At 35.5% G+C, this 144,179-nt stretch overlaps 1 protein-coding gene across 2 annotated transcripts; it reads left to right on the forward strand.

Moving 5' to 3' along the window:
• The first annotated feature begins 25,388 nt into the window (after positions 1-25,388).
• Positions 25,389-89,742, forward strand: MS3_00006053 (uncharacterized protein). Of its 2 annotated transcripts, XM_051214153.1 has the most exons (11): positions 52,498-52,951; positions 53,122-53,418; positions 62,889-63,370; positions 64,297-64,649; positions 65,352-65,597; positions 69,687-70,000; positions 70,749-77,619; positions 79,540-80,862; positions 81,653-82,045; positions 84,581-84,810; positions 86,147-89,742. In XM_051214153.1, the coding sequence occupies exons 1-10, from the start codon at positions 52,872-52,874 to the stop codon at positions 84,713-84,715; spliced, it is 10,494 nt and encodes a 3,497-aa protein (XP_051067296.1). In that variant the 5' UTR covers positions 52,498-52,871; the 3' UTR covers positions 84,716-84,810; positions 86,147-89,742. The 2 variants fall into 2 exon arrangements, with proteins under 2 accessions (XP_051067295.1, XP_051067296.1); XM_051214152.1 differs by lacking the exons at positions 52,498-52,951; positions 64,297-64,649; positions 65,352-65,597; ... (4 more) ...; positions 84,581-84,810; positions 86,147-89,742 and adding exons at positions 25,389-25,479; positions 31,584-32,460 and having other exon boundaries at positions 62,889-64,054.
• The last annotated feature ends 54,437 nt before the right edge of the window (positions 89,743-144,179 follow it).

Here is a 144,179-nt window from a genome sequence, read left to right on the forward strand (position 1 = left end):
CTATGTGCTCCATGTATTCTTGTCTGCCCTTCACCTACTTCCTAAATTCAATAAGAACCCTTCCCTGGACTCATTCTAAAAGATTTACACCTCTGTACTGAACGAGCTACTAAGAAGACCAGAGATCTATTTTAGGTAATCACATAATAGTATTCGCCGATTGATCTGTTGGAATTTATAGAGTCGACAAAAGAAATAAGTCCAGCAAGCTAAATAAAGCCGTTGTTATTATCTTATAGACCTTTGTCTCGCTAGAAGTATTTTTTAACTCAGTATACGTACTGTCAAGATTTCTTTGACTAGCTTTTATTCATGTATGATGGTTAATATTCTCTAGCTGAGAATTTACAGTAAATTAGACCTGATCTTCTCTGCAGTTTTCAGAATAATCAAAATGTCGCGGTATTGTAGTGAAGAACACAGATGAGGACAACCGGATTACGTCTAATGCAAAATTACAGTTACTTGGTAAAATAGAAAAACCATACTATAATACTTAATTTGCAAAATGTTGAATAATTGTCCCCGACTTCATTGTTCTTGCATTTCCATGTTAATTGCTTTCTATTCCCGTTCTTCCTTTCCTGATTTTCTCAATCTTCTGCTGCCCGACATTACATTCCTGAATCGCGTTATGTACTACTTATGTCCATATAAGTAACACACATCACAGTACTTTTGGTTGAAGAACTCAAATTACAATTACTGAGTCATGAGTATTAACATTGTCCCACCTAATTTAGTCTGGGTAATCAAGTAGTACCACTAACTTTCACACACAAAGCGCAGGTCGAAATAAAGTACTTGATTAATATGTCAAGTTTATTAATTGGGTTATTTTTGAGAAAAAAATCTCACTAAATACTGATATAAAAACTTGCAGGTGATCCTAGTGGTCAGTAATGGACCCCCAAGTTTCCAGATGATTTTTCTTATCAATATAAAATCGAAGAGACAGACTTCCTGGAAAGTTTACATTCAGTAAAAACTGAAATACGGAAAGACTTATTGTTTCTTTCTTATGAGATATGACAGATTTTAATATTGTTCACTTAAGAAAAGCTGATTCCTAAATACTCTCAAGACAGAAATGAGTGAAGAACATTGGATCATCTTAAAGTAACCTATTTAAAACACATTTGAAAACTCAGTGTATAACTCTCATCAATTAGAGTTTCAATTTAATAGTGTTATCAAAAGCTATCATCATTATTACCATAAATAACAAACAGAATGTTAATCGATCGAACAGCAGGATTTAGTGATGACTCCTCACGAAAATGGATCTAGTAACTTTTTACACTCACTGACAGTATTATACTGAAATGCTGGGCGCACAATCATAATGATATTCTTTTTTTAATGAGATAATACACGTTTTTATGTGGAAAAGCATTAACATCATAACCATGATTTATTAGATCATTGAAAATCCAATAAGTTTAGGACTTTGATCTTTTATCATTTGTTTGTTCTTTATGAGAACAATATGTGTTCTCTGTTTGCAGTTTTTTAAAAATAGCCTGGTACTGAAATCAAACTATACATTATTCTTAATAAATAAAATAAAGAGATGGCATGTATATAGAATAATCATAGTTTTATATTGCTCACAGAACTATCAGAAATGCATTTGCCAGTAACCAAATTTATAAAACTACACTGAGATTTATTAATATACTATAACTAAACAACCGTTAAAAATAAATGGCAACACTTGCACTAACCAATGATAGTTTGCCACTGAATTCTAGAGGTTCCCGGTAGCAAGAAAAAGATGAAGTGATGATTATGGCTATAGGTCTTGACATTATGAGTTATCTTGTAATTTCTACATTCAATAAACAGACTGAAATATAGTATGTCACATTAGGATGTTGGTAACAGTATGAACGATTACCTACCTTTGTTATTACACCGACGCGAATGAGCTACAATGAACATACATTTTATGAGACTTTAACATTACAGAAATGACAATTGAAAAAATATAAAACCAGGAGATCATGTCACACTATAAAGTACTGTGTTATAAGAGCAGTAGGACAAAGTGTCTTCAGTCATCACTATATAATTATGTATTTCCATAATATAACTAACTACCAGTGAAGAAATAAAGCTATCAAAAGCCATCTCCCAAAACTGTACACTGAAATGACTTACACATTCCACCATTAGGAATAAAACTCACTTACACTTGTTACCCCTCATCAAAAAGCGTAGGCCACTCACCAGTATTCTCCATCCAACTCTGTCCTCAGCAATCCTATCCAGCTGTTTCCGATTGCTATTCATTCTTTTGATGCCTGCTTCCATTTCTCGACACAATGTGATCTTTGGTCATCCTCTTTTCTGTTTCCTTTCGGAATTCCAAGTTAGCGCTTGTCTCGTTATACACTTTAATGACTTCCACAATGTACTTCCTATCTACCTCCAGCGCCGTTTTCTAATTTTCTCTTCAGATAGAAGCTGGATTGTCTTCGCGTGTATTACCCGGCCAAGGGTCATTGAGTATCTTATGTAGACAATTGTTTATAAATACTTTGCATTTTTGGTGATGGTTGTATTAGTTCTCCAAGTTTCAGCTCCGTACGACAGAACTATCATGATGTTCGTATTGAAGACTCTAACTTTGATATTGGCTGAAAATTGTTTTGAGTTGCATATGTTGTTCAACTGTCGGGATGCTACCCTGATTTGCCAATCCTTACCTTCACATTTGCATTAGATCCTCCCTGCTCATCGATGGTGCTGACCAGGTACGCGAAAGATTCCACCTCTTCCAGAGTTTCTCCATCAAGTGTGATTGAATTGGTGTTCTCCGTGTTGTATTTCAGGATCTTGTTCTTTCCCTTGTGTATGTTGAGGCCTACTGATGTAGAGGCTGATGCATTAGTTTTTTAGACCTGTATTTGTTTGTGTATAGGATAGAACAGGTAGGTCATTTGCAAAGTCCAAATCGTCTAGTTGCATCCGAGTTGTCCATTGTATTCTGTGCCCCCCCCCTCAGACGTAGTCTTCATAATCCAGTCAACCACCAGAAGATAGAGAAAGGGGGAGAGTAAGCAGCCTTGTCTGACTCCGGTCCTCACTTGGAAAGCATCTGCCAGCTGTTCTCCATGTACGACTTTGCAGTGCAGTTCTAAATGATGTTGACGATCTTCTCAGATACACCATAGTGTCGAGGAAGTTACCAAAAGGTCCTCCTGTCCATACTATCAAACGCCTTCTCATAGTCAAGGAAGTTTATATATAGTGACGAGTTCCACTCAACTGATTGTTCAACGATGATCCAGTGTCGAGATACGGTTTGTGAACGACCGATCCTTACGGAATCCGGCCTGTTGATTTAGAAGCTAGGTGTCAATCGAATCTTTCACCAGGTTCAGCAACACTTAGAAATGATATAACGGGATAAAAAAGCAACATTAGATTCTTTTACTCATTGTGATTTTTGTCCAATAATACTTCCGTTTAAATTCACTGTGATAATGACTCAGTGTAGTATTTGTTTTGTTTTCCCATATGATATTTTATTCTGTATAACATACGATATCCTTATATTAAATATTAATTGAACTATGATCAGAATGTGATTTGTTATAAGTATTTTTCATATATGTGATTTCAACCTAATTATTAGTCAAAATGAGTGTATAAATCAACATATAAATGAGTGTATTTTCGACTAGGGTCGTCGTCGTATTTGGGGTTGATAAATCACTTGTACCAGTCTTGTGTTCTTACTTTCGCATCGCGGGAATTGCAGTGGTTCGTCGTTTTACAAGCATAAGTGACAAGCGATTCCGACATAATAATTGACGACGACCAGATATAACAATTACCGAGGCAGCCATAACAATTGACCACCAGTCATAACAGGAAACTTTTTCTCGTACCAATAGTAGTGTGGTTCCTTTTTTGTTCTCGCACCTGCTGAAATCTCCTCCCTTTGGTATGTTGATGAGGTATCCCTCTTTCCAGTCTTTCAGCACTTGTTCCTCCTTCCAAATCTTCTTGAATAGAACATGGAGCATCTTCGCAGTTATCTGTCTGACTTCGGTGCTTCAGCTGGTAGGTTATCAGATCCCGCTGCTTTCCCACTCCTGATTTGTCTGATGGACATCATGATTTCTTATTTTGTTGGTGGTGACAACTATAGGAAGGTATGAGTGTGTTGCTTCTATGTCTGGTGGGTTCAGTGAGGCTGATCTACTCAAGAGTTTCTCAAAGTGTTCTACTCATCTGTTCTTGAATCTCAGTGATTGTCGTGCTCCCTTTGTCCTCAGGATAAAACAGTGAGAATAAAGTACGATAAACCACCTCAGAGATAACAAGTAAACCATTAAATATCTCCAACAATCGCGTCTATGTGCCCAATTAACAAACCAGCAGTGATTCAAAGAAGGTTAAGTACAAAACTTGACCCCGCCATTTTTCCGCTAGTATGACGAAATCCAAACGTAAGTGAGAAAGCAAATGAACTCATTGACTAGGTACTTGAGTATGAGTCATACTCTACATACAAAGGTTCTATTCAGTTGACCGAACCGAAGTCAGTGGAGAGAGGTTCAGAACCGAGACTTAGTGGCTGAAAGTCAAAAGTCTTAACTGGTAAGCTACAGCTATATATATAGGTCACTTTAAGCAATCGAGTAGTATCAGTAGCTCAAAACCGAATGCCCTAACCTGTACATCTCAAATGAATCACAATAAGTAGTGTTTACATACATGCGTAATTGCAGAAAGTACACACTCAGTTAGGATTTTAGATTTTAAAGCCTACTTAAAACGAGAATAACTCACGTGTGACTTGTCGCGTGGAACTGTACTTTTCCCTTCGTACCCATATATAGCTTTTTAAGTGTCTTCCTCTTATATCAATTTTTATTGCCTTTATAGTGATGAAAATAATATCGAAACCTCGAGAATATCATTGTCACTTGTCAGATCATTTACGTAAAGTAAGAAAAGAGCCTAGGACTGTCCCTTAGAGAAATTTCTATGGTGATAAGACGCCGTTCACTCTCGCTCAGTCAGTCAGTTAGCTACAACGTAGGACCAGGCACGTTTATGCATCGACCCAAGTTGTCATACTGCATTAGTACAGCAAGATGAACATCGGATTCATAGAAGTAGTTAATTCAATGGTGGTAATATATAAAAGAAAGATTGTGTATAAGGATATAGTACAGGAAAAACAAATTTGTACGTAGAAAGATATCAAGCAATTTAAACTCATAGTTTAAGGGAAGACAGAGTGTATATACCTACGCCATTGTGATCGATTCTGAGCCATGTCACCAAGAGTCTCCAACCTCTCTCGCTAGTTTTCCCCTATCACTGAGAAAGCCAATTATCCAGTTTCCACAACTGAATCCAAAATTTCCTAGTTTAAAACCTAGGCGAGACTTCATTGAAGGCTTTAATTATATCTAAAAATTGTATCTACCGGAATATTATTCTTACCTGAAGTAAGATCTCTCGCAATGAGAAGACTAGTTAAACATCAAAGACCTTTTCCAAGACTATGTTGCTTGCTCTTTAAAAGATTATTCCCTTCTATGTGACGTGGAAAAGTGGGTCGGATAATCCTTTCTATCAATTTGATAACCATACCAGTTGAACTAAATATACGCCAATTATTGACTACGCGTAGACCCCCTTCCCGGTCTTGCAAACTGAACCAATAATAGCGTTCCTCAAGTCTCTCAGCAGCTTCAACTGCTTTAGAGACATGAAACATCATTCCCAACAGTCCTACAACAATACCTTCCCTAGTTCCCATGATTCCAGGACGAATATCATTAGGAAAACAACTTATCCAGTTTAAGTAGTCGTAGGATAACTGTCTTCTCAATAAATAGTTTATCAAAAATAGGTCATTGTCGGAACTAATGTCTATCGACTCGACTTTTGAAGTAAAAAAAACACGAAAATATTTCGATGCTTAAGCCTTATCAAGACCAATACTTGCAAATCTGAACAGATTTACCTGGAGCAGAAGTGATGGGATTTTATCACTACTCTGAGTTTATCTCTTTATAAAGGGATTTTTGAGAAACCCAGGCCAGTTGTTTGAAATAGGATAATTCAGCTTTATTTATCAATACTCTGCATGCGTCCCCAGACCTACAATGAGTGGATCTTAACTGTTTGGACCCTGTAGAGATGAGCATGTTTCACTGTTTCTCCTTATATCTAAGTTTTGACCTGCTTTGTTATTTATGGCTGTGTACATTTAAATAAAAAACGTTTCTTCTGCCAACGAGCTAGTAATAACCGACCAATATGTTGCTAAATCACATTCCTAAGTGACCGAAATGTTTCCTCGCCACATACCTGGTCGTTTGTTATGTCAAAAACTCGGGACGTGAATGACAAAATCGCATGATCTCTATTACCTAGCGGTGGCAGAACATCTAGACAAATGATATCCCCAGCTTCATGAGCGATTACAAAATACAACGCAGAAGATCCTTGAGTTGGATCGAAATGTGTAGGTTCAGAAACATGCCGTACCACATGACCAAGAGTTAAAATTTTCTTGATTTTACATCAATTTTCCGGACTAAATATCTTTTTTTTCCTAAATCGTGTCCATATATATCATTAGGATCAGGATCATCTGTCCCGATCAAATTGCTAACAATATTATTCGATAATTTTGTTGTTTGATTATATTTCCCTTGAAAAAGCTTGGACCAGATTGCCAGGCGAAACGTTGGATTTACTTAAAATTCATTCGCTGAGATTTTACAAATATATTCTTCTTTTCAATGTCTCAAATTAACTCGGCGCCCAAATATTGTGAAACTATTCGTTCAAATTTAGACGAAAGTTCTTATTTAATATTGGAGTAGGTACCAATGCCAAGGTTGGACTTGACAGTTCCACACGGTTAGGGACAACCAAAAATACAATATACCACAAAAAGGGGACTTTGAATAGTACGAACTTCAACTAAGATAGTTTGAATTAGTTTTTAAAAAACATACCTTTAAACTAATATGATCACGATAGCTAAGTTAATCCACCCTGGGAATCACTACCTTGATAAAATACCCAGTTCGATATGCATAACTAGAAGACCTGATGACAAGCTGGCAGAATCTTTAGTTGCTTAAATTTAATTGCTGGAAATGGTTAAAACACTAAAAGAAATTAAAGAATACGTATTTATTTGCTGTAGCTAAATCTAATTAAGGACGTCGGTTAGACATTGCAAAATATAGTGAAAAAGTTGACTACAAGCGGATAACAATACAATTTCATTCTTCTCCCTTCTGTTCCATGGAAGCCATAACATCCTTAAACAGTAACTGATAAAAAGTCAAAATTAACATTGGCAGTATGACATACCCCTTTGTTTACATTGTAATATATCCTGTCCAGACCGTTGAAAAAAAGAAATTCAAAGGCGAAAGCAGATACGACAGCAGCTCCGGCAAAGTGTGACGGATAACGCAGGACCTTATAGTAAAAGTACTTCAGCATTTTAGGCAAGGTATAAACGGTAATCCCTTTCAAATCTGTCCGCCGTTTCGTTTCAACGACCTTGAACGCGCTGACTGGAAGCGGGCATTCCGTATTTCAATTGCCGTGTGTGTGTTGGGTCCTATGAGTATTAAATGTTTCCATATATAAGTCATCTTTTGATGCATAATAAACACTAAATAACTGCTAAGAGCATTAACTGAGTATTTTCTGTTTTGTAGTGCACACTCTAGCTCTGTTGTTCCTTCGAAACTTGATCTGTGGTCCTAAGTGCTGTAGTGAAAGTCAACAGCTATATATAATTTGTTGATAAGGTCCGGAAAACAACGTAAGAAAGATAAAATAACGTAAAAGGTTATAGATGCGCATAGTTTTTGTGAGTTAAGACGAAATGTCAACTGAAGGGTAAGTCCTAAATATTTGTTGTTCTTCCTTCAGTTAGTTTTTTTCAAGGAATAACCTTTTTTTAATAGCTATTGTATGTTGTATCTAGTGCTTCATGCTCAAGTGAAATTTCAGTGAACGTAAGCGACGCGTTCCAACGTATTATGCTGAATAAGAGATTCGGAAGCTGGATTGAATTAGATAATGCGCTAAAGGATTTCCATAAAGTATGATGGGATAAATCTATGTTTTCTCAGATGACCCATACACACTATGTTCACGCAGAAAGTAGATTGTTGAAGGATGTGAGATATAAATACTTGTTCGTAGTGTTTCGTTGCACGTTTGGTCGTAAACGTAAATCAGAAGGTCTGAATGTGATTAAAAACCGTGAGGACTCTAACTAATGTGTTACCTTTAAGGTCTAAATTTTTAAATTGCCAATCGATGTTTCGCGTAAGATTGGAGGGTCAACAATACGTTATAAAATCTTACAACATGACTCACAACCATCCGTGTACAAGTTCGTGGATGGTTTGTGATCCGTTGAGTAGACGATTGTCATCAGAAGAAAAAGAAAACTTGAAACCAGTTATATTGCACTGTCAGTCGACGGACGAAGTTATCGAAAGTATTAAGGGAAGAACAGGTAAGTAGGTGACCGCTGCTGATGTCAAAAATATGAAAGCTGAACTCTCCACTGGTAAGTGTATATAAATATATTTCAGGTTGGACTCGGAAGCAGGTATTGCAGATGATGCGACAAAACGGTCAAGTTAGAGAGCATGCATACAATTATGATGCTCCACAGCGTCTTATACCCTTGCTGAACATGTTGACCCCATTCGCAAGATCCAAAGTGTTATACGAACTAAAAAGAATGCGTTTCGTTAACTTAGAATATGAAAGCGGCGAGTGGTTGTTTATGCTTGACCGCGGACAACATTACGAAGTAGATGTAAGTATTTGTGAATGCAATTGTAGCACGTTTAATATGTGTCGATATCCGTGCCGCCATCTCCTGCTGGCATATATTAAAAGACGAAGTCTAACAGGTAAGCTATTTAAATTATAAAATATAAACTGCATAGCCCATCAACTTCTTAGGTGTTGCTGTAGATGGAAATTAGACAATACGCACAATTTACAAAACAACACAGTAATTTCATTACGGAGACGAAGTAAAGAATATATACAACTTCAACGGCTCCAAAGAATGTGCAAACAACGAATTGTTGAGAAATATGGTGAACGCTTCGCGAATCAGGTGGAGAGAAGGGTCTACAATTTTTACTTAAGAATTATAAACAGCTAGACAGCAGGTTTACGATTAACAGTTCTTTGTGGCTTTATTTTATACCACTATTTATACAACTTGTAAACTTATCTTTCCACTTTAGTAGTCATGAAAAATCAATAAACTTTTTCTCATTTTTTATTTTAGTCTTCTTCATACTTTCATGGGGAGGTTTACCATTCGCTTTAACGAATAATTGTGTGTGAAAATTAAGAATTTGTACTACTGTATTAGTTACGAACTGTCGTTAGAACTTAGCGTTATATCGTTGTTCATTGTCAGGAATCAATGAGTCAAATAAAACAATAATGCGACTTCCACGTAAAACCTTACAGATTAAACAACCGCCTTACATATTTTCCGTTGTCAGATTACGTCCATTATCAAATTAGTATTAGTATGGAACTAGACAATTTCATGCAGCTAGTTCCTTGATAAGATGGATTACGTAACCCTTAGACCACCCTTCCACTCACACTTCTTTGCTAAATTATGTTAACTCTTCAGATTGTCTTCACTTATCTTATTAGTTCTTAATTCAATGATTTATTCATTACATCTAGAATTATCACACAATTTATCTTATATGCTTCTGAGCTTCACTCGACTATTACACCACCCATCCTTTATGTTCCCTTAAGTCTAACACCAAATGACCTTTGACCTGTTCAAGCATATACATATGTATAGTTATTATTGATAACCTAGGTCATTCCAATTCTTTGCTTTCTATTATCTTTCATACTATTTCTTCCCTCAATCTTAAATTATAATGCATATTCAGTTGTATGCAACTTGTGAGAAACCACGAAATGTAATGCAGTCACATGATTGTGCGTCAATATTTGTTTTGGCTTTATTTAGACCATAATTATACTAACTTACAGGATTTATAATATAAAACACTGCGTATGGTTGTTATATTTATATTTAAATAATTCATTAGATGAATGAGCATAGCAGTAGGCAATATAAAACAGTTATCGTAAACTTGTAAACCGGTTTTCCACACGATCTTCCGTAATCCTAAATTCCATAAGCTTCATACTATTCTGAAAAACAACAAATCCGTTTTGAGACAAACAATTAAACTTTGTTCTCAGTATCATATTCAATAAGTTATTCAAATAGCAAGTAACAGACTGTGCCTATAAGTCTTTTATTAACAAGTAGTGACATTCATTCATAACTTCCTAAGTAACACAACAACTGTATTACCGAAACGGAGTGAAGAGTATATAATAACTCATTTGTGAACCCTATAACAGACACGTCACAAATCAGTATTAACTAAAAACATGGTTGTGTCACCATTCTCACAAGAAACACCGATCGTTTTATTCATGAAGATTTTGTTCCTACTTGATGTGGTGTTATACACTATTACTGCAGACATTCAGAAAGCCGCTGGACAACACTATAAACGTCAATTGTTACTCACATAATTTTTCTCAGATACGTTACATAATTATGTCACTTCAGTACAAAACAATGGTACCTCTAATGGATATAACTTTTTATGGCTAAATACAAACAAGTTATATAATATTCACAATTAGGTTAACGCTTTATTGCTTCTACTTACATTTTATAAACAACTACCGACATCCATGTTCACCGTCACCGCAATCAAGGAGGTGAACCATATGTAAAAGATTTTACGGTTCATTTTCATGAAAACTCAATCTGTGATGTATTTTTTGACTAGAAACACGGTGAACTTTACTTGCTTGAGTTTGTATTGTTACAAATAACTATATTAAGCTAACTTCAGATTTACTTACGTGGTGAGCAAGAAATACGTCAAACTGCCAATAAATTGGAATAAAAACTATGTTACAAGCACTAGCAATACAGAAATTGATGTGTCATGCAAAAAGCCTGTTAATAGCTGATAAATAACGACACAAAAATCCACGACAATATGTAACGTGTGCGCGAAAATCCCTGGCTTACCCGCTAGTCCGTGCCGCATTTTAAGGTGACGGCAAAAAGTCAGGCGCGCCCAGAAACGCCCGCCGTCTCGCTTGGACGACCTTGAAAGGCCCGACATGAGGCGATCATTTTGTAGCGGTAAATAAATCCCCAAAATAAATAGCTCTGTAAGTTTTCAACATTGGATGCTGACCACATTAGTTTTAGTGGACTCACCTAGCTGAAGGCGCTCGGTTATGCATCCACACCAGATCACTAGTGGGAACGCCGTGCTCAACATCTACTGCAATCGCTAGCCAAATGGTTCAAATGGTTCAAATGGTTGTGGACGGAATAGAAGAAGCTTTCGCTTAACAGGCTTCCGTGTCTAGTAGCAGGGGATCACCAAATCCTCCAGGCAGGAACCTAGGTATGTCAACAATAAAAAAGGAAAAGAAATTGGTAAATCATAATGTGATGCTGTCCTTGGTCCTTAAGAATAGGTCAAGTTGCCCCTTGAAGGACTCCTGAGAAGTCGCTTGGACTAGCTCGGCCGGCAGCGAATTCCAGCTTTTGACAACTCTTAAGGAGTAGAAGTTGTGTCTACATTCCGTCTTGCTATGTTGTGTTTCCAGTTTCTGGGTGTTACCCCTTAGATTATTATTCGAACTAAGCTTAAGTAGGTGTTTAAGAGGATGTCCAGAAGTGTTAAGAATACTATAAGCCATTAGTAAACCACCTCTAAGACGCCTATATTCTAGTGGGTAAAGGTCTAGTGAACGGAGGCGTTCTTCGTAAGGCTTAGATTTGAGTCCTCGAACTGATTTCGTGGCTCGCCGTTGGATACGCTCCAAAGTGACCTTGTCCTTATGGAGTGAGGGGGGAGTACTATGTTTCCGTACTCTAAATGGGGACGGATGAAACTATTGAAGATTGTATGGAAAGTTCGTCCGTCAAACTGTCCAAAAATGCGCTTCAACGTTACCAGTGCAAGGTTTGCTCGGAAGGCATTTTTGTCACAGTTAGCGTAAGACTTTAAGTCATGGGGCACCAGGACTCCTAAATCTTTTTCGACTTGGGATACTACTAGAGAGGAGTTTCCTAAGTTGTAACTGTAGTTTGCGACATGTCGCAGATGGACTACTTTACACTTTGAAGTGTTAAAGGTAAGTCCGTTATCGTCTGCCCAACTTTGAAGTCGCGTCAGATCCTCCTGAAGTGCCTGTGTATCGTCTTGGTTGCGTATCTCTCTCCAAAGTTTCACGTCGTCGGCAAAAAGTAGTAAGTCTGACGTTGCCTGTTGAGGAAGATCATTTATGTAGATCAAGAAGAGAAGAGGCCCTAGTACTGAGCCCTGGGGGACCCCGCTAGATCAGACAATTCCGATATATTGGCAGTCGTCAAATACAACTTCTGATCTCCTCGATTCTGTCTTTTGATTTCTCTTGGTGAGTACGAGTTATATTAGGTGTTACTGGTGAAAGCATTGTCAAACACTGAATACCTATGCCATCTTCAATTTCGTAATTCAATTAAGTGGGTAGTTTTAATGTCAACATTGTCACGTAAACCTGATGTATCGCCAAATAGAATAGCGCCCATGTTTTCAGTCTCAGATTAGAATGGACAGTAGGCTATATAGCCTGTGTTAGTCCTGGTAGTGGTCTCAGTTGCTCTAACTTCCTTTTGAAAGCGTCTACAGAAGAAGCTATTGCACGGCAGTTTATAGTAGCTTTTAAGTCTTGTCTAACGATCACTCCTAAGTCATTGTGTGTCTGGACAATAGGTAGCTCAGAGTTATTCATCATGTATGTATCTGTGCCTTCATGACAAGTATGCATCATAATATACTTTGAAGTATTTATTGGCAACTGACAAGTTTGAAACCATTCAGATAATTTCTCCATGTCGTTTTGAATCTCTGAGCTATCACCTCAACTTTTTATCGCTCTTCATATCTTGACATCGTCAGTATATAGCAAGATCAATGATGATAGGAGAGGAGGAAGGTCATTTACACACAAGAGGAATAGCACTGGCCCCAAAACTGTACACTGAGGCATTCCACTAAGCACAGTTTCCCAGCTAGATAACTTTGAGTTCACCCGTACTCTTTGTTGACGCCCAACTAAGAAGTCTTTTATCCACATCAATAGATTGCCTCCAATCCCGACATTTCTTAACCTATATAACAGCCGGTTGTGCGGAACTTTCTCAAAAGCTTTGCTGAAATCAATGAAGGCTACGTCTGCAGGTAACTTTTGGTCCTTAAGAGTGCACCAGCTTTCACGAGCCATTAATAAGTTAGTGAGACAAGAATATCCTATTCTGAAGCCGTGCTGCTTCTCCCAAATGATCCGGTTTTCATCGAGATACTTAAACAGCGCCTTCTGAATAACCTTTTCTAAGATTTTAATAACCCCACTAGTTAGGCTAATGGGTCGGTAATTCTCAGGTTTATGCTTCTTACCTGTTTTGAAGACAGGACTTACAATGGCGTTTTTCCAGTCTTTTGGTAAACAACCTCGGGTTACTGATAGATCAAAGCATATACTTGTAGTGACCTACTTTTATCAAGAGAACGCGATTGGCTTAATGGAAACAATCATTATTATAATCGATTGTACCAGTGATTGTTTTACTGTGCATGTTTGTTTAACTGTACCAAAGACATCCATTACTCCTCCATTATTGTTCCGTTGACTGTGACCTTGTACGCTCGCACGTTCGCCCATTGATTCCACTTGTATTTCCTTTGGCACGATCTCGGTATACTTTCGATACCACGAGACCGCCGACGAATAAATCTGGTTGCAATTTCCTTTCGCCTTCTGATTTTCTGGTACGCGCTCATCTTGTAGTGGTGATCATAGTCAAACACGACTCAACGCCTCACTACATACTTAAAGGGTTCGCAACGACTTTAGATAATTCCTTAAGTAGCCTAGGATGCAATTCATCGGGCCCCGTGGATTTATTTATGTCAAGCTTGTTAAGCAAACCAAAGACATCGAGTTCTTTAATCGTCACACTGTCTAGTGTTTGTGTGGGGGAATTTGAATGGACTGACGAGATGGGTGTTTCTATGGTATATGCATTGCTAAAGTAGTCTGGGAATACTTGAGCCATACCAAAGTCGTCTTCCACTAATGATGAGACAGCACTGTCTCCTCATAGTTCAGGAATATTTCCTCTTCTTTTTGTCCTTTGGTTTATATACGAATACGAGCATTTAGGACATTCTATGGATTCTGTGACATTTTTCTCCTTGTACAACCTTCTAGACTTCTCGTGCTTGTAAGTAACCGTCGTGTTATTGATAGAAGAAACCAGACACGTAGTGAATAGGTCTTTATTTAGATCTTCACGCAGTCACAGTCGAGAGTGGGATCACCTGTTCAAAAAACAAAGCCTCTCAACATTCAATATAAGATGATAGGAAATATAACGCCTATACAAAATAAGGAAGTGAATGAATACTTGAACTCTATTGTTTTGAAATGTGCTTAGTTGTTTGAGGTCAACTTTTAATCAATCAACCTAAGCTGTTACATTAGCTTCCCCCCTAGAATCGACTTCCATAGGAACGTCGGTTCGATTAACCTATCTATCAAAAACACCTTAGTTCTGTTTTCTCAGCCCAAGGGAAAATTATCAACTCGCTCACTGTTTGACTTCCAATCAATGACGACTAATTCAGTCATCAATCAACGATAGTCCATAGATGCATCTTCATTCACTAGCTTATCATTTTATTTTGTAGCATGTAATTTCCTCTACAATTATCGCTGACGGTTTGTTACGTGCTCGCAAGAGAATAAGTGTGAGAAAACGAAACAAGAATATCTAAGGAAGTAGCGCGAGCGGTCTACCCAACACCATGTCGGTGAGGTACGATTTTTTCATGCTCTGTCCGGCTATCAGGGGTTTACTCACCTGCCTCTTGAGTCGCCCCCAAGTAAAAAATAAAGAAGAATCCATTTCAAAGTTAATGATGAAAACCAATCAAACCTGTAGGAACTGTTCCACTGCCTGCATAAAATAATAAGGTACAAAATGGAAATACATAAATATAACTGATAATTGTTTGGTTCCACGTAAGTGATTGGCCTCTAGAATGGATCGGTAATGTGGAAGGAAATAGACGTAGTGTAGACATTTTGTGTACGAAAAAGTATGAACTTACTTACTTACTTACTTACGCCTGTCACTCCCAATGGAGCATAGGCCACCAACCAGCATTATCCAACCCACTCTGTCCTGGGCCTTCTTTTCTAGTTCCATCCAATTCTTGTTCATTTTTCTCATGTCTATCTCCATTTCCCGGCGTAATGTGTTCTTTGATCTTCCTCTTTTTCTTTGGCCTTCAGGATTCCATGTGAGGGCTTGTCTTGTGACGCAGTTCGGTGCTTTCCTCAATGTGTGTCCTATCCACTACCAGCGCTTCTTCCTGATTTCTTCTTCCGCTGGGATCTAGTTCGTTCTCTCCCACAGTAGGTTGTTGCTAATAGTGTCCGGCCAACGGATCTGAAGTATTTTGCGTAGACGGCTGTTAATAAACACCTGTATTTTCTGGATGATTGCTTTCGTAGTTCTCCAGGTTTCTGCCCCATACAGTAGAACTGTCTTGACATTTGTATTGAAAATCCTGACCTTTGTGTTGGTTGACAGTTGTTTTGAGTTCCAGATGTTCCTCAGTTGTAAATATGCTGCTCTTGTTTTACCGATCCACGCCTTCACATCTGCATCAGATCCACCACCGTGTTCATCATTGATGCTGCCCAGATATGTAAAGGTTTTTACATCTTCCAAATCTTCTCCGTCAATTGTGATTGGATTGGTGCATTCTGTGTTGTATCGGAGAATCTTGCTTTTCCCTTTGTGTATATTGAGACCTACTGCTGCTGAGGCTGCTGCCACACCGTTCGTCTTCTCCTGCATTTGTTGTTGCGTTTGGGATAAAAGGGCCAGATCATCTGCGAAGTCCAGATCGTCTAACTGCATCCTAGATGTCCATTGTATCCCATGCTTCCCTTCAGACGTTGATGTCTTCATGATCCAGTCGATCACCAGGAGAATGAGAAAGGTTGAGAGTAAGCAACCTTGCCTAACACCGGTCTTCACTTCGAACGACTTTGTCAACTGTCCTCCATGCACGATTTTGCAGTGTAATCCATCATATGAATTCTGTATTATATTGACTATCTTCTGAGTCACGCCACAGTGTCGAAGCAGCCTCTATAGTGTTGTCCTGTCCACGCTATCAAATGCTTTCTCGTAGTCAATGAAGTTGATGTAGAGTGATGAATTCCATTCAATTGATTGTTCCACAATGATCCGTAGAGTTGTGATTTGGTCTGTACACGATCTATCCTTACGGAATCCTGCCTGTTGGTCCCGAAGTTGGGCGTCTACGCAGTCCTTCATCCTGTTTAACAATACCCTGTTGAAGACTTTTCCCGGTATTGAGAGAAGAGTGATGCCCCTGTAGTTATCACACTTGCTGAGATCGCGTTTCTTCGGTATTTTGACCAGAAGTCCTTCTTTCCAGTCTGTTGGTACTTCTTCCTCATCCCAAATTTTGCTGAAGAGAATGTGGAGTATCCTTGCAGTTGCCGCTACGTCTGCTTTCAGTGCCTCTGCTGGAATGTTGTTCGGTCCTGCTGCTTTGCCACTCTTGATTTGTCTGATGGCCATGCTGATTTCTTCAATTGTCAGTGGGCCAACATTAATTAGGAAGTTCGTGGGTGCTGCTTCGATGTTGAGTGGGTTCAGTGGGGTTGGTCGATTCAAGAGTTCTTTGAAGTGTTCTACCCACCTGTTTTGTTGCTCTTCAATGTTGATGATTACCTCGCCTTCCTTGCTTTTCACTGGTCGTTCTGGTTTGTGGCGATTTCCAGAGAGTTTCTTCGTCGTGTCATACGGTTGTCTTATGTTTCCTTGTCTTGCAGCCTTTTCCGCCGTCGTTGCTAAATCTTCCACATATTTACGTCTGTCGGTTCTGATGCTCCTCTTCACTTGTTTGTTTATTTCCGTGTATTCAGCTTGTGCCTTGGCTTTTTCTGCTCTTGTTCGGCTGGTATTGATTGCTGCTTTCTTGTTCCTCCTTTCTTGAATCTTATCCAGTGTATCAACAGTGATCCATTCCTTGTGATGGTGCTTCTTGTGACCCAGGACCTCATGACATGTTGAAGTGATTGCCTCTTTGATCCCCTTCCAGTTGCTCTCCACAGTAGTTCCTTCTCCATTGAGTAGATCATGAAAGGCCTGGAACTTGTTGCTGAGGACTATCTTGAATTTGTTGAGTTTGTTAGTATCCTGAAGAAAGGCCGTATTGAATTTTTTTGTGATATTGTCCTCCTCATTGTTCAGTGCTTGTTGAGTTTCAATTTCATCTTGGCGACCAACAAGTGATGATCTGATGCTATATCAGCTCCTCTCTTGGTTCTCACGTCTTCCACCGTCCTCCTGAACGTTTTGTTGATGCAAATATGGTCGATTTGGTTTTGTGTGGTGTGTATGCGTTTATGTGGGAATATGGTGCCGCCTATGACCAGCTTATTGAAGGCACATAGGTTTGCAAATCTCTCAACATTTTCGTTCCTTTCTCCCAGTCCGTGTCGTCCCATGATGTCTTCATATCCAGTGTTGTCCGTTCCAACCTGGGCATTGAAATCTCCCATCAGAATGGTCAGGTCCTTTGTTGGGCACTTCTCGATGATTGACTGCAGCCTATTGTAGAATTGATCTTTAGCGTCTTCATTGTAGTCGTTGGTAGGCGCATAGCATTGGATGATGTTCATTGAAATACCCTCTTTCTTTGTTTTGAACGAGGCTTTGATGATCCTTGGTCCATGAGATTCCCATCCTATAAGTCCATTTTGCGCTTGTTTGAACAGCATCAATGCAACTCCTTGTGTATATGGGGCATTTTCTTCTTCATGGCCGGAGTATAACAGGAGCTCTCCTGAAGTTAGTCGTTGTTGTCCAACTTGTGTCCAATGTGTTTCACTGATCCCAAGTACCTCTAGGTTGTATCTTCTCATTTCTGCAGCAATCTGGAAGGCTCTCCCGGTGTCTCACATCGTACGAACATTCCATGTACCTAAATAAATGGTCGCTCTGGTTGTCAGAAGGGGCATCGGCCTCGTAACTTCCGAAGGAGTTCGGCTTTCATCATGAGGCGTCATAGTTCTTTTAAATGAAGACCTTCTGATTCCCAGGGCAGAGTTTAAAAGGTTTGAATAATTTTTTCTGGTTGGCGGTTTTTTAGCGAGTTAGTTTTCTACGGAATGGGGACGCTAACCCTATGCCCAACCCTCCTCCTCTATCCGGGCTTGGGACCGGCAGTAGCCCCCGGAGGGACTCCAGGCGGAGTTAAAAAGTATGAAAACAAAATAAAATACTGTTTTAGACCACATATATGTAAGTGTGTGAAGTTGCCAGAAGTTGCAATCTTCACCTAACCCGATCGAATGTATGACCTTGAGTCTATGATGACCGCCTTTCATGACCACGTACGTAACCGCAGTTGCATAAGAGTACTTTTCAACCCGGAAAAGTAGAACATACGGTTAGGGAGGAAAAGAAAATTATAGAGAGGTTGAGGATAGTATACATCTGTGCCAACTACCATCTGATGGTTTGATGTAGGTATGCATGATATATTAAACCTACACTTATTTAAGTCATCTAGGTAACAAGTTGATCTGTAACTTACAAGTGTGTAAGTTTTACTGGTCAGAATTATTACGAATGATTAATCAGTGTAAGTAAATACTATAGATATGTCCACTGTATACCGGTGTGGTCTATTGACTGGTGTACAAATGGTGATTATCAGCGACTGAATATAGAAACCGTTCCCGATTTTTACGTCTAGTCGCACATCCACGACCTAACAACTACCTTAAAATGTACAACCGTTTTCTCAAAATATGGCTTGGTTTAAGTGTATAACCAAATTCACTTAGTTGCTAACGTCACCTCCAAAACCGCTACCATCACTCCTTTTCGACCCTACGAATTTTCGCGCGTTCTATTCGGTGTAAGAAATGCTGCTCACATTTTCTAGAAACTATTAGGCAACGTCTTTCGAGATCTCAACTTTGTACATGCGTATGTTGATGACTGCATGATGAACTGTCCGGACAGAGAATCATATCTATAGCATCTGAACCTTGTTTTTAAACGACTGCAAAAACACGGCATTGCGGCAAACATTCAAAAGTGTCAAATAAAAACCAACCCCCTTAATTTTCTCGGACACACGATTGATACTAAACGCTACACCTCATGAGATGTAAAGTGACGGTCACTCTTGATTACCCAGGACCAACTGCAATAAGGCGATTACTCCTCAGTGCGAAGCATGGAAACTGGATCCCTTGTTGTTCAAAGGAATTAAACGTAATCTTATCTTACTTTTCAAAATTTTATATGATAAAATCACAGTAGATCGTGACACTTAAAGATTTGCAAAAGTAGTAACTATAACCTTCAGAACCAGGATTTTGTACTAAAGATATCGAGAACATCAAGCAAATTGAAGTCAACTTTATTTATTACACGCTATGCTAGCCTCTGGAATAGGTTACTAGTAGACCTCCAGTCATGTCAAACGCTTGCTGAGTTCGAATCTTTCCCTAACTGCTTTATGGACCAATTCGGAGTTTCGCACATGCTCGATGGAGCTTACCCATGCCAAGCTGCATTTAATGATCGTTCATCTGAAATCTAACCGATTGGCACCTGATGGATGTGTCATAACTTGCAATAATTCGACCTCTGAATAGCCTCTGTAATTTGACATTTGACATGTCGCAGTCTAAACAGTGCTCTATTCGTTTTTTTATTAGATGCTTCATATCCCCTACTTGTAGCTATTGAATAACTGTATTTCTTGGGTTTTCTTTTAATTTTTACAACTATTAGGGGCATTAAGCACTTTGGGCGTCGGAAATACCTTGAGCCACGACTAAATAAAACGTAATCCAACTAGAGAGTGCATAGGTGGAAAATCAGAAACCATCTGATCATAAGAAGCTCAGAAGATATCCCAAATTATTGTGAGTTCCTTCTAGCCCATATTATACCAGTACACACATGTCATCATTGTTAGCATTCGAACATTGATTTTTCCTACTTACTTATCGTCTTACTAATAAATTTCTCGACCTTAAATTCCTCTTGCATATTCTTTGATCAGTTATCTGTCCTTACATTTATATATATATATATATATATATATGTAATGTGACCAGTATCTTATAACTTGTACCATTAGTTATCTTCAGTGTGATATACTAAATGTATGTCTAACCCACAATACAAAAGCTCTAACCATTGGTTTCATTTCCTACCAAGAAATCCTATTGCAAACAAAACTGCTCAATTGCGCAAGTATGAGTCCTTTGATGGCTCTACTAAAGTTGTAACAGCAAAAACGAGTTACAATAATTTTGATGAAAAAAATCCAGTCGACATTCAAAGGCTGTATTTTCCTTACTAAATTTTAGAAATACACATAATCCTAAAACTTCACCTCCTTTAAACCCCTTATATTTTTACATTACCTTGTTCATTCAACGCTATACTGTGGGTTGTTCTCTTCAACCTGATGAAAAATAATTACTTAAAAATTTACCTTATAAAAGAGAATGGGTCTAAGTAGTCACACCCTAATTGTTCCATCACAAATGACTAAACTCCACTAGCCATGAACACTATCCGTCCTGCTTCTCACCCTCCCTTTTTTTCTCTCTTCTCCGTCACCCTCATGATATACCACCGAAAGAATTTGTGGAACATACGACTTTGTCCTGAGCCATCACTTGTACCCCTAGAATTTATCTGGGACCACTATCAAGAAGTATAAATTAATACGTTCAAATTGATGTCTTTAACTGACTGCCCTGGACTTTGATCTTATTAATTCTCGACCACCAATTGCTTGTCGTAACGCAACCCCCACAAGTACTCCAACTCTCACATTGGACATAAGAACATCAATGTTAATGACTCTTATATATGAAAATGTACCTTCTGTTTATATTGCACATGTGCCTTATAACATAATCGAGTAGCTGAGTGAAGTAAAGCCTATTGCATTTGTAAAAAACTTGACCTTACCTATAAACCGGCATACCTCATTTGACATTTTTATCTGGGAATATACCATTATTATTGTTACTGTGCGTATTATTATTGTAGGGCTAGTGGAATCCCCAGCCAAGTCATCTGGAAATCGAGTCACTGAATGTCGGACAGTTCGTCGATCCTTGTCAAGGTCAGCGAATCTAGTGGTACTGGGCCCTATCCACACAATCCTCGAAAGAAAAGACATTACAGAATAGTCCGTAGTTTAAAACATAGTGAAACGTTAAGAAACAATATGAAGAATCAGGTCCAGATAACCATTCAGTCCTTGCTGACGTTGCCAGTCAATGTCAATTTATGCCATTTAAAGACCACATTTTCTAGAGCTTGATGTTTTAACAAGTTTATCTACTGAAGCATGCAAATGCTATTAAAGCTTGCTAATAAACCACCGCAGCTAATAATTGATATAGATTACCTGTTATTGGTATCGACTGAGCTAGTAGGTTATGAGTACCAATCAAAATTACAATATGATAACACAGTTTAGCATTAATCAGAGGACCAATAGAATAATGGGCTAACATAAATACAAATCTATCAAGAAAGTGAAAGTGGAAATAAGGATTAATGGTAATAGGCTGCGTTTCTTTAGTCGAGGTTACCAATGTAGAATCATGGTCTACTTCGTTATTAGTACTGCTCTTATAATAATTATAATCCCAAAATTGTAGATTTGTCATGTTGTAACTAACTCATATATATGAGATCTTACGTGGGAGTCACATAATTATCTACACTGATTCCTCGTATCGTAACAATTACCAATATGTGGTGGAGAACGCATTCAGGCTAGAGATATAAAAATATGTTTGATATGAGTAAAAACAAGTCATAGAGAATGACAACGCCTGAAAGGCTGAGCCATGTCACTCGATTGGATTCAAATTAACCCCGATTTCCCACTTTTTCCGTAGTTTAAAATTTTCCTGCGTTAAATGTTGAATATCTAATTCCCCAGATTACTCGTGTTCAGCTTTGGGGATTGTGTGGTTAGGGCTCAAAGCCACTACAGGACAACCAACGAGCATGAAGTAAGTACACGTCATAAAGTGAACCATGAAGCAGTGGTCGCACTCTGTTTCCTGTAAGTAATCTTACTAATACATTTCTGTAATAAATCCGTTTGTGTTGTATGGTCATCAGAGCAGCCGTAGTACCTGGATACGACGAAAAAATAATCCGCGTTGGGTACTGACCGCGATGTGTGACCTTAGCGTCATCTAGTTGATCATACCATTCCTCTCTAATCTAAGTAGGCCCCCAATTATTCCACACAGATAATCTACATTAGTGATCTACAATGGTCATTGTAGAAGCATTCGGAAAGACCCTTCAATAAATTAGTTTCCACATACTGAACACGTTCAACCGTAAAAACATCCTGAATACGATATGGACAAGCAGCTCGGACGCAATACTCCAAGTGAGGTCCCATGTGGGTCGGGCGTAGAACCCGAAGCATATCTTCATTGAAGCATTCGAATGCTCGGTGAAGAGACCATAGAACATCAAAACCTTTGGAAACGGCTGCATTACAGGGCTCATTTGCTTTCAAACCATGATTCAATATTACTCCAAAGTCATTCTGTTCTTCCACACGTGGAGACGAAATGCCGTTCACAGTTTACTGGTAGCGATTCCCGTGCACGATGTGCATTAACACATTCTTTCCATAGTTAATTTTCAAATTAAAACTTTAGGACCATCTGACTAATTTGTCTAAACAAGCTTGGAGATCAAGATAACCTGCCGTACAGTTTCTCGTCGCGACAACCCTCGCTAGAGTTACCCGTCAGAACCCGGCATCTTACCAAGTGTAAAGTTACTAGATAATTGAAAAAAACTTTCATCACAAGCACTGGTCACTTAGCTGATATCTCAGTAAGATGGCTACAAAAGATGTCGATAACAACACCCCAAGTATAAACTTTGCTGAAATGGTTCAACGAAATCGCGGTTTTGGTTATATCTAATTCAGTCTGTATATCTGAATTTTCATCTGATAATACTGGAAGAACTCCATTTTTATTTGATGTACGAAGACAATCGTTTCTGGCAAGTACATTTAGTATTTACCAAATTTTTCTACCAAGTAGTGTGTCATTTAGCTGTGATCGTTTTATATATACTCCAGATGCTTTTATGCTTACACTGAAATAATTCATGACCCGTTGTTAAGACCAAATCCTAAAACGTTTTCCTGCACCATAGTAGCTATAAGATCCTCCTGTAAATCCATGGAAGGCTACGAGATAACCATGTGATGAACAGCGGTATTACGGCTTCGAGTGTAGTTTCAAGCTTACTCTATTCGTTTTCAATAGATCAATCTACGTTGACCAACTAATCTGTTTATACAATAGTCCCTAACTGTCAGAATAACAGCCTGCTGGATATCGAGGCAAGGTGAGGTAGATAAATATCGCATTCTGTGTCCGAAACCTAACGCAAAATACAACGCGATCACCTATTCACTACTTGACTGGTGTCTTCTATCAATAACACAATGGTTACCTACAGGCACGTAAAGCTTTCAGGGGTAGGTACGGAGCGCCGGTAATGTCATCAAAGTGGTGAGCGTATATTCAGCGACCTGTTGGTTTGACCAGTTCGATTGAGCAAACTGATTTTCCACAAATATAAATCTTCCACCCAATTTCGTATACTACATCTAAGCAAACTCCGTTGAGCAACAGGTGTAATAGGAAGCCAAATATAGATTCAGTAGAATGGATTAATTACGGGCGAATACTGGAGTGCGAAGCGGTAATGAGAAGCAAGCGGGAGAAGGAGAATGTTTTAACTTTCTTTAACCACCAATTACAAGCGTTGATATGGCATAAAATAGACAATGATTAGTATGATAATGAGACAGACGTTAGACAAAATGATGAGTGACAGACATACAAACATGTACACGCGTGGCACATAAACTTAGATTCACAAGGACACAAATAATAGACGTATATTTACTGCAAGTCACGATCTCTCATGGAAATAATAAAGTTACTTTAAAGGTAAAGCTGACCCAATATTTGTATGCTGTTTGGGTTATTCAAGTCTGTCCAAAAGTTAGGACGAATTATTTGAGTGTGTAGTTGTACTATTCACTGCAAAGACAAGGCCCACTAATGATGGTTCATGTTCTGAGTCGATATGTGTCAGTTTCGGGATTATTGTAATAAGTAAGGTTTGAGAACATCATAACTATACACATATTTATAACGTACGTTTGTAATTCATAAACTGTGGTCCAGTTAGAATGGGATGACGTTTAAGCTTAGTAAGATTAGTCTGATAAATTCTGGAGTATATTTCGCCATTAAACTTTCATGAATATACACATATAATGTGAATTATATATACAAGAAATCGAGAGTGTACTAGGGATAAACTCCACAGTGTTAGATAGTCAGTTTACGAATAAGGGAGGTCGTGACACAATAGAACCTTAGAATAATTAAATCAGATCTTCCAAGTCCAGTACCCAAAAGAAAAACTGGGTGGAAAACAATGAGGCCTTCATTGTGATATACTCGCGATGCATTGCAGGATGGAACCCGCGTCATAGGTTCCAACGCTAGCCACTATACATCTCTGCTTATAAAACTCACATTTCTTCATTCAGTGAAACTACACCTTCATAAAAGCCACATATTCCAAGGGTTTAAATGGATCAACCAATCCATAATCCTCATTTTTAAACTTTTCTCCTTACGCTTGTTACTCCTCAAGGAGGAGCAAAGGCCGTCCACCAGCACTCTCCATCCAACTCTGCCTGGGCAATCTTTTCCAGTTCTTTCCAGTTGCTACTCATCCTTTTCATGTCTGCTTCCAATTCTCGGCGCAGTGTGTACTTCGGCCTTCTATTTTTCCGTTTCCATTCAGGATTCCAATTTAGGGCTTGGCTCCCCCTCCCTGCCGCGCATCGCTCCATTTTCCAATCTTCCAACGGCATATCCCTTGACTAAGTATAATAAAAGAATATCTAAGTATCCGAAAAATATCATCAGTAGCTTGCACATTTAATGAAACCTCACTAATATATAAGTCATTTCAATATCATAAGCTTAGTCTGCAATCCAGGAGGATAAACAAACGGCCTTGAGAGCAGCACTGGACCAATCGTTTTGTAGATCACTTTTCTGGAGCTTCATTTGAAATTGCAGCAAATGGTAAAAAATGTCGGTCCGGGTTGGCTCTCTTAAGACATATATAGCCTATCGGTACGTCTTAAGTAACATGACCCGCACTGTCCTTTATTTTCCACCCAGTTATTTTGTTTCTATTAGCACATTTTCGTTTGTTTATCATCAGAATCACTACTTTGGAAAGATGTGTAAATAACCAGGATCTTTTCCTAAAATATATCATAATATACTGAATGCTGTATCGTTCGGTTCTATCATCTTGAAACCAGATTCTGTGAGTGCATCAGCATCATACTGGTAGACTAGAGTATGTGGTACGTAAGAGCTTTAGGATTGTTCTATTTGGTATTTAATTATTATAAAGAGTTCTGTACGCCACAGAATCTAGAGGACTTGTGGTATTTTCCCAATTTATAGGACCGAACACAGGTTGTTTGGTATTATCAAAGTAGGCCTGACGTTTACAATAGCCACAAATGAACCGTGACATTTACATATAGTTATTATACACACAAAAACTAATGTCAACTAAAAACCATGAAATCCACTGAAATTCAAGGCGTTAAAAATAAAACCAGTGCTTAATTCATTCGTCCTCGTGTCTCTTGACTCTCATCAAGGTTTCCCTACCATCGGTATTCTAACAGACGCCACGAAAACTTTCGTCGATGTTTTTGTAAAGCATGAGTTCTGACAAATATCAATAGTCGTAGTTATAAACGTAAAGACTTTTTAAATGGGTAAATATTGAGATAAATCTCACAGTCCTTCATCATTCATATCAGTTGTCCAGACTCTCCATTAGGCTTAACAATGTCTAGTAAAAGATCTAAGTAATTGTAAAAAAAATGACCTGGAAACTTTCGAACTCACTGGGATGACTGTCAGATGCAACTAGAGTCTTGAAAATGAGTCAAGTCACTAACAACTTTATGAAGGGGCCTGACAAAGTCATGATAGATTCTCAAATGCAATATTGTGAGTCTAATTGCTAATTTCAAAGGGTTTTATGTTTTAATAAAACCGTTGAGGTAAATTTCATGTAATTAATGAGTTGGTATTCCTTACAAGTCTATATTGAATAAAAAGCAAACTGTCATAGGACTTGTAAGTGGTAGCAATGTAATATAGCTAATTCAACCTATATTCTCAAGTCCCGCTGGGCTTGTAACAATGATTTAAGTACTCTACTTATGATCAATTTTTAGTGGACAAAACTCTCCGCCCACTAGAAGTTAAATAACTCTGAATCATGATCACATCTCACTTATTAGTTATGATTGGAAGCACTATATATAAACCTTATTAATTTAACTATATTCTAGGTCGAAAAGTTTAACACCATAAATCTCTACTTTCATAGAAAGAACAAAGTTTACGTCAAGTGGCCTGTACTTCTGGCCCCATAAAACTAAAATTTGGTTGGTGTTGACTTTTTTTAGTGTTAAACCATATCACTGCGACGGACAGGTTGTGGTTGCCAACCTTAAGTAGTATTCTTCAAGACTGACCACTCTCCTCATTTCTGCTTTGCTTCGTCATAGACATCCTTCCAATCAGTTAGTCAGCTACAACGTAGGATCAGGCACATATATGCATCGGTCCAAGTTGCCACACCTCGTTAGCACAGCAGGATAAACACTAACTTCACAGAAGCAGTTACTTTAATGGTAGTAATCTATAAAAGGAAGATTGAATTTAAGGATATAATACAGAAATAAAGAATTAGTTCGTGAGAAGAAAGATATAAAGCAATTTTAGTCTCATGGTTTAAGGGAAGACAAGGAGTGTATACACTTAAGCCATTGTAATCGGCTCTGAGCCATGTCACCCAGAGTCTCCAACCATTGGTTACAATAGTCACATGGACCCCAACCAAGCAGTCTACACCTACCAACGTGACTCAGACCAGAAGATAGTGACTTCAAGGACTGATGCCATGTCTTTGTTTGTCCACCCCTAACTTTCCTCCATCCGTCTCCAACACCAATCAACATTGCACGTCGTGGTAGTTGGGGGTTGAGCGTGCCTAATATGTGGCTCGACCATCTCAGTCGATGAAGATTCACAACCTCACTAACTGATTCACCATCATTCTTTAATACCCTACGTCTAACCTTGCTATTACTTACTCGGTAATCCCAGCAGATGTTAGCAATGTTTCTAGGACATCTGTGATAAAATACTAGTAATTTACGAGTATCCTCTACCCTTAATGACCTAGTTTCGTGGCTGTAACTCAAAACAGAACGAACTACCGCGCAATATACTCGTCCTTCAATTGACAAACGGATATCGCCTTCGTCATGGGTGACGTAAGTTGGCGAAAGCCAAACGAGCTTTTTGAATCTGTTCAGAGATTTCATCAGACATCAACCTATTGGGATGTTGAGACTTCCAAGATAAGTGAAGTTGTCGACGCATCAGACTACTTCACTCCCTATCCTTTGTTCAGGTTTCCACGCAGGCCAGTCCTGAAGCGACAGTTTGCATTTAAAGAGGGAGTAATGCATCCCAAACATCCTGGCATTGTTACTCAATGCTACTAAAAGACTGTATTCTATCAGCGTCTTCACCAAACAGGACTAAGTCGATAAGTAGACCTTCTATAAAGAGATCAATTCCCGAAAATTCAGACGGTGAGAAAGTTATGTCCAGCAGTAGATCTATGGTTAAACTGATTAAAATGGAGGTAGTGGACAGCCTTGATGGGCATCGCACGATGTTGCAAAATCAGATGACAGTTCGCCATAAGCTGTGACTCAACTGCTAATTTCCGGGTAAAAAGCTCTTAAAATGTTTATGTACTTCTGAGGTACACCGTTCAGTGACAGACATTGCCACAGAACCTCTTGGTCTACAGAGTCAAGTGCTGCTTTTAATTCAAGAAAAACTATCATCGTAGGATGTCGACAAGCATGTCTGTGTTCTAGAACCTGACGAATGGTGAATATGTGGTCGATTCAGCCACGACCAGGTTTGTAGCCAGCCTGATTTTCTCATGTTTGCAGTTCACGAGTCTTTGTTAAGCGCTCGATAATTATTGAGGCTAGTATTTTAAGTGTTATATAAGTCAAGCTAGTCCCTGTATGGTTATCACAGGACGATTTTGATCCTTTCTTACATATTGGGACGATCAGTGATTGTGACCAGTCAAATGGGATTACATTCAGTTCCCAGATTTTAGTTAAAATGTTAGTCAACCTAATCGCTAAAATTGGGCCACCATCCCTAAAGACCTCTGGACTTAATACATCTAAACCAGCTGATCTTCCTCGTTTCGGGTTAGCTGTAGCTTTTTGAACTTCAACAAGAGTCGGGGGCTTATACCAACGTTCCATTCAGGCTAGTTGTTTACATTAGAATTACCCTGATCACTTACTAGTTCAAAATCGTTTAATTCTAACTGGCTGCAGCTAAATGGTGTAGTACTCTAATCCATAGGTCCCTTTAGAAAGACATTTTAGAGAGGCTGGGCCCTCTGAATATCTTATGTAAAGTCTTGGGCATGTTTAAACTGTTCTCATTTTCCACGCGTAAAACATCGCTCCAGAGAATTATTATCTGAAACTCAAAATCAACCAACAAGTTACCTTTTTGACACTAGCTACAGCATTTGTTATTCATATGTTGACTACGCATGACATAGTTGGAATTTGTCTTTATTTCGTCCTGTCGCGGGGTATCTAGACGTTATGGAAATCGTCTGGTACGGCCGAGAGTGGGAAGAGTCAGCTCTCCCTCTCGAAATGCTCTCACATGGCCACGCGTATATAGCCTCTGCCAGGGAATTCCTACTCACTGCCTTCTCGTGGCGGGGGTGCTTTTTACGAACTTGAGAAGACGAAAAGTGAATGTCCGGCGCTTTAACCGGATTGGTGGACATAGAGAGTCCATCTAGGGGAGTTTGAAAACCCTGATTCCAAACCAGTGGTGCACATGGGTTCCAGTATCCTAAAGCAACAAATGGCGTATGAAACAATTGTTGGTCACCGCCTACCATGGGACTGCATCTCCTTAGGATGCTCCACTGCCTTGTGGATCAGACCTTCATGTCGAAGACTCCAAGTGTGGCCCCCTAAGAGAACCACCTGCTTCGGTTTGGGCACCCGGTCAGTATCACAGCCCTCACACATATCAAATGAGATTTCTGTGTCGCATATGTATTTGGTGCCTTCTTGTACCAGTATCTATGTGTTAAAATAAATAAATGAAAATTGTCTAATAATCTCAATTGTTGATAGTCTTACTCAAGTATTCCGACTACTGTACTGTGTAGTTAGATTATTTGATCTAATTGCTTGCTCAATGTTGTTGCATGTTTTTTCCTGAAAGACCTCTGAACAGGTAAATGTCTGTAGTTTGCACAACAATTTGACGAGTGCTCAACCATATAAAATGGTATATAGCCTCTAGACCATCCAACCATAATGAGAATAGTCCCTCAAACCTGCCCATCATCACTCCTTAGTGTATTTCACTGTTACAGTGATTGTGACTTACAGTGGGATCCAAGACGCACTTTTTATTCTAATTAGAACTCTTCAGCTGGATGTACCGACTTCCCAAGATCAATATTCACACTGAGCCCTTAACCAGAAGCCTTTCTCTTTAAATACTCAACTCGTTATCAACTAAACATCCTGGGTTCGACTGCTAGTCACAATCTAAATATACCAAAACTTGAAAAAAAAACGTCAAAACCTCAACATCTGCTCAGGATGCACACTTTCCACCAGCGACGGATCAGTTGAAATCCTAAATATCAATAACGAAAGATTACAAACTCCTATAAATACCATAGTTATTACCTAAGAATTTCTCCTAGACTCCACTGACATCTGATCAAATAACTATCTATAACTTCACATTACCTTCTCTGTGTTCTTCTGGAAGTTTTACTGGGTATGGATTTGTACCTTTAACTAATTAAGTCATATCATTTATGGATGATGTTGAAACAACGAATTTCACTCTCCTGTTGTTTTTCCTTTCTAAATTTTATACTACTGTAAGTAGTATATCTTAAACTAACAAACAACTAAACTTTGTTGACTGAATATTTATAATTCGTAGTCGATTCACATTGTAAAGTTGACTTATTGTTGTTACTTTTAAAGATCATGTTTAACACCATTCTTTCTATTAAAATGTAATATTTACTATTAAAACCGACCGTTGTTGCTACCTTGGCGTGGTGGTCGGGCTTGCCTATCGTGATGACCCAACCGAGCTATACTGGCTGGAACAACCGTTCCTCAAGGTCCTACCATGTCAGACAGGTCGGTTGAAGAGCGGTAAGACTAAAAGCAACAAACCCAAGGTCCGAAGGCGAAGTCGTACTGCTGACTGTACAGAGGTGTGACAGCAGTAAGGTGTTTCCTTCAGACATCCAGCATGACAGCGATGCTGCCTTCCAACAAGGAGGGGTGGGGTTAGAAAAGGTCGACCCTAAAAATGTACACCTCGCCTTATCCTACGGATATCCGTCTCCGGCGGTAAGGTCTCAACAAGTACGGAGCTAACACAAAAATTTCCCATAAAAAGGTCGTGTGTGACCGACCTCAAGCAGTTGTCCCTTGGGCACTGCGATCACGCTCCCAGGTCACTAAGACCACCTCTAATGCGATTTCCTTTTCAGGTACCTCCAGAAGAACCCTTTCACGGTGTGAGCAACCGGGAAGTGATAACCGCCCTCATACCTCTAACAGCATAAGCTACTCGACACTACACTTGTTAGATTATTGGAAATCTCTGTTCCTAGACATCCATATTTAATAAAGTTGTTTAGTTAGTTGGATGATCAATCTCTCCTGTATTAACATCTGTAAAACTAAGATAAATTATCCAATAACAGTATTTTTTGTGACACATAAGTCTTAGTAAAGTGATGTTCTTATTAAATTAAACTAACTCCTTTACCAAGTACCTGGGTATGACCTACATCCCGTATGAGGGTTAACTAATACGATGCTGCTCACTTGTTCAAATCGAAATAGGTGGAGTAAGGTTCGAGTCTGGAACTTAGTGGCTGTAAGTCGAACACCTTAACCATTCAGTCACCGCTCCACCAAAGTGTAGATGCTTCCCATTATATATATTAAGGTCTCCTGAGAGAAATTTCCTTAGAATTTCAATTTCAAGGTATTAACTTTTATACTGCAAAATTTTGTTCTCAGGTTGTTTCATTGAGGCATTATGGATAAGTGGAATATATTAATAATGGGATAACTCCTAATTCAATTATTGCTTCAGTTCTGTAAACCACCTATAACATTATGTATAATTGAATCACTCCATATGCGATAATGGCTAAATAGTCAATTTTATAAAAGGAAATATCACATCGAATAATTGGGATCAAAAATTTTTCAATGGATGAGTTATTCTGTAATGAACGAAGACGTGGTGGGGATAATCAATTTATTGTTTAACATAAAATTACAGAATTCCTCTGTAAAATGTGAAAACTACACACCAAACACTTCATTTGCAAATCTCCCATCAATCGTCTCAAATTGCATCGTTCCTTCACTGCTATTACAATTACTCTCTGTTTATATTCTCGTTCTCTTCAATTCAATCTTCTCAACCTTCTCCTATCAGACATTTCGTTTCTGATTAGTGTTACATAATATTTACATCTATCGACATAAGTAACATCCTCCACAATTCCACCACAGAAATTAATGCTACTTTCAGCTGTCACTTTCTGATAACCATCAACAACAACAACAACGAGAAAAAAACATGTAGCACAATTCCTTCATACTGTGTAAAAAAAATTCCAAGTTTTCAAGTAAAATCATTATCCTGAAAATTTTCAGACCATCACATTTTTTCATTTGAAAAGAAGAATCAAAGCGATAAATTCATACTACTTTCTATGAAGGTATGGAATTTACGGCATGTATATCAATACAACCATTATGCAGAAGTGGAATATTCGCATTGAAATAATTTGTACAGTCCTACAAATGGAAGTACATTATATTATATATGATTGATCACCCATGAGGTTTATAAATTGATTATCATTCCTCTATGTTTCAAACGGTGAGCAGTAATAATGTATAGTCCATTCTTACTAGTTTGATAATTACATGTTCCGCTTGTGTGTTTTTTTAAATCCATTTATCTGTTCAGTTTTTTGCTATAATGAAGGTGATTTCATTTGGTTTCACCTTATTAATTTATCTGTTTATTTGACTAATATGAGAATTTGCAGTGAAAAAGTAGATAGATACAACGTTAAGTCTATTATCATCATTTATCGACCTAACCTACCATAAAATGGTTGGATAAAGACCAACGGCTTGTGACTGTTTCTTACAAACTCATACGGACTCAGTAGTTCATTCCGGTCCTCTCTTAATAATGAGTAGCAAAAGTAGCTTAAATGTCGATCAATAAGGCATATTGATGGTTTTAATCATTGATGAACACTAAAAGCAATTGAGGTGTGAGATTGGTCAGTGATCCACCATCAGATGATCAGACAACTGCAACCGAAATGGGTTATTTACTCTAAAGTAGTGGCCTACATCAAGTCACGAAATACAGTTATGACAAAAAATATAATTATCATTAACTCTGTACTCAATTTATTTGAAACTATCAGGTTCAACCTTGGCATTGATACCTATAAAATAATTTGATTTATTTTTATTATTGTTTCGAACTACTTATAAGTAGCCAAACGCAGCTCTTTAAGGATATTTAGTTTCACATCATTTTTGAGTTTTTAATTTTCTGAATCTCACTACTGTTCTACTCTATCATATAATGCATGCATCAAACTCCTCTATAGATATATGAAATTATCTTGTTAGTTTATGTATTTATTTATTTGAACACATAAATATTGGTACAAGAGGTCACCAAATGTATATGCGCCACACATAATTATCGACAGTTCATCATATTTGTATGAGGGCTGTGATACTGCCCGGGTGCCCAGACTGAAGCAGGTGGTTTTCTTAGGAGGCCACACCCCGAGCCTTTGACCTCAAGGTCTAACCCACAAGGCAGTGGAACATAGGGAGGAGTATATTCACAATTATCGAAAATGTGTTATGGTCTATGAGTTTTAATAATGATATACGTGGTTTTAGGTTGTTACGATGTTAAACACATGAAATACAGCGTAGAATTCTCTTTTCAATGAGTTTATTATCATACTTTATTTACACTATAATCTAACGTTAGCTTATTAATTTCTAGGTACTTCCTCACGTACACAGACCCTTTTTAGTTACTATTTACACTATGTAACCTAGCACTAAAATCTATCACACCAACGTGTCTTTTCACTGGTCATTTTCCCTTGCAGAAGTAATGCTTAGAATTTCATATGTATGTACGATTTTACAACTCGATAGTAAATTTTTTGAAAAGAGAGTCCTCTCTTAAATTCCGTGTTTTTAATGTTTAAATGAAGCTCAGAAATTTCTTGTTATAATGGATGGATTTAATACTGGTCAATAGATGAAACTCATTTAATTAATTTAGCTCATTAGACCTCATTCTCTACTCAAACCCTCTAAATAAACTCATATCAAATAATAACACAACTCCCAATGGAAGAGTGAAATGAAATACGTATACAAAAAATATAAGTTACAAGATAAGTATTAGATTAGATGTTATACATGGATTTCAGAATGAGTTTGGTAGATTACTTCAGTCAGTCACAACGTAGAACCTGTACGTATGTACATCGGTTCAAGTTGTCACACTCCACTAGCATAGAGAGATGAAGCTGTCAGGCCAAATCTAAGGATAGTAGAGGTGGCAATAGTAAGGATTTGGGCATCGAAGGTACGTCTTGAAAGTATAAATTATCGGAATAAAACAAGGTTATGATATATTTTAAAATCTCAGGATATAGAGGGGTGACAAAAACTGGATGCACCTGCGCCATTGCAAATGATTTCAAACCATGTCATTCAAAGTCTAACGTTTGGTTATAATAATCACGCGGATACCAACCAGGTAGTCTGTACCAATTAACATGGCTAAACCCGATTGTCAGTAACTTCATGAACTGATTCTAGGTTTTGGTTTGGCTGCCCCTAGCTTTCTTCCAGCCTACTTCTGCACCATAATACATCGCCCGTCGAGGTAAGCAGTGGTTTGACATACGTAATACGTCCCAACCACCTCAACTGATGAACATTTATTATCTCATCAATCTGTTTGCTTTCTTTACCTGGTAATCTATTCCTAGCCTCAGCATTGCTTACTCAGTGGTCCCAAAATACACGAACAATACTTCGTATACACTTATGAATAATTACCAGTAAACTACGAATATCTTTTACTCTTAATGGTCATATTCAACATCCATAGAGTAGAACGGAGCAAACTGCCGCTCAGTGAACTCGCCCTTTGGTTGAAAGATGGGTATTTCACCTACGCCATAAGTGACACAAGTTGGCAAAAGCCAATCGAGATTAGATTACTTTCATCCTAATGAACTGAAACTGAATTGTTAGACCAGTCATATCAAATATAGCTTATGCCTACTAGGTCATCTTGTACGACCGTAGAACTGATGCATTCCACACAACAACTAGTTTTTTTTACGTCTAACCTTGCTGCTCTGAGGTGATTTATAGTAATTGTTTGATATTTAACTTCAGAACAGGTCATCATATTTACTAAGTGATGTTAGGTTTCCTTTCAGAAATTTTTCTTTTCCACAAAAACCTTAGTATTACTTCTAATTTCCTAAGGGTGTGGTAATCGGTAACGTAGATATCAGTCGTTATCGTTTTACTTACTTACTTACTTACACCTGTTACTCCTCGTGAAGGAGCATAGGTCGCTCACCAGCATTCTCCATCCAACCCTGTCCTGGGCAATCCTTTCCAGCTCCTTCCAGTTGTAATTCATCCTTTTCATATCTGCTTCTATTATCCGACGTAATGTGTTCTTTGGCCTTCCTCTTTTCCGCTTCCCTTCAGGATTCCAAGTTAGAGCTTGCCTCGTGATGCAGTTTGACGATTTGCGTAATGTATGTCCTATCCATTTCCATCGTCTTTTCCTAATTTCCTCTTCAGCTGGAAGTTGGTTTGTTCTCTCCCACACAAGGCTATTGCTGATGGTATCCGGCCAATGGATGTTGAGTATCTTGCGTAGACAGCTATTTATAAATACTTGTACCTTCTTGATGGTGGTTGTTGTAGTTCTCCAAGTTTCAGCTCCATACAGTAGAATTGCCTTGACGTTCGTATTGAAGATTCTCACTTTGATATTGGTTGAAAGTTGTTTTGAGTTCCATATGTTCTTCAATTGTAGGAATGCGGCCCTTGCTTTGCCAATCCTCGCCTTTACGTCTGCATCTGAACCTCCATGTCTATCGACGATGCTTCCCAGATATGTGAAGGATTCTACATCTTCCAGAGTTTCGCCATCAAGGGTGATTGGATTGCTGTTCTCCGCTTTGAATTTGAGGACCTTGGTTTTCCCTTTGTGTATGCTGAGGCCTACTGATGCAGAGACTGCTGCTACATTGGCTGTCTTTATCTGAATCTGTTCACGTGTACGTGATAGGAGGGCTAGGTCATCTGCGAAGTCCAGATCGTCTAATTGGTTCTGAGCTGTCCATTGTATTCCGTGTTTTCCTTCAGATGTCGAGGTCTTCATAATCCAGTCGACCACCAGAAGAAAGAGGAAGGGAGAGAGTAAACAGCCTTGTCTGACTCCGGTCCTTACTTGGAATGCATCTGTCAGCTGTCCTCCATGCACTACTTTGCACTGTAGTCCGTCGTATGAGTTCCGGATAATATTGACAATCTTCTCAGGAACTCCGTAGTGTCGAAGAAGTTTCCATAATGTCCTCCTATCTACACTGTCGAATGCCTTTTCATAATCAATGAAGTTGATGTATAGTGACGAGTTCCACTCAACTGATTGTTCGACGATGATCCGTAGTGTTGCAATTTGGTCTGTGCACGACCGATCCTTTCGGAATCCAGCTTGTTGATCTCGAAGTTGGGCATCTACTGCATCCTTCATCCGGTTCAGCAACACCCTGTTGAAGACTTTCCCTGGTATTGACAGTAGTGTAATGCCTCTGTAGTTTTCACATTTGCTCAGATCTCCTTTCTTTGGAATCTTGATGAGGTGTCCTTCTTTCCAGTCCATTGGCACTTGTTCCTCCTCCCAAATCTTTTTGAATAGAGGGTAAAGCATGCTTGTGGTTACTTCGACGTCTGATTTCAGTGCTTCAGCTGGTATGTTGTCGGGTCCTGCTGCTTTCCCGTTCTTGATTTGTCTGACGGCCATTCTAATTTCTTCCGTCGTTGGTGGGTTGACATCTATAGGAAGATCTGTGTGTGCTGCTTCGATGTCCGGTGGATTCATTGGAGCCGGCCTATTCAGGAGTTCCTCGAAGTATTCTACCCATCTGTTTCGCTGTTGTTGAATTTCAGTGATTGGCTTGCCTTCTTTGTCTTTGACCGGCCTCTCTGGTTTACTGTATTTCCCTGATAGTTTCTTCGTTGTATCGTAGAGCTGTTTCATATTTCCTTCTCTAGCAGCTTTTTCTGCCGTCGTTGCTAATTCTTCCACGTATTTCTTCCTGTCGGCTCTAATGCTCCTCTTCACTTGCTTGTTTGCTTCTATGTATTCAGCTTGTGCTTGGACTTTCTCTGCTCGTGTTCGGCTGTTGTTAATTGCTGTCTTCTTGTTCTTCCTTTCTTTGATCTTGTCCAGTGTTTCTATAGAGATCCATTCCTTATGATGGTGTTTCTTTAGGCCCAGAACCTCTTGACACGTTGAAGTCAATGTTTCTTTGATGCCTTTCCAGTTGTCCTCCATACTAGTTTCTTCTTCCTTCAGTAGATCTTGAAAGGCTTGGAATCTGTTGTTGAGAGCTATCTTGAATTCATTGAGTTTGTCAGTATCTCGAAGGAAGGCTGTATTGAACCTTTGTATTGCTGTTTGTCCACTTGTCCAGTTCTTTTTTAGCTTCAGTTTTAAATTGGCTACAACTAGGTGGTGATCTGAAGCTACGTCAGCTCCTCTCCTGGTTCTCACATCTTCCATTGTCCTTCGGAATTTTTTTTGATGTAAATATGGTCTATTTGGTTCTCTGTAGTGTGGTCCGGTGAGATCCATGTAGCCTTGTGTATACGCTTGTGTGGAAATATTGTGCCTCCTATGACCAATTTGTTGAATGCACATAGATTTGCAAATCTTTCTCCATTTTCGTTCCTCTCTCCCAGTCCATGTCGTCCCATAATATCTTCATATCCAGTGTTGTCTATTCCGACCTTGGCATTTAGATCTCCCATCAGAATGGTGAGGTCCTTTCTTGAGCATTTCTCTATGATTGACTGCAGCCGCTCGTAGAATTGATCTTTAATGTCGTCGTTGCTATCATTGGTGGGTGCATAACATTGGATAATATTCATTAAGATCCCCTCCTTCTTTGTTTTGAATGATGCTTTGATGATTCTGGATCCGTGGGATTCCCATCCTACAAGTGCATTTCGTGCTACTTTGGACAGCATTAGAGCAACTCCCTGTGTGTGTGGAGCATTTTCCTCTTCGTGACCGGAGTATAGCAGCATCTCTCCCGTAGCTAGCCTTTTCTGTCCAGCTTGAGTCCAGTGGGTTTCGCTGATTCCCAGTACTGCCAAGTTGTATCTCCTCATTTCCGTTGCTATTTGGCTGGTCTTCCCGGTTTCCCACATTGTTCTAACGTTCCATGTACCTATAAAAATTTTTGCTCTGGTTGTTAGAAGGGGCATCGGCCTCGTGGCTTCCGAAGGAATTCGGCTTTCACCATGAAGCGTCATAATTCTTCTAAATGAAGACCTTCTAACTCTCAGGGCAGAGTTAAAATGGTTTGAATTATTTTTTCTGGTAAGCGTTTTTTTAGCGAGTTAGTTTTCTACGGGATGGGGACGCTAACCCCATGCCCAACCCTCCTCCTTTACCCGGGCTTGGGACCGGCAGTAACTCTAGAAGAGCTACAGGCGGAGTTAGTCGTTATCGTTACATGTTGAAAAAATGTTTTTTTTTATCGGATTTTTTACTGCTATCATAGTAGTTCCTTATCTGACTACTTCTCCAAAGAATTGACTTTTTAAGAACCATACTTCAAAGTGTATACGGTATTCTCCACAGACTTCAGTCGAGGATAGTAACAGACAATTTGAACAATGACCAATTTTATAATACTGTTGTTTAGAATTTATTACTACCATATGAATTATTATCGAATATAATTAAATATCTTTCCAATATCCTGCAAATTCAGATGTTGAATAAACACAAATTGATTTGTGAAAAAAAAGCTCACTAACTTCATTTTGTTTCCGTTCACCTCCACAACATTAAATCGACTATCGATTAGAAATCATTATTCATTGTACTATAATTAACATTGATTGAAGTTTAATAATTAAAGTATAAAATATAACGACCAAATCTACGTATTGGTGTTAGATTATATGGATTAAATTAGCACAATCTAGATTTTAAGCATCTTGAATAACTTATTTGTGACAATTGGATAGCTTGAATTGGTAAATTAAACAAATTTCTTATCCAACTTCATTTCTGTATAGTTCGTTTGACTTTGTAAGCAATTTCGAATGAACATTCTCATGAAAATAAATGACAATACTAATTATGTTCTCTGTTAATAATATGTTTAATAATTCTCCTAACACATTGTCTTGGTCTAGTGATTCATGTACTTGATTTTCAACCGTTGTGCCACAGGTTAAAGCTTTCTTTGTTTACATTGACTTGAACAACTAAATAGTCAATCAGTCAGTTATAAGCAACATGGAAACTTGTATATATTTGTATCGATTCAAGCCCCCACATCGTACCAGTATATCAAGATCAAGTCATCAAAACAAATACTAGAATAGATGTGGCAAACGTATCAGTGCTAATAGAAATAATAAGAGATGAATAATATGATTTGAGAAGAAAGAATCGATTTTTGAAACTCATTGATCCAAGGGAAGACAAAGAGTATTTATTTATTTAAACACATAAACATTGGTACGAGGCACCAAACAGAGATGCGCCACGTAAATCATTCGGTTTGTGTGAGGGCTGTGATACTTTCCGGGTGCCTAAATCGAAGCAGGTGGTTTTCCTAGGGGGTCACACATGAAGCCTTTGACCTAAAGGTCTAATCCACATGGCAGTGAAGCAGCATCAAGAGGTGCGGTCCAATGGTAGCTGGTGATCAACAATTGGTTCATATACCATTTGTTTCCTTAAGATCCTGGAGACCATATACACCATTGGTTTAAAATGAGGGTTTTCCAACTCCCCTATGTGACCCTCCGTGTCCACCAACCCGGTTGAAGCGCCGGATATTCGTTTTTCGTCCTCACAATTCCGTAAACAACATCCCCGTTGCGAAGAAGTAGTAAGTAGGACTTCCCTGCCAGTGGTTGTATGCATGCGGCCATATGAGAGCATTTTGAAATGAAGAGCTAACTCTCCCCACTCTCGGCCGTACAAGGGCATTTGTGGGCAAGACAAAGAGTGATTGTATCTATGTCATTTTGATCGATTCTATACTATGTTACCTAAAGCCTCCACAATAAGCTCATAGTCTCTAACCTAATAGCTTGCACTTAACTATGTGGCTCATTTCACAACGGCTTTATAAACTGAAACCGTGTTTCTATTTAGTCGATTTCTAGCTTTCTTTCAGCTAATATAAAAATCATATCTTGTTTTATTAATAAATAGAGTAAGTAGGAATTTACACTGTTGTTATGATTATTTACTGATTAAAACAACAACAACAACAACGAAAAAAAAATCGATCATCTCACATCATCGATTTTTACCTCATTCATATTTATTATTTTCTCAAATTCCATTCACATTCATCTAATGATCTCAAATGTATTTACTTCTAATTATTACTATTTCTAAACAATTACACACATAGTTTTTATTTTTTTTTAAAAAAATATGTGTGTGTGCTTATGTCACATGCAAATTAATCAATAAAGAATCATTTATTTACTAAAATTAAATCTAGTCAACAACAACAACCACCAAAAAAAAAGTGGAATGCTTGTATTTGTGTAATAATAGTTATCTATATCTATATAATCTGACCCGTATCTTGTGATTTGTGTTTTATAAACCTTTTATTTTATATAAGACTATTCACCACGTCAATCTTTAAACCACCACCATTTCGATTATTTATTTTTTTTTGCGAAAAAACAAATCACTATTTCATAGATATTATATATATATGTATATGAGGGTAACTTGTTTTATAAATTACTGAAAACAGTTTTGCATATATTGAAAATTGAAGCTACATTATCATATTAGTGCAATAAAATATCAACACTTGATGCATAGTAAAAAAAAAGCCCAGTTAAGGGATAGTGTACGTCTATAATTATGCAAGAGACTAAATATGAAAATATGTTTAGTGTGTGAACAGAAGAAATGAATTACTTATCTATTTATGCTTGTTACCCTTTGTGGAGGAGTATAAGTCACCCACCAGTATTCTCCATTCAACTCTGTCTCAAGCAATCCTTTTCATATATGCTTCTAATTCTCGACGTAATGTGTTATTTGGTCTTCCTTTTCTCTGTTTCCCTTCAGGATTCCAAGTTAGTGCTTACCTCGTGATGCAGTTTGATGATTTGCGTAATATATGTCCTATCCATTTCCAACGTCTCTTCTTAATTTCCTGTTCAGCTCGAAGTTGGTTCGTTCTCTCCCACAGTAGGCTGTTGTTGATGGTATACGGTCAACGGACATTGAGTATCTTGCGTAGACAATTGTTCATAAATACTTGTATTGTTTTGATGTTGATTGTTGTAGTTCTTCAAGTTTCAGCTCCGTACAACAGAACTATCATGATGTTCGTATCAGAGATTCTCACTTTGATATTGGTCGATAGACAGTTGTTTTGAGTTCCATATGTTCTTCAACTGTAGGAATGGTGTTCTTGTTTTTCCAATCCTTGCCTTTATGTGTGCATCAGATCCTCTTTCTTCGTCGGTGATGCTGTCCAGGTACGTGAAAGTTTCCACCTCTTCCAGAGTTTCTCCATCAAGTGTAATTAGCTTGGTTGGTGTTTTCCGTGTTTTATTTGAGGATCTTGGATTTTCCTTTGTGTATGTTGAGATCTACTGATGCAGAAGCTGCTGCTACACTAGTTGTTTTGATCTGCATTTGTTCGTGTGTATGGGATAGAAGGGCGATGTCATCTGAGAAGTCCTAATCTTCTAATTGATTCGGAGCTGTTCATTTTATTCCGTGCTTCCCGTTTGATGTCGATGTCTTCATAATCCAGTCAACCACCAGAAGATAGAGGAAGTGAGAGAGAGAATAAGCAGCGTTGTGTGACTCTGGTCCTCAATTGGAATGCGTCTGTCAGCTGTCCTCTATCTACCGCTTTGCGCTGTTGTCCGTCGTATGAATTACGTATGATGTTGACGATCTTCTCAGGTACACCAGTGTCGAAGAAGATTCCATAAGGTCCGCCTACTCACATTGTCAAGTGGTATGGCAACTCGAACTGATGTACGTACGCTTTCTCACAGTCACGGAAGTTGATGTACAGTGACGATTTCCATTCAACTGATTGTTCAACCATCATCTGTTGTGTTGCGATTTGGTCTGTGCACGACCGATCCTTACGGAGTCCAGCCTGTTGATCTCGAAATTGGGCATCTACTGAATATTTCATCCGGTTCAGCAACATTGTCGGAAACTTTTCCTGGTACCGATAGTAGTGTGATTCCTCTGTAGTTCTCACATTTACTCAGATCTTTCTTTGATACCTTGATGAAGTATCCTTCTTTCAGTGGCTCTTGTTCTTCATCCTAAATCTTCCTGAATGAAACGTGCATCATGTCTGCAGTTACTTCTGTATCTGACTTAAGAGCTTCAGCTGATATATTGTTAGGTCCTGCTGCTTTCCTACTCTTCATTTGTCTGATGGCCATCCTGATTTATTCGCTCATTGGTGGAGCAACATCTACAGGAAGGTCTATCTGTACCACTTCGATGTCTGGTGGATTCAACAGAGTTGGTCTACTCAAGAATTCTCCGAACTATTCTACCCATCTGTTCCTCTGTTCTTTAGTCTCGGTGATTGTCTTGCCTTCCTTGTCCTTAGCCGGTCCCTCTAGTTTACCCTATTTCCCTACCAGTTTCTTCGTTCTGTTATATAGTTGTTTGATATTTGATTCTGTTGCAGCTTTTTCCGCTGTCGTTGCTTGGTCTTCCACGTATTTCTGTTTGTCAGCCCTAATGCTCCTTTTCACTTGCTTGTTTGCTTTAATGTATTCAGCTTGTGCCTTGACCTTCTCTGCCATTGTCCAGCTGTTGTTACCTGCTTTCTTTTTGTTCTTCCTTTCTTGAATCCTGTCCAGAGTTTCGATAGCGATCCATTCCTTACGACGATACTTGTTGCCGTCCAGAACCTCATGATACGTTGAAGTTAGTGTTTCTTTCACCCTTTTCTAATTTTCCTCCATAGTAGTTTCTTCGGTGAGTAGATCTTGTAAGGCTTGGAACCTGTTATTAAGAGTTATCTTGAATTTGTTGAGTTTGTTAGTATCTCGAAAGAAGGCTGTATTGAACCTTTGTAGTGCTGTTACCTCAGTTGTCCATTTTTTCTTTAGTTTCAGTTTCATCTTGGTCACAACCATGTGGTGATCTGAAGCTATGTCAGCTCCTCTCCTGGTTCTCATGTTTTAAATTGTCCTTCTGAATATTTTTATTGATACAAACATAATCTATCTGGTTCTCTGTGGTGTGGTCCGGTGAGACCCATGTAGCTTTGTGTATGTGTTTGTGTGGGAATATTGTTCCGTCTATAACAAGTTTGTTAAGTGCAAATAGGCTTGCGAATCTCTCCCCATTTTCGTTTCTCTCTCCCAGTCCATGTTGTCCCATGATATCTTCATATCCGGTGTTGTCCATCCTGACTTTGACGTCTAGGTCTCCCATCAGGATGGTGAGATCTTTTCTTGGCACTTCACTATGATTGATTGCAGCCTCTCATAAAACGTCTTTATTGTCGTCGTTGCTATCCTTGGTGGGTGCGTAACATTGGGCAACATTCATCATGATTCTTCCCTCCCTCTTTGTTTGAAGGATGATTCTGAATCCATGAGATGGGATGGGATTAATGATTCCATGCTCAACCCTCCTCCTAGAGTAACTACAGTTGAAGGAATGAATCGGCGAGATAGAAATTAGGAAAGTAGAAAATCAAAAATTAATCCATCTACCCCATTACAGCCGACTTTAAGTTGTGTTGCCCAAGGTCTCCAATTATTGACCATAATAATCCTGTTTATCCAAACGGACTAGTTTGCACCCAACATACTGCACAAACTGACAGCTTATAACTTAATTAATTGGTCATTTACCTTTGTTTTAGCGTCTCTAGCTTTCTTCCAACCCACTCTCCTATCCCACCCATCATTCCATATCTAGCAAGCCAGTGGTTGGGCGTAACTAACGCAATACTCAGATAGTAATAATAGGCCCTAAAAAACTTGCAGTAAATAGATTAGGTCATGACGTCAACTCTCAAATTCATTGGCTGTTGATTGGTTAAACGATGAAAGGAAATAAAAGTCTTTGAGACATCCGGAACTTAGTGGTTGGCAATTTTCTGTGACAGTTTGAAAAGCCCGTCCACAAAGTAAATGATTGCCAAATCTTAGACCTTACTTTCCGTTTTGTTAAGTTGATCTGAATCACAGTAATTTATATAAACGTTTGTCATTTTATGTGTGTACTAGAAAGGTGAGGTGTTAGTATTTAAACCCGATCGTCATATACCACTTTTTGTAAAAACACAATAAATGGATTTAGTTCCTTATATTCAAGAAAGTAATTAGGCTAACAATAATTATTGTTAAATAGGTTGTATTTATATTCCTGGCGTTTTTATATCAGATTATGGATTGGATGTATGCATTCAACCCATTCAATCATTTATAGTTGATTAGTGTTGGTTTTATCAAATACACACACAATCTTGTTCCTGCAGTCTATAAGATGCATCGGTAAATCCTTTCGGATGTACTTTTGGCATCTTTCCTTATCTGTATATTTCTGAATCTGTTTGTTCTCTTTGTAACAGTCATTTATAACTAAGGGGTGAATGTTAGTCATTAACTTGCTAGATAAATCCCATTTAGTCTTTTAATTACCAACTTGGTAACCAATTTAAACAAGTTTGTTCTCGAACTGGTTTATCGAAGAGCTGAATGCACCCACTCATGTGTATACTATCTTTCGTGGGACCCTGTTTATTGATTACTATTTTTTAAACTGTATGGGCCAATAAATGGGGGGGCATGATTATCGTGCAACTCGATAGTTTACGATGTCACCAGACACACCTCAAAATGAAAATCAGTGGCGATCCTGCTGTTCATCACAAACATCAAGATGCCTTTCTTACTAAACGAAACCTGCGTTTATTGTGTCCTTACTCAAACTATGCACTTTAACACATGCTAGCCCTACTTTTCTAAAGGTTATTTATTAGTTGTATGAGTTTTCTCTCATCTAACTTCTGAGTACGAATTCCTGAAGGTTGCCTGGCTACTGCTAACCTGAGTTGCTTTTGGACTAGGCCAAATGTCCATCTGCCAACAAAAAGGCTAGTATACTGAGCAGCAATCCGCTTTATATTACTCTATGTCTGTGAAATGTCTCCTTTAAAAGTAAAGAACATTCATAAATCAATATTACTTATTTATAGATTCCTTCTAAGCATTGCTTGCGTATACTAGGACCGCTGAGCTAAGCAATGCTGAGATTAGACGCAGCTTACTAGGTGAGAATTGCAAATCGATTTATAAAGTAGTGAATCTTCATAGACTGAAGTGTTACGTAACCCTAACTACTTCCTGTCTGGATTTCCTCCCATGGCTGGTGTAGGAGTAAGTCGGAATAAATCTGAGGACGGCCAAACGAAAACTTGATATCAGTCCATAAATTAATTGACCGTTAGTTTTAGTTGTGTTGGTAAGTCCTGATTAGCTGGTTTGAGGTCCTCTGAATAGCCATATTCAGACTTTGGACTCTTCAAATCCATCCACTCCTTTAGAATAGCATTTCCTTGAGTTTTTTTTCTCACTGTTACTACCATTATTTTGACTTTCTTATTATTTGTTGTGATATGACAACTTGGACTGGTACTCATTTTTGCCAGCTTCTATGCTGATAGTGACTGACTAACTTTTTCATATCAAGGTTAACAAAAATAATTTAGCAAGCATTATGAGTAAAATACCAAACGTTTATGTACCCAAGATCCATATTTTAAATCCAATGCAGTTTAAATTGACTAAAAAAATGATTGACCGAGTTAGACTGTCTATGTATTCTAAGATAAACAACAGATTATTATTCAGAACTATTATCTCTGAAATCATTATCAACAAATACTTAGTAACGGTCATGCATTTATCTAGATCTACTCCACTTCTCTTGCAATTTCAAAAGACTGTATACAGATTGTCTAGTATTTTATGAATTTTCGCACCGAAAGCCATTCAAATGATCTACACGTATTATGTTCAGTGTACAAACAAACGTTTTCTGTTTATTACTTACCTTTTTCTTTAAGTTGATCTGGTTCCGTCACTAATTATACTACTCTGGGATTTGCTTTGATAATTTTATCTCCATGCTAATGTGGTATGACGAATAAACAGATGCACATATGTATCAGGAGCGAAGTCTTTAACTTATATTGAATGTTAGTTAGCACTCGTCAGCAAAGTATGTCCCGTGTTCCTACGGAAATAACTATCTTTTTGGATCCAAACAGACGTCATACAGTTTCATATTCATGGACGTTTCTACTGAACGGACTCTGTAAAACTGATTTGTCATCCCATCGATCGCAACTTAGTAGTGACTGATGCCACTTTTTATAGTTTTTTTTTGGTACTGGTCGATTTCTATCCACCAAGTTTGGGCGCCCGGGCAGTATCACAGCCCTCACACAAATCAAATGAGATTTGTGTGGCGCATATGTATCTGGTGCCCCCTTGCACCAATATCTAAGAGTTCAAATAAATAATAAATAAATAAGTTTTTGTGTGGTCACCAACCTAACTAACTTGACACTGCAATGCTGACAAGTGTCAACTAGCATGGAGGGACTTCTATCGATCTCTTTCAAGATGTCAAATAACAATGGTCATCGCAATATGATTTCATCTAATAGAGTTTTCTTTGTTATTTATTTATTTGAACACATAAAAAGTACAAGGGGGCACTACATACACATGCATCACATAATAACAATGAGGTTGTGAAGAGATAAAAGGTAAAGTGTGTCCAATAAAAGAACAACAACGAACAGAAATCAGTGTATGAGAGGGAAATAATAATACTGGGAGGAACAGTTCAGTTAGCAAAAATATAACCACCGACTGCCCCGACGAGGGATGTTTTATGGTGTAGGAGTAGGTTGGAAGAAAGCTAGGGGCGGCCAGACTAAAACGTGGCACGAATCCATGAAGTCACTGAAAAGTGGACTGAGCCATGTTGGTAGGTGTAGACTACCTGTTTGGGATCCGCGAGACGATAGCAACCAATGGTTAGAGATCTTGAATGACATGGCTCAAAATCGTTTGCAATGGGACAGGTGCATCCACTTTTTGTGTTCTCCCAAATTCTAGTCTTCTGAATTCTCCCTGTCTCTTTTTTTCTCTTTCCAATTCTATTTCACTAGATAATACTCTTTGGATAACATCTCCAAACCCTAATCTTTCCGATTACTGCTTATACTTTTACTACCTCTACCACTATGAGATTTGAATCGACAATTGTATCTCTGTGCTAATGTGGTATATCAACTTGAACTGATGTATGTACGAAGTTCTACGTTGTTACTGGCTGAAATCTAATTTTATGAAGAAAGTTACAGCATGATCGCCACTGGCTTTCATTCTGAGCCTTGTCTGATATCGTCTCTAGCCACTATGTTACATCATCGCTAGGACCCCAACCAGAGAATGGTGAAGGACCAACAGAAACCAGTCCTGTGCAACTTTCTTTTATACTACGACACCATGTCATACGCTGACCACCTATTCGCTTTTTCGAACCGGTCTCAGAGTCAGCAGGTAATGCACGACGTGGAATTCTCTGAGACGACATTCGTAGAACATGTCCAAGCTACAGAAGTCGGTGTTTCAAGATGGTAATGCCAATTGTGCTATGAGTTTGTGTCCGACTTCTTATCACGTGATTTATCCACCAATCAAAATACGACTTATACAATCTTAACACTATACCAAACCAATGACGTTCAACCGATATGAGCGGTCTAGCGTCTTTATTGGCCCTATATCCTCCTAGCCCGTCCGCTTGAGTCCAGAACTCAATACCAGCTTCTGCAATATGAATCATTTATTTCAAACATACTGGGTTTATATATCATTCAAACAGACCGCAACGCACCATAAAATAGGAAATAACATTTGTACACAATAAAGCCAAAACGTGGCTGTGAACGTGGGAGGCAGTAGTCAATAAACTGAATATAGCTTAAGAACCGTAAATCGCACAATAATAAATTATAGGTCAAAATAAAGTTTATAATAAGAGGAATATAAATATACATAATCTACTTGTTGAATAGTTATACCATAAGAATATATAGATAATATTAGTCAATTAATATGTCTCAGAAGTTACTCGTGATTTAATCTTCGCTCGGATATAACAAATTGGATTATCGTCGCTGTTCCCGAACACACGATACCGAACCTCCGCATTACTAACATGGTGTTACCACTGGATGTCAGCAATTCCTCGGAGACAACCATGATCGAACTCAGAGTTGTCTAACATTCTCAACTTGGAGAGGTCAGGTTTCACAAGCATAGAGCAGAAGTGCTCTCACTGACGCGTTGTAGATCCGGTCTTCTACATCCAGACTAACATCACGAAGTTGCCGAAGATGACCCAGATTGGCACAAGCCACTCTGGCTTTCACTATACGTGAATTGATCTTGTCACTCATGCCACCACTAGCACTTATGCAACTACCCAGATACACGAACTTCCCAACTACTATCTGCTCATTACCCAGGGTGAGTGCAGGATCAGGGTCCTGCCAGTCTTGCAAAAGCACTTTGCACTTCGGATATTCAAATCACATACCAAACCTACGGGCACTAATTGCTAATTGATTGGGTGCGGATAGCATAGCTTGGGTATCATCGCAAAATAAGACAATATCATCCGCATACTAAAGGTCGGAAGTCTTTCTCCAGGTAACAGAGCCACAACACCATTACCTACATCCACCAGATCTGTTTCCAAAATGCCATCAATAACAAAGTTGAGTAGGAGTTGTGAGATTGGGCAACCCAGTCTAACCCCACTGCTTGAATGGGACAATGGAAATAGGTGGTTCTATGCCCTCACTATGCCTGAGGTGTTTGTATATAGGGCTTTCAAGATGTTAATAAACTTCTCAGGCACACCCTTCTTCAATAGACAATCCCAGAGAACAGTCCTGTCCAACGAATCGAAGGCAGCCTTGATGTCAAGAAACACAACGGTTGTTGGCCTGCAATAAGCATAGAGGTGCTCTAATATTTGGTGGAGGGTGAAGATATCATCGATACCTCCTCGACCAAAACGGAAATCAGCCTGCTCCTCACAAGTCAATGTTTCTTGTGTTTTGAACAATCTACGAAGTATGACGGAAGCCAATAGTTTGGACGCAGTCAGAAGTGAACTTATCCCTGGATATTTGTTGCAGAAACGTCATGAACCCTTTTTAAAGATACGGACACCTATCGACTCATTCTATGATGTTAGGACACTAACTGTCAGCAACTCAATTCCTTAACCAGAAAGTCACCACCATATTTAAAAAGGGCCGGAGGCAAGTCATCTGAGTCTCGTGATTTGTGGCGCTTCGAGGGTTGGAGTTCCTTGAGGACCATAGAGAGTAATCAATGTTGCCAGAGAAGCAGACCAGTTGAACTGCTCCTCGAAAAACTCTGCCCATCGTCTAAGACGTCGGTAGATGTTAGTGATTGACATCTCATCACCTTCACAGATTGTTTCGTTCACACCAGACTTCTTACTGCCAGTGACTCGGATGAATTGAAAGAGCTTCCGGCAGTTACCAGATGCAGCTGCTGATTCCAACTCCTTGGCACGTTCCAACTAACAGACTTCTCTGTCTTTACGCAATCTTTGCCCAATTTCATTACGTAATAGTCTTCGTTTATAGCCAAACACCAAGTGGCGCATCGGCGATGATTGTGCCGGTAGTTAGTGCCAGCCAGAAACAGAATGTGGCCTATGAGAAGCTGCATAAAACGATCACCGTCATCTGATCAACAAGTTTTCATCGGCCACCTAAACGACTCTTCTGTGTCTAGACACCCGTTCTGAGTATTCATGTATCCGGCTAGTACTACATTATCTGTCGAATGCATTTTCTGTTGAGAAACAGTTAACTTTTGACAAAACTCATCCTTGATCGCATGTGGGCTGCAATCTGTCTGAGCGTTGACGGAGATGATGAAAAGATATCGTTTCTCACACCGATTTCTTTGTATTTTGATGGAATTTTCAGATCTAACTTCACATTACCGACTGTTAATACGGATCCAATCGATTAGTGCTGCCTCAGCTCTAGCGCTTAGTGCGACATCTCCAATACGAACGTCAAGACAGTTCTATTGTACGGAGCTGAAACGTGGAGAACTACTACAACCATCATCAAAAAGGTACAAGTACTTATAAATAGCTGTTTACGAAAGATAATCAACATCCATTGGCTGGATACCATCAGCAACAGCCTTCTGTGGGAGAAAACAAACCAGCTGAACAGGGAATTAGGAAGAGACGTTGGAAATGGATAGGACATACATTACACAAATCATCAAACTGCATCACGCGGCAAGCGCCAACTTGGAATCCTGAAGGGAAACGAAGAAAAGAAAGATCAAATAACACATTACGTCGAGAATTAGAAGCAGATATGAAAAGGATGAATAGCAACTGGAAAGGATTGCTTGGGACAGGGTTGGGTGGAGAATGCTGGTTAGAGGCCTATGCTCCTTCATGAGGAGTAACAAGCGTAAGTGAGTAATTAAGTATAGCAATCATTGATTTGAGTGAGGTTTGTGTTACTGTATATGTGCCCAAAACGAAGCAGGTCATTCAATAATGTAAAGTTCCGTAACTAAACAATCGAAAACGTGTTTTAACTGAACTTTCTGTCAATACGTTTAAACTATAATCTTATGTTAAATAATAATTTGCATGATTTTTCTGCACTAATAATCATCGTTTTACCCAATACCATATACGTGATTATGTTGTGAACGAGAATACAGGTTGGGACGGCTAATGTGTTTTAATACAAACTTACAGAATATCTTGTTAAGATATGACAACCACGCACTAAACACTTCATTTGAAAAATTCCATCATTTGTCCTTCACATTCTGTATGCTTCTTCAAGTTTACAACTCTTATCTATTCTCCCTTCTATTCTTTTTAACACAAACTTCCCAACCTTCTGCTGCCAGGATTTCCACTTCCGGTCGATGCTATATACTACTTATGTCGACAGACATAAGTAGCATACACCACAATTCCAGAAAAAATGTACCGTCTTATATTCGTTCAACTTGTGAATACTGAAACGGAAATTTTATGTAATTGGTCTTGCATTAAGTTTCAAGCCTGACACGTGAGTACATACGTTTAGCATAGAGGAAATTTTTTGGTAATATTGACACCGTTTGGAAATAGGTGGCCGAGACGTTTGGATGGTTGCCAAATTATTTAGTTCTTGATACACCGTAATTCTTTATTCATTAAAAAATTTATTTGCATATTAAAAGTTAAGTGACACATCACAAGCAATACACTAATATGTTTTGTTAAATATTTGAAGGCATTTTCAGAAAGTCCTCAGTCACTTATTGTCAGCGTAAGGCCTGTGACGAGTGTGCATCAGTCCGAGTTGCAATATCACATAAAGTCTTGGGTCTTAATTTTACACTTGTCTGGAATTAAAACGTGAATCGGGTTTTGCACTTATCAACACATTATTTCTGTCAACAGTCTGCTAAAGTTTCAGCCCTTAGCCAAATGACTTGATTTAGTCAGGTTCTCGTTATACGACAGCTTTGAGATTCCAGATATCAGATTAGTTGCGGTTCTTCAAGCTTTTTCCGTTAGCTCAATTATTTTTAGACGGGCTGATTGCTTCCATGCAACACTCGAAATTTGGTTCAACGAACATTATACAATATCACAAAAGTTACTATATTCCCTTTATCTGGGAAGAGGTATCACCCTACATTGACTAATAATCATTAAAGTTTCCACGAAGATACAGAGGTGTCGAATGGTATTACCTAATCTACATCATCTATGACATCAGTAAAGCATCTAAATATCTACAAAAAAAGTCTCTCCTATGATATGTTCGTGAGATATGTTTTTTAATGTCGAAATGTTGAAATCAATATTACATGATAAACCCATCATCTTAGTCAAGAGGAACGAATCAGCCAGAAATCGCACAAACTAGAAACGGTTGAAATGAGTTAGATGTATATTATGTATCCAAAGCTTTTGTCCTTTTTACAAAAGCAGGAGTCTTGTCATAGTTAGTAAGGATTCCCAACTGTAAAGTTGTTCTCGATAAGCTCTACCTTTCGGTATAAAGTTATAAATCCATCAATATTATATCATAATGAACTATATAAACTGTAAATAGATTTGTATTGAATCAATCTGTGGTTTTGAACTACATTGCTTATAATTTCAATAGTCGCTCATCATTTTAGTTGAAATCGATTTAAAGAGAATTAATAATCTGATATTCTGAGAATCCGCATGATTTTCATTGTTTGCTTAAAATATATAAACACAACTATGAATAAAATATACATCTTAACGCTTGAAAAAAAAATCTTCATAGTTTAAACCCTCATATTTTCAAATTTATCTCGGTTATTCTATTAGTTTCGATACACAGTCTCAAAAACCACAACATATCCAGTGATTTAGGCAAACATTTGTGCTTTAAACTATAAATATTCCTACCATTATTTTGTATTTATCAATAATATTTTGCTTAGTTAAACTGTAGTCCATAAACAAAGGAGAAGAAATAATCTGACAGGCTGTTTCACATTAGGCCATGACCTTGAAATTATTGAATAACCTTGAAGCTAGCGCCAGATAACCAATAGACCAATCACAATATTTTATCGATCCGTTAAGCTTGCTAGGGTTATTCGTCCGCCCTGCTCTTATAATTGTTATTGTTTCTTGTCCTAGCCGGCCGTAATTTATTAGCTGTTCAGAGTTTTCTCTTGGAATTAAGCTATTTTATCCAATTTTGATTTGTTCGACTAGAACTATAGAATGAAAATATCATTCTTAATGTATATACCACCTACAACATGAAAAAGACTAGATTTTTGTGGATTCGTGATTTACCTGCAAAATGTAAAGATGCAGATTTGAGAAATGTTCTTGAAAGGTAAATTTTTAACGGCGGTTTTTTCTCTCTATTTTAATACGTTATTTCTATTTTTGTTGAGTTTTATATCTATTCAGTGAAACTTTTCTCAGTTAGTTTTGTTGCTATTACCTTTCATGTATATCAGTATATTGATTTTATAAATTTTAAAATATATTTCTCATTTAAAGGCATGGTGGTGGATCAATTCAAAAAATTCGACTATTTAAAGAAGGTCATATGCGTCATGCTATAGTGACGTTTGTGGATATTAAGTCAGCTGCAGCAGTTATTAATACAGAGAATAAAATTAATGATTCATTATTAAAAATGGAATATTGTAGTTCAGCTGATACAACAATAGGAATTATAAATCATAAAAATATCAATTCACATCGTAATAATACAGAAATTACAAATCAATTGCCGACATTTAATAATAATAATAACACCAGTAATCATAATAATTCGGATCGTAAAACAGAAAAGTGAGTTCACCGTATATTGATTGTTGTTATGTTCTTACTAGTTGTTGTAATTAGGTTTTATATTGTTTAGTGGTATTTTTATCGTCTGTCATCCTTAGGTTATTCTGATAATGTATTATGTGTGTTTTGGTGCAACAACATGGATATTCTGACTGATACCGACCTATTTTGTTAATGTTCTCAATGTCTTAACTTTGTGAATAAGTTTTGTATCATAGAAAAACTTATTGTTTGATAGATTTTGCCTATTTAGACTGGTACACTTCCATTAATTTTTCCTTATTCTTCTATAATCTAGTGAGCCAACTCAGGATACGTTTCTTTTTTTAAATTGAATTTCCCGTTACCGTTTGATTTTCGTCCTTTGGTATTTACTTTAGATGTTTTTGTGTATATATATTGGGGGAACTGTAGCAATATAAATTGATTTGGGTAAATCTTCAATTTTTACTGATTGTCTACTATCTCCAGTAAAAATGTCACTTTTTGTGATATTCCTAAGATGTTTAGGTTTATGTATTCTATGTAAGTTCTACTCATCTATCTGAATATTTCTATGGACTATAGCTGTTTTCATTCTAAAAATCATTATAAACGACAGGTAGGGTATCCGTAACATTAGTATGAATTGCATTATCTTAAATGTTTCTATTCTTCTGGTTGTGATAAGCTAAGGTACGTAGGTTATTTGTAGTGTTCTAGATTGATTGGTTAATATGAGGTGAAATTAAGCAGACTGTATAAGTGATGAATTAGTATATAAATTTGTAGAATTGTAGATTTTTTACATATTTAGGTTCGGAACGATGGTGATATCTTTCGCGTTATCAAATAGATAGGAACTTCATAAAATTTTGTATGTTTCTAATCTATATAATAGTTGTATTATTGTCTATTAGCGCTTCATTAATCAAGTCCCTTTATTTTATTTATTGTAATTACAGTAACAACAGTCTTGAACTCCTATTGTATTTAGAGATGTTTATTGTACGTGTTTTCTAATCATTTTATTTATGGTTGGTAAAAATATATGTACAACTCAGATTCATACTCTTTTTTAATTAACTGAAATTGATTTTCGTTAACTTTTGATTGATATAATATCATTTCTGTATTTTCTATGATGTTTAGGTGTAGTATGATTAGCGTTTGTGCCTTGTGGATCATTCCAAATATCGATTTTATACATGAATTCAATTTTTGTACAAATAGAAGTGTGTTCTAACGTACCTCTTTGTCTAGGTCATCCTTTCTTTAACCCCATAGTTTACGAATGTCAGTGTATTTTGTGTAATTCTAGAGCTTCGATACACGTATTTGTTTAGATTTGATAAAGGTTCAGTATAAATGTTTTTTTCTCTCTAAAGATAATCAATCAGTTTGTATGACAAGAATTTAATTCCAAATTGTTATGGTACATAAAATAGTTTCCTACGAAATACAAGTGATCGATCGGTTTTTAGGATCTAATCCATTATTATTCCTTGTAAATGTCCTTGTACACTGAGTTTTTCTTTTATGTCAATCAGTAATGTCTCTGTAACATTAGATCTAAGCATGAAATCATTCATAACCATAATTCTGATAACGTTCGTCTTCTCATTGAATTATCTAAATTTATCGAATGGACTAGTTATTTAACATTTAATATTTTGTTTTTATTCTTACTCCATTAAAAGACAGTTTATGTACATTCATTGTTAAATCAACTTCGTTTCATACTCTGTTTATATTATGACGCTTAAAGATTTCTAATGACATGTTATCCGATTTCTTTTTACTATTACCCTCATTTATGTTATTTATTCTCATTGATTTCACTGTTTTATTATCATTATTCTTTGTTTTGCAATTCCTTGATTTATATGAAAGAGGTTAAGTTTATAGCTTCGGTTTCCATAGCACCTCATTATTCCTGGTATGTATCCAAATCTTGCATAAAAACCACTATTTACTACTTTCTTAACTCCATCTTTTATTGTTACTAGTATTACTATAATATAACTTCATGTACAATGATAGAACACTTGACTAAATCTACTGGCGTTTAGTCAAATATTTAACATTTCTTTACATCACGCCTGACTAGAATTTAATTTAGGGTGTTTTTTAGTTTCATTTTATCGAACTATTTCTTACAAGCTGTATTCATATACTTATTATGATTTATTTTACATGAGTTAAGTTGATTCTATTAAACTTTACACCATTAATAATTTCCCATAGTGTTCTTTCTCTACAATAGAAATGATTGAGAATGTTTACAGTTATTAAAGTCATATACTAATGAATGTTTATTTAAGAAGTTCAAATCAAGTATTCCTTTACCATTACCAGTCAATAATTTATAAATTACAGCTATTCAAAATCTATTTTCACATGAAAACAGAATTACATAGTTTTTCATTCATATGACAGATAGTATTATGACCATTCAGTTATAACAGCTTGTCTAAATTGCAAATTAATAAGAATGTGGATTTTGGTTCAGACACTCAACTACCATGGAACTGCATCTCCTTACGATGCTTCACTGCCTTGTGGTTCAGACCTTTAGGTCAAAGGCTCCGGGTGCGACCCCCTGAGAAAACCACCTGCTTCGGTCTGGCACCCGGGCAGTATCAAAGCCCTCATACAAATGAAATGAGATTTCTGTGGCACATATGTATCTAGTGCCCCCTTGTACCAGTATTTATGTGTTCAAATCAAATCAATCAATCAAATCACTCTCAATAAATATGAAAATTTATACTTGCTCTACTAATCTCTATCTCTACGTTGAAATAAATGTTGTTATGTGGTTAATGAAAATATAATTTACACTCTGAAACTGGTTTATACTGAACTGGTAAACTGCAATTCAGTGGTGTTGTTTCATTATGCAGTAAGTAGTGAGGTTTAACCAAGAGAGGAGTTGAGGTCTTTAATTCGCAACAAGAATTTTGAGAAAACGAATCTACTTTGGTTATAATAGTAGTTTTGTCTTAAGTATTATAATTCAGGTAGGCACTTTCTGCTACGATAGTATCAGAACAATTTGCTGCGAAATTCCTTGAGTATTTCGTTTTGTAATTATTGTTATTTATCAATTCGTCAATCAGTTTGGTGTATTTGCATATCACAAAAGATTCTATAAGTAATTGATTATTCATCTATCAAGGGACGAGTTCTTAAAATGTTATTTATGTTATTCATACACTTGTTTTGTGCGTAGAAATTAGTTGGGTTTAAGGTAGAATAATTTCCCCGCTTGTCCCATCCACCCAACGTTTGTCTATCGCTTCTGTGCTTAATAGTATTCTGAGACAAAATCTTATCTACTCACTGAAGCTTTATATTTTCAGGCGTATTTGTAAATTAACTGAACCATGTCATTCAGGAAAATTATGCTCAAAATAATTGTTACTAGTACTCTTATTCTGGATTACTAACTCAAAAAAAATCAGCTTCATTGTTATTTCCAGTGATTAATTATTCTTCTATCCATTGCTTTTTTAAAAAATGATTCGTACATTATTATATGGAGTTTAGTTTTCATCAGATTATTCACAATCAGTAACGACAGTATTCTTTGAAATCAATTACACTATATACAATCTTAAAGATCACAGAATAATGTCATTGTGTTGGAAAAAAATTGTTATTTCTTTTACCATCTTAGTTCATTTGATTTCCACTTGATGTTCGTTGATTCGATCAGTTCTATTTTTCACCAAAATATATAAGTCTAAAAACTGTACCTTTTTTTGTGAGGCTGGGGCTTTTAAATCTTCATTGTTATTGTTATTGTTTGAATCTATATCATAGACTGGAAAAAAATTTTCTTAGACTTTTCTTAACCGACATGAATAATACGCTTATGATTAATGAAGTGACGTTTCTACTGATGATTAAATTTGTGATTTATGTTGTTTATCGATAGCTGAAAATGTCGAGTCACTTAAAATCTTTTCGTGTACTCGTCTCTCTGGCTTTGTTTTGATTAATTCTATAATGAATTTTCTGTTGTGTTATTGTTGTTCAAGTTTAGCAACGTAAATTTCTGCAGAAACGTCAAACTTCACGCTAGCGAAATTATCTAGTCATAATTCTTGATATCATATATTGTTAGTGACAATATCTAATCGGTGTCTATAATACGATTTTCATCTAGGTATTATGAATTCTAAACTCTGAAATATGTTTATTAATTTTACTCAATAAATAAATTTTGTAATCGCATCATTGTAGCGTAATAGTAATGATGTTTGATGATGTAGAGTTAAGTATTGTTATTCTTTTGATAAGAAATATCAAACCGTGTACGATTGAATATGGTTCTCAATATAAATAGTTCAGTAACTTCCATACTACACCACAGGAACTTTCTTAAACATGAGAAGTTGGAGAAATGCTTCTGTCACATTTTACTGTCAGAAGAGTGGTATTAGTTCCATAAATAAGGAGGTTCCAGAATTCATAAGACTGCTTAAAGTTAGATGTTCCTCAGTATCATATTCTCAGTGCTGACCGTACTAAATTCTTATTTTTGGCTTGTTATTTATGCATTAATAATTTGATTAGTTACCGATAAAGAAGCTTTAATTACGTTTTATCCATTTGCTTGTTTTTTTTTCAATCATTTATATTTGTAAATCTTTACAATCTGAATAAAATAATTAGGGAAGCTTCGATATTTATCTATCAAATTCATTCTGATCATTATCTCTGAAAAAGTTCCGAGGAAAGTTTGTTTTTCCACTATTTCCAAATATAAGATTTATTTCCATAATAGGAGTTCAGTTCTGTTTACCATTGTAACAGTTTACATCCGATGGAACTACTTAATATTTATTTGCTTACTGGTTGGTCACCTCCAACACTCCTTTGTAAAATTATTGTATCACTAATCTTCCAATCATGCTTAACTAACAATACAAAGATTAGTTGACTATGCTTTTATAATTTATTGTTTTAACTCAAAACTGTGTTTACACTATTTGTATTCCTAGACATAACACCTCACCAAAATCCTCCCGTATAAGTGAATTTTTTAATTGCTGGTAAAACAATAACTTATAATCAGTATTATGATTCAAATTTTTCCTAACTCTGCGTACACGTTAATCAATATAACTTATCCTTATACGTTCGTGTTCGCAAGATTGTAATTAGTCAGTTGAGACGGTGAGCATTCTTTCATGTTCATTCACTACTAATTGTGAATCAAGATAAAAGCGATTGATTAAATGATTATATTTTCTTCTCAGTACAACCTTGATGTAAAAAGTTTTTTCTTTTCACTTAATCCAACTAACCATCGTAATATATTCGAGTTGAAGATGTTACAAAAGTAGTCGTAGTGCGTACGAAGAACTAATAGTAACAAGCTAACGAAACCAAAGAAAAAAGTGTTACAACGGTTTGATCGTAACTCAAATAGTTTTACTATGCCTCTTAGTTCTCGATCGTAGGAATTTGTCTGACTCATGGAATGAGCTAATCTGAATAATTAACTATGACTTGGAACAAAAGGTCGTAATCTCTTGATTTAACTGTTCAAATAGTGGAGTCATCTTTTTGTGTTTCTACATAATTGTTTTTCATAACTTTGCTAAGTATTATTATTATTATTGTGTACAGTGGAATGATTGGTTTTGCTCATTTTCTCAGTTTTCTTTTAAAATCGGTTGTAAATGGTTGTTCTTCTGAAACAAATAGCAAAGCACATAGACAAACTGAATCTTTTATGTGGTTTGACAAATTTCTTTTAAATTATTTGGAGCTGTTGATGTTTATCTCTCCAACTTGTAATTTCAGTAACCTAGATTCCATGGAATTTGTGTGACTTATTAGTTAGTTTACTCTCTCAGAAACCTTAGTTTTCTATGTACTTCAAATAAATGTAAACATAGAGATTGAAAGTGTACATGATTTTTCACAATTAGTATCTTGCGTACACAATGTTTGCACTTATAAATAGTTGACATGTCTTTTTTAAAAGAAAGGAATGTATTAAATGAACGATAGATAGTAATGTAACAAATATTTTAATATGTAACTGATTATACTAGTCACAGTACCATAAAATAATACTTTTGGTATTAAGACTGTCGAATTCATGTGTGATGCTATGCAGCTGTTAACTGATTCACATATGTCAGGTTCTACGCTGCATATGACCGACTGATTAGTGTAGCCTTTAACATAAATTGTATGATGTTTAACAATACAATTATTTTCATGCTTACCATTGTCCCTACTTCACACTTCCCATGCGTAATTTTCAATGGTATGATTCTTTTTGTATTACAAAAACACTAATAGTGTTATTCAAAACCGTGACTTGTATTGGAATATAAATTTAGTTATGTGTTTAATGTTCGACAAAGTTCAGAATTTTGTATTACAAACAAATTATATCTAGGCCCCAAGATGTTGTTTTATAATGCCCGAATTTGTTTCATATTATGTAATAGTATATTCTATTGTCATTTGAATGTCCATTTCGATACGAGAATTTTCTCAGCTTCCTTATTTATGTTCGATGTATTTTCTCAGATATTTTCTTTTTCTAGACTTAGTCTGATCAAAATAATAATTCCTACTTACCTAAATAACATAATAAAGATGGTAACAGTGTCTGGTTTATACTATATTGTTTAACCTGTCGTACGAAAATCAATTGAATATTTTACCGGGATTATTTAACTACACATCCCTTTTCCCGTTTCTTTTGTCCTAGTAAACAAATGGGTCACAAGAATACCAGTTATTTCATAACAAGATTCGTTTTGTACACTTTGATGAAATGAGGTGGCTGAGTTGTTCACATAGTAATTGTTCATCCACAAACAACCTAGGTCACAATGAATCGGTTCACTTTTCCACAACGAGATTAAATTAACTAGATGTATATAAAAAAATGTCGAAGTAATAATAGTATGATTGGACAAATGACTAACCGTAGGAAATAAGATTTAGAAAGGAGTAAAGAGTTTCAAATAACTTTAAATCTAAGAATCAAATGAATGATATAGAAATAAGGTTTTTACACCACTTCTGCCGATTTTGATACACATCACCTTACGGTCTCCAAATATTCAATCACTCAGCACTCAACTAACCCTGTTCCTCTAATTTCAGTTTTAACCAAATAGTGAGTTGTCACTCAGTCTTATACAATCAATTTTAGTTAGAGCCAAGTACACGAATTTTCGCTTGATATTTGTCTCATTATTCATCCTGATAAAGAAAATAGGTCCATCATTCAAAATCTATACATAGTTCATATTTTTTTCTCTTCTCTCAAAACCAGTACTTTTTTAAAAGAAAGAAAGTATACCAATACTTCATGTATTATTTGTTTTCTTAAAGTAAATCATGTTTAAATCAGTAATATATTTCGTTCTACTTAGTAGTATATTATATGACAGCTATATTCCTTTTTCATGCATATACATGTTCTTTTCGCACTATTCACGTTCGATTATTGCTTTTTTTAACAAGATATTTAATATACCTTTAGTAAGTAATGCAATCGATTGTTTTTCTTCAGTCAGATGCATAATGATGCTTACACTTGATACGTTTACGTATATGTAGAAAAAAATCTATTTTTTTCCTTTTGGTAAAGCACTCCTACATATTTGTGTTAAACACCTTTTAAATGATTTACATTATTTAAAGAGTTTTGATGGCATTCTATAACTAAGTTGTTTCAAGTTTAAACTCATCAGTCCATTCAGCCAATTGTGTGAAACTCCAAATGTTTTCTTAATGTGAAAATAGCTAACTAATCAACGAGAAGGAACTTTCACATTTTTCGGATTCAATCTTTCGATCTTTATCTATTGAAAACCAGAAAACACTGGTCATTTGTTTCGTCCTAGTCTAGGAAATGTGCTTATCCACGATCACATCGAACCCGGGGCCTTCAGATCTCGCGGCGAGCGCTAAGTCTTTAAATCACTGAGCTGGTATTTAATGGTTCAGATGTATAACTTCAATTGATTCTCAATATATTTAAATATATATACGTATACTTAGTGCATTTAACTTGTTCTCATTCTACCTGGATATATAGAATTACCCTAATAGTGTCACTCATATTTTAGCTATTCCAGAATTCTCATCGTTTATTAAACCAATTTAAGATTCAAAGGTGTTTTATTTTTGCTCCTAAAATACGTTTGGTTTCAAACACAATACTTGCTTATTACATTTACCTTTGATCGATTTCACTGTGAAGTTTAAAGAGGAAAATGATGAATAACTTTCGAGAAAGGAGAATATTCCATTCCATTTTATTGCGTCGACTGAATGATCTAGGAAATCTTTTGTGCACCACCTACTGTTTGTTGCTAACTCACTTTGTAGTTATTTCATTGTTGTGATGGTAGCTTTGAAGTTATGAGGTATCATTGTTTGGAATTATACTTTCGAAAATGAAACGAACAGTCTAGTTGAGCCACTGTTGGCTATAAAAGTTGCATTAGTTAACGAAGCCTACCACCAAGTACTGATTTATGTAATTCATCCTATATATATATATAGAATACGCCTTACTACCGTCTTATCAGGATCACACTTAGTCTATGTTCTAGGCCTAGTTTTTATCACCAAATCCAAAAGAAACTTAGTTTTTTTCTTAATGATATTACTTGGTTGTCAAAACTTAGTACAAAACATAACCTAGTTTGGATATGTATCCTAATGGTTGAATGCGAAGTGAATGGTTTAATTACCAAGTTATCACCACCTAACTGTTTTTAAAACGTGGATACCCTCTTTTAAAATCCCCAGCCCAGCAATCACCCACTGTCTTCTCATTATTCCCAACCATAGTTTTATGTAGTTTAATATTAAAATTCTGATCAGACGAAGTTTCCTTTGATTTTAATCAAACTATTTTATATGTTCATGTACTTAAGCAGAGTATATTTCAAAAAGTTATTGGTTAATTTGATTGTATAAACTATTTCACATAATGACCAATGTAACTTTTTTAATGATGTAGTTACAATGACGAAATTGTATAACTCGATAGTTCAGTGATACTCGGTTTACATTCAGATTGAATAGGGTTGGTCACCACACTTGATTGTAGTTGTATTCTCCATAAATTCACAAGTACAATATTACGCAGATTTTCGGTTCAACCAATTAGCTCTTAACAATTCATATAAATCATGTGTTTCTGTGGTTGTATACAGATCACTTTGAGATGGGCTGGTAGCTTAGTGATTAAAGGGTTCAATTTACATTCTATAAGTTACTCGTTCGAACTACTCCTTACGTGTTATGGTTTGGACAACCAAACAATATCACCAGTACTCACACTCGAAACCGAGTACACTGCTAGGTACCCAGCTAATGAATTAAATAAATACATTTGTTTGAAATATTTCTGTACATTAGATTTAAATTCATCTCTTATCTATAAAATTTCCAGTATTAATAATATTGTCTTTAAAAAAAATTTATGACAGGGAGTTGAATACTAACGCTCTTCATAAAGGATCAAATGATTCACATCATTCACTTCCTAACAATGATCAACTGGGAAGAGGACCACTGATATTTAAACGTACAACTAACAACAACACTTCATCAAATATTGTTAACAATGTTCAGATGTTCAGTCAAGTATTACGTCCAGTTCAAAGTTCCACATTAACAACACGTATGTCAAATTCCTATCGTGGTTTAAAAATTAGCGATCTCCCACCTCCAAGTAAATTATCTGACGCTCATTTAAGACAAAGTTTATTTACTGAATTTCGACGATGTGGTCGTATCCAATCAGTGGTTCTACCTCCAACAAATAATGGTTCAACAAATACAACTAGGTTAGCAATTGTAACATTTCGACGTGCAGAAGAGGCCGAATGTGCTTATCAAGCAATTCAAGGTGGTGCTAAAATTCTATTCTCTACTCCTGTTTCAGTTGAATTACATCCAGGGTCAAATGGTAAGTGTTGTGTTGGCTTTTTCTTTACAGTTTCTTGTCTTTTTTTCTGTAATATGGATCAATGTAGCTTACAATAATTTACCGAAGCTGATCGTTTTTTAAAATTCTGATAATGACTTCGCCTTGGTGTGTTGATGTAATGTAGGGACTTGAATCTTTGCCTTTATGTACCTGATTTCATGTCTCGTAATCAACTAGATGTTTATCATTTTAGTTGAATGAAAGTGTTATTTTCTCCTGTATATTTGTCCGAAATGATGAGTTTTAACCATGAAGATTTCATTGAGGTCAAGAACCGATCAATATTAGGGACCACCATTGAAAACTTGGAAGAACTGGATGGCCGTTTCATCCTACTGTGGAACTCCTCAGTAGTACGCATCCACAACCCCGCTCACAGGATTCGAACCCAGGGCCTTCTGTTTCGCATGCGAACGCCTAAGCTACTAGACCACTGAGCCGGCATCCAATGGTGTCAATGTCTAACCTCAACCAATCCACGAAGATGCGCGACCATCTTCCATTGTACTGCGATAGACACCTGTTTCTACCCGACACGGATTAGCTCCACTGGTCACGGCTTCTCACCAGAACTCCGAAAATTTTCTCACGAAGCTAGTCACTAGTGAGCACATGGTAATTATCATTATAGGGGTTGTGGAGATTGTTAAGTTTTGATTGAGATCATGAACCGATTGATGATCCAGGTTTTCAATTGTGGTCTAACATCAATCGGTTCATGATCTCAATCAAAAACTTAACAATCTCCACAACCCCTAAACTGATAGTGTTGTAACGGGTCACCGTAGACTTAACACGATAATTATTGGTATATTTTTCCGACTATCCTAACAGATAGATACTTTATGTGTTGGATTCATTTCAAGGTAAAATGATAAAATTTTCTTTTACCCATTGCATTTTAGTCAATGATGAACTTTCTCTAAAACGTTCTTCAACTTCAAGTACATTGATTGGAAACACTACTAAGCCGAGTAGTAATAATAGTAGTGGTAGTAGTAATAGTAATAATAGTGACGCATTGATGAATTCACTGTCTACTTCTACTACCACTACTACTACAATACAATCTGGACTAAATAAAACTGTTAACTCTCATTCAACTGATGATCATTTATCAAATAACAGTCAAACAATAACAACAGTAAATAAATCACCAACACGAACACTGCATGTTGCTGGTCTTACTGTTGGACCTACTGGACCTGTTACATCTGAACAACTGACGACGGCGTTTCGTAAATTTGGTGATATCATAGTGAGTTTCTGATAGTTTATATGCATATATTGTAAAATTTTAAGTGTTGTTTTTTTGGTATCGGTATTAATTTACTAATCCAAACAATCATTAGAGAGAGAGAATAGAGAACAGTATATTTATGCTTGTGTTATCAGTTGTCTAAAAGAATATCAACGTTCGTACACTGAAAAGAGTCAGCTGTAAACGCTCACTTCTATTAATGTTTTAAAACAAAGTTGATTAGAAATTATGACCGATAGTAAATATCCCATTAGATGTTGGCGTCCCCAGGTTGTTCCCGTAAAATTCCTCAACTGTGTTCTTCACCACAAAATTTTTTCAATCTCATATTGTTTATTTTTAGGGTCGTTTAAAGATCCCCATCATAATAAAAGACTAATATTTGAATGCAGAATATTCTCCGTAAATTCTCTTCAGGTTCTACAATTATATATCCGAATTAATAATCCGAAAAATGGCCAGGTTAAGGGCAAAGTACATCGTTTGAAGCATATGAGTTTAGGATTTTCAAACAAAATAGAATAAAATTGTTAATGTTCATATGACTCATATAGAATATTAACTTGAATCTACATTCTTATTCATCCCTCCTTATTACGTCCTACTAATTTTTTCACACAATGTAGTCTTCCATTAAACATTTGACCGAATTGTAATTGCACTATTATTTCTCTCACCCTATCTGACCTATATTTTTAGAATGTTCAACTTAAACCCAGTTCTAGTTCAGCTCTTATTCAATTCGCTGAAATGCGTGGTCCCATTCGCGCAATGAATGCTCATGCTCGTGAACCGCTTCGTTTAGGTGGTCGACCACTCTCACTTGCTTATACACCAAGTACACCGACAACTAGTTTATGGATATCAGACCTACCACCTTCATTGGCTAATTTGACAGATGAAGAATTATTACATACGTTATCACAAATTGCTCCCGTTCAAGAAGTAAGTATTATTAATTTTCCCCATGTATATATAGGGAGAGTTACAGCTAAGTAACCCACTAGTATTGTAAATTATAGTTTCAATATGAATTTGATCGCAATTACCGAAATAGGGAAATCATGTAATTGTTTGACTATTTATTAGTGTAGTCTTTTTTTCGCGGGAATTCTAAATTTCATATATTTCACACAAAAATTTCTAAAACAAACCCATCTAATTTCACTGCTATGTTGCATGTATGTATGCGTATTTGTTTTCACCATGATTGTTTATGCTAAACTGTGCTATTTGCTTGTCTGTACTATGTACTTCGACAATTATGTTGATTACATAGTGACGATGATGTTGGTTCCCTTGTATATTATTATTATCATCATCAGATTAACGTCAAATTTGATGCATTTGTATACAATCAGAAGTTTTACATGGAAAAATTAGTTTTTTTCAACCATCATATTATGACCTTTTGTATCCACAGTAAAAACACGTTTACACTTGTAGTATGTAGACACTTGACATTGTTGTCTATAAATCTATCTTCACTACTACCTAAAATTGTATTTATCCCCTTACCCGTTTTTTTAAACTGTTTGTAGTTTACTACACCCACTCACATTCTTTCGCGTTTATTATTTCTTATGCGTACACATCAGATATGGTGTGTGTACGAAGTTAATTTCACTTGGTTTAAGTTATTGATGCGATTGAAGTTTGATTTTTCAGACCAGTTTTGTTTTTTGTTTTTACAAATCAGATTTTTAATTGTATGTATCATACATTTTTATATAAAGGAATTACTTTTCTATTCAGTTCACCGGTGTACACTTTTTGTATTATGTTTGATTGTGATCTGTAGACTGTCACAAGTATACTAAGATAATGTTCTGTTCGTATAGACACTACAATTTGCGTGTTACAGGAGACGTTTATAATTTCTTACGAATATGAAAACTGTCCAAAATAACGTATAATGTTTTCCCCTTTAAAAAAATCAAATTCCAAAGTTATTTCGTAGTTAACATCACGGAATAATCCTAGTTAAATAACCGTTGAAAACCAAGATGTACTGGGAAACTGTCTCTTGCTAGTATTGGCTCCTGAGCAGTGTGTATTCATGAACAAGCCACCAGACATTGAACCCAGAACCTTCGGTCTTACGCACGAGCACTTAACCTCTAGACCATTGAGTCGGTATCCAGTGTTGGCAGGATTGTGGAGTTTCATACCACTGTCCAGTGCTTCCGGATTTTCGGTGGCTGCTTAACTAAGACCATTCGTTTATGTTAAGTATGAAATTGAATAAATCTCTATTTTCCCGCCCCTACAGTAATTTTAAAGTTATTCCCAAGTTTATTATCTTCTGATCATTTGCAACCTTTCGTGTTCTTTACTAACTAATCGTAATGATTAAAATTCTTTTATATCCTTTCACTCCTTGGATTCTTTCAGAATTTTAATAGTGAAAAGTGTATTAATTTAGAAATTGTCTAAAACGTCCATGTTTCAAGTATGACTGTTTAGAGTGACATTCAACTCCGAGTTATTTAGTCTCTACATCAAGACTCATATATACTCAGATTTTTTTCTTATCCATCACTATAACTCTAACTCTCACTTGTTTTTTGCATAGAAAGTTGACAAAATGTTAGGATGTTATTAAACTTGTACAGATTATTCTAGTCGGTATATATTTTTCGCCTTGTTTATCATTGATTGATACATGCTCATTTGTACCAGTTCATACGTTTCATGAAGCAATTGATTCGTTTCCCACCTACATTTCTAACACACAGAGGGCGAAGGAAAATGCACGGTTTTTGTTTAGAGGATAAACATCGAAAGTGAAGCCTACTACTTTGACAGCTGTTTATTGCCTTGTTTCTTAAAAAAAGCTTTATAGATGAAAAGTAACAAACACGTAGTGTTAGTCAGTCAGTCAGCTACAATGTAGGACCAGGCACATACATGCATCGGTCCAAGTTGCCATACCTCATTAACACAACCAAGTGGACACCGAATTCATAAAAGTAGTTAATTCAGAGGTGGTAATATATAAAAGAAAGATGGCAGATAAGGCTAAAGTACAGGAAGAAAGAATTAGTTCGTAGAAACAAAGATATGAAGCGATTTTAATCTCTTAGTTTAAGGGAAAACAGAGATTGTATACACTGACGCCATTGTGATCGATTCTGAGCCATGTCACCCAGTCTCCAACCATTGGTTACGATAGTCACTTAGACTCCAACCAAGTAGTCTGCATCTACCAACATGGCTCAGACTAGAAGTTAGTGTCTTCAAGCACTGATGCCACGTTTTGGTTTGGCCACCCCTAACTTTCTTCCAACCATCCCGAACACCGGTTAGCATTTCACGTCGTGGTAATCGGTGTTCGGGCATACGTAACACGTGGCCCAACCATCTCAGTCGATGAAGATTCACAACCTCATCAGCTTTTCGAATCCGTGCTGAGATTTCGTCAGTCATCAACCCATTAGAGCTGATCAGACTTCCAAGATAAGTGAAGTTGTCAACGCGTTCTACTACTTCACTCCCTATCCTTAGTTCAGGTGTTGACGCAGACCAGTCCTGAAGCAACAACTTGCATTTAGAGGTTTAAACAATAAACCACATCTTCACTGTAAACCATGTGTAACTGCTAACATTGTTTGAACTATCCCCCCCCACCAACTTTTTCATTGATAATGAAGTTAACAGGATCTTATGTGTTGTTTCATTGCCTAAAAAAGGTTTGTAAAATGGTATAGTACCAGTACTATTTTTTTCTACTCCAAACATTATTTGCCACTCCCTATACTAATCTCTATATTTTATTTAAACTAATTCATCGATTAAAACAGTAAACATTTCCTTATCCTTTTAATTGCCCAACATATCATATCATAATAATATAACTTCCTGTCTCTATATTGATGTACATAAAACTAGAATAATGATAATTACATTATTATTACCTGCATACTTTTATTTGTCTAGTTCATAATGTCCCCTTTCATCAATAATGTCTGATCATCTTACTCTCTCATCATCCACTACACACCATAAATTCCATCTCAGTACTTAACTCTCTATCTATTTAGACTGCTATTCTGTGTATACTATATCTCTGATCTTTTTATCTTGTACTGGTGAAAAAACAATTAAAGAAGAGGGAAAATCAAAAATAACCTATTCCCAAATCTTTTAAAACATGTTTGTGTGTATCTGTCTGGAAAAAATACACGTTTTTCTAGTTTGTTTCGTCCCCACCAGAGTTTTATTGTAAGCTTTGTTTTATTTTCATCTATGTCTGACATGACCTAAGAAACAATGGCATTGTCTTTGCCGTCACTATTATCATCATCGCCTTTCAGTAATTGAAATGATCCCAGAGATTGTTTTCATAATTCCAAACGGAGCTATAGACATCATTATCAACGATTCGATTTAATAATTTCAAATAGACTGAACATTTGAATTTCTACAAACACTATTTGAATAATGAGCAATAGGATTTCACAACCGTCAACACAGAAAACAGACTCGTTGTTGTACAAATAATGGACATTGAAAAATCATCTTTGAAATTTTATCACTTACTCCTTAGAATATTAGCACCTACCTGACTGGTATATAACACAGTCCAACAATAAAAGCAGTTTCCTTTACAAGTTTATTCTGAAGATTATCAGCCACATGAAACAGATTACTATTCCAAACTATTATGTCATTTGATGAATTAGTGTTAGTTGTTAAACAGATAAATTTTATTCAGATTTTCACAATATTTTATCCAGTGTGTGTGTGTGTCGACTAAATCACTCTTACGCAATAAATCGCTTCTCATTATACTAGTTAGTTACTTTGATGCTTCTATTCTCTAAGTTTACTAAACTTATAACCACTGTTTACCTCATAACAATTGACATCCTGTTTGTATTGCATATACATATCCTGATATTCAAATGTCTTTGAAGGTGTTTTTTATTCTATTGGAAGTAAATAAAGTACTTTTAATGAATAAAGAAAATGTTTCCTTTGAAAGTTAGCATACATTAATAATTATTTATAATAATTGTAAATTTATTTTAGATTGCACTTATCAATCGTACTGATCAAAGTACACGTAATCAATCTACTCCGTTGATTTCTACATCTCCACCTCATTGTGCAGCTTATATAAAATTAAATTCAACTGAACATGCAATTCGTCTATTAACTGAATTACGCTGTTCCAAACGTTATTCATCTCCTACACCACCGATCACTACTACAGCTTCATCAACAACAGGAATTACAATAACTGGTCAGAATGTAAAAACTTCAACACGACGTCCTATAGCAGTTGATTTTGCTAGTCCTAGACAATCAAGTATTGTCACTAATCTACAGTTAAATGCGTCAAGGTATGTATGTATATATAAGCATTTGGTTTAGTTACTTCTTTTTTTAGGAAAAAAAGTGAATGTATTAAAACATTCTTCTTGAACAGTTTTCATGCTATTTACTCTCACTTACATTGTTTGCTAACAATATCATATCTATCATTCAGATTGTTTTTTTCTCCGGACTATAGTTAACTTGAGTTGGTGTTTCACAACTATCCTCAAGATTAGACATTTGCACAGATCCAATTTTCAAGGGTATAGTCTTCAAATGTTTCCATCATGGACAAAAGGTATATTAACGATTGGAAAAAAGAGTTAGATAACGTATTAAACACTAAATGATTGTTGAGTAATAGCTTATGTCTTATTTGTGCTATATAGAGATTTTACAGTAGTTATTAGTAATTGACTCCTAGTCTGAGTGTTTCAACATCACCTACGCTGTGTTTTGATATTGCAGAGTAAAATCGCAAATCACCTATAACATTCAAGTATTTCTAGTTAACAGTTATAATGAAAAAGAAAACAGTTAAACAGAATCTGGTCTTAAATGACCAATAGTGAACTGTTTCGCCCATCATTATTTCTTGTGTGCCTCTCTAAAATGCGTATTTCATAGTGTTAACAAATGTTAAATAAGAAGTTGATTTCCCCTGTTTGCTTCTTTAAACTGTATGTTCTCATTAGTTCATTATTTTAGGACTTAACCTTCCAAAAGTAACAACTTTAATCTTGCTTATTTTTATTTTATTTTTACCTATTCAAGATCATCTTTAAATTCTCATCGTGTTCGGATTATTTCATCATCCAACATTGTGGATCGATGGGATTCATCAAATAAAACCAGTAATTTTCAACCACCTACCGCTTCTACAGCAATCACGACATTGACTTCGAAATCGACTGATTGCAATAGTCTTAATTCTTCTCCCGGTTCCGTATACCCTCTCACTGTTCACTCAGCATTGAATACTAACACTAAGACTTCATATCGAACGTCAACGCAAACATTAACACATCACACCTCTGAACTAGCCTCTAATCATAATAATCAAAAAACCAATTTGCTTAGTCATCCTTTGACAGATGTCAATAAAGAAGTTAACGAGGTGAAGAATGGTAGTAATTTGTTTATAGAAAAACAGTCTGAAATAATTTCAAGGGAATGTTCCAATCGAAAGTCATCACGTTTAAAATTTACTAATCAATCGAATCAATTATCAGATCGTACTTATCACCATCGGTTAAAACGATCACATGATAGTAGCCCGAGTAGCTTTAGTACCAGTAGCAGTAGTAGTAGTAGCAGTACAAGTGTGAGTAGTGATAGTACTAGCAGTAGTAGTATTAGTAGTACATCAATATCATCCTCAGGAAGCTCTATAAGTGCTTCATCTGGAACATCTTCTAAATGTACTGGTTCATCAAGTCGTCTTACCAAGGCTCCGTCTATAAAAAGTAACCATAAATCAAAGTCCATCGATGCACATGACAACAAACGTTCAGCTAAACTATCGGAACGCAGTTCATCCTCAAATTGCAGTCAATTAAAAGTTCATAAATCTCTAAGTACTGGAAAACTCAAAGAAAATAAGTCCTGTAGAAAAACTGATTCGTCACACTCGTCAAACACACAAAGTTCAAAGTCTGCTGATTCATATTCATCGTGGCTAGCAGATACACCATCTGATTCGTCTTTTGTTCAACAACCTCTAAGAGTTATGACAGTCAATTCATCTGTTTTATCACCTATTCGTAGTTCGGCCGCTAGTAGCGGTGGCCTCTCTAGTCCTGGAGGATCTTCCTCTTCCATCATAGGAAATAATAATATCCGACGAACGCCGAATAATGGGTGTGAAACTCTACCTAACGGTTGTCAGTCCGAATTTATTGGTCCAGTACCTAATCATCATTCGTCTTTGAGATTATCGGCATCCGCACAACCACTCACTCATACGCCTACAGTTTTAACTATGAGCGAGTTTAGAGTTAGTCCAACTCCAACAGCTTGCTCTGTCAGTGCCAGCAGTGGAGTAAGCAGTGGTGGTCCTAGTTTCAGCAGTACAAATAGTAGTGGAGGAGGCAGCACTGGTAGTAGCCCATTAACAAGCAATAATTCAACAACGAATCACTTTCAATCTGTAGTCGTCTCCAAATCTAACTCCAATAGCCAAATTAAAGTTACTTCGTCATCTCCTTCATTGAAACGCAATGTTTCACAATCCAACGGTAATGATAATTCTCACTGTGGGAATACAAATAAATCGCGAACATTCAGTGACTCTCCTTCAAGCTTAAAACTTCATTTATCTTCTAACCCTGCATTGGCTTCATCCTCCCCAGGTTCAAATAGTCCCTCATGTACTTCATCTACAACACCGTTAACGGTTTCAATAAAACTTACTGGTATTAATCGATCGTCGCAGCCTAGTAATTTAATTTCTCCTTGTAGTCTTTCCGAAAATACTGAGTTGTTTATGTCAAACCAAGATAAACAAAGTAATGATTCACTGCCCTTAACTCCAGTTTCAGCTCCTCCGCTTAGATGTAAAACATCTCGACATACATCTATTGATCCTAGACGTTGTAATATCGGAGTAGAAACACCAACTGTTGGTGGAGCCACCAATGATATTACAGATTGGTGGAGTAGCGGGTCACCTGTCTATGAGTCGATGTATGATAAAATTAAGCGTCGTACAAATAAAGAAGCTGAAGAACGACGTCAACGACAACTTGAAAGTTTTTCTACCAGAGAGAAAAATAGTAAGAAACAAAGAAAGAAAGAACAATCAAACAAGTCTCCACCACAATCCAATATTAATAACAATGTTCCCATTTCTTCTCCAGATTCGTTTAGTAATGAGCAATGTGGTAAAATTAATAACACATTTTCATTAAGCGGAAAATCACATCATTCTATTAATTCAAAATGTAAATTAGATGCTAACCGTTCGTCTAACAAGAAGCATAGTAATCGTCAAAAAAGTGACACTGTTTCAATGCATTCTTTTCTCAGCGATAGTAGTCATCTATCTCAATGGCACTCAACTCATATACATACTGATAAAATTTGCAACGATACAAATGGGTCACATCTTTTTTCACGAAGAATGTCCAGAAATTTAAACTCGAGAAATAAACGTCGTCGAAGTATTGTCAGCTCTTTATCATCTTCATTATCAAGCGAAGGTGAATGTCACTCGAATTCTCCACCGGAAACTTTAACTCGATTAAGTTTGGGCATGCGATTCCCGGTCTCCGCTACTTATCATGAGTGTATTCGACCAAATAAACTTTCCACTGCTGCCTCCGCTGCTGCAGTCCCAAACCGTAAATGGTCAAATCACCACCTTAGTGATAATGATGATGATGATGATGATGATGGCGAAGATGACGATGATGATGCTTTAAGTCAGTTTAGTTCATCTTTATCATGTTCAACTAATGATAGTAAACTAGATCCATCAAATTTAACAAAACGAAAACTTCATTTTTCAACAAACAAGTTGAATCAGTTGAAAAATACAAATTTCTCAAGTTTTAATTCTTCTAATCCATTCAGTCGTAATAATAATAATTATGATATAGATCATCACCGATCTGGTGAACCGAACAAAAAGTCCATTAGTCTTTCAACTGCATTAGAATGGAAAGATACCGGGAAAAAATCAAAATCACACAATAAACAAAATAATAAATGTTCCAAACAATTACCTTCGACCAATGATAATGATAGACATAAGTCTTCAGAAAAATTATCATTTGTTAATAGTGGTTTGCTTAAAAGGCAGCGTAATGAAATTCTTTCACCAAGACCCACAACTACCGATCTACATCCTAATAAACGTAAAAGAGTTTTAACTACACTACAAAAAAATATTGGTGAAAATGATTGTTCTAACCAAATCTATAATCATACAAATCATCATCGACATTTCACCTCACCGAAACACCATCATTCAACTTATCGAAAACAACATCATATTCACAGTCCAAAACCGTACTTTTCTGATGATGGCACCATATTAGATTCTGAAGCAGAAGATGTGAAAGGCAGCTTTATAAGTTGTTCTGATTCAGTATCCCACACTACTGGTACAAGTGATCATCATAGTGTGAAAGATTCTTATCTTCATCATAGAGGAGGAGATAGACAAATGTCATCTCCTGTACATAGTGAGACTGATGAATCCAATGTATTCGGTTTAGATTCACATATTCACAGTCCTAATTCTAGCCGTTGCCATTCAGACTACATTAATAGAAAACAAAAAAAGTGTTTGAGTAATTTGTGCACCATGAATACCACTACTGCTAGTACTCTTCAATCTAGAGATGCAGATGGAGATTCTGCATTTGATGCTCTCCTGGATTCAGACCGTTTTTCTGCCAATTCCAAATCTACTATATCTACTGAGCCGATGGAACAATGTGAACTTGATGAAGATGATGATGACGATGCAAATAGTCCATGCTTGAAATTCACTGATGGTGAAGATGATGATGAGTGGCGTTCTGGTATTGCATCAAGTTCACCGAATCCAGTTCATTTAGAATTTGATGATGGTGACGATGATGATGACGACGACGATGAGGGTTGTGAATTACTAGATAGTAAACCTGAACCAAATACTGTTACTTATCAATCTGATTCATTTGTAGAAAAATTGTCAAATTCCATTATGGAGTCTTCAGATGAAGAGAAACCTCAAGATACTACTTTAAGGCTACAATCTTCTATCAGTGTGAATAATCAGCATTCTTTATCTTCTTGTTCATCATGTGGTACAGGTGAAAAGAAAGTTGATAGTAGTTTTAATGTATCCATTAATGATAACGATAATGATAATCACGACAAATTAAATCGATGTGATTCACCCACATTGTCGAACAAAATGTCTCCAACTGGTGGAGATCAACAACTCCACTCTGATGAACAACTATCAATCAAGCCAGAAACAACAAACAAGCAACCGTTGAGTTCTGTCATGATTGAAGAAATTTCAATCAAAGTTCCTTCTCCAAATCCAACTGAATCAAAATCTAATAAAGCAGAAAACTGCTCTCCTCCTCTCTTACAGACTATTGTTGTTTCTCAGTATTCTACTGTTCATAGTTTTGAAAGCAATAATGTACCGTCATTAAGTAATAATCATGACGATATTGATCATTCAAATGCAACAGGAGCCATCAGTTCCTTTAAACCTTCAGCTGAAAATGTTACAAATAATGACTCTTCTACTGCATACATTACATCTTTGAATAATACTGTAGATTCTCTAAAAACTAATTTATCTTATTCTACTCATTCAGAAATAACAGTAGTCAATGAAACAAGTCTTGCCAAGGAAATAACAACAAAATTATCTCCAAAGAATGATATTTTTCACCAAATATCTTGTGTTCCTACTTCTATTATTTTCACTCAATCAACATCATCTGTCTCACCACATGATTCAGTCTCTTTCAGTTCAGTATGTACATTTCCTAAATTAATTAATTCTCCCCTAATTCTCGACAATAAACCTGTAAACTTTAAAGCTTGCGAAAAATCACCTGAAACTGTCATTCAAGTAGATCATACAGTTCCACGTCAAACATGCTTGAGTAATGTAAAACCGATGACATCTATATCGTCTTCAATGTCATTGAATTCTCAACCGACTGAAGTACATGATATTACTCGTTATGTTCAAAGTGTTATTGAACGAGTTAAGGCTGAACGTGTTGAAGAAAATCAACAGGCAGCTGCGGCTGCTGCTCATTGTCACCATTCTACTCACCATCCAGCTACCTCTTCAATGTCGGTTCCTACATCAACGTTATCGACTATATCCATGAATCAAACACCTAAAGTTTACAATGAACAAAATACTTTGCCTGGAATGGCTTCACCTCATAATAGACGATCATACAGCGGTCAACGCCGTTCACTCCTTGTTACTGTAAGTACATGTTCTCCATCAAAAACTAATTCTTCGTCTAGATCTGCGAAGTTAGTAAGTCCTAATGCACATATGTCTGGTCATCCTGTTGCGACGTGCAGTGTTGATTTACCAAGTGTTCATGTCCCAAATCCAACTATACCCTGTACATCTGGTTTACTTCATCCTAAAATATCTTCTGATCTACAACTACCCTCTATTCCGGGAGTCAATGCTTGTGCACCCCTCAATTTACCTGTTGGTCAGGTGAATAGCACTCGTGTAACAAGGCAATCATGTGGTACGCTCGACGGTTCACAAACATCTTTAAAGCGATCTGATATTTGTCATAGCAATTTAGATACATCTACTGCATTACCCGTTAATCATGCAAGTCGTCGTCAAAGACGTTCTGAAAGTAAGGCAATATCAAACACTGTTCCTGTGTTAAAGGATACCACTGTGTTTTCATTTTCAACACCTACGGTTTTAACATCTTCAACTGTAGTTAATCCGACTTTACTTCCCGTTTCTTGTGCTCCATCAACTCTATCTACTAAATCAACGGAACCTATTATTCCAAGTCATTCTGTGATAACGACAAGTTGTTCCCAAATTGCGCATAGTGGTGCAACGTTGTCTTCGGCTGATTGTGTACAAAAAATGAAAAGCTGTAATATTCACACATCTGTTGATCCTTATGAACCGAATTTTGATGAAGAATCACCAGTTGGTTTCAATCCAGCTCAGTTACATCATCATCGATCATCTCCGTCATTATGTCCATCTCCTAATTCCACTCACCAAACTCGTAAAACGCCTTGTACTACAGCTGAAAACATGACTACCACAAATTCTCAATCTCTTCCTTCTACAACTGTGGTGGTTGCCTCGTCATCACCAATTAACTCATCACCAGGACTTGTAGTGTTAGATACGAAATCTATCAGACATCCTGAGATAATTTCATGCACCACTACTGCTCCATTATCTGTATCTGAATCTTCCGTGTTGAATGTACCACCGGCCACTTTCTGTGTTACTTCTAGCCAGTCTGTTGATACAGTAGATGAAGTGATTAGTGATGTATGTGCTGGTCATTTTGATGTTCAGAGTTATCTCAAAAATTGGTCATGTAATACTGTTAGTAGTCCTGCTACTACTACGATCGGAACAACTATTAGTACAAGTAATATTCAGTCATCTAAAATTTCCGTCAACAATCCATTACCACATGAATCTATATCGTTACCTAGTATTTTAACCAGTATATCAACGTGTACTCCAACCATTACTACTACTACTGCTGCTACTATTGCTACTACTTTCCCTACTATAAGTATTACAACTAGCCAGTCATTACAAACGGTTAATTCAACAATAGCAACTAATATATCAAATACCCCAACAGGAATACCATTTTCTCTTCCTATAACTAGTGAACCAATTGTAGCCGCTGTTACAATCCCGACTGGAAAAACTAGTAATTTAGGCAAGAATGATTCAAGAAATCCTATCAATATTGGAACAGGAAGTGCAGTTCTCAATACTCTTCTTGCTGCTTTACAACTTATACCAGGTAGTCAAGTAACAGTGACTGGTCCAGCGGCAGCAGCTGGAGTTGTTGGTAATAATAATTCACGTACAATTTCTGCAGCCACTATTACACTACCTGTGAATGCAGCTCAACAGGCTGCTGCTAATATAAAGGTTTGTTAATATTTGTTTTCATTTTATTTGAACTTTATTTAATTATATATTATCTACAGTCATTTCTATTCAAAATGAATAAAATAGTTAGATATTCTCAGACTTTAAACAATAATTTATCACTTTGATCTACTTTTTTTATTATTATTATTAGCTCTATTCAATATTACATTTTTGGTATAATAAAGTATTCTCAGTACACAATGTTTCAGCGAGTGGAGATTTGTAGCTCAGGTAGATGATTTTGATGGAGTTTTGTTCTCTGAGCTGGATGGTTTGGTCGTGGAGCTTTCATCGTCCTTCTGAACGACATCAGCACACATTAGGTATACCAAGCTGTGAACCACATATAGAGAAATTCGAACGCTTCACTTCTATCTGAAGTTTGTGCTGATGTCGTTCAGGAGAACGATGAAAGCTCCACGACCAAACCATCTAGCTCAGGGAACAGAGCCCCATCAAAATTTCAACGAGTTTCCGTTTCTTAGTTCTTGATCAATATTGAAAATAAATATTGGGTGGCGACCAGTTAGATATGAGCATTTCAAAAGTTGACATCTGAATAATATTCATTCTTTTCAATCCATATTGCCAGCCATCACAATGTCTCCGATTGTATATTTTGTAACTTGTGCAGCATACCTGAATAGGTTGTGCAATTAATTGACATAATGATCTGTTAAAACAAGCAAGGAAACAGATGACTTGTTGAAATATCTAGACAGCAGGAGCAGGTAGCCCAGATATTCAAGCAGGCCACCTTATGTGCTAACTTGAATTGTGACACACTTATTCCATTCAATAAGTTAGTCATCATGAACATGGGACTAAAGTGCATGTGATTTTAGACCGAATTGTTATAGCACATTAACACTGTAAGATGAAAATAACAAGAGTTAGAAATAATGTACTAACTAAATTGTGCGAAAGACTGAACATTTGATAACATAGTTAGAGAACACTGTAGCTGCTACAAAATAACGTAATGGTTAGGCTTTCAAATTATAGTGTTCCAATAGAACTATATTGGCTAGAATACGTGTTCTTTTAAATCCTGTCATCTCAGATATATCAATTTCAGAGTAGTAAAACTGGAAGCGACAAACTTGAGGCCCGAGAGAGTAGAGTAGTACTCCGTACCGTGCAGAAAGTTGTTGTGATATATATATATATATATATATATATATATATATATATATATATATATATATATATATATATATATATATATATATATAGTCCCCTATAAACAACTAGCATCTCTAGCGACACTGTCTTCCCATAACGGAAGGGAAAATGTTCGAATAGGTTGTTTATTGAAATACTATAATTCGCCTTGTTACAACCACCTCCATAGTTTAACAGCACTCGGAATCTCTTTGTTCACATTCTAATACCTTTCATACCTATATTGACTATGACTGATCGTTTATTTTAAATATTTAACTTCCAACCACACTGTCCACAGATTTTTAAACCTGGATCCCGCACACATATTGCATAGGCGCGTGCTTCAGCTTAATAATTGATGTATGAACATCCAGTCGGTCGTTGAGTTACATTATTGTCTACCAATTTCAATGAAAATGTTATTATTAGTTTCTCCAAAAATGTAGAACAATCAGTTTGTATGTGTATTCTCGTGACCATATGATATATGGTCATAGAGTAGTATCGGAATTTTAACTCCAAAGTAACTGATAATGAAAAGCAGTTGTGTTTTCCAACTGGTGATTACAACCAAAAAGGGCTTTACTTGTTCTCGTTTTTCTTTTTTTGAAAAAAAAACTATGTCAATATTTTATAGTTGAATGTAATTCACCTCAAAATGCTCACAATAATCATGCTATTCTATGTTTTCCATGGTTACATTTGTTTGTTTGTTTTTGTTGTTGTTATTCATTTCCTAAAACCGTACAGGCGGCTGTTTTATCTGTCACAAATCCGAACAATAATCAAGGGAAAGCAGCTAACATTAACTGGAACCAACAAGATTCATTGAATATAAACAAAAACACGACTGAATCTACTCACAGTGAAACTAAAGTTTCACATGGAATTTTTACTCCACCAATTTGTGTAACCTCAGCAAATTTAACCAATACTGCACATAATAATCGTTTAACTACTGCTACTCATCAACTCAATACTACACCAGTAGTTTCCACGTGTTCAGTCGCTCAGTTACCGTTTAATAATAACATCTACGTAAACAGTAATATAAACAATATATCTTATCAACATCCTAAGATATTGCAATCTGGTTGCACAATGAGTGAATCAGTCACTTCGATTACAACAACAACGTCTCAACTTTATCCTTTACAAACGGCAATGGAGTCTGCACCCGTGAGACCACATTTGGCATCGGCTACTACAGTTACCAATAGTACTATTGCTAGTAATAGTAATAGTATTAGTACTACATGCGATCAATTATTGAATAGTGCGCCCGTATTCGCTTCGTGTGGTAAATACACTAGTGTTACCCCGACACCAATTTCACAACATTCCTCTTTGGTGTCTCATTCTCAACAAAATAATAACATATGCACAACAAAACAATCATTCGTTCCACCTTCATCACCAATCGTAACTAACGGTACTAGTCATCCTCAGATTACTTCAAGAACTGTCTCAAATGCGCCACCTCCACCTACATCACCAGTTGTACTTGGTCGAAATTCTTCTGTTTCACCGTTAGCTAATCCTGTTTTGCAAACATTAATCGATCGGCTAGGTGGTAATGTTGAACCTTCTGTTGCTATTGCACTATTTCATGCAGCTCTTAATGGTTCTAATATGAGACGTAACCTTAATGATAATACAACCGATACACAAGTTAATCCTTATTTAAGACATGTAGCTCAACAGTTTCTTGATAATCGGTGTTGTAGTGGTCCTGTCAAACCATCGATTCCAATCAGTCATTCTGAATCTCAAGTTCACTCAGCTAGTAGTATATGTGCCAAAAGTTTGTCTCCATCGCTAACTATGCAGCATATTCCTGTGACTAATATCACTTACAGTTCAAGTCCTCATCGACCTCCAGCTTCGGGACTTCCTTTCGTTTCTCCTGTACTAATCAATCCTGTAGATCCTGACATAATTCAAGTTGATCCTAGTAGCAATAATATTATATCTCCACCGGTTGTCTCATCTCGTCTTCCAGGATCGGACCCACCTCCAATAAATAATATTACTACTAATTCTGATGCCCAATCTTGGAACACGCTTGGTTCAGTAAGTATCTTTGTGTAAACTTACCGTTGTTAACATAGTTTTCGAAGGGATTGCTTTTTAAATACCGATTTCACTTATCTTGAATATGGTTCTCAATATTCTTTTAAATGTCATGGTAATGCACACTAATAACTTGCACCAATCCACATTTCTTTCAGGTCCCTTGCTTGTTTATAACTAAATGACTAGAATGTCATCCACAACGCATCTTAATTAGGAAGTTTTAATGTGAATGTTACAATAAATAAAGCTAAAAGGATCAATATAACCTTTGAGAATCATAGTTGTGTTTCACAGTTGTATATTGTGAAATGTGGTCGAGTTCTATTTCTATGTTAATTATGGTTACCCTCTTCACTTGAATATTCATTAAAATAATCTGGTCATATAAAAAAATTCTCCAATGCAAATCACGGCTATATCCGCTTCTAAAGTTTCGATGTCTTTTGGTGGCGAACTTTGTAACGACGTTTTTTTACTGAATGACGTTACATCACTCAACGCACTGAAGTTAATACTTCTTACCACATTGATTCTAAAGATCAATTTGTTTTAGGCATCGCTTAGAAAATAAGATTTTTAACAATTTCCAACCATTCATTCAAACCTAATTAGTTTCGGTCTGTCTAGTTGGATTGTAACATTCAAATTCACAAAATTAGCATATCCCACAAGTAGTTGGACAAACTTGCGTTTTGGTTTATGAACCTATAAAATCTTTCATTGTTATAAGACGAAACGATAATTTTTTAATTACATTAACACGAGGTTTATTTAAATGTTTTTACAGTCCTATCCTTTAGTTTGGCAAGGTCGTTTATCTTTGAAAAACATGGAAACTCGTGTCGCTCTACATTTTATTCAAGGAAATCATAATTTACTTAATGCTTGTATGACGTTACTAGCTTCTGGAGGCGGCGGTCAACCACAATTCTCCTTAATCACAAGTGGTGGACCTTTACGTATAGTTCAAAGAATGCGATTGGAACCAGCACAACTAGAAGGTGTTCAACGTAAACTTAATCAAGAAGGTGCTTCATGTGCTTGTCTAGCGCTTCCTGCTGGCAGTAGTCCTGTTGAGTTGGCACAACAAACTCAAATATTAAATGAAAATTTCATTCGTTACATGCAAGAGAAAATGGCTGCTGGTATTATCAACGTCGGGCATCCAGATTATCAACAAGTAGGTTGAGTTTGATTTATTTCATTAGTTATTCATTTCACAGATTGATACCCTGTCTTCGCTATGTCACTCGTAGCTTCCCTTTAAACTACTCCTTCATTAGTTAACCACTGAGCAACAAATTAGTTCCTAGTTGGTTATACAGTAAAATAAATCTGAACTACCTCACATGATGACCAAATGATTTTTTCTTATTTACCTAATACTCTGTCTAACCTCTCAACGTACACAAGCAAAACTTCAAAGACACTTGTAATCAAATGCTCTAATTTTAATGGATATGTTTTGCAAATCGATGAGTATAATACACCGTCAACTTCTATATTGTAATCTCAACCTACTCGTCCTTTTTTTTAGATAAGAAACTACCTTGCTCTGATGATTATCAACGTGTATTGAACAAGTACTATAGGGAAACTGCCTTTTTAATAAAAATAAACTGTATATTTGTTTATTCTAATTCAATAGAATAATCTTGAATATCCGTTATATTAGTAATAATAATAATAATAATAATTGGCATTTCAAATTCTTGTTTCTTTTCTCTCCTTTCTTTTTAACTAATCTAATCATGAAAAATACTACTGCTGTATCTCGTCGGTATACCATTAACCAATTCATCAACTGATTTATTGATTTACTAAAGGCACATGATAACGATAAGGCTATAGGGCGATTACCTGAATAAGATGAAAGAAGAGGAGATAGGGTTTTATTATTTTTATTTTCACTATTCATTATTCTTTTTTGTTATGGTCGTTTTGCCCATTTACATCTGCCCGGGCAAATAGTATCGATCGATAAGATACTGATCTTTTTGGCCTATATATATACACTGGCATCATATAACCATTAACCATTGTCTCTACTAATCCATTTATGGACTGAATAAAATCGATTATATATTGATGCAGTCTGACCTATGCTGATTTATGATTGGTCGAATTTCATTCATTTATTTGTTCGTATTTTATTAACCATGTAACAAGAGACAGAGAAAAAAAATTACAGCCTAGGTTAGACACGACTGGCCTAAAATAAATTCTTTTTTCTAATCTTTGCCTTTTTTTAACGTCTCTCTCTCTCTCACACACACACATACTATATTTTCTTTCTGTCTCAGCAATTGTTTGTGTTGTGTACAAAGAGAAGAGATGTTGGAAAAAACTGCTTTGTTTTCAATGTTCTTTTGTTGGACTAAATTAGAATTATTATTATTATTATTATTATTATTATTATTATTATTATTATTATTATTATTATTATTATTATTATTATTATTCAGTCCAGACCATTGATGATGAAGATGATGATCATATATTAGGCGAATAATCGTGAAGCTTGCTGTTTGTTTGTTTGTAAAACAAGATTGAAAGAGGTGAATGATGATGAAATTGTGTCTAAAATGGAAGAATTCTATAGATTTTATTAAATAGTTTTCTTAAATATTTTATTGAAAACTAGTAAAAACATTTGGTATGGAGATGATGATATTTAATTACGTTGTATAGTTTATAATGAATAGACTGTTTTCTGCTTCTCAGTTCATGTCAACACTTATCTTCAGATGTAAATACACTTACTTTATACTGTTCATCTGAACCTTGTTGTGACAGGTTTGGATCTTGATGTTTACCATAACCAATGTTTGGAATCTAGATGACATGGTATAGAATAGCTCGAAATGTTCCACATACATTCATTCTTTGGTATCAAATCATATTGTCTATGTTTAGTGGCTTATAATATCACTAATATTGTTATTATTTCTCAGTCAGTCAGTTACAACGTAGGACCAGGCACATATATCCATCGGTCCAAGTTTCCATACCTCATTAGCACAAGATGAACACCAAATTCATGGAAGTAGTTAATTCAATGGTGGATTGCATATAAGGATATAGTACAGGAAGAAAGAAAGATATAAAGCAATTTTAATCTCATAGTTTAAAGGAAGGCAGAGTTTATACACCTACGCTATTGTGATGATCGATTATGAACCATGTCACCCAGAGTCTCCAACCATTGGTTACGATAGTCAATTGGACCTTAACCAAGTAGTCTGCATCTACCAACATGGCTCAGACTAGAGGTTAGCGATTTCAAGCACTGATGCCACGTTTTGGTTTAGCCACCCATAACTTTCTTCCAACTAGTCAGCATTGTGCGTCGTGGTAATCGGTGTTTAGGCATACGCAACACGTGGCCCAACCATCTTAGTCGATTGTTATTATTTCTGCGACGAATAATTGCTTGTGGCTTTTCTGATTTTATGTAACAATATGAACTTATGCTTATATGTAACAGCTTTTGATGACAAGTGAAAAAGATTGAATGAAAGAAATAACTTTCTATCCTTCATACTTTTTTATATCAGTAGGTTGCAGATTCAAATGTTGCTTAGTCGATTTTTAGTGAAGCTTTACATATTGTACTTCGTTTTTTACTTCTTTCGTAAAGTTTTTTTAATACACTTTATTAACATTCCATAATATAATGACTGTATGTTTCTTTCATATATTTATATACATATAGGGACTTTATGTTGTGCATATTTTTCCACCATGCGATTTCTCCCATGCACAACTTGGCCTAGCTGCTCCGGATCTTCATAGACGTGTTGTACAGGCGAATCAATCTCATTTACTAGTTGTTATAACAACAGTTTAAATGAATGTCTCATCTAATCATCAAACGTATTTTATTGGATAATATGTATACTATAACTTAATTTTTATGAAATTAGTTGAATAATTTATTGTCAGGTGAGTATATTCACAAATAAGTAATCTAATTTCAGATTTAATCATCTTTAAACTATTATAATAGTTGCATTCATTCTCTTGATTTTTTATAAATTCTGTTTGAAAATGTTACCATAATTCAAAGGTCATTATTATTGTTTATATGTTAACCATCTTGTTATCTAAATCTTAATGATCAGCGTACGTTCGCTTAATTAGCATTGTCTCCAATCTAATTAACTTCATAATTCATCGTTATCCAAATTATTCATATTGTTTGAGAACACGAATTGATCAATGTTAGACCACTATTGAAAACCTGGAAGCACTTGGCAGTCTTTTCGTTCTAGTATGAGACTCCCCAGCAGCGCGCATCCATGATCCCGCATGCGGGATTCCATCTCAGAACTTTCGGTCTCGCGCGCGAATGCTTAACCTCTAGACCACGGATCTGACATCCAACAGTGTTACTGACATATTGTGTTTGTCATTTACATTGAATTGGTATTAATATTAACAAGCAAGTTTCTCATGCTACGATTTAATCTTCCGACATAACTAAACATGTGACACTCATAAAAATGTGTTTTTTTCTTTCTTAACCGAATTATATTTCGTTATCTGCATTATAATTATTGGGTCCATTACATTCAACTAGTCTCGTTGATAGATCATTACCAATATCGGGAATGTATAATTTCTTAAATTTACATCTATGTAGCTTAAAAGTTGTTATATCCATCCCATTCTGTACCTGTTGCACAGAAATCAGACATATAAAAATCATTAGCTCTGGAGAATGATGTTTGCAATTTACAGTGTTTTACTCCATCCTTCACTTAGTGTATAGTAATTAGAATATATCTTTCTAGTCTATTCGTCTCGTTTTATACGATATCAATTTGTTGTAATCTCAGTGATTGTATGTTTTTTTTTTTGAGTGACCTATCAATGTTATGTAATACAGTTCATGAATTATCAGTCTCATGAAATTAATCAACTATAATGTGATCCTAACCTGCTTCGGTTTGGGCACCCGGGCAGTATCATAGCCCTCACACATATCAAATGAGATTTGTGTGGCGCACATGTATTTGGTGCCTCCTTGTACCAATATCTATGTGTTAAAATAAATAAATGTGATCCTAACACTAAAATTCAGTTGTTATTATTGTCATTGTTAAAAAAATTAGTCTATAAAATATTGATATGTCTAAGCCCTATTCTTTCATATAAGTGCCTTGTCGCCGTCACCATTAACAATGTATTCTTTATCATTGTTGAATATAGAATTATATAAATAGATCGTGGAATTGTTATATATTTATTATTTTTCATTCTGTTTTTCTTTATTTAGTCCTTCACACTCATACATATAAAATTTCATTGCACACACACCGGTGAGGCACTCGTGTTCATGCATAATCCTTTTTTGTGAACTAACAAACAAAGAAGAACTCTACTATTGGATTCTGAAATTTCTTGATATGTGGAATTCCTGTCTGGGCCTAATTCGAGAGAAAACACATCCATACATATGGGCAGCATCATCGTTTAATATATATCTTTTTTCTTTCAAATCTACATTCTTTTAAAGAAATACACAACATAAACTGCAAGAATAAGATTATTAAAATGTTTATTGTGTATCCTGTTTCGTCCTTTTTTTATTGATTCAGTTCATTTCCATTTTTAAACCATTCTACTGCACTGTACAGTTGTGTATACGTATTTCCTTCTATCTATCTATCTATCTATCTCTCTGTTTATATCTTTTTCTCTGTCTACTATATTAACTGTTGCTTTTCATTACTTTATGCACCTAGTTACTGCATAGTTTGTTTCTTTAAAAAAATTTCAGGGTATAAGTTGTGTTACATCGTTTATCATCCATACCCCATTTACATATTTCTTTCTTCACCATTATTCGCCTAGAGAACACGAGTTTTATTTATTCTAAATTAACCTTTAGTCATGTAAAACACATATACACACGGGTACAAGCGAATACACACATATATACACATACAGTTGGCGCCCTTGTTTACTATTTATGTGCAATAATTCCTGTTTATAATTAGATTGTGTTCGTTTCCCTTCGTGATTGTTTGTATCCAGTATCATATTTATATGTATATACATATAGATGAATAAATATAGGCATCTATATGTGTGAGTGGTTGTACTCCTTTGTTTTTACATCCCGGTGGTCATTTGTCTTAGTATCTTATTGCTGTTACATGGGTTATGTTACTATCCCGTATTTAATGAAACGTTACTTCAACATTAAGTCGTGATTATTATTATTATCACTTTTGTTACCGTTATTAAATCAGTGCTATTCGTCTCAATGTTATCAGTTTGATCCATCCAATGTTATTTAAAAGAGTATAAAAACTAATGGCTTTTTTTAAAATCACTACACATCAACTAAACCTGTTCTCTGAGGATGATTCTACCTAATACTACTACTACTACTACTACTACTACCACTGCTGCTGATATTGTGCTGTTAATATTCACCATTGTTACTACTGAAGTATTATTTTCACCATCAGTGATAACGACGACGGCTGCACAGATTTATTATCGTTGCTTCACTTCTTGTCAGTTCTCCATCAAATAACACTACATTGTACATTAATAACTATTATCGTATCGTGATAATCACAATATAAAATCTTCTTACAACTATTTATTATCAATATTATTCTCACTAATATTCGTCATTACCAACATCATCATCCATTTGAGTGATCCTAATTGAAGATGCAAAAATTCAACTTACTTAAACAAATAATGTTTGCGTGTGTACAGTTATGGAAATGTCGCTTGTTTGTTTGTATTTCTCGTTTCTTGTTGTATCACTCCTTATTTGATTTACTCTATTCACATTTTCATTAGTAAATAAGAACAAACATGTCCGTGTGTGTATACAATGAGTTTATATGAGCATAAATGTAACTGTGTGTGTCCCTAGTGGTTTCCTGTACATTATTTATTTGCTATATTGATCGATTCCTCGTGTTACTTGCTCTACTCTAGCTTGAATGCTGTTTGCTACTACTACCATTACTATTAACTCCTTTATGCAGACAACACTTGTACACACAGTTATTATATATATGCATATTCTTTTCCTTGCAACTTTTACATTAGAAACACGAATATATATATATATATATCCAGTAATTGTAGATTATCTTTTTTGTTTTATTAGGTGGTTACTTACGTGTGATTTTTTAAGAAAATACGATCGATCACCAGAGTATATATTTCTTTTCCCCAGTATATATATATATATATATGTTGAATGATCTCATACTTCTCTCTGTATTCGTCTCTGTTGTTATTTCTTCTAAGTGATACTTTGTTTTATCGTTTGTTCTTTCTTTTCTAGTTCTCCTGTTCATATAGTACGGGTTAATTGTAACTATTCTCTTTTTGTCCCGTTGAGTCCTACATATAACGCGTGTGTGAGAAAGTTTGTGTTGTTTCACACTGTTTTTACTCCTGTCTATTCCTCAATTGTTTTCCTTCGTCCGCTTGCACTCATACAACTGTCAAACTTTTTACTTATGAAACAGCACTGGTAAAACTCGAACAAATTTATCCAACTATCCCTTATTATTATTATTATCATTGTTATTATTACTATTAATATTATTGTTATTACTGGTCTCTGTATCTATCTATCCATCTATTCAATTTTATCTATTAGATAATTACTGTGTAGGCACACAACGCAGTCACATACACAGGCGCACGTGTTTGTATTGTATAAATTACGTTATCGAAAAAATGACCTTTCTCTTTATTTCTCTCACTCTCTAGATATATACTTCTCGTGAGATAGGTCAAACCAGCTTAGTTAACGGCAAGGAATGAGTAGCTTGCCTATGCTATTGCTGATATCGTCAATTCTGTTGACTTCGTAATTTTGGCTATGATTTTCTGTTGATTAAAAAAATTTTACATTTGAACAATAAGTCCTGTTGTTGTTCTTATTCTCTTACTGGTTGTAGCACTATGGTAACGAATATACATTGTAGTTTTCTAATTATTGGTACACAGCATTACGGTATCGTAGTACAGTGTTTTCTACACCTGTAAGTAAAGAATCGATAAGAGTTCCTACATGACCTAGATTTTATGATGTTGGATACATGGAAGGTCACAAATGAAATGTACTGTGCAAGATTTTTTATAGAATCATGTAATATGATGCATGGTGTATGTATCCATAATCTTGCTTAAATTCTTGGTAGATGATTGGTCAGATTGTAAATATAAAGAAAAGCGAGTTCAGATCGAGCTTTCGGAATAGTTCTTATTCTTCATTATAATATCATACCAAACTTGTAATCGAGAAATTATAGTTCATTCATGCTACAATTGAAGTGTTTCGTATATCATTTAAGCCAATTTCACAACAAAAGTCTACTTCTCAACAAAATTAGTTCTTAGTAACACCTCAGTTATCACAGAATCCTTCCAGTCAGTTTAATTTTATTGCATTTTTTTAGACAAAAAGCCTATTATCTGTTTGTTTATTTTTCAGTGTAACGCAGCGATAGTTCAATAATTAGGGAGCTTGACTTTCAACCATTAAGCCGAGTGTCCAAACCCTATTTCACGTATTTCGGTTTGGACAACAGGGTAGTATTGCTAGGCTTCACACTTAGAGTGCAGCTGAAACTAGAGTACGCGAGTCTATACCTGATAAAATGAACTTAAAAAATACTTCCTCTAAGTTATAAGTGCGAAGATTAGTTGTAGTCGAAAAAAACCAAAGTTCTTAGTTGTCCAGTCAATCACTATTGCCATAGCGATAAAAACCCAGTAACAGGACTCTAATGAATAAAGAAATTTACTGAAGTGTTTGTAACTGAGCGTTTATATGACCATCATTTCTGTCACTACAAACCTGTGGATATTTTTATAACTTATTGCTCGTATCTTCACGATTTATCGGCAGTACTGTTAATGTCGAAGGTTTCTGATTGAATCATGTGATTTCCAATCATCCTTGTGTGTTTTATCTGTTTTAATAGTGCTAAAGTTTAAAGTAATTAGTCATACTTTTATTTTCAATGGCACTAGTATTGACATATAATAATCCTGTCTAATAGGGCTGATTTAGAAAATATTTGACACTACTTAAATTCTAACATTTCACCAATATCAATATGACGTTGTTGATCGGTGTTATATCCCTTCCCTATGATTAGTCCAATTATTATCTCAGTCAGTCAGTAACAACGTAGAACTTCGTACTTACATACGTACATCAGTTCAAGTTGCCACACCACATTAGCACACAAATACAATTGTCCATTCAAATCTCATAGTGGTAGATGTAGTAAAAATATAAGCGGTAATCGGGAAGATTAGGGTTCGAAGATGCTATTCAAGCAGTATAATCCAGTGAAATAAATTTGGAAGGAGAAAAAGAAGAAAAACATGAATTCAGAAGATTAGGATTTGGGAGAACACAAAAGTGGATGCACTTGTCCCATTGCAAACGATTTTGAGCCATGTCATTCAGGATCTCTAACCATCGGTTACTATCATCTCGCGGATCCCAACCAGGTAGTCTACACCTACCAACATGGCTCAGTTCACTTTTCAGTGACTTCATGCACTTGTGCCATGTTTTGGTTTGGCCGCCCCTAGCTTTCTTCCAACTTACTCCTATACCATAAAACATCGCTCGTCGGGGCAGTCGGTGGTTGGGCATACGTAACACATGTCATAACCATCTCAACTGATAAAGTTTCACTACTTCAATTGATTTGCCATCCTTACCTAGTGCCCGTTTCCTAACAACTGTGTTACTTACTCGATGGTCCCATGATATACGAGCAATGTTTCGAAGACACCTATGATCAAATACTAGTAGCCTACGGATATCCTCTACTCTTACCGGCCATATTTCACTGCCATAAAGTAGGGTAGAACGAACTGCTGCGCAGTAAACACGTCCTTTGGTTGATGGACGGATATCTCGCCTACGCCATAAATGACGCAAGTTGGCAAAAGCTAGTCGAGCCTTCTGTATCCGTGCTGAGATTTCGTCACAAGGGCTGATGAGACTTCCAAGATAAGTGAAGCGATCGACACGCTCAATTATCTTCTAAACTTAGTTCTATTGTCATTATTTGTTATACTCAGTAAATTCAAGTATCTGTTCCATAAAATTGTATATTGTATAAAAACATTCACGAATACTATCCTTAAGTTGGATATTGTTGACTATTGGCATAAATATAGAATCATCATCAGGGTGATGATGAGACAATTCACTCTTCCAAAAAAAGTTACGGGCTCTTGACATCTTAGGATAAACTTTAATGTTTTGATTGGGTGAATACTTTTGTTATCGTTTATCAAAACATTTAAGAAAAAGAGAAAGTTTAGAGCATAGATTAACGCAAATTGTTAATTAGAAAGGCTGGTTTGTTTTAATTTCCACTATTCCTGATAATGTAGTAAAAAGAACACGGTATTTGAGAAATCTTTTGGTTTCTACAGTTATTAGTCCATGAATTTGTTGAGTCAGATAATATGTTAACAGATAAACAGACGGTTTCTGGTGCTGCCAGAAGTATGAGAGCAGTTGTTACCTCTCAGTCGATCACACTGTGTTAGGGAATTCATCAGGTTACTGGGATAATAATAAATATATCTTTGTCATATCCCTATGAGTAGAAAAATTGCATTTCTGACATTTCGTGACTTGGTGTAAATCACTTTCTGAAAGTAAACAAATGAACGAACTTGAATTCGGTTATTTATTTACTCGGAAGAAGTGCGTTACATTAAGTCATGAAACTTCAGAAATACAATTATTCTACTCATCAAGATATGAAAAAAATGTATTTATTATTAACTTTCTACCCAATGCTCAATTTATTTTAAACTATCAAGTCCAACTTTGGCATCGATACTTACAGGAAACTGGGATACTTGTCGGCTTTACGACCCTAAATCCCAAGGCACAACTGATTGAGGTAGGTTGTTATTTGTCTTTCTGTACATTGTTCTTGATTTTTTAGCTCCATACTTTTCAGCATAACCAACAATGGAAACTCATGGGGAAGAGTAAGTCGTCTTAAGAAGGTACCTTCGCATGAAAGAAACACCGTAGTTTTACCCAATATAGTTACCAGTGCGACTTCGCGGTCAGACATTGTCTGCCGCCTTAAGCCCGACTATTCCCCAACCGATAGACCTAGAAAGGCGGGAACAAGACAGATTGATCTCCCAACTATTATACCTCACATCAATATAGCAGCTAATGTCAGGAGTGCTTACGTATGACTCTAACGACGATACTAATCGGTGTTGTAAATTAGAAGTTAGTAGATCATACATAGACATCTCATTGGTAAAATTAAAAGCTCTATAGGGGTAAGAGCAAAAAACACATCAAGGTGATAAACTCCAATCAACTTATTAAAATGACTTAAATTATGGAGAAACAATCCAATTCCAATCCAGTAAGTATCAATATATAAAAGTCAATTATAAACCCTATAACAGCGTAACACATGACATAAGAATTTATAACTGTACTGCCTCAAGGAAAAATTACTAAAAATAATTATGCACTTAGACATTGTTTTCGCTTCATTAAACTATGGGAACTTATGAAGGAGACGGGTTGACCTCTATACTTATGTCGAAAAAATAAAAACCTCTCATAGAATACATATTCAGTAAGTACCTACTAGTTATTAGTTATCAATTAGTCATAATCACTATGGGTACTTGTGTATACGTGCACTTATCCTAGTTGCCACACCATAATGAAACGATCTGATCAAACCAATCAGATAAATAATGAGAGAAATCGAAACAATGTAGTAGTGATAAGAATAAGAATGACTGGAAGGAAAGGCATGTTTAGAGGAATACTGGGACTCATGATCTACAGAGATTAAGAGTGAGTGTATATTCTTTACTGAGATTGGTCCTGAAATATATCACATAACATCTTTAACCACTGATCGATGCTATCAAGTGGACCTCATCCAGGATTTGACAACAAGGCTCAAACCATTAGTCTGTGATTTCATGCAATGATGCCTCACTTTGGTTCAACCATCCCCAGCACTCTTCCAGCTTACTCTCACACCAGCTGCCACGGCCCACTAAAGTACGCAGTAGGATGAACAATAATGAGCATATTGTTGTTTTTTAATATCGGTGAGAACTGTTCTATTAGTAACACAGTTAAGCTCAACTAATTACAGCTTACCGCCACATTTTTAAGATAAAATTTATTCTCTCAAACTCAAAGATTTCGTGTTATATGAGATAATTCAGTTGTATTTCCGTGATATAAATGAATTTCAGTTCAATGAAATTCAGCCTTTTCCTATTTAAATTCATACGGTAAACTATTGTGTTTCGACGTATCCGTCATGTTTTTTTTTGTTCTTAATATATGCATCATATTATGCCAAATTAGAATATTATACAACATTGGCCGCCACAAAAACATTGTACCTGAGCATCTAACTAACACGTAAACAGAAACACTGACATAGTATATAGATAATTCAATTATATATAATCAATAATAAATTTTCACTTTGTAAAACAAGAAACCGCTGTTTAAACAACTGAATTCTCATGTCTTTACCAAAATGACTAGAAACTACACAAACTGAATACTTACATAACACAATACCTAACTCTGACAAATAGTTTTTCATAGTTAATACGTCAGCACTATTAATTAATGATGACAAAATTGTTTAGATATTGTATTTTTTTTTGACATGTTAAAGAGAGCCTAACTACTAGATTCCACATTTTTGACTTTGAGGAATGGATGGATAACCTCATAATCCATCATACCAAACACATTATTCCTCTGAGATGGTGAAGATTTGTAGCTCAGATGGAGTTTTATCCTCACAACTGGATGGTTTGGTCGTGAAGCCCTCATCGTTATTCTGAACGACATGATCCGTAGCACAAAATTCAGATAGAAGTGAAGCGTACGAATTTCTCCACATGTGGTTCACTTCTATCTGAAGCTCCATGACCAAACCATTCAGTTCAGAGAACAAAACTCTATCAAAAACATTATTCCTCAAACAAAACTGTTCAAAATCATAATCGCTTCCTGTTATTAAATGTCATTTGGAAACAAAAACTAGTCAGTCATTCAATAGTTACAATCGATTAATTGTTCACTCAGCTAATAAACACACACACACACACTTGATGAATAAATTACTAGACGAGGATGATAATTTAGGAATTAATAAGTCAGAATCAGATTTCATTTTATAACTAATTCATGTTAACACATGTCTGTGATGATGTTGACGATGGTGAAATTGATTATTATTATCATAAATACCGGTATTGGTATTGATATTATTATTGGTACTCATAATCAAAATTAGTAAAGGGGTTTTGATTAGATCGTTTTGTCATTTTCAGTATAGGCTGACCTTAGATAACGATTGTCTGACTAAGGTCAGTCCGTGATACAAACTACAATATTATTATCATTATTATTGTCATTATTTATTAATATATCCGTGTATACTTGATATATGGCCAGTTTATAATAAAACAAGTCAGTGAACAATCCAATGATCAGATGTAAGATGTATTCCTAAAAATATGTGTCTACATTGACTGTGTTGGCATGGTACATGTGTTATTCAAGTTGAATTATCACTATACTGTTTGATATAGGAATTAACTTGAAGAAAGATGAAGACTTGTCAGATCACAACATGGTATTTGTATATGAAGTCAATATTTGTATTGAACTGAGCCCTGTTGATAGGTGTAGACCATTTGGATAAAATCCATATAATCAGCACATTATCTATCAAGTGACAATGATTGAAATTGGTTGCAATATTAACATTCTATTCATTCTTTATCTTTTCTTATATCAATCGATATGTTTCATTCTTCAACTTCATTTATTCATTTCATATATATTCTATATTTAGCTTCCTAATCGAATGAACATGTATCATTATTTCCTATTTACTATTTTCTATCTGTCGCTTTGTCAACATGAGGTATAGTAGTCTAGGTTACTTCTCTCCTATTTTATGTTTTATTTTCAACATACTCTCAACGATCACTACAATACAAATAGATATTTCGATATTGCTTAATTAAAAAAACTGAGAAATGTAGAATGGAATGATTAACTTGAAAGTTGGTAATCATTATGAAAAGGTAGAATCAGTCTTAAATTAATTTGTATACATAATTTCCAGTCCAGTGATGAGAAATCTCAAACAAAGAAAAAACAGCTCTCCAATGCTCCCTGGTTTTTATTAGCACCTTCGGGTGGGATCATTATGTGATTAAACCAACTTGAACAAACTTCCACAAACAGAATATTATATTTAGATCACTAATGACCTACTTCAAAACTCCTGAAATTCTAGTAAGAAGTTGTGATTAGTGAAGTTCGGACAAGCTGAGAATGGAATAGTTATCATTTAAGTAATTAGACGATCATCTCACTGTACCATCATAAACTGATTGAAGTTGTGATTGTACCATGGAATGTCAAGCCAGTATTTCTAATGATTAGGTGTTTGACTCTTGACCTGAAGGTTGCTAGCGGGATCTTGTGTGTGCACTGCTGAGGAGTCCCATATTGAAATGAAACACATATCCAGTGGTTTCTGATTTTCACTGGCACCCCAAAACACCAGTTCTATGGGAGGTTAGTCATGGCTTGTATACTTCATTGGTAACGTCTCACACTGTGGAGCTGGGCAATCCAAATAATGACTCCATACGAATCATAAGTTACTCAAGATTACAGTTACGTTTTGCTATATAATGTCAACTAACATGAAATCTATGTCCTGGAGCTCCAACCGACTACGAGCAATTATGTAACAGCTCTAACCAATTTTCTTCAGCTAATTAACCAGCGATTCAGTTAGTGTCCAAATGTGACAACAGTTCTACACACCATTTCAAGTCGTTTTTTTTTCAATCCAACGATTAATCTTAATTAATTCATCATTAACAATCCAATATTGCAATTCTAGGGAATTTAAAGTCTCATCAAAACTACAGTTTGTAATTCAGTTGAAATGGTTAGAAATAATAACCTTTCTAGTGTGAGTTTCTCCCATCATATATCTATATAGACCAGTTTATAAATTTACAAGTGCATCCAGGTTTTCCATGGTGGTCTAGCTTCAACTGATTCATGATTTCAACCAGTGAAATTTCTAAAATCTCCACAAAACCCATTCTGATAAGTGCATAACCAACTGATTATTCAATCACCATTCATTATAAATAACATGATTAGTTTAAAATCATATGAATTAGTCTATGATGTCAATTACATAATATTATGCAATAATATTACAAGATAATAAATAATTTAATGATTAGTGACTAGTTATGTAATCAGTTCTACTGTACACTATGATACATATGGTACAATATATTACACGATGCTTATCGATTTATTCAAAATAGGTTAGTTCTTAACTTTGTCATGTGAATGGAAAATGACAGTTGACAATGTCAAACGAATTATTGCGTAATATAATGCTGAAATTTAAAAATATAGGGTTGTGTGGATTGTTTAGTTTTGATTAAGATCATGAACCAATCAATGTCAGACCATCATTGAAAACCTAGAAGTGATGGACGAACGTTTCATCCTAGTATGAGACTCCTTATTAGTGTGTATTCACGAGTCCGCATACGGGATCCGAACCAAGTGTCTTCTGTTCTGCGCGTGAACAGTTGACCACTAGACCATTGACCCACCATCCAAGAGTGTTAATGTTTAACTCAAAACAATCAATGTTATTGCGCGACCATCTTCCGTCTATTGCATCCAGGTTTTCAATCGTGGTCTAATATTTAATCTATTCATGATCTCAATTAATACTGAATTATCTACTTATTGTGTCTTGTTATTGAGGTTCAGTATGGCTTAGGATTTAGGAACGAAAACGATTGAGCTTCTCTAGTACGATTAGTTCTCTTCCGAACTGAAAATAGTCAATTATACTCAACACATCAAACCTCGACGGCTAAGACAGCAATGAGATGGAATTACAGGTAACTTGATATTGTGGCAAAACAAGCAACTCAAACGGAATTGGTACAAAAGTTGTTACTATAGTAGTAGAATATGTAGCAAGCTAGCGAACTAAAAGGCATGACAACCAATCAGAGAGCAAACGTCATGCGGAAAATCGAATTGGTGGACAGTATGAGAATGGTTATTGTTCCTGAAGAAATTTTATCCTTTCTAATAAAATTTGACTATTCTTAAGACCGCCTTAGCACTGTCTGACATTAGGAAGCTCTGCTTAACTTCGGTTCACTGCTAAATGACACCCGCTGTCAAGGTTTACCGAATAGAATTGGAAATATATTGACTTGTCAAATTCGTAGTTCACCCAGTTGGAGAATGTCAACTAATGGGAAACCAGGTGATGCGTTCCCCTCCAACTGACATCCAGCGTTTAGACTTGTGAATAAATTGAAACTTCATTGGGAAAATTTACTTATCATGAAAGAACTATATAAGTGTAGTCATAGTTATTATTCAGCAGTGATTAGTCAGTATGAAAAAAACACTAGGAAAACTATTGTTGAATATCAGGGGTAACAATATGCATTCATCCTTTCATGTAAAATGAAATGAGACCTTCAGATTATAAGACATATAGTAACATCAATTACGTGCTGTCAGTTTATTAGCATCATTTAAAATGTTATCAATGAGTATCTAACTTATTTCAACCTAGTTATATTATACTGGTCACAAATTCCCACTGAGAATATGGAAAAACCTAATTAAAAATTAATTTTTCAATGAATGTAGTATGATTACTATTTACTCATGTAGTTCCTAGAGGTTTGTGTAAACCCCCCTCCTAGAAAAATAAAAAAAACACAACACTAAAAGTATCCGTGACCTAAAAATATTGTAACAAAAAACAAACTCTTTATCGTAACTGTTTGTTGATAATATCGACCTTATTTTTTCTTTAAATGATTATCCTGACAAATTATTATTAAATTTATCCATATCTTTTTTGGAGAAAAAATTAAAGGCGTAAACATATTGAAATTAACAAATTCTATTTAAGTATATATATATTAGCAACAACCTACTGTGGGAGAGAACAAACTAGATCCCAGCGGAGGAAGAAATCAGGAAGAAGCACTGGAAGTGGATAGGACACACATTGAGGAAAGCACTCAACTGCATCACAAGACAAGCCCTCACATGGAATCCTGAAGGCCAAAGGAGAAGAGGAAGACCAAAGAACACGTTACGCCGGGAAATGGAGATAGACATGAGAAAAATGAACAAGAATTGGATGGAATTAGAAAAGAAGGCCCAGAACAGAGTGGGTTGGAGAATGCTGGTCGGTGGCCTATACTCCATTAGGAGTGACAGGCGTAAGTAAGTGAGTAAAGTAAGTAATATGTATATATATATCATATCAGAAGGGTTTTTGTAGATATTATAGTAATTTCATTGGTCGAGATCATGAGTCAATTGAAGCTAAACCACTATGGGGAACCTGGAAGCATTGGAAGGTCTTTTCGTCCTATTGTGGGACTCCTCAGCAATGCTTATCCATGATCCCGCCTCGCGTGATTCCAAACAAGGACCTATCAGTCTCGCGCACGAACGATTAACCTCTAGACCACTGAGCCGACCGGCATCCAACGGTGTTGAGCGACACATCCGCTATTGTCTTCAGTGAGTTACTATCTCACAACAGACCAGGTTGAACTCCACTGGACACTGTTTCTCACTAGAGCTTCAGGAGATACTTGATGAAGCCAGTCACTACTGAGCATGTGTTAATTCATATCAAAAGGATTTTTCTGGATATTATAGTAATTTCAATGGTTGAAATCATGAGTCAATTGAAGCTAAACAACTATGGGAAACTTGAAAGCACAGGAAGGTCTTTTCGTCCTATTGTGGGACTCCTCAACAGTGCGTATCCATCCATGACGGTCTAGCTTCAATTGACTAATGATCTCAGCTAATGAAATATATTTATATATAATTTGTTTTAAACAATGAAATTTTTTTCAGCAAAATTAAATAATTAAATTATGATTACATTAAAAGTTACAATAAATTAATTTTTAGAAAAATATCATTTATTAAATAGACATATTCATTTCATTTTTAAATAATATTTTGTCATTTAATTAATTAATTAATTAATTAAAACAAAAATTAATCTGCTATATTATTGGTTGTTATAAAATTGAATTTTATAATTGATTAGTCTTAGTGACCTACTAATTTAAATAATTACTCTTAGTAATAAATGTATATAATATACCAGGGGGTAGAGTGAGGGTAAGGTGGGTGGGTGGTTGGTTGGTTTTGGGGGTTCGGAGATTAGATAAGGCTCTAAATATTAGAATATTATTAAAAGTATTTAATTAATGTTTACTTTCTAATAACGATCAATTTTTTGTTTTTGTTTTTTTGGAATGTAAAAGGGTATAGATACAATAGGAGAGATCTGAACATTAAAATGGTATATAGAATCTTGTAATAAATTTTGTTTAATTCAACAATGTGATTATAAGAATGAATAACTGATATTCATTTTCAAATTGAAATATTTGGCAATTATGCTTTCATTTCTTTAAATACAAGAATGTTAATTTATGTAGATTGTTTTTCATCAGAAGAGAAGATTATACTAAAAACTGATATATCACCGATGGAATTTAGTAATATTCAACATAGTGATAGATTATTGGTAAAAGGTGAGCAATGAATCATGCTCTATATTCATTTCTCTGTTCCATTCTTCTTATCCAGGTTTCTTTAACTTTTCATAGGATTAATCTAGTATTGTCACGACCGGAATACCAATATCCGGTTTGAACGCAGAACCGATGAACCAAAATTTATTCGAATAGGCCAGACTACATTCTTCTGTATAACGTACCAAGCGTTTTTGAGATACTCGTATTAAATTATATCAAAACACAAACTCTGTGCTCAATTTAAACGGTTCTAATTTAGGAAATAGAACAAATTATATCAAAAATACAAAATACCTCGTACAGTATAACCTGTGCTATACAGTCAAAGGTTTCTCTAACACAAAGTAGCGCACCAAACAATGAAAGAAACAGTTAATACCAAAGGGTTCGATACCTGAGAATCAATAGAAATATTCCCAACAAGATGGGATCAAATATCTATCTGCAGGGATTTCAGCAATCCTCTCAAGCAGACAGTCAAAAGGTTAACCGTCGCACACTGAACCACCCCGTGACCTTGAGCTTAGTCAAACACGACCTTACTGTCAGTAGTCCGGTAAAATGCAGTAGAAAATTAGGTAACAAAAGATAAGTCTTTAATCAAAATCACATAATAAAAGCTCAGACGAGGATGACTAAAGAACAAATGATGTGGTTAAATGAGATCTGAACAAAGGTTAAAATACACGACAGGGAGAAGAAACAAATAAATGACAGTACTTTCCAACAAAAAAGCTGTGTATGGATTTTCATCGTTCTCTTTCGGTTACAGTCACATTCAATGATTTTACATGAAACTGTTAATAAAATCACGTTCTGATGATAATCACTAAAGAACAAACGGTTATACAGTTTAAAGTCGAGATGTCATACAATGGAGAACGAATTTCGCCTACCATAATATTCAGCGTACCAACTCTGGGTATTAGTGGATCGCATGTCTCGTACAAATGAATCGTGATCTCAATAATACTTAAATGTTGTTTTTATAAATTATTTTTAGATACAATAGTATAGATAGATTGAAAATACTAGTTAAGTTATTATAGCATTTTGGAATGCAACCCTAAACATCATGTCCAACAATCATTGACTAATGAATATCAAGTTACTAACTAAAGTTGAACTTCAGATTAAACTTTCAGTTGTAAAAGGCTATAAAACATGTGACTATATACTTTGAACGGTATAACCGTTTGTTCTTTAGTGATTTTCATCAGAACGTGATTTTATTAACAGTTTCATGCAAAATCATTCAATATGACAATACTAGGTTAATCCTATGAAAAGTTAAAGAAACCTGGATAAGAAGAATGGAACAGAGAAATGAATATAGAGCATGATTCATTGCTCACCTTTTACCAATAATCTGTCACTATGTTAAACATTACAAAATTCCAACGGTGACAAATCAGTTGTCAGTATTAGTCTTCTCCTTTCATAAAAAAAATCGTAAAACTAGCATACAAATCTGTTTATTATTATCAGAATGGGTTTTGTGGAGAATTTTTAGAAATTTCACTGGTTGAAATCATGAGTCAATTGAAGCTAGACCACCATGGAAAACCTGGAATCACTGGGCGGTCGTTTCGTCCTAGTGTGGGACTCCTCAGCAGTGCGCATCCATGATCCCGCCCCCCGCAGGATTCGAACCCAGAACCTACTGGTTCCGCGCGCGAGCACTTAACCAACTAGACCACTGAGCCGGTCGGCGTCCAACGGTGTTAATGTCTAACTTCAACCAATCCACGAACTTGCGCCACCGTACACCATTGTCTTCAATGAGTTCTTATCTCACAACAGACTTGGTCAAACTCCACTGGTAACGACTTCTCACTAGAACTCCAGTAGTTTTCCATGGTAGTCTAGCTTCAATTAACTCATGATTTCAACCAGTGAAATCTGTTTATCTAAAAAATTTTTTCAAAAAAAGAAAACAGTTGCATTCCAAAGAGTATGAATGGCAAATTTTTCAAACAAAATATTAACGACAATAACAGTTGCTAATGAAATAATCAATAAAACAACAACAATATAAGCGGTGAAAATATTCGCCTTTTTTTCTGTTGGCCAGTATGTCAATATACTAGTGCATGTGTGTGTGTGTGTGTGTGAATGTTTATTTATACGAAAAGGTATGGAATTCTATGTTGTCATATTGATTATTGTTTATTTGATTTTCTTTTTTACTTCGAAATTCAAATAAAACTATCGGTATGAGGGTTGTGGTGATTGTTGAGTTGTTTTGTTTTGATTGAGATCACGAATCAATGAATGTTAGACCACCATTGAAAACCTGGAAACATTGAACAATTAATAAATGCATATTATACTATAGATAAAATTGGAAAGATTTTTAATTTATTTAGAATACACACCAACAAAAAAATCATTTGAAATGATCGATTTGTCTGATTCTTAACAATACCCTATAGTAATAATCACTACGTATAGTTTAGAGCGTGGTTTCAGGAGACGAGGAATGGCGTTCCACGTACTTGAATGGTTTGCCCTAGCGGTGCGAGGTAATAAAGAGACGTGAGGAGGGTTAGTCGGGGAGATAAGAGAGGTATTAGGAGGTGTAGGAAGGATTTGAATGTGACCACCTTGGTCTCTTGTGCTGTTACGGGTATGAGGGCTGATGTCACTTCCCGGCTGCCCACACCGTGGAAGGGTATTTCTTGAGGAACCTGAAAAGGAAATCGGATTAGTGTTGGTCTTGACGACCTGGGAGCGTGACCGCAGAGCCCAAGGGACAACTGCTTGAGGCCGGTCACGCACGGCCTTTTTGTGGAAGGTTTTTGACGTGTTAGCTCCGTTCTTTAAAGGGCCTTACCGCCGGAGACGGAAATCCGTGAGGTAAGGTGAGGTGTGACATTTTTAGGGTCGACCTTTTCTAACCCCACCCCTCCTTGTGGGAAGGCAGCATCGCTGTCATGCTGGTTGTCTGAAGGAAACACCTTACTGTTGTCACACCTCTGTACAGTCAGCAGTACGACTTCGCCCTCAAACCTTGAGTTGCTGCTTTTAGTCTTACCGTTCACCAATCGACCTGCCTGGCATGGTAGAACCTGCAGGAACATATGTTCCAGCCAATATGGCTCGGTTGGGTCATCACGATAGGCAAGCCCGACCACCGCGTTAAGGTAGCAGCTTCGATCGGGGGTAGCAGCTTCGATCGGGATAGCGATAGGGAAAGACACCTAGGTGGATCTTATGGTGTCGTGGCTCAGAGAACAGATAATGGCGACCGTCTGTTGCAGCTATGTTCAGATAACCGCCTGTTCCTTGCAAATACTAACTTTAAGCATAAGGAAAAACATCTTTTAACATGGCGACCCCCTAATTCGTCCCAACGTTGGACCCAAATAGATCACATCGCTATCAGCCACCGATGGAGGGGCTCGATAGAAGACTGTCGCTCATTCTGGAGCACATGCCTAGATTCAGATCATGCTCTAGTGCGAGCGCGTATTTGCTTGCGTCTTACTGGACGTAGGAAAGACGCTGCAAGGAAACCTCTTAGGGGCCTACTTAATGATATTCAAGCTAAGAGTATATTTCAGGAACAACTAGGAAAACAGTTAGGCAGCCATGTATGTGATGCCCACCCTGATGCAGCATGGAATGATATCCGAAAAGCTGTGGAAACAGCAGTGATATCTGCTAGTAAGGTAAACCAGAAGGTTAGGGAGCAACACTGGATCTCAGCAGCATCTATCTCACTGATAGATGCTCGGGAACTCATTCCACCTGGCTCTGAACATAATGAAGAGCGGAGTCAGCTTAAGCACAAGCTGAGAAGAAGTCTAAGCAATGATCGCGAACAGTGGTGGGTGGCGAAAGCAAGAGAGATGGAAAAGGCAGCGGCAATAGGTAATAGCAGACAATTGTTCAGACTCGTTAAGGAAACCGGAATTAGGAACCCGACCGTTAGCGAAACAATCTCAGAGAAAGATGGACATATTATTCATTCTCAATCCAGGAGATTGGATCGATGGGCAGAACACTTTAGGGATCAGTTCAACTGGCCTTCAGCCACACTTCGGTTTCCCACGATCTCTAGTCAACCTGAATGGCAAGTTAATGTAGGTCCTCCGTCTCTTTACGAAGTTGAAAAAGCCATAGGAAATCTGAAGCGAGGGAGAGCAGCAGGCCCTGACAGGTTTACTCCTGAAATTTTTAAGGATGGTGGTTCAGTATTAGCAGTGAGATTAACTGAGGTCTTAGGTAGAATTTGGGAACTGGACGTAATCCCATCTGACTGGTCTCAATCACTGATTGTGCCAGTTTTTAAGAAAGGACAAAAGTCCTCTTGTGACAATCACAGAGGAATCAGTTTGACTAATATAGTGTCTAAAATATTAGCTTCAATAATGCTTCGACGCCTAACCAAAGCTCGTGAAGAGCAGATTAGAGAAAACCAGGCCGGTTTTCGACCTGGACGTGGTTGTATAGATCAGATGTTCACACTACGTCAGGTTCTAGAACACAGACACACATTCAGACGCCCCACAATGGTAGTATTTCTCGACCTTAAGGCGGCATTCGACTCTGTTGATCGTGAGGTTCTATGGCAGTGTTTGTCACTGAAAAGAGTACCAAAGAAGTACATTAACCTTATACAGGCTGTCTACTCGAACACAACTGGTAGAGTGAGAGCTTATGGCGAACTGTCATCAGAATTGATTACCTCAAGTGATGTTCGTCAGGGCTGTCCACTCTCCCCATTCTTGTTCAACTTTGTGGTCGACGTACTTTTAGAGATAACACTCTCCTCATCTAAATTTCCAGGGGTTGAACTTGTACCGGGAGGTTCACTTGTTGACTTAGAATATGCAGATGACATAGTTTTATTTGGTGAAGACGCTGACAAAATGCAGAGTCTTCTGACCACTCTAAGCAACAATGCAAGCATGTTCGGGATGCGATTCTCTCCCTCGAAATTCAAAATGTTGCTTCAGGATTGGGTTACATCGACACCCGAACTAGTGATAGGGAGTGAAGTAGTTGAGCGTGTCGACCGCTTCATTTATCTTGGAAGTCTCATCAGCCCTTGTGGTTTGGCGTGTGACGAAATCTCAGCACGGATACAGAAGGCTCGACTAGCTTTTGCCAACTTGCGTCATTTATGGCGTAGGCGAGATATCCGTCCATCAACCAAAGGACGTGTTCACTGTGCAGCAGTTCCTTCCGTCCTACTTTATGGCAGTGAAACATGGCCGGTAAGAGTAGAGGATATCCGTAGGCTACTAGTATTTGATCATAGGTGTCTTCGAAACATTGCTCGTATATCATGGGACCATCGAGTAAGTAACACAGTTGTTAGGAAACGGGCACTAGGTAAGGATGGCAAATCAATTGAAGTAGTGAAACTTTATCAGTTGAGATGGTTATGACATGTGTTACGTATGCCCAACCACCGACTGCCCCGACGAGCGATGTTTTATGGTATAGGAGTAAGTTGGAAGAAAGCTAGGGGCGGCCAAACCAAAACATGGCACAAGTGCATGAAGTCACTGAAAAGTGAACTGAGCCATGTTGGTAGGTGTAGACTACCTGGTTGGGATCCGCGAGATGATAGTAACCGATGGTTAGAGATCCTGAATGACATGGCTCAAAATCGTTTGCAATGGCGCAGGTGCATCCACTCTCTGTGTTCTCCCAGATTCTAATCTTCTGAATTCTTCATGTCTCTTTCTTTTTTCTCTTTGCAAATTTATTTCACTGGATTATACTCTTTAAATAACATCTCCAAACCCTAATCTACCCGATTACTGCTTATACTCTTATTACCTCTACCACTACGGGATTTGAATCGACAACTGCATCTCTGTGCTAATGTGGTGTGGCAACTCGAACTGATGTACGTACGTACGAAGTTCTACGTTGTTACTGACTGACTGACTGAATAATCACTATATGGTTACCAGTGACTTGGAGGATTGATTTTAGGAGTTCTAGTGAGAAACCTTAACCAGTAGAGTTCAATCTTATACGACGTCAAATAAATCTCAATCATAGCGATGAATGATCGTCTTGCAATGTTGTAAATTGATTGAAATAATAAAATATACGAACCATTGCCAAGCTCAATGATCTAAAGGTTAAACGCTTATTGGGAAATCCGAAGGTTTGGGATTTTATGTCTAGAGAGTTTGTAGGTGCACACTACTGCAGAGTTCCATAGTAGGAATAAACAGCTTCAGACGTTGTTCCTAGTTCTTATGACTATTCAATTAAAATTAATCACCTATGTAAACAATGGAATCCAACAGTCTCCATAAAACCATATGATAAGAATAGAAAAGATGACTGATAGACTATCAATAATTTTCAGAGACCTATATATAACAAGGGCTTTTAGCCTCGAATTGAAATTAATCATAGCAATCTTCAAGAAAAATATACATTTAATATAATTATCCACATATTAAATTCAGAGAATAAAGAAATACAGATAAATGATTACCTAAAATTGTAAAACCGATATCTTGACCCATTCAATACCTTGGTCTAATTTAATTTGCAAGCTCTTTAGAATATTATGTGAAATACAGACATATACCCCCCTATCAGTATCTGTTTAACTAGTATTCATGTAAATCAACAAAGCATTTGAAATGTAAATGTAAAGGCGATTTCAGTTAGTTCAGACAACGATTTGCTTTACATGGAGTCTCAAGCCTCTCAGGTGGATGAGTTCTATTCATTGAGGCATCTTTTTTCAATGGTTGATTTTTCTGATGACTTCATCACTTACATAATCGAACAAAAGTGATATTTTTGGAGTTGTCTCTTGACTACAAATGGTTATGTAGACATTATTTAACAGGTTATTTATGAAGGTTCTCGTTGGTTAAAAGGTCTCGAACACAACTGGGTAAATATTCAACAACACACTAATGTTGTATATCTGATGGTATGACATGGCCACTTGGTTAACTTCATATATCAGTTCATATTGCCTTATGTTACGCTGTTTTAAATAACTGACACAAAGTTTACTTGTTACGTTACGACTTCATCAAAATAATACAAATAGAACTAATGATTAGAAAAAATTTAAATTCTAATACAGTTCACAACAGCTTAGTAACATGATGTGTTAACCACCTAAGACTAATTCACTAACAATATCCACTCGACAACTAGTTATGAATTTTTGTCAAACTTTCGGATACGATGCGAAAAACTCATTTCCATAGCACAGCAGGGAACATAAACTCGCTACGCATTGAAGACTGATAGACCGATACATAAGTAGTGCCAGATCGACTAGTCACATTAAAATATTCTCCAATTTACCCACTGTGCTAAAGACTTACTTGACTTATATAGACTTATATAAAAATAAGCAAATAATATAATTTCCCCATACCCCCCCAACACAATCTCACTCATTTCTTATTTATGCAGTATATGCTTAATTCTATGGATAACTAAGTCTGGTTTTCTTTGTCAGCCTGTAAGAAATAAATTTTGTATACTATTTCGTTAAAATAAGCTAGGAGTCTTGGATACACAACAGGGAATCAGACAATAACTAGACGACGCCAGTACTTTACGACTTATAAAGCTTTTCATATACTGGTTTTTGAAAAAGTATTTTTATGAATATAGTAAATATCACACATACATTCTACGAGTGGGACCGGATAAAAAAATAATAACTTATCAAATTGAATACAGAACACTGCAGCCATTATCATTGAGTTGATTTGTAAACAATGAGGACAATGAAATGTATGACAATTTACGCAAGATAACAGCGAATAATTAAAACTAAAACTGACGTCATTATCCATAGATCATAGATGGATTCATCACTAGCTAAGGATATGTGTATATGTTTCCATAAATTGCAGAGTAGTTATCATGAAATAGGCAGTCATTATTCAATGACTGAGAATTTAGTAATGATACTAAAATTACAACTGACTATTCAACACATAATTAGATCATGCTTGCTTGATTAGTTGACTTTTTTTGGGGATACTTTGCAAGATATGCAGAGGAAATGAAGGGTTAGCGTAACAAATAGTTACACCATTGTGATATTCTTTTTGATGGTGTTTACGTCCTCTGAACTGTAATTGCTTTAAATATGGAATATCTACTACAATCAGACCTTCATTATAAGTTAGTTTAAACGTAGGAAAATTTTTTTACAGTGTGCTTAATCTATGGAATGAATGTAGTAACTAAAGAATAACAATAAATGATTTCAATTAAACTAGTCAGTTCAGAGAAGAACAAAATACTCAAGATTATAATACAAGAAATTGATGGTCATGACGTCATCAGGAGTGTAGTAAAATATTCTTCAATGCTGCGTAATTAAGCTACATGAACACAAAAACAACAGTCATCTACGTTTTAATGAAAACATATAATTGTTTTCCAAGTATCTTTAAACGGCTACATTCTACGCTTATAAATGTTAGGCATAAAACCGAGATAATGTAAATGTAGATAGATAGATAGATAGATAGATAGATAGATAGATAGATAGATAGATAGATAGATAGATAGATAGATAGATAGATAGATAGATAGATAGATAGATAGATAGATAGATAGATAGATAGATAGATAGATAGATAGATAGATAGATAGATAGATAGATAGATAGATAGATAGATAGATAGATAGATAGATAGATAGATAGATAGATAGATAGATAGATAGATAGATAGATAGATAGATAGATAGATAGATAGATAGATAGATAGATAGATAGATAGATAGATAGATAGATAGATAGATAGATAGATAGATAGATAGATAGATAGATAGATAGATAGATAGATAGATAGATAGATAGATAGATAGATAGATAGATAGATAGATAGATAGATAGATAGATAGATAGATAGATAGATAGATAGATAGATAGATAGATAGATAGATAGATAGATAGATAGATAGATAGATAGATAGATAGATAGATAGATAGATAGATAGATAGATAGATAGATAGATAGATAGATAGATAGATAGATAGATAGATAGATAGATAGATAGATAGATAGATAGATAGATAGATAGATAGATAGATAGATAGATAGATAGATAGATAGATAGATAGATAGATAGATAGATAGATAGATAGATAGATAGATAGATAGATAGATAGATAGATAGATAGATAGATAGATAGATAGATAGATAGATAGATAGATAGATAGATAGATAGATAGATAGATAGATAGATAGATAGATAGATAGATAGATAGATAGATAGATAGATAGATAGATAGATAGATAGATAGATAGATAGATAGATAGATAGATAGATAGATAGATAGATAGATAGATAGATAGATAGATAGATAGATAGATAGATAGATAGATAGATAGATAGATAGATAGATAGATAGATAGATAATTACTTTAGAAATGGTCTAATTAATGATCAAATATTTTGATATTAACTCGGACTTTTAAATGGCAGGAAAACATCGGATGTTTTAAGGATCTATCGATTGACTTAATTAACATATTTTTATCTTGACGTTACCGATTATATAAATATATGAGTATAAAAAACGGCTGATCATAATAGGTCAGTCTAAGTGTATTAAATCATGTATCTGTGTGTTTGAAAGCGAAATTGATTGAGGAAATCAATGAATTATCGTAACACATGTAAGATATTGATGATAGAATTGTTTCTACACAGTTTCTTTTCATATAGATTAGTAGGTATGGATAAACATATCGAAATTGATGCATATACTAATATATTGTTCCGATAATAATGAAAGCGATATAAGTACTCTGTACTTGTTCGATCTATTTATTAGATGTTTATAGTAATAATATTTACTTATATCCGTGTGAATATGTATATTTGAGTTATATCTATCGTTATGTATTGGTCAAGCCCATGTTTACTTGATTATCATACCTTTTTATAATTTAGTTATCGAAAGCTTGAATAGTTGAGTGATAGCTTATAGTGTTGTAGAATATTCCCATCTATATTGATTTATCCCTCCGGATAGTGTCAATAACCTTCTCGCATGTATATATAGATATACAAAATGTATCATACATAACGTCTGTAAGATATAGGAAGATTCATTGAAAACAGGTACATTCTCAATTGGTATTCTCTATACCAGGCATTGTTCAAATCTATCACAGTAAGAAAGATAACAAGACCTATGATATCAGCGAGATAAGTAATGGAGTGGATAACATTTATTATTACCCCATTGCTCTAGAGACTCAAAGATAAATACGCTATGTCCTATAATGACAGTCAGTAACAATCCTTCTAACTAATATTGATGCTCGGGACGAAGAAATCCATGTGAAAAATTGATGAGATGTATCTCTTAAAAGCATCATTACACTAAAAACCCATTTCTAGAAGACGTTTTGTTAAACAGTATATTAGTCACTAACCCCTCTAAATTAATAACTTTGTAAACACTCGACAATGATTCAGAGCTTATTAGTTTCATCAGTATGGGGTTATGGAAATTATTGAACTTGATTAAAATCACAAACCAATACTAGTTAGACAACTATTGGAAACCTGGAAACACTAGACAGCTGCTTCATCCTAATATGAGACCCCTCCGAATTGCACATCCACTATCCCATATATCTAAATCGAACTTAACACCTTCAATCGCACGGCCCAACTTTTACCGATAATGCTAGTTGAATGCATTTGGTCAAGCATTATGACCAACCAGCATGATATACTTCTCCCCATCGAAATAGTAACATTGAAACTCGTAGGTAGATTGTTTCTCCGATCAAACATCATGTTTATTGTTTTATTTTTAGTGATTATTCTTGAGGTATCTAAGTACTATCACAACCTGATACTATTGTATCCAGAATATCATATATGAAGCAACATATCCATTAAATATTTATTGATAAATAAATAGATAATATAAGCATTAATAATCTTTGCTTCGTATATTCATTTCGCCCTTAATTTGACCTCATTATACAAAATAGATGGAAAATTTTCTATTAAAACAAAAAATATTTCTCTGTTAGTGATTATTAGTATGATTAATATTAATTTTTATACAGAGAGTAGATTAATATTTAATTGGGTTAAGCTAAACATATGATGATCCTCATTCGATCTGACAATATATGTATATATAAGGTAAGGTGAAACGACTTAAAGTTTGCTTAATTTCCTTATAGTTAAAAACAGAAATATTTATGAAGCTCTAGGTTATCGTACCGTTGATACTCATGACTGGACTTAAATCAACCCTATTAGCATATGTAGACCCTAACCAAACAAGTCAATAGTATCTGTTTACAAAAAGTTTTTAACATAAATAAATAAAGCGAGAAATGGAACAGAGAATATACGTTCCGTTCCATTTGAAACTCATCAACTATCTATATAACTGTATCTTCGTTTTAACATCTACTCAAACGTCTAAATTTGGTCTCAATTGATTCAAACGGGAATGCATTATCCATTAAGCCATATAGTTCAAATAATCATTAAATAGACCAAAACACAATGAAATTATTCCTGTTCTCAAACTTATTAGTTGTATGCTAATGCATTTATTGTATTAATGATGTTAATCTGTTTAAACCTGAAGCTAGAAATTACTTCTTAAAATATGAAAACAATCTAATATTATTCATTTCAACAGGTTGCTGAATTGCTTCCCTTCTACCTGAAGTTTGTGCTGATGATGATGTCGTTCAGAAGAACGATGAAAGCTTCACGACCATACAATCCAGCTCAGAGAACAAAACCATCGAAATCATCCACCTGAGCTACAAATCTTTTCCACCATCCCACATTAAACACCACAAGCTGTATTTACCATAAATTGTAGTCTTAGTTTAATTTGAGTTATTGTATGTGGGGCATTTTCTTTTTCATGGCCGGAGTATAACAGAAGCTCTCCTGAAGTTAGTCGTTGTTGTACAACTTGCGTCCAATGTGTTTCACTGATCCCAAGCACCTCTAGGTTATATCTCCTCATTTCTGCAGCAATTTAGAAGACTCTCCCGGTGTCCCATATTGTACGAGTATTCCATGGTTGCTCTGGTTGTCAGAAGGGGCATCGGCCTCGTGACTTCCAAAAGAACTCGGCTTTCATCATGAGGCGTCATAGTTCTTCTAAATGAAGACCTTCTGACTCCCGAGGCAGAGTTTAAAAGGTTTGAATAATTTTTTTATGGTAAGCGTTTTTTAGCGATTTAGTTTTCTACGGGATGGGATCGCTAACCCCATGCCCAACCCTCCTCCTTTATCCGGGCTTGGGACCAGCAGTAGCCCCCGGAGGGACTCCAGGCGGAGTTAATTTGAGTTATCACAGCAGTGATATTGAAATTATCATCCTTTCAGTCGTTAACTCACAATTAATTGTAGTGTTCAACAGAAATAACAAACACTTTAGTGAATAAATCATTGAATATTAAATTGGATAATCAATACTCAATCCACTAAATTCAGTTTGATCAGCTGGATATTATCATCACGCACACAAATCTGTTACAGAAAATCGATCACACAAATTTGCACTTGATTTTAATCAGAATTTGAAACACTCATAACCGATATGAAGTGCACTATATTTTGTGAGTGTTTTAGTAAAGAAGCACACATACATCCGTCCTAGTTATTTTCCATTAATACTTATTGATTATATGATCACAATATATATACCAAGGCATTTGTTGATTACTATACTTTCATAAGATATATACTTTTACATCATAATAATCAATCACTAAGCAGTGACCAGTATCATATTTATCTAGATTTCAGAGCTACATCGATTTATATCAATCAAGTTGTAGTACAAGCTACTGGTTTTCATTGACTCTAGATAGCATCTACTAAATTTCAGTGTTATACAGAATTCAATATTGGTGGAGTTTTGTTCTCTGAGCTGGATGGTTTGGTCGTGGAGCTTTCATCGTTCTTCTTAACGACATCATCAGCACAAACTTCAGATAGAATTGAAGTGTTCGAATTTCTCCATATATGTTTCACAGCTTGTTCTGTGCACCTCGATGTTGATTGGTTCTTACTGACCTTAAAGTTGTCTTTGTTTCGGTTGTGTCCCCCAGAATTCAATAAACATTTACGGACTAGACAAATATAACGGTGATTACAGCTCATGGACTATTTAGCGAATATTAAAGTCCTACAGGAGGTCGTTCAGGACCTATCAATCTCTATGGTCGTAGTACTGTGTAAAGAAAGTTTCGAATCCCATAGAAACCACTATTCTTCTCAATATTATTGATACTCTTTGCTGACATGTATCAGCTAGTACAAACCACGAAGTTCATAGCCTTCACCCGATTGCCTCTAACAACCTAGTAATACTTTGAATTTTTTTTAATGATATACTTTCTCATTGAATGTTAACTCTTTAGTTAAGTTATTGAAATTGAAGTGTCATATGATACCTTATAGATGTATTAATCTATTATTACAAAGATTAGATAAGAAATACGAAAGTTTCGATTCGTTTCAATCTTCTAAGTATTAATCAACTTTCTTTTAAGCAATATATCATTCTATCGTTAATGTTCAATACTACGGTCTATGATTTAACAGAGGTCAACTATCAACAATTAATCTTTATTAGACAACTTGTAGAGCTTAACCTATAGAAATAAGAATGAAAATCAATAAATCTAAAGGAAAAAAAGGTTAATTATTATTTCATTGTATTTACTGTTGAAAATCAGGAATGACCTTTTAAGGGGTTAATAAATCATCATACCCTTTTTCCTGTGTGTAAAACAATCTGACAAGGAAGTTATTCTATGTGTTTATTTCAATTTTTAATGATGTGCATCACAAATGTGCAGATAAAAAAATCATGTCTGTGTGTGTGTGTGTACGGGCCAACAACTCATAATTTCTGTGCTCAAAAATGCAAAATAGGTTAGTGGTTAAAGACAATGTTTCTGCTAAAAAAAAAACAAAGAAAAGACTTCATTTCTGTCTTAGATACTATTATTCAATTTAGTTAATAGTATCTGTATTTATCACATTAGCAACAATGCAAACGGGACAATGATAATAAATGTTGCCATAACAATAAACCACCATTGTAGCAGTGTACAATTCACAACAACAACAACAACAAAAAGTTAAATTAACACAAAATGCCCTCAATATTCAATACTGATATATTTGTTTGTTGTTGTTGTCCTTTTTTTTATTATCTCAAAATGACCAATAAGGATAGATGAAAAAGGGTAAGAATGAAGTAAGAATTTGGGTCATCTGCAATGTTTACAATGTTTATCAAGTTTGTGTATGATATACAGAACATTCTACATATTACATTGTAATCTCCATAGTACATACTATACAAATGCCTACCATATAAATAATATACTAATGTAGCCCATCCCAAATGGCAGATGAAAACACACAAGTATATTAAAAGTTATGGCTTGAAATGAAATCTTCAGTGAAAATTACGTTTCAATATGCAATGTTCACTCATCAAATGAAAAGAAAAATAACTAAAAGTACAAGGTACAACACATTGTAGGGCCAGCGAAATGTCACTAAGCCCTAGCCAAATCATTCGGCAGTTGGGTCACTGAATATCGAACAAGTCGTCGATCGTCGTCAAGGTCAGGGACAACCAACGCGCATCAGTTAATCGTACGCCATGGACTGGCTCATGCGGCAGTGGTCTTACTTTCGCTTATATCTACCTTAACTAATATATTTCTGTAATAACGTCCTCTGTCTTGTATAGTCTTCAAAGCATCTATGGTACCTTGATACGTCAATGGGGTAGTCCACGTAAGGTGCTGACCACGAGGTGTGACTTCAATGTTAGCTAGTTTGTCACACTATTCACGTCTAACTCGAGTAGGCCTCCAATCATTTTCGACATAGATCATCTACGTTGGTGATCTACAACATTATAGAAAATTGAAAACGATACGGATCAATGCAACTCTCATTTCAAAGAAAAAAATCAATGACAACATACAAACAAATATGTGATGAATCGTGAGGGCATTTTATTGATTTTAAATTACCATAATAATGGTTTACTATCATGGTAACCACTTATTATCATAGAAAATGTTTCTAATAACCTTGGCCTTAAATGAAAGACCAAATCTCACTAGGAATTAAATCGATAGATATTTATTTCAAATCTTTCACTGATTACTTAATGAATTAGTGGAAATTTTCAAAATTTGTTAGAAAATATGACTGGATTAACTGTGTAATACTGAAATTGTAGGAACGTCATTTTACAAGAATAAGGATAAATCAACTGTTTCTCAGTTTGACATCCCTCTATCTAGTGGGAATACACTTATTCCATATTTATTTTCATTATCCAGAATACCTTAAAAATTAGGCTATGCAACTACCTTGTCTATTATTTTACTAGACGATCTTCTCAAAGTTAGTACATTGGCGATTATCCATACAATGAATTACAGATATAGAGTCAAAAGAAATCGTACACATCCAGTATAGTCAGCGACAATAAAGATCAATAGTTGTAATAACCTTGAATTATCCTAGAAATCATCACATCTTCCAATGAAATACTTGAAAACAACTGTTTTTTCAATGCATTAAATTCATAAACAATTCCGAATGTATCGTGAACATAATTCCTATAAGAGCGTTAGTTTTGTTAATCTTGTAGATATATGTCTCTGAAGTGTCAACCTGAATGAAATCTACGGTAGACGAAGACTGCTTTACATCTCTTCCAACAATCTATCACCAATATAAATTATTGAACACACAAAAGGAATTCTGTGAAAATTAAGTGATTTTTCTGCAGAGGAGAGCATTTCTAATAACCGAATAATCAAATTCCTTCAGAATAATGTGATAATATGATAGTAACCTAGGCAATATCATCATGGCTGAAATGTCTCATGTTCGAATGAAACAACTGTCCAGTACACTATAACTTTTAATCGTTATCTAGCTGAATTCACTTTGTGATAGAAAATATCTTAAAACATGGTCAAATCGTTTCAGATTTCAAAATTTCACTATGATTATTGAATGAGATCAAGCTGAACGTAAAGCCAGACAAAACACACAGTAATAGTTAGAACTTAAATTTGGATACAAAACGCATAATTTCAATTCTTTGTCTGGATTGTATCTCTTCACATTGTTCACATACATACATACCCACAATTTATGCATACAGATTCAGACATGCTTTCTTTATCCATCTATCCATTCCATTCTGTCAACTTAGTTTCGTGTTTCATATATTTTTGTGGTCAGCTAGACTTATGAGTCATCCCTCGTGGTCCAGTCAACCAACTGTGCACATCATGCTATTTTCGAAGACAAAATGGATTCATATCTGGAAATTCGTCGGTTGGTGTTTTAGTGTGTGTGTATACATATAGCACATGTAAACCGTATCGAATTCATATGCGCACACTCAACGCACAGATACACACAAACTAAGGAACATGATACTGACAACAGGAAAACTTAATAGAAAGATCAGGTAATATTTACATACTGTGGGTCTGTTTTGGTGTTAAAATGTATGTTTTTGTGTGCAGCCTAGACATCTTGACAAAGTTAAATGAAAAATGAAGATAAATAACATTGTTTTAAACATGATAAATGTTGCCATTGTCTCCACTTCGATTCACATATTCAGATTGAATATAACGTTGGTTTGAACATGAGAGACCATTGACCTTGTGTTAAATGAATCATTAGTGTGAGAGCTGATACCTAAAAACATTTCATATGTACACATAGTTAAAATAGATTTGTAGCTTGGTAAGAAAATTTTGGTGGTTTTTCGTCTCCGAAGGTCTAGAGCTCTAAAGACTTCATTGTTCTTTATCAGTTATCATTATCAATACACATCACAAAACAAACCGCTAACAATTTGTTCTAAATGGAGATTGAAAGCTACGCGCTTGAAAAATAGGGCTTATAGAAAGTCATACCAACATGAATGTTATATTGACGATAAAATGCTGATATTGTTAATCATTATTTAATAAACTTCTATGTGTTACTTATTCAACATAGCAAAAGTTGTATGTCTCGTTGCAAAGAATGGGGGTAGACTGTAGATAAAGATTTAATCACAACTGATTATAACAGTATCAAAATGTACGTCAGTCAGTCAGCTACAACGTAGGACCAGGCACATATATGCATCGGTCCAAGTTGCCATACCTCATTAACACAACCAAGTGGACACCGAATTCATAAAAGTAGTTAATTCAGAGGTGGTAATATATAAAAGAAAGATGGCAGATAAGGCTAAAGTACAGGAAGAAAGAATTAGTTCGTAGAAACAAAGATATGAAGCGATTTTAATCTCTTAGTTTAAGGGAAAACAGAGATTGTATACACTGACGCCATTGTGATCGATTCTGAGCCATGTCACCCAGAGTCTCCAACCATTGGTTACGATAGTCACTTAGACTCCAACCAAGTAGTCTGCATCTACCAACATGGCTCAGACTAGAAGTTAGTGTCTTCAAGCACTGATGCCACGTTTTGGTTTGGCTGCCCCTAACTTTCTTCCAACCATCTCCAACACCGGTTAGCATTTCACGTCGTGGTAATCGGTGTTCAGGAATACGTAACACGTGGCCCAACCATCTCAGTCGATGAAGATTCACAACCTCATTAACTGATTTACCATCATTCCCTAATACCCTGCGTCTGACCTCACTATTACTTACCCGGTGATCCCAGCAGATGCTAGCAATATTTCTAAGGCATCTGTGGTCAAATACTAGTAGCTTACGAGTGTCTTCTACTCTTAATGGTTATGTTTCGCAGCCGTAAATTAAAACAGAATGGACTGCCGCGCAGTACACTCGTCCTTTTATTGATAGACGGATATCTCGCCTTCGCCAAAGGTGACGTAAGTTGGCAAAAACCAGGCGAGCTTTTCGAATCCGTGCTGAGATTTCGTCAGACACCAACCCATTAGGGCTGATCAGACTTCCAAGATAAGTGAAGTTGTCAACGCGTTCGACTACTTCACTCCCTATCCTTAGTTCATAGGTGTCATTACCAAGGTTTGATTTGATAATTTCGAATAAATTGAGCATTTTATTTATCCTTAGTTCAGGTGTTGATGCAGACCAGTCCTAAAGCAGCAGCTTGCATTTAGAGGGAGAGAAGCGCATTCTAAACACTCCGGCATTGTTGCTTAGTGCGACCAGAAGACTCTGCATTTTATCAGCGTCTTCGCCAATCGCTGTTCGAGGAAATATATATCATTTGAGATATTTAATAGGTAAACTTGTCTGTATTGAACAGGTAGTAATTAACTTTAATCAATTATTAGTTCAATGAATGCACAAAATCAATTGATTTTCTGTTTTAACCAATAAATATTAATTTTTTAATAGTTGAGATCATTATTCGATTGAAGCTAGAATACCATGGAAAACCTCGGAGCACTGGACGGCTGTCTCGTCCTAGTATGAGACTCCTCAGTAGTGTGAATCCAAGATCCCGCCTCGCAAAATTCGAACCCAGGACCTATCATTTTCGCGCGCGAACGCTTAACAACTAAATTACTAAGTTATATACTCTTCTTCTTTCTAATAAATGTATTCAGTCATAACAATCGACAAACTAACTAATATAAATATAACTGCTAAATTGAAACGTTGGAAATGTTCGGAACAACATGAGATACCTGTTTTGAAATATTCCAATAGTTACTAGGTTAGTAATGAATAGTGGATTTTTGTTGATAAAGCTCTAAGTCAGTTTGTGCTGGTGGCCTTGTTTATATATTTAGTTATATTCAAAGTTTCCGTTGTTTTCACTTGTACTTTCAGTCACATTGATTGTCTTGCTTGTTTGACCTCTGACCTTGTGACTGATTGACATCTTCCGTATAGGTGAACATTGAATAAGGTTACAATTCAATATAAACTGAATTATTGAAAAGTCATGCACAACAAATATGTGCAAAATTCATCATCTGAAGATAACATACAGAGAAGTGAATAATGAATCAATTAATCTTTAAATCAATATTATAACAATGTACCCGGCTCAAATTTTCATCATACCACTCAAATTTTTATCGAATTATGAGCAAATTAGTCAATTTTAATAAGGGACAACGATTATTACGTTCTTGATGGAGTTTTGTTCTCTGAACTGGATAGTTTGGTCGTGGAGCTTTCATCGTTCTTCTGAACGACATAATCAGTAGCACAAACTCCAGGTAGAAGTGCTGATGATGTCGTTCAGAAGAACGATGAAAGCTCCACGACCAAACTATCCAGCTCAGAGAACAAAACTCCATCAAAATCATCTACCTGAGCTACAAATCTTCACAATTATTTCGTTCTTCATTTTTCAATAGCAAATAATCAAATAACCTCATGATTCCATTCATTCCGTGTGCAGCTAGTTTGGTTGTTATGGTATTGAAATGAAAGTCGAAAACAAACAATTTTAAGTACCGGTACATATATGCATCTATGTTTTCATATATATGAAACTTCAGCCATCTGTATATTCCTAAATAATAGTTCATATTTTCCAATCATTATGAATAATGAATTTACAGTATTGTAGTAACAGTGACATCGGTAGTAGGTGTACACACAAACATGGACATATTGGCGCGTACACACACACACACGTACACATGCATGCATCAGAAGACGGTAGTTCAAAATTGTAGCCACTCGTCTATCTTGTTAACAAATAGGGAACAAACAAACAAACAGACTAACGAGAGGAAAGTGATAGATATTCACGAAAAATGAATAATGTAATGCAAGAGTTTTTTCAGTCAAATCACATATGCACAACTTGGACATAGACGATAGTACTATAATGACAACCTAGAACTGGGACAAGTAAATAATTCGCTAAAAATGGATTAACTTGATAAATGTAAGATCAATTATACAAAATGATCGAACGGTTGAAAATTATTGACAAAGATCCCTAGCTGATGTATTTACTGTCGTTAACAATATTGAAACCTGAAATATAAATCCTTATCATATGATTTGTGTAGTCAAACAATTTAAAGTCAGTAACTGTACATTTTAATAAAAGATAATGTGAAAGGCGGCCTGCTTAAATATCTGGGCTACCTGTTCCTGACATTTGGATATTTCAATAAGTTATATGTTTTCTTGTTTGTTTTAACACATCATTATGCCAATTGATGGTATGACCTATTCAGGTGCGTTTGTGAAGTTCACAACATTTCACTGTACAAATTACAAAAGAACCCAATCAGAGAAATCGTGGTTACTGGTAATATGCATCGGAAAGAGTATAAACTAATCAGATGTCGATTCATGAACTGCTGACATCTAACTGGAGACCACTCAATATTTATTGCAAGGGTCGATCAAGAAATAAGGAAACTTGTTGGAATACTTAGTGCTGAGAATTCTATATTGTACCAAACATATAATATTGAATAAAGCCAATAATAATATATTGTTAAACAAATTTTATTAAAACTGAGTTTCTAAAATCTTGATTGTTAGAAGAGTTTTGTAATTTAGAGCTAAAACAAGCTGATAAACTATTGTCAAGCAGGAAGTATAGATCAATTGTTTCGACCTAGTTTTAGGGCTCATGGAATGTACACATCTACTATTCCGAATGATGAACTCAGAATATTTAGAATGCTCAGATCACTGATAAATGATGGTGTTCTAACAAGAGATTGATCATATCCCAAGATTCTAAGAGCAAAATGGGGGGGGACTGGATGGTCGTTGCATTACATACCGAATAAACTGGTATCGGAAATATCATAAAAGGTGAAATTTAAACTTAACAGATTCAAGCACACTATTCTAAACGTCATATCTGACGAACTGAAGTTTAAACTTTGAAGAAGCTGTGCTAATGAAAAAATCATTAATTAGGGTCTAATTATTCCTCAGTGCGTATTGGTTTCCACCTACTTTCGTCCTAATACCAGTTGATAATGGAGATTTACTCAAAGAGAATTTATTTCAACCAAGTTATAATGGGGTGATAAAATTTTATGTTACTCTGTGAAAAACGATATTTGAAAGATGAGGACATGGTTAACTCAACAATATTCGAAGGTAGTATAAAGACATTTCAGCGAAGAAAGTTGTCTTTTCAACGATAACATTTACTCAGTAGTTATTAACATCGTCGATAATAAAAAAGTCATTTACTTCCAATATAAACAATAAAATCACGAAGTTCATTGAATCGATTTATGTTTTCAACAAATTTATGTTTATTACAAAATATCATTATTTTATACAGGGTTCCTGCTTCAATTCATGCATAGACAGAATTTCTGCTGTTCGAACCACTTGAAAACAGAGAAATATTAGTGGTTCTGAATAAGTTCTATAAATAAATAATTCCATAAATAAACATGTGGATCAGTGGAGTGATTAGAATTGATTAAATTCTCAAGAAATGCAACTCCTAACTACTTTATTCTCACCCTTATACAACCACATTCGAACATGTTCTCGTATCCGAGTTGAAAACAAGATCTGACTACGTCCTACATCATATACATTGCTTCATAAAATCAGGTACACTGTCACATTCACATAGAGGCGACCAGATCAGACCACTCATCATTTACGAATATGGAAAACGAATTTCAATTGATAGACGTTGATCTCAACTATGAAGCATAGAACATCCTTCTTATAGTTGTCGACAAACGAAACTCCCTTTTTCAGAACTTATGACTCACTATTTCCTTTAAACAGGATGATCATAATGAGAGTGTTATTTGATCATATAGATTCTCTTTGACGTTTGGATTCGGATTTTCCTCAATGAATCTAGGTGGATGTCGATTGTTGTTCAGCATCTACTTAAGTTGAATATCGATGAAATTATCGGTACAGTTTGATCCAACCGTCGTTCATAGAGAATGGATCAGATTTCTCTTTCACTTCAATGGTATTAAGTTTGGAATTCATATACTGGTCATTCCAGGTTGTGTTTTCATGAATTTACTTCTGTAGTTGACCATCAGGTATCCTTGTTAACAAAACATTTAAACGTTATAATTGTGAATGTGACTAGTATTTGGTCATCGGTAAGTAATGGTGATATGAAACGTAAAGTATCCGGTTGAAATTGTTGGAGGTGTCACAAAATATCACTTGCCACAGTCTCTAGAAGTTCAGTAACTCTAGAAAACTTTTTATTTTGTTAGGGTTGAATAGAAGCCACACAGAAACATAAATAATGTGTAGAATTACATGCCATGGTTTTGAGTGAAAATTTATTAACACTGCGACTATTTTTCGAATAATTGTATATGTTTCCAGTGGCTCAAGATCATGTGTAACTCTGTAAATGCCCTCGCTTTTTCTGCGTGAAAACTAACCTTACAGCAATGGTTTTGCTCCCAATCCACATATTTTCTCTAGTGTTCCTTTTGACGTGTAGAAGTATTTGAAGTGATAACAAGCGCACTGGAAGTCAGTTTAGGCGTATCGGTAGCAAGACTTATTAATCAGTTCACTAGAACATAATTCTTCAGCGACTTAATGACCAGGACATATGTTACTCCGGTTTACTTACCTCAATGATTTGTCTTGATAATTTCATCTCGCTGTGCTCACGGGTAAGGCAACTTGAAGTGATATACACATGTGTCAGGTCCCAGGCTGTGTTTCACTTATTAATGACTGTCTGCTTCCATTCTCAATGTTAGCTAATTTAAAAGTATGAAAGCTGGGTACACCTAATCCAATAAAAGACATGGGACCAGCTTATAAGTTTACTGTTTGTTAGTTTGAACAGGATGCAAATATATAGATAATCTGTATAACTGCGCACTATGATCGTGATGAATAATTAAACACGTTGCATGAAGTCTCCTAGAACTAACAGCAATAGCTCAGAACTATCAATGCTTCATCTTCCCCAACGTTTCTAACATGTCAGTATTATATAATAACATTCTTTATTCCGCAAATCCACTTCTACTTTTAATGTAGGAATTTTCCCTTAGCAGTGCACGCTTCTTTAAATCCCACATTGTTTGACCTAATGAACGACTGATTTCAATTTTGTTGTGTTAAACACCAACCACTTTTAATGATAATATATAATTTTTATCAGAATATTCGTCACTGTATCCCTGAGTAGTGAAATTTATAGAATACGTTTGAATAGAGTCAACTGGGTGAATACTATAACTGGAAAAAACGGAAGTTCTCTCAAAATGTTTTGATAGTTTGAAGATAGTATTGGTAAAACATCCTAAACAGTACTCCCACCCTTCCTGGTCTTCAATTACAGTATAACTGAAGTCATTTCATGACGAATGCCATTTTCACATGAAATTAATCTCCACAAAATCATTTCATAAAATTAAGGTTACCAAATTCATTAAAAAAAACGCAAACATGCATATTATTATGCAACCTGAATGAAACCGGATATAATTAAGGGTAACAGAAGACAGCAAGTCGAAGACTAATCTGAAGAAGAAGAAGAAGAAGAAGAAACATTCCAGAAAATGAATAAAAAAATACTCGTGACAAATGAATCAAAGAACATATTCGAATATGATTTTTATCGGTGGATAGTAATAACAGAATGATGATAATTAATAAATACTATTTAAAATTGTGTTAATGTAATTCGGTTATTAATTTATTCAGAAGAAGTAGCTTACATTAAGTTACGAAACATCAGAAATGCAATTTTACTATTCTTTATTATCTTTCCATCCAATGCTATCAAGTCCAACTTTGTCATTAATACCTATAGAATGATGATAGGTCTGTTAGTAAAGAAAAAATGCATGTTTATCTAGTTCTTAATTGCTTATGGAATTTTATCGATTGAGTAACATTGTGTCCGTTAGTCTAAGTGACTTGACATACTATTGACTGTATTTTGATGATATATGGTCGAAAATTAAGAACGTACGACTGTTACACTCGTAGAGCATAGGTCACCGATCAGGATACACAAACTAACTCACAGATCAACTCTGTTTTCCAGTTGTCGCCAGCGGATATTCGTTTATTATATCATGTCTTCAATTTCCAATACAATGTGTACTTTGGTCGGCATTTCTTCTCTTTCCATTCAGAATTCCATGTAACTGCTTGCTTTGTGATTATGCTTAAAGGTTATCGTACGTGTATACTATCTATTGACAGCATATTTTTCTAATAACCTACCCAAGTCACATCTGGTTCGTCCTCTGAAACTGTAGGTTGTTGTTGATGATGTCTGGTCAATGGATATGGAGTATCTTCCGTTCACAGTTGTTTATATATACCAGTACATTTTCAGTGGTGCTGTCCAGACGTGTAGTTTTCCTATTCTCCTACATTTTCATCACCAAGTGTTATTTCATTGGCAGATGACTGTGCAGTGTACTGGGATGTTGCATTTTCCTTTATGTATGTTGAGGTCTACTATTGTAGAGACTGCTGCCACACTGTCTGTATTCACCTGAATTTGTTATTGTATGTGTATGGGATAGGAAGTGAAGATCATTTGAGAAGTCGAAATGCGTTCAGCATCTGCACTGAATTCCATGAGTCACCTGAGATATGATGGTCAACATAATCCAGTCAACAACTGAGAGGAGTAGAAAGGTCGAGAGTGGACAGCCTTACACAACACAAACTATTATTCCCTCGGAATGCATTTGTCAGCTGTCCTCCATTCACAGTCAATTCTGTCGCACGAGTTCTGTGTGATGATGACGGTATTCCTCGATACTCCATATTGTTGAGTAAGATTTCCAAATATTCCCTATCCACTCTATCGAGTGCTTTCTCACAATCAGAGAATCCGTTGTTTAGTGATGTGTTCCATTCATTTGACTGTTCAACAATGGTCAGGAATGTTGTAAGTTGGTCGGTACAAGATCTATCCTTGCGGAATGCAGTCTGTTGATGTGGAAGTTGTGTATCTATTGGATCTTTTATTTAGGTCAGCAACACTCGGTTGGGAAGCTTTTCTAGCAGTGATATTAGTGTGTTGGCTCTGTCGTTCTTATGCTAACTGTGATCTTTTCTCCACGAAATGTTGATAAGTTATTCTTGTTTCTAGTCTGTTGGTGTTTGTTCTTCTCCTCCTCCTGCTCAAATCTTTGTGAAGTTTGTAAATCCTTGTTGAGAGCTATCTTGAGATTGTTGAGTTTGTCAGTTTCTCGAAGAAAGTGTGCATCAAACATTGTGGTGCTGTTTCTCCAATTGTTCTGTGCTCCTTAAGTGTCGACCCTGTATCAGCCATCAACAGACGGTGAGTTAAAGCTATGTTAGCTTCTCTCTTTGTGTTCATGTGTCCTACTGACCATCTGAACTTTCAATGGATGCAAGTGTTATCAACTTAGTACTGAGTAGTGAGTTCCGATGAAGCTTATATAGCATTATTTATACGTTTGTTGAGGAATATGATGCCACCGATAACCATTTTGTTGAAAACATATAGATTTACATTAGAATGATTATACACTTTCCTCAACAATTTCCTATCATCGACTGGAGCCTCACATTATAAAACTGATCTTTATCATCTTCACTACTACCTTTAGCTCTGAGTGGCACTTACTGTCATTCATTCGTTCTTTGGTTTGAAGGATGCTATTGTGATTCTGGATGCCTGAGATCCTCGTGCTATAAGCTGTTGTTGTGCTTCTTTGAAGAGGATTAGTGCAATTTCTCGTGTGAGGCGATTTCCTCTTCGTGATCAGAGTACAGCAGCAACTCTCGTGAAGCTAATCTTTTCGGTTCAGTTTGCATCCGTTGGGTTTCACTTATTCTAAGTTCTGACAGGTTGTATCTTTTCATTTCCACAGATGTTTGAACGAACTTTCTGCCCTTGGAAATCATACAGACATTCCATATATAGCTATGATAATTGTTGGTCTGTTTGTCAGAAGAGAAATCGGTTTTTTGATTTGTGAAAAATGTTGGTTTTACAACTAGGCATGATAACTGTTTCAAATAAAGACTCTTGAGATCCAGGTGCAGAATATAGATGATCAAAACGATTTATTCCAGTTAGGGATATTTAGCAAGATTATATTGTATAGGATGGTTTCTACATTATACGTGCTTGAGACCGAGCAATAACCTTATACGAATGGTAGACAATGATGTACAGAAAATCTTGAATCTATGTTCATGCTTGTTGTCGTTCCTCAGTAGTGTGTCCTTGTAATCTTGTAGCAAGTGATTCGCCATGTGTTTGTTTAACATTTTTTGGTGAGTGCCAACTTAAATGAAACCTAATTACCCGGTTTCCTGATCATTACCTTTAACCATAAAAAATCAGAAATCATCGTTTCTAGTAGTTTAAAGAGCCAAAATCCAAAAATACTTGGTGGATTTGACTGACTTGACTGAATAAGGCTTCTGTAAGAATTCAACATAATATAACAACCCCTGTTCATGTCTGAAAAGTACATTTTTTTTAAAAATTCACTGAAAAATCAGTCATTGTTTTCATTTGAAGTTCATGTTGTTGTTTTTTTATAGTTTACAAATACTAATTATTATGCTTACAGTAATTAACGCAAAAAGGTATTGGGAGTAAACATTGAATATCACGATATATATTCTCCAGAAAAATATCCATCGAAAGATTAAACGAAAATATCAGATAAATCTTTTTTCCTCTTTAGTTACATTGATGAATATATGTTAGCCATTTCACACAAGTTCAAATATGGGTTCGAGTCCCGGAGTGAACATCAACTCTGGGATGCAGGTACATACAATCGATGAGTCCCAAATAGAACGAAACGCGCGTCCTGAATTCCACTACTAGTCATATAAATCTTTGCTTAAAAAGCTTGTGACTTAAGGCTTTAACGAGGCGATCCGCACAGGATGCACATATACCGACATGAGACTGGTTAATTGCGCTCCTAAATCACTGAAGATTCTAGACATTCCATGGATTGAGTCTACAATCATCCAGGATCCAAGTGAAATTCTATCAGCAATGGTTAGAATTATTTAACATGACTAGTCTTACTATTAACTGTTCAATCATACATGTGAATTAATGTTACTTGTTACACTGAATCATATTCACCTCCAACCAATCATCACAGTCACAATGATCTCATTTACTGCTCTACTTTCTATTCTGCGAGCACTATCTGTCAATGTGTTTTTATCTTTCCATATAAACCACTTATGATGTAATCTGTAGTAACCTGACGTTTCTAGTGTTAGCATTATGTGTATACCAGTTGAATTGTTTGTTGTAGTGTCCAAAGTTACTATTCTATTGATTATTCAGCTTATTCATGAACAATCTATACATCCAGATATTTAAACATAATTAATTGTGATTTAAAAGTTAAATTCCTTAAGTCAGTTAAAGTTAGTACACCATTGGAAAACCTAGAAGTACTGGACGGCCCTTTCGTCCTAGTACGGGACTCCTCAGCAATGCGCATTCACGATCCCGCCTTGCGAGATTCGAACCCAGAGCCTTTCAGTCTCGCGTGCGATCGCGTAACCAAGTAGACCACTGAGCCGACCGGCATCTAACAGTGTTAATGTCTAACTTCAACGAATCCACGAAGTTGAGCCACTGTCCATCCATTTTATTATAAACAATTATATTGTCTCTTAAAATTGAAAATAGAATCTGTTGTAATTAAACATCATTATTATGATTATTACATTTGTTTGTTGTGTCTAAATTGGAATAAATAAATCTGAATGAATTAATTATTGTTTACAATAATATTTTCCTAATCTTATAATCAATTTAGTTTGTTTTATTCAATATTGTTTATATTAAATTCGTACATCCGGTTTAGATATATATATAGAATGTAAACACTTTTAAATGAATATTTGATTGATTTTTTGATTTTCAGTACAAGGTTATGGAGATTGTTGAGTTTTAATTGAAATGATGAATTGATCCAAGTTAGACCACCACTGAAAATCTGGAAGCACTGGGAGACTGCTTCGTCCTAATATGGAACTCGTCAGCAGTGCGCATCTACGATCCTGTACAGAGGTTACGAAATAAGCACCTTCGATCTCGTGCGCGAACAATCAAACTCTAGACTAATGAGCTGAAATTCAACGGTGTTAATATTTAACTTCAACCAATCCACGATATTGCTCAACCAACTTTAATTTTCTTTGGTGGGTAACTGCCTCACACCCGACACGGATTAGCTCCACTAGTCACGGCTTCGCACTAGATCTCCGATTATTACCTCTCGGAGTTAGTCACTTATGAGCATATGGTAAATATCTATACAGGGTTGTGGAGATTGGTGCAACCATTTTTTTTGAAAAAAACTGTTTGAAGTTGTTTTAATAACACTGATTGCAAAATAACTAGTTTTTTAAGGAGAAAAGTGATATCTTTTAGGTTATTCTGTTGGTTGTGAACAGATTGTTTAATGGGAGATACTGAATTGAATAAAGAAGTTTGTATTTCATCTGGTTTCGTGTACTTTAATGTTGTATTTATGTATGCTATTATTGTTAGTTTGTTACATTATGTACTATTTAGAACAGTGATGAATATTGTAAATAGCACGTACATGTTTCCTAATTTGTTAGATGAATAGTTTATGTATGATGTGTATAAGTTAAGGATTAATTTCATTAGCTGTGTTACATTGGCGGTCTGTTCATATTTCTGGAACGCTATTTGTCTAAATATAGTATGTTGCCTGTTTTAAATGTATTTTAGTTAACCACTCATAATTATGCATTTTCATAGAAAATTTACAACTTATCACGAAGTTAATTACTGAAAACCTGTAAAATTACCATAATGGTCATTCTTACATACTCTCTATCGTTTTAAAGAAACGAGAAGTGATTACAACGGAATTCATACATCAAATATTTTAGGCTAAGGAAAGAGATACTATTGGAGCAAGATTGATCGTAAACATTTACTGATGAATATGGATAGCAGATAATTACTGTTTTAAAACTTTTTCTACCTTTTTCACAATGGTGGATGTGTCACTCAAATTCGTGGATTAGTTGAAGTTAGACATTAGCACTGTTGGATGCCGGCCAGCTCAGTGGTCTAGATATTTAGCGTTCGCGCGAGACCGATAGGTCCTGGGTTCGAATCGGGATCATGGATACGTACTGCTGAGGAGTCCCATAATGGTCTAGCTTCAATTCACTCATGATCTCAACTATTGTAATTATATTTGTTAATTATGCCACTTCCTAAGATCATACAACATTTGGTTGTATTCAGTAAATTATCGATTAATCTCATTAATGAATTCAACTAATTAGCTCTATTTTATTCAAGTTTAAGCTTTTAATCAATGTGAAATAAATCGATATAGAGAACTAAGTGCATTTAGTTAGGATTATGAAAATAATCACCAACGTTCTATTTACCTGTCTTTCTTTTTTAACACCATAACAACGAGATTGTGTGTGTGTGTGTGGCTTTCTGAATAGAAAAATTGTGTTGTATTTTAGACAAAGAAAATAATCTTTTTCTTAATTATCAAATAACAACACGGTCATGTAAATCAATATTTGATCGACATTTAAGTTAAAAACCCAAGATTAAAGAATGATTTATGAAGGCATACATACTGTTTCGTAGATATGTACACAAAATGTTGTGTAACTACATATTGTTTATTGAGATCACCAGAGTAATCTAAGAGTAACAATAGCATTGTTTTAGATAAGGAAAAAAGAAGACTAGATTTAAACCTTCTAGCGTCTATGACTTTGACAAAACCTAATGACTGAAATCATGAGTCAGTTGAAGCTAGACCACCATTGAAAACCTGGAAGCACTGGACTCCCGTTTCGTCCTAGTATGGGACTCCTCAGCAGCGCGCATCCACGATCCCGCACCCCGCGGGATTCGAACCCAGGACCTACTGGCTTCGCGAAACGGCCTTCCAGTGCTTCCAGGTTTTCAGTGGTGGTCTACCTTCAACTGACTCATGATTTCAATCTGTGAAAATTTTTAAAATCTCCACAAACCCCTTCTGATAAAAACCTAATGAGTTCAAAGTTACTTGTGTGTCAGTAATTTTGAATGATTCTGAAACCTCAACTTCATGTTTACTATCAAGTAAATGATAGAAAATGGAATTATTAAAGGAATGCTGATCTCAGTCACAATATTTGAGGAACATACTGAGAAAACAACCTTTAACTTTCCATTCTGTACTTCCAATGCATGTGCTTCGGCATGTGTATGTAAATTGGTAGACAGAATTAAAGGCAACATGAAGAAAGTATCTGTTCTTTTTTAAAAGTTTCAACAAACAGTTTGTTTGATATATTTCTATAAGTTTATAGGCTCAAAGCAGAACAAAAAGACTAATAAAACATGATGTTTTTAGCAGAATTGTATAGTGGCTAGAAATAGAATCCAGAGCACACATTCCATCCAAATTGGGACTCATCAGGTAGATGTGCCTAAAACCCAATGTTAATCTTCACACCGAAAATCGAACACAGTACCTTTCGTTTCAAAAATCAACACGTTATCTACTTAACTACTGAGTTCAACTAGTCACTGGCTCGTGCAATAGGGTCAACTTTAATCCAACTTTACTTAAAATACCTATAATCTAATAGCACTATTGACGTGATCCGCAAAGGATGCATACATCACTAAAAAGAGACTGATCAATTTTTCAATCTGTAACATCAATGGTACGAATAAATTAAAATCTAAGATTATTTCCTATCCTGTGATCAGTTCTACGAGAAATCCTTGGTAAAATCTCAGATCGTGAAACTGGAAACAAAAAAAACTTATTCAACAGTGATAACATTGTTCATAACCTCAGTTCATTATGTATATAGTAACGTTGACAACACAAAAATTGTATTGATTGTTTATTTACTCATAGATTTGTAATTCTATGTAGTACAATTCAATAAAATAATAATAATAATAATACTTATTATTATTTGCTTTCTAGTTCGGTTCAGTCAAATATTGATCGCTATGATAGAAGAAGAAAAAGAAAAGCAAGAAAGATATAATGATGATGACGTTGATGATAATGATTGGATAGAATATTAATATGAATGAAATAACAATAAAGTAAACACCTAATCAAATAATCAATCAATAATTGATATATGTGTATACATAAATGTCTGTATTTGTGTACACAGTTTGTTACCATAACAATATGCTTATTTCTAAGTGATGATGAGATATAAATAAATAAATTAAAAATAAATAAAAAACCCAATTATGATTGACAGTGCAAATAAAGTTCGTTTTTTTCGGTAGAAATAATCAGATCTCCATTTAAAAATAAATAAATAAGCTAATAGTAATGGTAATAATAATGATAATTGTAATTTTTTAGGTAAATACGTAAGTTCGTTAGTAAACAAGTAAACTGTCAATTAGGTGCACATAACACTAATAATAATATTAGTTATATTATTATCATTAATGGTAGTAGTAGTAGTAGTAGTAGTAGTAGTAGTAGTAGTAGTAGTAGTAGTAGTAGTAGTAGTAGTAGTAGTAGTAGTAGTAGTAGTAGTAGTAGTAGTAGTAGTAGTAGTAGTAGTAGTAGTAGTAGTAGTAGTAGTAGTAGTAGAAGAAGAAGAAGGAGGAGGAGGAGTATGATGTATGCTAATCAAGTAGTATTTAATATCAGTCAAAAGAAGGTTGAGAAGATTGAACTAAAGAAAAGCGGAAACATAAAGAAATTGAGAATTGGAGGAAACATGAAGAATGTTAAGAACAATTGATGGAAAATTTGCAAATGAATTATTTAATGCATAGTCTGTTTTTTACATTTTACATTACCTGAGTCTTTATTCACTACAGTATTATTAGAGCATGTGATCTATTTGTAAGCATAATATTTTTGTGCACTAAATTGATTCACTTATCTGATTACCAGTAGTGGTCTCAGATTTTATAATCATATTACACTTGTGCATGTAGGAGAGACAAAGAGAGAGAGAGAAATAATGAACTTTGTATTGATTTTTGTCAGAATGAAAAGTGGTCTCAATTTATCTACATAGAATGAAGTAAAGGATTATCGGGACAATGAGTGTGAAATTAAACGTTTTATGGTTCATAAACTATTTCTATGTACTGTGAACTGCTTTAAATTCTATGTAAAAAGACTATGTGTACCAAGGCATAGTGTTGTACTTTTAAAACTTTTGATGATAAGGAATAAATCTTCATTAATAAACATTTTTTAGATATATTTTACAAAATAAAATAAAAAAATCCGATATATTTGAGTACATATTAGTCTGGTTTACAATCAGACAATCATATATATTTAATAGGTGAGTTCGTCAGTCAATTGAAGCTAGACCACCATGGAAAAACTGGAAGAACTGGACGGTCGTTTCATCCTAGTGTGGGACTCCTCAACAGTGCTCATACACGATCCCGCTCGCGGTATTTTCAGGTGGTCTAGCTTTAACTGACTCATGAATTCAACTATTAAATTAATACAATCTCCACAAAACCTCTTTCTGATAATAATCACCATATGCACACTAGTGACGGTCTCTAATAGGTATTTCCTGGAGTTCTAAATATAAGACGTGGTCAGTGAAATTTAACCGGGTCTGTTGTGAGATAGTAACTGATTGAAGACAATGGCGAATATGTCGCTCAATTTGTGGATTAGTTGGAGTTAGACATTAACACTGTTGGATGCGAGCCGGCTCAGTTGTCCAGAGGTTAATCGTTCACGCGCGAGACTGATAGGTCCTGGGTTCGAATCGGGATCGTGGATGCGTACTGCTGAGGAGTCCCACAATAGGACGAAACGGCCGTCCAGTGCTTCCATGTTTTCCATAGTAGTCTAGCTTCAATCAACCCACGAACTCAACTATTAAATTACTATAATATCTACAAAACCCCTTTTTGATAATAACCGTATCTATGACCAAAAATGTGTAGACCATTGAATTATTTAGCGTTAATTTACAGTGGGATGTTGTATCATATGATGGTTACTTTATAAGTAACATAATTTGTTGATCTGTAGAAAAATCTATATTGTCAAATGAAATATTTAGTGTCACTAGTAGATACATTGGATAATGTATGATCCTCTTATGACGATTAAGCATTATTTAAAACTGTTCTTCAACATTATTTGAAAAGATTAAAAGGATCATTAATCACTGGACATCTATTTCATTATTATCCTTGACTCGTCAATAATAGTATTCAAAAATAACTGCAAGTAAAATTATCCCTCGATAACCTTCAAGTATCTCATCTAATAGGATACAAAAATACAGTCAGTCTGATTTCATAACGTTGATTATATATGTCCTTATAAGGATTACACAATACACACCTAATTTGTATGCATGATCATATTGTTGCAACAACATAGACGTACCCATTCAACAACAACAACAACAAATACCGGTATATAATTTGAAAAAATGAAATTATTCATTAAAACATTTTGACAAAACATTTATCACCGAGTTGCCGAATATGCAAAGAATATAATGAATATTTAAAAGAAAAAAAATACATAATCTGAATTAACATTTAAGAGGACAGTATTATATTCAAAATACATGCTGTAATGGTTAACCATTTAAATGTAGTGTTGTTATCTAATAAATAGTGTATGAAAGTAGAAATTTGCTATAAAAGAATAAGTAGCATAAATAGAATTTCACATACGATTTCATTGATTAAAAGAAGTTCAAACCAGGACAGAGTGAATTGTAGAATGCTGGTCAGAGGGCTATGTTACATTGGGAAAAACAAGCGTAAGTAAGTAAGTAAGTAAGTAAGTAAGTAAGTAAGCAAGTAAGTAAGTAAGTAAGTAAGTAAGGAGGTTTAGAGTGAAATAGTTATTTAAGTCAAACCTACTAGATTTTGAATGTAATTCATTGAAAGACAAACAAAAAAAGAAACAGGAATGGAAAGCATGTCAATATGTTTCTTTTTCTTTCTTTTCCAACCAGTTGAGGATTCCATATCCTTTGAATTTTAGCTTTAAGCCTTCTACTTACCATGGCTTCTGCTAAATTTAATAAGAACCATTTCGATCGCTTATTGATCACGATGAATCCACTCATTGCTATCTAAATCAATAAACTGACATAACACTCTCGTCATTGTTAGCTAAATTATTCCATTCAATTTCGTTATCCTATTCTGATTTAATACAATAAATTGTTTCAGTTCAAATAATCTATAATTTGATTGATCACATTGTTGCTTAATGCACATAATTCATAAAAGTTTACTCAGTTATATCATGCTTATCAAAATCGATATTGTAATATAAATAGCAAGCTATTTGAATTTCGATCACGTTAATATAATTTTTTAATGATTTAAACAATTAATTAATTAATTACGCATGTTACTAACTCTGTCTGGAGCGCTTCTTGGTCTACTGCCGGTCCCAAGCCCGGATAAAGGAGGAGGGTTTGGCATGGGGTTAGCAACCCTATCCCGTAGAAAACTAACTCGCTAAGAAAACGTTAACCAGAAGAAATAATTCAAGTTATTTAAACAACTAATTATGTACTTTATATTCGTGAGAATGGTTATCACATATAATTCTATGTGTTAATGTACCACTTGAACAGTGGAAACATCTCCAGAGTTTGAGAAATTTGTTATAATAGAGTTCGACCTAAGTAAATTAGTACCTGCGACTAGATATGTCTTAATTACTCATGCCTGTTATCCCCAATGGAGCATAGACTGCCGACCAGCAGTTCTCCAACCCACTCTGTCCTGGGCCTTCCTTTATAGTTCTTTCCAATTTTTGTTGATTCTTTTCATGTCTGTCGCCATTTCTCAGAGTACTATGTTACTTGGTCTTCCTCTTTTCATTTAGCCTTGAAGATTCCAGGTGAGGGCTTGCCTTGTAATGTGCTTTCCTCAATGTGTGTCTTATCCACTTCCATCACTCCTTCCTGATTTCTTCCTCCGACTAGATATGTCTTGTCATTCTATATTTAATTCCTTCGTAAAAACACTTTTGTGTTTAAAGGTTATTAAATGTTATATATAATTGTCACAATGGTAATTTTAATAGATTAATTTTGTTTTATAACGGTGAAATGAACGCTGAAATAACTGAAACATTTCAATATGCAAAATGTGTTCCTTTTTCGATATAAAAAATATACTATAATACCAATAGAATGTGGATTGTACAAAAATTGTCAAATCTAATTTTAGGATCGAGAAGTGTGAAAGCAGATGACTAGAAATGATAATACCGATTATAAAGGGAAGGAATATATTCTGAAAGGAATAAAAGATCTCTAAAGTTGAAAAGTATGGTGGAACACTTGACTTGATATATAGAGGAAGAGGAAGAAATAATTCAATTGCACAATTGCGATAGGTAGTAATTAGGGTCACGAAGGCCTCACACCACAAGGCATCTATCTCACCATGAGGATCAGACCAACAGTTAATGGCTCCATAACATTTGGGGGCAATTCCTCTGGTACCGTCGAGGGTGGGGAGAGTCAGCTCTCCCTCTCGAAATACTCTCACATGGCCACATACATACAACCACTGACAGGGAAGCCTATTCACTGCCTTCTCGCGGCAAGGGTGTTGTTTACAAAATTGTGAGGACGAAAAGCGAATGTCCGTTGCCTTAACCGGGTTGGTGGTGGGTACGGAGGATCCACCTGGGGGGGGTGGAAAACCCTGATTCAAAACCGATGGTGTATATGGACTCTAGGATCATGAGGGAACAAAAGGCGTATGAATCAATCGTTGGTCACTGGCTACCATGGGACTGCATCTCCTAATGTTGCTTCACTGCCTTGTGGATTAGAGCTTCAGGTCAAAGGCTCGGATTGTGGTCGGCTAAGAAAACTACTTGCTTCGGTTTCAGTGCTATGGCAGTATCACAGCCCTCACATAAATCAATAATAACTGCTACTGACCTTGTTGTTATTATGTGACGCATATGTATTTGGCGCCCCCTTGTACTAGTATTTATGTGTTCAAATAGTTCAGACGTTGGCTAATAGATTCCTAATACATATTTCAGTCATCTATTTAAGTAATGGGGCTAACTATTTGTACCCTTACTAAGTGTTGACATTTTGAATAATGCATAGTCAAGTAACTTAAGATATCTATTTATTGTACGAGTTTTGATTGAAATGCAAACACATTGAACTCATAACTCCTGAACAATTTGAAACGAGTAATAATAGTTTTCATTATCACTTATCCAATTTATCATCCTACGAGTTCCAAATCTGTATACCTAAATTCATGATCAAATGAAAATAGGGAATGATTTTTTATTAAAATCATGCTTCTGGATATACTCCATCACCTATAAGATGATGGGGAAGATTTGTAGCTCAATTGAATGATAATGATATGTTTTTTCTTCTTTGAGCTAGATGGAAGTGAATTCATCACTTCTACCTGAAGTTTGTACTACTAATGATTTTGTTCAGAAGCACAATGAAAGCTCCACGACTAAACTATTCAACTCCAAGAACAAAACTTCATCAACCACCTATTCATAAACATACAACTTTCTATTCATAATTCAAACTTGTATAGAAATAAGTACAGGAACAATATCGATTAATTGTATTCATTATCATTATATCCAATAGGATACTATATAGATTCCTTTTATTCATTCAACAATTAATCAACTGTAGCATAATTGTAAATGTTATATTATTAAATGAATCAATAAACCCTTATATCATTAATGTTATTATATCTGGGACACTGTTAGTATGTATTGTTAGTGGAATAACCATTCTGAAATTACTGTTACATATGTTGTATACATTGTATGTGCCAGCATATTATTCTTTCTTTTTTTGTTTGTTGTTGTTTTGTATCTCAGTATACATATGTGTATGTATATGGTTGTGTGTGTGTGTGTGTAACGTAACGAGAACTAGTTTTATGACATGTAGAGAGAAAAAAATAGCAAAAGAATTTAGTTATCACATGTTACTTAATCAGACAGAAACAGTAAATTTATCAGCATGGTGATCTAATCATGAATGGAAGAGATTCGAAAAAAATAAAATAAAGCCACTCAGTAAGAGTCCATTTTAAATTCTAGATAAGTTGATCCATCAAAAATAATAAAAAAACAAATATTCAATTGGATTGATAGATAACTTTCATAGGTTTAGGTTCATTGTAAAATAATACTGATCATAGGAAGAGATCAAAAACGTATTGAGATGTGCTGTGTTAGTATCGAGATTATTCCGAGGTGGTATGTCCAACCAACTAATTGCTTTAATCAATATGATGTAATATCGGTAGGAACAGTTTTTCACCATGCCTTCAAATTTTTCTTTTAGAATAGAGCTCAGAGAAAGAAGTTATCTACCGGTCTATGTTATCTACCGAATATAGATGATCAGAATTTAGCAAATGTTCAATGATAAAACTATTGACCTATTTCGATTCACTGTTAGATAATAATGCTAGGTAGTGTTCGAATAAACGTTTGGAAAGAGCATACATTGTTGTATCCTATAAAGGAAAAGCAAGTTCCTCAAATACAACACAGAGAACATCAACCAAATCACACTTAATGGAGGAAATCTAGAAGAGGTGAAATCTATCACTTACCTGGGCAGCGTCATCGATGAACAAGAAGGATTTGATGCAGACCTAAAAGCAATGATTGGCAAATCAAGAACAGCATTGCTACAGTTGAAGAACATATGGAACTTAAAACAATTGTTTGTCAAACAACATCGAATCCAGAATCTTCAATACGAACATCAACACAGTTCTACTGTACGGAGCTGAAACTTCCAGAATTACTATAACTATCATCAAAAGGTACAAGTATTTATAAACGATTGTCTACGTAAGATACTCAATGTCCGTTAACCGAATACCATCAGCAACAGGCTACTATTTGAGAGAACAAACCAGGTTCCAGTTGAGGAGCAAACTAGGTAGAGACTATAAAACTGGATAGTACATACATTATGTAAATCATCAAATGGCATCACGAGACAAGCGCTGACTTGGAATCTTGAAAGGAAAAGGAAAAAAGGAAGACCAAAGAACATATTGCATCGGGAATTGGAAGCAGGCATAAAAAGGAGGAACAGAAACTGGAAAGGATTGCCAAGACCAGAGTTGAATGGAGAATGTTGGTAGGCGATCTACGCTCTTCCACGAGAGGTCACAGGCAGAAGTAAGTAATACTACAGAGAAACAAGTAAACTGGCCCAGAGCACATTTTATCCCTAAAATATTTATGAAACAGTCATCTACAGGGGAGTATAATTTATTATATAATAATCATTGGTTTTGTGGAGAAATTAGTGCCGGAAACTAAGGCAGGAGGGATCTTTTAGGCTTCGGTCATTTTAATTTTTAAAAGCAATCACAATTGTAACAGGTCGAAATATTACGATGCTCCGTTTATCGTGTCACATAGACTAGGGATCAACTCGTGATTTGATTGATAAAGTTCGATCAACCCTAAAGAATCAAACAAATATGTTGTTCACTGATCAATGAATTGTAAATATCTCAGTTTAATGAGAAGTCAGTCTTTGCGTCAGTAATTTATTATTAACATCTCTGACTGTCAATTTGAATAATAAGACTTTGAACCCCACAGGAAGAAGTTTTTATAAGGTCTCAGTACGTCTTCCTAACGAGTCCAATCCACCATAAAACCTAGATCAAACACAGTTTCTAACCGACAACTTCCAACAACTTTACATTAAAACGTAAAACACGTCATATCAAGCCACTTGGATAGTTTGTCATATTGAAATTTGATTGATAAATTCGATCAATATTAAGGAACTGGGTAAACATACTACTCAATTATCAATCAATGAGAATTGTTACTCATTGAAAAAATGACTTAAAAGATAATGTACCTATGTTGAATTAATTGTACAATGATGATATAACATTTAAGATTTGGATGATGAATAACTCAAAGCGTAATATTTCTGTCGAAACTGAGTACAAGTTCTAGTTTTAACCAAATTTCGTTAAAATTTACCTCCATTGTTACTAAAAACATCAAAAACGTTATAATTTAATTTTATGTTAAGAGTAAATACCTTAGTATAAGGGCTGATCCCTAATCAATTGGACTCCTATCCACAAAACCTTAAGTCGGTAGATTCTAACTCCGCTGAACAACACTATAATTGATGAACCAATTGTCTATCATCCTTTGATTTTCATAGGTTATCTAAGAGATATCAATCTGTGATCTAAAGCATTTTTGAAAAATCTAAAAAATCTAGACTGATTCAAATAACAATTATTCTAGTTCAATACTAAACCTTACTTTTTTGTGACAAATTGTTGGACATGTTTAGTGTGTGAATGGGTCTTTCCAAACTGATCTAGATGAAAAGAAACAGGATTCGATGATTACTATCCAGAGGTCAAAGAAGTCAGACAACTGGAATACCATATGATAAATATTGGTAAACTATCAATACAGAACATTAAATACGATGGATGATGTCGACAGTTTCATTCTCTCAACTGTGTGGTTTATCCCTGAAGCTCTCATAGTTCTTCTGGACAATATTATTAGCCCAAACTTCAGATAGAAATGAGCTGTTCAAGTTTCTTCACATACGTTGGACAGCCTGTTCTATTAACCTTGATATTGATTGGTTGTTGTTGAGCCTTATCCTAGACTGGGTTAGTAAAACAAACTGTCATGTGTTGAGAAATGTGAGTAGCTTACTTTTGTATGAAGTTTATGCTGACAAAGTTGTCTGGAAAGACTATGAAAGCTTCACAATTAAACTATTCAACGCAGAGGATAAAATTCTGATAAGACACGAGCTATCCAAATTACAGCTTTTATTGAAAGTGATTAGAATCTGGGTTGATTTGGTAAATTTCGTTAAGATAAATTTCAGTATTGTCATAGTCAACCAATCAAACTAACAATTAACCGTTCCATAAAAGATCAAGGAATTATTAGTATTTTGAAAGCGCTAATTTAATTAGTAAAATGCTTGAATTTCAACGGAATACATCTCATACTTGAACGCTTAAACACCAACTTCCTAACCGTTTCACAATCCTCAAAAATTTTCTACTGTCGAACTTCAGGTAGAAGACTAAATGAAGGATGTATGGAATAAGTGTTATTTTAAAGGTTAATTTCTTTGTAGGAAACAATAGTACTTGTAGAATCATCTGGATAAATATCAGCCCTGAAAAAAACAAAATTGATATTTGTTCATCAAGGGAATAAAAATAAAATCCGTCTTTTTTCTAGAATTCTTCCATAAGTTTCTAAGGTATCCTTTTGGTCAATGTATTTCCAGTATTATCTCGTCTTCTGAAGAATTTTCCGAGATTTGAAGTACTCTCAGTAAAATCATTAGATTGTTGATTCGACTCTTTTTACATGTAATTCAGTCAGGTCATCCAAATAGTATAAGCAACTTGTGTATTTAATAAATAAACTATAATGACAATGGTAGGTGTGTTGCTCAATTTCGTGTATTAGTTGAAATTAGACATTAACACTGTTGGATGCCAGTCGGCTCAGTGGTTTAGAGGTTAAGCGTTCGCACACGAGACTGATAGGCTCTTGATTCGAATCTCGTGAGGCGGGATTGTGGATGCACACTGCTGAGGAGTCCCATACTAAGACGAAACAGCCGTCCAGTGCGTACAAGTTTTCCATAATGGTCTAGCTTTAATTGAATCATGATCCCAACTATTAAACTATAAACATTAAAAAGACTCCAGAATTATCTCTAACATTTATCTAAACTTTAATCGATAATTACTAGCATTTCAGTATTAACGAATCGTATTAGAATCATATTAATATTTAATTCACTTAATTTATGTATCCATCGACTGATAAATTCAAACACTTACACACACACACACACACATGTACATACACATACATCCTTATAGAGAAACTGAAATTTTCATTCTAGACTTTCGCCTACGTCAACTGTTACAACTAAGTCTTCTAACTAGATTTATTTATTTATTGTTGTTGTTGATGTTGTATTAGTTATTGGACATATAACAACTATCTTGTTTGTAATATTTAGTTGTCTCTCTTTATCTACCTATCTATCTATATCTCTATCCATTTGAATATTCCATCTTGTTACGTTCTTGTTCATTATCCACCATCATAATCACCACCATTCTGTTCATTTATTTCCCTTTAACAATTGAATGAAGTAAGAGAAAATCAATTTTAAGGCATTGATATTTTGTAAAAAAAACAACAAAAAAAAAGAATCTAGATTTTGTCTTCTCTTCTGAAAAAAAAAGAGGAAAACTATCGAGATTGGTTAAATCAGTTTTCAGGGAAAAAAATGATAGGGGGAAAGTTATTTACTTCTAATTCAATTTGATTAAATTTAAAGAGTTTTCTATGGTAAAATGAATGGAGTAAATCGATGTGGAGATTAAGATGTAATTTATTCATCTTTAAAATGATACCCTTTTTTTCTAGTCTAATATGATACGATTGACCTAATCTGTAGGTGAATACGACTGGGTAAGGATATGGTTGACTGATGATTGTAGCAGAATTCCATGGATTGTTCTCTCGTATTTATATCTCGAACTGATCTTAGATAACCATTGAAATCAGAGAGAATTGTTTCGTCCTTGTATGAGACTTCTCGGTAGTGTGTACCCAGAACCTCCAAGTTTCATGGTTAGCGTTTAACTTTCAAATAACTGAATTTTTATCTAATGCTTTATAATTTTAACTTCACTCGATTTATAATATTACCCAATCACCTCCCAATGTCATTGGTGGGCTACTGCTTCACATCAGACAAGGTTGAATAACATTGGTCACTGATTCTCACTACAATTACTGTGGATTGTTTAAGTGTTTATTGACTATTGATATTTTAAATATGGAGATTCAGAGCTATGATCTACAGAGGAAATGTTCAAGTGAAGTGCTTAACGTGATATATGAACCACATGTATCCGAGAGTGGGTGGCATCTCAAGCAGCGTCTATGTTTAATTTATTTTTAGACTGCATTGTTGGTAATTTTATTCCGAAAAATGACCAGTCGACAGTATCAGACGTGACACTCAGACTACAAGAGGATCAAAGAGAAAAAGAATCTCACCCTTGTCAGTACAACGAAATTCGAAGAGGAAGTCCTAATACTTAGATAGACGGGGTTGCTAAACCAAACGAGTTCATACAGATTACATCTTACTTCAGGACTAGGTAAATCACATTCCATTACAAGGATGGATGGTGAATGAAAATTGAAAGTTTGTAATAGCTTATTATGACTGTGGATTAATCATCTGAACAGATTCACTATCCACATACTTTCGTCTGGATTAATCCTATGTCATGTTTATATATATGTATAGGTTGTACATATATTTACTTTGCTTTTGGCATTAAAACTCTATACTCACTCTTATTCTCCCTATCTGTATACTAAGTTATGTAAGTGTTAGAATGGAACTGTAGAACTCAAAATGTTCACATTTATAAGTTTAATCAATTCTTGTTAATTGTTAATCAACAATATATGTGTATATTTTGAGTAAACTGATGGCCTAGGTGTCATAATATTTGGTTATCAACTGTTAAGTTTAACAGTAGAAGGCAACAAGATATACTTCTAAGGTTGTGAAGCTAGTTAGAATCATACATAAAAAATGGGATTCCGAACAAAGTACATAAGTATATGATTGGTAAATAGTCTATATATATATATAAACATATCTGCTGTGAACATATTTCCTACTTCGAAATGACACTATAACCTAAATCCTCTCTTGTTACAAGGTATAGTTCACAAATGATGCATTGATTCTCCCAGTTTTATTGTCAGACAGGGAGAAATTGAAGAAATAATTTCAACGGGTAAAGAAAAAACGCGACGACAACAATGACAACACAGTTATTGGAAAATGCTAAAAAAATATGATCAGTCTCGCCCCCTTCCATAAATATATGACAAACTTATCTGTACCGTTCAACAAGAAGATGATCGATTTTTCCATATAGAGAAAAAGAATACTGTGGAGAGGGGCAGGGGAGGAATAATTAGGAGAAGAAGAGTAAAAAGAAAATGATGTGAGACTAAAAGTGATTTAGTGATTGAGAATAGGTGACTTGTTTGAATGGAATAAAGAGAGAGAGAGAGAGAGAGAGAGAGAGCAAAATGCAGAGAGGAAGAACTACGCAATAATGAATTGAAGAATTATTGAACAATGAATTTATTATTATTATTGTCATCATTATCTGCTAACGAAAACTGCAGTGTTCATTCTGATCATCTTAAAATAGAAAATGAATTTAGATTCAGAGATGGCTGTAATGCATGATGCAAATAAACTGTGATTGTTTTTGATTAAATAGTCACTATACATTTATATATGTATAAATAACTAAGGAAGAGAGAAGATTCTATGTAATTTTATATCGAGTAGCCGGTCAGTCAATAGGTTGCTTGTTTGTAATGTAATACAATATATTCTGACAACATGGATAATGGTTATGGACAATTTAACCAGATAGTTTTGGCATAAAAGTGTACTCTTTAAATTCATGCACAATTTTTCTTCGTTTTTCCTTTGTTGAATATTGCCCAAGGGATCTGTAAAGAGCTATTCTTTATATTAATGTTATTTGCGACCTAGACCCACCTGGGATGTGTAAGTTACTGTTTATCTAACTCCTTTCCAGATGTTCTCCATAGTGGTTTCCTCTTATTCTAGTGGATCTTATAACGCTTGCAAATTATTGCTGATAGCTTTAAAAAACTCACTGAGTTTGTAAGCTTGTCGAGAGCAGGTTATATTAGACTTTGGTAATGCTGCTTGTGACACCTCCAACAATTTCAAACGGATATTTTACGTTTCATATCACTATTAATTACCCATGACCAAACACTAGTCACATCCTGAATTATAACGTTTAAATGTTTTGTTAACAAGGATACCTGATGGTCAACTACAGAAGTAAATTCATAAAAACACAACCTGGAATGACCAGTATATGAATTCCAAACTTAATACCATTGAAGTGAAAGAGAAATCTGATCCATTCTCTATGAACGACGGTTGGATCAAACTGTACCGATAATTTCATCGATATTCAACTTAAGTAGATGCTGAACAACAATCGACATCCACCTAGATTCATTGAGGAAAATCCGAATCCAAACGTCAAAGAGAATCTATATGATCAAATAACACTCTCATTATGATCATCCTGTTTAAAGGAAATAGTGAGTCATAAGTTCTGAAAAAGGGAGTTTCGTTTGTCGACAACTATAAGAAGGATGTTCTATGCTTCATAGTTGAGATCAACGTCTATCAATTGAAATTCGTTTTCCATATTCGTAAATGATGAGTGGTCTGATCTGGTCGCCTCTATGTGAATGTGACAGTGTACCTGATTTTATGAAGCAATGTATATGATGTAGGACGTAGTCAGATCTTGTTTTCAACTCGGATACGAGAACATGTTCGAATGTGGTTGTATAAGGGTGAGAATAAAGTAGTTAGGAGTTGCATTTCTTGAGAATTTAATCAATTCTAATCACTCCACTGATCCACATGTTTATTTATGGAATTATTTATTTATAGAACTTATTCAGAACCACTAATATTTCTCT

The sequence above is a fragment of the Schistosoma haematobium genome, chromosome 2, assembly GCF_000699445.3.
Source record: "Schistosoma haematobium chromosome 2, whole genome shotgun sequence".
Lineage (NCBI taxonomy): Eukaryota > Metazoa > Platyhelminthes > Trematoda > Strigeidida > Schistosomatidae > Schistosoma > Schistosoma haematobium.

Bases quoted from the DNA above. Each gene is read 5' to 3' on its own strand.
- MS3_00006053 (XM_051214153.1), top strand. From the start codon at position 52,872: ATGAAAAAGACTAGATTTTTGTGGATTCGTGATTTACCTGCAAAATGT. The intron at 52,952-53,121 runs GTAAATTTTTAA...TCTCATTTAAAG, and splicing joins TTGAGAAATGTTCTTGAAAG to GCATGGTGGTGGATCAATTC. The intron at 65,598-69,686 runs GTAAGTATTATT...AATTTATTTTAG, and splicing joins AAATTGCTCCCGTTCAAGAA to ATTGCACTTATCAATCGTAC.